The sequence below is a fragment of the Temnothorax nylanderi genome, unplaced genomic scaffold (assembly GCF_030848795.1).
Source record: "Temnothorax nylanderi isolate EJ_2023f unplaced genomic scaffold, tnyl_v1.0 TNYL_tig0098_pilon, whole genome shotgun sequence".
In the NCBI taxonomy this organism is placed as follows: Eukaryota; Metazoa; Arthropoda; class Insecta; order Hymenoptera; family Formicidae; genus Temnothorax; species Temnothorax nylanderi.
In genome coordinates, this window is record NW_027249160.1 from 67426 (window position 1) to 189321 (window position 121896).

General features: G+C 36.4%; 9 protein-coding genes and 2 long non-coding RNA genes across 22 annotated transcripts; 5 read left to right on the forward strand and 6 right to left on the reverse strand.

Moving 5' to 3' along the window:
- The first annotated feature begins 1417 nt into the window (after window positions 1-1417).
- LOC139775399 (uncharacterized) lies at window positions 1418-3210 on the forward strand. Its single transcript, XM_071711331.1, has 8 exons — window positions 1418-1508; window positions 1599-1692; window positions 1778-1933; window positions 2053-2190; window positions 2276-2431; window positions 2514-2728; window positions 2807-2969; window positions 3068-3210. Exons 4-8 carry the CDS (start codon window positions 2085-2087, stop codon window positions 3163-3165), a joined length of 738 nt encoding a protein of 245 aa, XP_071567432.1. The 5' UTR covers window positions 1418-1508; window positions 1599-1692; window positions 1778-1933; window positions 2053-2084; the 3' UTR covers window positions 3166-3210.
- A 27115-nt stretch (window positions 3211-30325) lies between these two features.
- Window positions 30326-37074, forward strand: LOC139775390 (putative nuclease HARBI1). Its single transcript, XM_071711325.1, has 5 exons — window positions 30326-30466; window positions 31683-31903; window positions 32043-32183; window positions 36070-36337; window positions 36429-37074. The coding sequence occupies exons 1-5, from the start codon at window positions 30449-30451 to the stop codon at window positions 36951-36953; spliced, it is 1173 nt and encodes a 390-aa protein (XP_071567426.1). The 5' UTR covers window positions 30326-30448; the 3' UTR covers window positions 36954-37074.
- Window positions 32191-35463, forward strand: LOC139775392 (uncharacterized). Its single transcript, XR_011718820.1, has 2 exons — window positions 32191-33068; window positions 34314-35463. It is a non-coding gene; the product is annotated as an uncharacterized lncRNA (long non-coding RNA).
- LOC139775393 (uncharacterized) lies at window positions 33408-34057 on the reverse strand. Its single transcript, XR_011718821.1, has 2 exons — window positions 33739-34057; window positions 33408-33569 (listed from the first exon to the last, which is right to left on the reverse strand). It is a non-coding gene; the product is annotated as an uncharacterized lncRNA (long non-coding RNA).
- Window positions 37075-37208: 134 nt separating the features above from the next.
- On the reverse strand, window positions 37209-39358 carry LOC139775391 (uncharacterized). The gene is made up of 5 exons (XM_071711326.1): window positions 38971-39358; window positions 38460-38633; window positions 38096-38355; window positions 37887-38016; window positions 37209-37644 (listed from the first exon to the last, which is right to left on the reverse strand). The coding sequence occupies exons 1-5, from the start codon at window positions 39062-39064 to the stop codon at window positions 37481-37483; spliced, it is 822 nt and encodes a 273-aa protein (XP_071567427.1). The 5' UTR covers window positions 39065-39358; the 3' UTR covers window positions 37209-37480.
- A 6350-nt stretch (window positions 39359-45708) lies between these two features.
- On the forward strand, window positions 45709-98390 carry LOC139775423 (uncharacterized). Of its 8 annotated transcripts, XM_071711377.1 has the most exons (10): window positions 45709-45811; window positions 47923-47962; window positions 66600-66803; window positions 70850-71122; window positions 89363-89496; window positions 91055-91552; window positions 93110-93627; window positions 95513-96056; window positions 96697-97149; window positions 97699-98390. In XM_071711377.1, the coding sequence occupies exons 4-10, from the start codon at window positions 71095-71097 to the stop codon at window positions 97876-97878; spliced, it is 2355 nt and encodes a 784-aa protein (XP_071567478.1). In that variant the 5' UTR covers window positions 45709-45811; window positions 47923-47962; window positions 66600-66803; window positions 70850-71094; the 3' UTR covers window positions 97879-98390. The 8 variants fall into 8 exon arrangements, with proteins under 8 accessions (XP_071567478.1, XP_071567471.1, XP_071567472.1 ...); XM_071711370.1 differs by lacking the exons at window positions 45709-45811; window positions 47923-47962 and adding an exon at window positions 56571-57049; XM_071711371.1 differs by lacking the exons at window positions 45709-45811; window positions 47923-47962 and adding an exon at window positions 56571-57049 and having other exon boundaries at window positions 70856-71122.
- On the reverse strand, window positions 46415-49957 carry LOC139775424 (uncharacterized). Its single transcript, XM_071711378.1, has 3 exons — window positions 49186-49957; window positions 48877-49084; window positions 46415-48536 (listed from the first exon to the last, which is right to left on the reverse strand). Exons 2-3 carry the CDS (start codon window positions 49077-49079, stop codon window positions 46493-46495), a joined length of 2247 nt encoding a protein of 748 aa, XP_071567479.1. The 5' UTR covers window positions 49080-49084; window positions 49186-49957; the 3' UTR covers window positions 46415-46492.
- On the reverse strand, window positions 53081-56588 carry LOC139775425 (lon protease homolog, mitochondrial-like). The gene is given in 8 exon segments (XM_071711380.1): window positions 53081-54240; window positions 54813-55095; window positions 55179-55232; window positions 55235-55317; window positions 55402-55706; window positions 55785-55976; window positions 56203-56262; window positions 56468-56588. Coding segments are annotated over 7 exon segments (1854 nt in total). The 5' UTR covers window positions 56212-56262; window positions 56468-56588; the 3' UTR covers window positions 53081-53312.
- Window positions 98391-101352: 2962 nt separating the features above from the next.
- Window positions 101353-102452, reverse strand: LOC139775426 (transmembrane protein 70 homolog, mitochondrial). The gene is made up of 3 exons (XM_071711381.1): window positions 102236-102452; window positions 101769-102131; window positions 101353-101591 (listed from the first exon to the last, which is right to left on the reverse strand). Exons 1-3 carry the CDS (start codon window positions 102347-102349, stop codon window positions 101364-101366), a joined length of 705 nt encoding a protein of 234 aa, XP_071567482.1. The 5' UTR covers window positions 102350-102452; the 3' UTR covers window positions 101353-101363.
- A 1535-nt stretch (window positions 102453-103987) lies between these two features.
- On the reverse strand, window positions 103988-105549 carry LOC139775420 (uncharacterized). Its single transcript, XM_071711366.1, has 4 exons — window positions 105345-105549; window positions 104976-105141; window positions 104696-104891; window positions 103988-104620 (listed from the first exon to the last, which is right to left on the reverse strand). The coding sequence occupies exons 1-4, from the start codon at window positions 105518-105520 to the stop codon at window positions 104379-104381; spliced, it is 780 nt and encodes a 259-aa protein (XP_071567467.1). The 5' UTR covers window positions 105521-105549; the 3' UTR covers window positions 103988-104378.
- Window positions 105550-106358: 809 nt separating this feature from the next.
- Window positions 106359-120154, forward strand: Edem2 (ER degradation enhancer, mannosidase alpha-like 2). Of its 5 annotated transcripts, none has more exons than XM_071711457.1 (18): window positions 106359-106691; window positions 107143-107270; window positions 107352-107397; window positions 108723-108823; window positions 108985-109024; window positions 109112-109224; window positions 109353-109506; window positions 110567-110695; window positions 110818-110989; window positions 112893-113050; window positions 113116-113220; window positions 113355-113699; window positions 113775-113936; window positions 114008-114106; window positions 114198-114506; window positions 114591-114804; window positions 116494-116606; window positions 116718-120154. In XM_071711457.1, the coding sequence occupies exons 1-18, from the start codon at window positions 106569-106571 to the stop codon at window positions 118419-118421; spliced, it is 4215 nt and encodes a 1404-aa protein (XP_071567558.1). In that variant the 5' UTR covers window positions 106359-106568; the 3' UTR covers window positions 118422-120154. The 5 variants fall into 5 exon arrangements, with proteins under 5 accessions (XP_071567558.1, XP_071567559.1, XP_071567561.1 ...); XM_071711458.1 differs by having other exon boundaries at window positions 106360-107015; XM_071711460.1 differs by having other exon boundaries at window positions 106360-106691; window positions 106765-107270.
- The last annotated feature ends 1742 nt before the right edge of the window (window positions 120155-121896 follow it).

A 121896-nucleotide genomic window follows, 5' to 3' on the forward strand; every position in this document is an offset into this window, starting at 1 on the left:
AATGCTGGCTTGGTACTGGTGCCAGAGTTACCAGTACTGGCTGACGATTCTGGGCCAGTACAAGCTAAGATCGGGGTCATTACTGGGGCAATGTCGGAATGATAACACGGGTCCCAGTCTTGGCGCCAACTTTGGCCCGACACAGAGTACTAGTACGGGGACAACACTGATTGCCAGTATTGGGCCAACTCTTGGCGCCAACTTTGGCCCGACACAGAGTACTAGTACGGAGATAACACTGATTGCCATATCATACTCGCGGCGTGTTGCTTTCGTGCCGCGGTCGTTACTTCCGGCGCCGCTCGAGCAAAAAGCTTTCTAAATCCCCTCGCGGCGTGTTGCTTTCGCGCGGTTGTTACCTCCGGCGCCGCTCGAGCGAGAATTTCTCCAAGTCCAATTCGGTCTTTCGATACTCGTGGCAATGCTGTGTTCGTATAAGTTACACGACGGTGGCGATCGACTACGAGCGCGAGCGAACGGGAAACGATGCTCCCCGCATCGACTTCGTCGTACGTGCCCCTTTCGTGTACGTATTCCACAAACGTTTTACACATTTGTACGGACCAAGCGAAACGCGTTTGCACGTCCGTACGTATCGCTCGTGTCGCTCGGCTCGCCGAGCGCACCGCACCTCTTATAGTACCCAACCGGCCGGCCGAGCGATCGGCGACGCACGGTCTTACGCACGGTTGCTTACGGGCGCTGGAGGCGAAATATCGAGACCATCGGGACTTGATCGCTGAGAGCGACGACGACGGCATGAACGCGGTCGTTACCTCCGGCGTGGGCTCTAGCGAAAAGTCCCCTCGCGGTGTGTTGCTTTCGCGCGGTTGTTACCTCCGGCGCCGCCCGAGCGAAAATTTTCTAAGTCGACCCAATACATGCCCAGTACTGAGCCGACTCTCGGCCGTAGATCAATATCATTTCTGGCCTTATACACGGTCAGTACTGAGACGAGACTCGGCTCAGAACAGCATATGATTGCATGGGGGTACTGGCACAATACTGATCTAGTGGTTTATCCGTACTGGGGCAGCACCACCCATCAAGTCTTGGCAGCCAATATTGTGCCACTTCTGGGCCATGCGGACAACTCTGGCAGAAGTCCGACATTCGCACATGGGATTACTCGCAACATATCTTTGGTGGATTTATTGGCATTACATTACTTGCATATTATTTTACATCACTTTACTTGCGCCACGTTATTCTCATTATTTTATAAACTTCTATAACTTTTATGATATTTTGTGATTGACAATTATATTTTGAATACCACCCCACCGGACCCGCTGAGATAACTAAATCCCTGATATCCGTGCACCTGAATCAGATCCTAACTGTCTACTTTTGTACATTTTAAACAGATTGTTTTTAATTTGTATGCTTTATTTGCAGTAGCAAGAAAGAATTAAATCAGAGCAGCAGATCATCTCTCAATGTTTCCAAATCCAGTATCAGCACTAAAGAAAAACAATACAACCAGGACAAGGTCAGAAGTGATAAAGGTAATGGGAATTATGATGATTTCTTGCAATAGTACTTTTATTGTCACCAATACAAATCATACAACGTAAAATGAATTTAATTCGTTGCAGGGGTTGTAGGAAAACTTCAAAAATCTGCAAAAAAAACATTCTGATGTCAGTAAACATAAAAATAGAAAAGAAAATAAAGAGAGAATAAAAAAAGGTATTGACAAAAACAAGAGAGTGTCTGACAATGCTTTTTTTTCTTTCATGTTATCATCAATCATTTTTTATTAATTATTTTACAGCAACAGCAGATAAATCTCAACGACCTGTTCTCGGAATTGCTGACACCAATAAAAAATTAGAAAGAAGTAATTTATTTACCTCGAGTTTATTGTTGAAAAGTGGTAAAAGTCCCTCAAACTCTATTTCAAGTGCTCTTCCAACAAATGAAAATGATGGTAAGTTAATGATTGCATTTTCCCAGTTGCATATATCAGTCTTTAGCAACAATGCTAAAACCACAAAATGTCATGATAATTTTGGATACATTTCTTTTGATCCTATGCTTTGTTTCCAGGAAATAACACTGACACTGATAATTTTGAGGAGATGGACCCTCGAGCAACAAGCTCCCCACGAGGACATGACCTTGCCTCTGACATTTCTTGCGAGGATTACGCTAAGGACCCAGATTATGAACCACATTCCAATGATGGTGAGATATTGTTTTGTTAATAACTGTTTGGTATTTTACAAATGAATGTTCTTCTGTAAACTCATCGATTTATTTTTAATTGTAGACTCAATTAGCCACAAAAGTCTTGATGAGGTCAGCCAATCGCCAGCGATTGAGCCGATAAATTTAAGTGAGCAAGAGATCAAGACAATAAATGAAACAACTGACAAAACGACTCTTAGCAAACCTCCCGAGCAGATTGATAAATTTTCACCTATTCGTAAGTAATATTTTCTTATTTTTAAATATGTAATTCTTTTAAGTATTAAACACCATTTTTAATTTATTTTGTCACTTTGCAGAGGTCATGAGGCTGCAGTATGAAAAAATCAGTAGACTCGAAAAGGCGTACATAAAGCTCGAAACGACTGTTGAAGAAATACGTCAGCTTCTATTGAATAGGACAGAAGTGCTCCACCATCCAAAGGGCTTCCCAAGTCTGCCCTTCCCAACGTTAGAGGATGCTAAAACTGCTGAAGATCTCACAAATAACAACCCTTCCATAAAGGATTATATTGTAAGTTGAAAAATACCTAACTTATTCATTATATGTTTTGTTACTTGAAACTTCTCACATTATTTCTTTAAATCTCAGGTAAAAAAATTAATGTTTGCAAGCTCTGGAAAATGTGAGAAGGATTGCTCAAAGAAAGTTATGGCTCTTCTTATGCCAAATCACACAGGAACGTTTTTTAATTGGAAAGGCGGAAAAGGAAAGCAGCTATTTGGGAGCTGGAATTTAAAAGAAACAGTGATCAGTAAGTGAAATTGTAAAATTTATGTTCTTTTACATTATTTTTTTCACTGATATTTTTTGTTGGGATTTTGACACTTCTTTTATTTTGTGTTATTTCAGCGGCAGTTAAAAAATTGAGAGGAGACAAGCTAGACACAGGAAAAGCAGAAGATGGGATAAAGGAGTGGTTAAAAGAAAGATGTTTTAGAAAAAAATAAATTTTGTGAAATAAATTTTGTGAAATAAATAGCTTTTCTTTGAAATACTAGCTTTTCTTTTTCTTTCTAATGTTTCGTGAACGTTTATTCGCACGTTCTCTGAACTTTTCTTAGCACATTCTCTGAACGTTAGGAACAAACGTTCCATCCAAACGTCAGACGAACGTTTTTGTGGTGGCACTTCCAAACTGTTTCCGAACGGATCAGGTTCGAACGTTACCTAAACGTTTTACCGGCGTGCGTGTGCTGGTGGGGATTAGACACGTGTTTTTTTTTTTTGCGGCGTATCTCGACGTTTAGGGGTTGAAACAACCCCTCGAAAATAACGGATTTTATAGTTTTTTGCGAATATCTTCGAAAATATAAGGCGTAACGACAAAAAATTTGTACGAAATGTTTATGGCTTTTTGTGCTCTTTACAATGGAGTAATCAGATTTTTCAAATTTGTCACATTTTTTAATTTAACCCCACCCCCACCTATTATTTTTGCCAAATATAACAATTTTTCCAACGCAAATTTAATAGCGTCAAATGCCAAATACATCCATGTGTATTTTTATTATGATACCATTATTAGATTTTTGGCAAGACGAGATGATATGTGGTATAGGCGTCGCGCTGTAGGTAGGTGTTGCGTTATTTCTGTTCAGTTGCGCCGTACGCTTAAAAATTTCCATTTCAACTCCGGGATGACCGAAAGCGCTGATGCAAGGGCCAGCGCAAGGCACTGACAGCGAGAGGTTAACGCTATTTCGAGAGTCCTAGACTAGCAACGGAATGTCGACTCCGACATTATAAATACCGCCGAATTGTAAGATTGGGCGGGCAGTCGCAAATCATAATCTGAACGAACACGTGCGTCACATTAACCGCTACAATAATATACTATCCCGGTTACGGCACAACAAAATCAACAACCAAATTCACGCATTTGAATATCATTTGCTTGTGTCATAATTCCGAAAAGCAAGCATTTCAGATCATAAGTCTGAAGTGTAAAGAACTGTGTTGTACGCTGTCGTTTTGTGAACATGTAAGTGCATTTTTATTGTTAACTTTTATTGGTTTCTTACGCTTGTTACTTTTTTCTTTGATATTGAATATAACTTTTTATTCAGCTCTTACTCAATCTTTGCCAGTCTTGCCCCTGGTGGAAATAATTTTACAAATTTTCACGCAAAAATTATGCGAAAACTACAATTTCTTATAATATAATTACAACTTTTCACGCTATTTTCACGTAATTTTTACGTCAAAAGTACGCGATTTGGGCCATGTTTGTAATTTTTCATAAATTTACGTAGAAATTTTTATGAATAACTACAACTTTTTGGATATAGGGGAGACCGGGGCCTAATCGTCGCCGGGGTTGAACCGTCAAATCAAATATCTCGGAACCTGTATATTGTGCGAACTCGCTATTAACATTGTAAACGCTGCTTATGGTACCCATGTGACCAACGGAGTTTTGGCAGGTTATCTGCCGTGTTATGATTTTTACGAGGGCAAACGTGTTTTCGGAAGGTGAAAGTGAAATTTTCTGCGCGTGGAAATTTTGTAATATCTGCAATAATATTTGCTCTCCAAATCTCAAAGTACGTGATTATAAAGAGTAATGCATGCTGAACACGAATCCAGTGTAGTTTTTTCATTATCGTTGATGTCTAATATTTCGTGGGCGATCAAACCTGAAACTTGTGCTTGGGGCTTATCCGTCAGTAAGCACCCGGGGTTTATCCGTCAGTCTCGTTACTGTGGCGCGCCGGGCGCACGACTTCGGCTCACGGCGATTTCAGGTTAGGTTTCCCTCGAGCGTGATTCTGTCTTCCCTTGCACGTGCGTCAGTTTGTATAGGAGGGAAATGGTACGCACGTATCGTCGCAAAACGGGTGTTTTGGCCGACCGAAAAGATGGCGGACCGTTGTTTTCGAGATCGCTCGCGCTCACGGCACGACGGCGAGGCACGGCACGGCTCTGAGATCCCGTGATTTCCGCGCGAGAGTTGACATGCCGCGCGCGTGGTAGATCGTCCCGACTCCCGGCCGCGGTAAATCGTCGTTGTTGGTCGTTGTGTCAGTGACAGTCGCGCGTGCGACCGCATCGTCCAGCGTTCGCCGCATCGTCTCGGCGTCATTGTCGCCGCCGTTGTAGTGGTGGTGGTGTCGGTGGTGGTCATCGTCGTCGTCGTGGTGGTGGTGGTCGTGGCCGTCGTCGTCGTCGTCGTTGCTCCGTACAAAGCGACGTAAATCACAGAATCCCTGGGTCCTGACGGAGCGATTCCGACGACGTGTCGTCGTCGGCGCGTCGAGGAATCGGCGCGAGGACGCCGTCGATTCCCGTCGACAAGGAGCAACTCAAGAAGGCAGTTCTTGCGGTGAGAAAAGATAAAATAAAAAAAATGCCACACAAACAGAACCGCAGCCTTCGACGAGCAGTGGGCGTAAATCGAAATCAAGGAAGCAGCAGCGATCGGATTCTGACGAAGACTTGGATAATACGTGCTGCGTGTGCTCAAAGAAGTTGACAATAAACAGAGCATATGGGAAACAGTGCATTGCGTGCGAGCGTAGGGCACACAACACATGCGTGCGCTTGTCAGGATCTGTATTCACGTGCCTAAAATGTTTTATGGAATAGGTAAAACAATTATTTTTTAATAAATTTTTATATTTTTCTCTTAAAAAACAATTATTAAAATGTATCCTATCATTTTTCAAGATTAGATGTATGTATATGTATTGAAAATGCAGTGTGACGGATAAACCCCGGGGGGGTGACGGTTAAACCCCGGCATTTTTGAGATTTCAATTTTTCCACCGTTGTCGTTTTTGCTCTATACCGGTTAAACAAAGCGACGTAGATAAAAATTTCCTATATAAATTTTGTAGCTAAAGGTTCACTCTTTACAGTGGTATACCACTTTTAACTAAAATTCTTTATTTTCTTGTTAAAAATCGGCACCGAAAAAAAACTGACGGTTAGGCCCCGGTCTCCCCTACTACAAAAAAAATATAAAATTTACTTAAATTCTCTCGTTAAACATTATTTTATTGCTGAAAATCTTGATTACGTGCAAGCTTAATTAAATAAATTTATATTGTACTTAGAAAATTTGCTTACCACAGCTGGATTTTAACCTGAAACCCCTGGCTCTTGAGTCAGTCACCTTCCGCACTGTGCTACAACATTGATTGATGAAGACGTTTCGTATTGTCTATATATGTTACACTTATTGTTAGCAGACGTACGGAAGGTGTCAGCTCTTAATAGGGTCGGCTTATCTATACTCTATACTATTATTATAAAGAGACAGAGTTTGTCAGTTTGATTGTTTGTGTTCGATGATCTCGGAAACCAATGGACCGAATTTTTACCAAAAGTATATGAAATAGGGGTAGAATTTTCCGGGGAGTGTCATTGTGTGTATAGTTTTTTGTTACCGATTTTCTGGAAACCGGTTTTTTTAATTCTTCTAATTTTTCGAGAAATAATTGACCGAATTTTAAAGAATTGTATATAAAATAAGGGTAGAATTTCCTGGCGAGTGCTATAAACTGTATAGTTTTTTGTTACCGATCTTTTTGGGAACCGGTATTTTTTTGGAAATCGGTTACGAAATTTTTCCAATTTTTTAGGAAATAATTGAGAGGGAGAGGGAGACTAATTATATATGAACAATTGATATTCAAAAAATAAGTAATAATATACCGTAATAATATATTTACATAAAAAATGTCGATTTTCTGGAAACCGGTTTTTTTAATTTTTTTAATTTTTCGAGAAATAATTGACCGAATTAGGAGAATTAGGCGAAGAGGAAAATATAAAAAGAAATGTAAATCTATACTATTATTATAAAGAGACAGAGTTTGTCGGTTTGATTGTTTGTGTTCGATGATCTTGGAAACCAATGGACCCATTTTTTACTAAAGTATATGAAATAGGGGTAGAATTTCCCGGGGAGTGTCATTAGGTGTATAGTTTTTTGTTACCGATTTTCTGGAAACCGGTTTTTTTTATTTTTCTAATTTTAATTGACCAAATTTTAAAGAGTTGTATATAAAACAGGTGTATAGAATTTCCCGGGGAGTGCCATAAAGTGTATATTTTTTTGTTACCGATCTTTTTGGAAACCGGTATTAGAAGTTTTTCGAATTTTTCGGGAAATTCCCGGGGAGTGCCATAAAGTGTATAATTTTTTGTTACCGATCTTTTTGGAAACCGGTATCAGAAGATTTTCGAATTTTTCGGGAAATAATTGATCGAATTTTAAAGAATTGTATATAAAACAGAGGTAGAATTTCAAGGAGAGTGCTTTAAATTGTATAGTTTTTCGTTACCGATCTTTTTGGGAACCGGTATCTTTTTGGAAATCGGTTACGAAATTTTTCCAATTTTTTAGGAAATAATTGAGTGAATCTCAAAGAATTGTATACGACGGAATTGAACTTTAGAGAGAAGGAGAGAGAGGGAGAGAGAGGGAGGGAGAGGGAGGGAGAGGGAGGGAAAGGGAGGGAGAGGGAGGGAGAGGGAGGGAGAGGGAGGGAGGAAGAGGGAGAGAGAGGAAGAGAGAGGGAGAGAGAGGGAGAGATAGATAGATAGATAGATTTATTATGCCCAAGCAAGGCTAAAAGGCAAAAAAGTAATATAGCAGTTACAATAATATGGTAATTACATACTATAGCAGTTATAACAATATAGCAGTTACAAGATGTTAAAGACAGAAGTCGATGTGAGTTTGATAGAAGTACAGTACTGTAATTACAAAGCATAATACAAAGATACACATGATGTAAACAAGAGCGAAATATTAAAGACAGAAGTTGATGTGAGTTTGATAGAAAACAGTACTGTAATTACAAAGCATGTGCATGCTCTCTCTTATAAGGCGAGCAACCAATGATCCAGCATACAAACAATTAATAGGATGTTGAGTATGACGTAATAAAATATAACCAAATTCAATAATATATACACTATAAAATTAAGAACTAACGCAACTTAATAAGTATAATGAAAATAGAATATGATAAGAAGCAAGTAATACTAAGCAAACTAAACAGTGTATATAAAACTAAGAACCAAGGCGCATCGCAATCTACAAACTTATAACAAGGTAAGAAAGCACTAGAAGCCCTATACCAAAAACTGAGAAGAAAAACTGAGAAGAAAACGAAAAAAAGAGAGAGGAAGAGAGAGGGAGAGAGAGGGAGAGAGAGCGAGAGAGAGCGAGAGAGAGGGAGAGAGAAGAAGAGAGAGGGAGAGAGAGGGAGAGAGAGAGAGAGAGTATTTGCGTGTCTTATTACATATGTCCTCCGGGGCGAAGCCCGGGTAACCAGCTAGTTATATATATATATATTTCTATTATATATATATATATATATATATATATATATATATATATATTGTTGCGCCCGAGCCGTGACGCCCGGTAGAAACCCGGAAGGCAGCCGCGAATCGCTGTCTGACGACGTGCCTGACGACGAGCCGTGTATTTGTTTGTTGATGTTCATCGTTATTCAGATTCTTCGCTGGGCCTTCGTGTCGAACAGACGTGTTCACGAGCCCTTCGTTGTATTCGCTAATACCCATTAAACGAGTTCCTTTCTAATTGAGAGAGTCTTTATACCCGGCAACGGGATCGCGCGCCGCGTTCGCGAGTGAGAGTGTTGTGAGTGCAGCGAACGCGCGGACGAGCGCAACATTTTGGGGGCTCGTCCGGGATAAAAGTATCCCGGACAGGATGACGACCACGCACACCCCACCGAGGACCCGTTCGCAGGCCGCGGCGTCGACGGCAACGGAGGCGGGCGCGACCCATCCGCAGGATGCGAGGGTAACGGAGGCTGAGACGGGCGCTTTCGAAGCTGTCTATTTGGAGCTTCAAAAGCTGCGTCAGGAGCGGCAGCTGGAGCAGCAGGAGCAACAGCTTTTCCGCAGCGAGTTGGAGGCTCGTTTGAGGGAACGCGACGCTGCGGTGGCACGTCTCCAGGAGCAACTCGCCGTACATCAGCTAAGTCCTTCCAATAATGTTTCTCGCGGCGAAATTTCGAATGAGGCGCCGCGGGAGATAGGCGCGGGTGAGGGCGCGTGTGCGGGGCGCGCCGCGTGCGGAAATTTGGTCGAGCCGCTGCGTGTGATGGGCGCGGGTGAGGGCGCGTGTGCGGGGCGCGCCGCGTGCGGAGGTTCGAGTGAGGCGTCGCGTGGTTTGAAGTTGAAACCGGACACGTTTGACGGGACGGCGCCGCTTCGCGAATTCTTAGCGCAATTTCTTTTAATCGCGCGCGCGAATTTGTGGACCGAGGCGGAAAAGGCAGTCGTATTGGCATCGTGTCTGCGCGGGAAGGCACGGTCACTTCTCGAATCATGCGCCGATGGAATCGAATCTCTCACATTCGCGGAGCTCACTGAAAAGCTCGAGCTGCGTTTCGGAGAGGGGCACCTCTCACAAAATTATTACTCTCTTTTTACCAATAGGAAACAAAAATTCGGGGAGGAATACGCAGCGCTGGGCTCCGATCTTGAAAGGCTCTCGCACCTGGCCTATCCCGAATGCACTTATGCTGTGCGGGATAAGATTGCTTGCTCACAGTTCGTTTCCGCTTTGTTTGATGGGTTTGTCAAGAGAACTTTACAATTGGAAGGGGTCACTTCATTAAAGATCGCGGTGGAAAGGGCGAAAGCGGTTAAAGCTATTCAGGGCGAAAGCTTTGGGGAAAGAAATAGAGGTGGAAAGTTTTTCAATAAAAATGGGGGAACTAATAAAACAGCAAATCCTATATTGGGTGAACAAAAAGAGAAAGAGAACATGAAAGAAGGAGAAAAGGGAAGATTTGTTAAGAATAAGCCGAAGGAATGTTGGCTTTGCGGGAGGCAAGGGCATTTCCGTAACGAGTGTCCGGATAAAAAGGAAAACGCGGTTTAGTTGATCTCGGCGGGGAGAGATCAACTTGCGTGGATAAATCCCCGACGAAACGGTGTTTTCTTGTTAAAAGGGTGCATAAAGTTTTTAAAGATTATTGTTACACTGGTTTTCTAAATAATAAAGAATGCATTTTCAAAATAGATACGGGCTCTGATGTTTCTTTAATAAATAAGAAATTCGTTCGTGAAGGGGAACGGAGATTTCCGGTATTCGGTCGAAGGTTTAAGTATCCCACGGGGGAAGACGTTATGGTTGACTTTGAAATTCTCGCCAAGGTTGAACTTGGTAAAAACTCATTTGAGCTTCCAATATTAGTGTCGGATATTGCGGATGATTGTCTTCTGGGGGTGGATTTTCTCCGGAAGACAGATTTCGGTCAAGTTTGCGATTCTTTTTTTGGCGCACCTTCTGTTGTTCGAAGGATTGCCCAAACGGAGGATTCTGAGGAGTTCTCTCCCCTTTTGGAGGAGCTCCTTTCTAAAAATTCTAAGAATCTTTCCGATAATCAGCAAAATGTTTTTGTCGAATTCATTCGTGAATATCGGGATGTATTTTCTGAAAAGATTGTTGCGGGAAATTGTGATGTAGTTAGACATGTAATTAACGTTGTAGATTCTCTCCCTATTAAACAGGTACCACGCAGAATCCCGTTTAACATGAGAAAGGAAGTCAATGAGATTATTGAGGAAATGAAGGAACAAGGAGTGATCGAAGCATCACAAAGTCCCTGGATTTCTCCTGCAGTATTAGTAAAAAAAAAGGATGGATCGATTAGATTCTGCGTGGATTATAGGAGATTGAATGATGTAACTATGAAAGACTCCTTTCCTTTACCACGAATTGACGATATCCTCGACCAGTTAGCAGGTAACACTTGGTTTTCTACACTCGATCTTAAAAGCGGATATTGGCAGGTGAAAATACATCCCGAGGATAGGGAAAAGACGGCCTTTTCTATTGGCAATGGTCTTTGGCAATTTACTGTGATGCCATTCGGATTGTGTAACGCCCCCGCGACTTTTCAACGTCTTATGGAAAAAGTTCTTCATGGTTTATTATTTAAGATTTGCTTAGTTTATCTGGACGATGTAATTATTTTCGGGAAGAATTTTAACGAAATGGTTGAGAATCTGAAAAAGGTTTTTCTTCGATTGCGAAAGGCTAATTTAAAAATCAATCCAAAAAAATGTGTCCTTTTTGAAAGAAATGTAAAATATTTAGGTCATGTAATTTCTTCCGAGGGCGTTGCAACAGATCCTGAAAAGATCTCTGCAGTGAGAGACTGGCCTGTCCCTCACACAAAGAAGCAATTGAGGAGTTTTCTCGGGTTTTGTTCCTATTATAGAAAATTCATTAGAGGATTTTCTTCAATAGCCAAGCCTTTATTTATTCTTACGGAAAATAAAGTTAAATTTGTTTGGGAAGAAAATTGTCAAAAGGCTTACGAAGAATTAAAACTTGTATTATCATCTTCCCCAATTCTATCTTTTCCTGATGGGGAAGGAGAATTTATTGTCGATACAGATGCTTCTGGTGTTGGGATTGGCGCGGTCCTTTCTCAGGAACAGGAAGGAAAAGAAAGAGTAATTGCTTATTATAGTCGTGTCCTAAATAAAGCAGAAAGAAATTATTGTGTGACTCGCCGCGAACTTTTGGCGATTGTCGACTCTCTTAAATCTTTTCGCCATTACCTTTTGGGGCGAAAATTTTTAATTCGCACGGATCATGTCTCTTTGAAGTGGTTAATGTCCTTCAAAGATTTAGAAGGGCAATTGGCTCGTTGGTTGGAGAGACTCCAACAGTTTGAATTTTCTGTGGTTCATCGTAAAGGCTTTTCTCACAAGAATGCCGACGGTTTATCAAGGCGACTGTGTGAGATGGAAAATTGTCAGTATTGTGCAAAGGTGGAAAGAAAATCTTTTCAAGGACAAGAAGAGACTGTTGCTCGAATCTCCTTAGACACTGGAAGTCTGGAACTTTGGCGAAAGGAGCAGAGATTGGATCCGGACATTTCTTTAATTTTACAGGCGAAGGAGGTAGGTGTTCGTCCTCCTCGTTCTGAAATAGCATCAGGAGATATTTCTTCTCAGATTTATTGGGCATACTGGGATGCTCTTGTTGTTAAAGATAATATTCTTTATAAGAAGTGGGAAGCCCCTAATCTAAATTCTGTTCATTTTCAGCTGGTGGTTCCTCGAAGTCAGGCTGCCAGAATTTTAGAGGAAGCTCACGATTCTTCTTCGGGAGGGCATTTTGGGATGAATAAGACCTTAAGTAAAATCCGTCGACGTTTTTATTGGGCTACCTGTAAGCGCGATGTGGAAGACTGGTGCAGATCTTGTCGTGTCTGTGTAGCCAAGAGGGGTCCCTCAGGCAAGGGAAAATCTCCTCTTCAAATTTATAACGTGGGGACCCCTTTTCAGAGGGTACAAATGGATATACTTGGTCCCCTCCCAAGAACTTCCGCCGGGAACAAATATTTACTTGTGATCGTTGATTGCTTCACTAAATGGGTAGAAGCATTTCCAGTCAAGAATATTAGGACAAGGACTATCGCCGAGATCTTCGTTAACGAGGTTATCTCCAGACACGGAGTACCCTCAGAAATCCACACTGACCAAGGGCGAAATTTTGAGTCTAAATTATTTTGGGAATTAGTGTACCTTCTGGGAATTAAAAAGACAAGGACTACTCCTTTACATCCCCAGTCGGATGGCCAAGTCGAACGTCAACATCAGACGATAACGAATTTCTTGGCGAAATTTGTCTCTGAGAATCAAAAAGATTGGGATAGGTGGATTCCCATGTTTCTACTGGCATTTAGATCATCTAAGCATGAGACCACGGGTCTCACTCCAGCAGAGTTATATTTCGCTAGAGACTTAAGACTTCCTCTAGATTTGTTACAAGGTAATTCTCCGGGCGTTCAGGAGCAGGAATCTTCCGGGAATTACGTCCAGGACTTGAGGAAGAGATTAGGAAGAATTCATTTTGAGGCGAGAGAGAGAATGTCGTTGAGATCTTCGAAGACTAAAACCTGGTATGATGAGAGAGCGAGATCATTTCTTTTCCAAGAGGGGCAGAAAGTTTGGCTGTTTAATCCTCAAAGGAGAAGAGGGAGGGCTCCTAAGTTGCAGAGCAGTTGGGAGGGCCCATATTCTATAGTTAGGAAATTAAGTGATGTAGTGTTCTGTATTCACAGGTCTCCTCGGAATAGGAAGAAGATTGTACATGCTGATAGGTTAGCTCCTTTCGTAGAGAGACATTTGGGTTAGGTCGTGACGCGAGGAGTCTAGCGGAGCCCGAGGGGAGAGGGGAAATAATTCTTATTTATGTTTACAATGTTTACACGTTTTAATTGTTTTTCAGTTACTCGAGAAGGAGGGAAGAAGGGAGTGCCAGAGGCGGCTACGGACGAGGAACGACTCCGACTTCTGCGGAGGCCGAGTGGACCTTCTCCTCCTTCGAGTTTCGTTTTTGTTTTCTCCTTCAAGGAAGACCCCTTTTTTTTAAGAAGACCGCCTTTCCCGAGGTTTTCGATCCGTGGTTTTCCGAGAGACTACGGGCAAATGCCAAGGCGGAGGCTTGGGGAGTCCTTTGGACAAAGAGTCCACGGTAGTTACATTTCCCCCCCCCTTGCCTGAAAAAGGAAGAAAGAAGGCCGCAAGTCCTCAAGACAGAAGAGGAGCACAGGCGGCGGATCGGTCAGAGATTTGCCTGATGAGGATGCAGCCTGGTAACCCGAGAGTTTCACTTCGGGGAGGGCAAGAAGGAAAAAAAAAGAAGCATCGAGGCATTGAGATCCCGGAAGAACGGCTGCAAACTACCTCCTTGATTGTCGGGACGACAATCTGGAAGAGGGAGGGCAGTGTTGCGCCCGAGCCGTGACGCCCGGTAGAAACCCGGAAGGCAGCCGCGAAGCGCTGTCTGACGACGTGCCTGACGACGAGCCGTGTATTTGTTTGTTGATGTTCATCGTTATTCAGATTCTTCGCTGGGCCTTCGTGTCGAACAGACGTGTTCACGAGCCCTTCGTTGTATTCGCTAATACCCATTAAACGAGTTCCTTTCTAATTGAGAGAGTCTTTATACCCGGCAACGGGATCGCGCGCCGCGTTCGCGAGTGAGAGTGTTGTGAGTGCAGCGAACGCGCGGACGAGCGCAACAATATATATATATATTTCTTACAAAATTGATGTCGGTCATCTATTCGATATCGAATCGATGACTTATCGACATCGAATTTGACATTGAAAATCAGCCGATTTCAATCAAATTGTTTTGGCATTAAGTTGCTTCTTTCTAAGTTACTTGTGTTCAAAACTCTAAAAATTTTGTCTAAAATTAAGAGGCTATCACCATATAGTATGCAGATAGTCATCGATTCGATGTCGATCGATATCGAACCGATTACTATGCATACTCTCATATGGTGACAGGCCGATATTCATAGTCGGTTCTTATATTCAAGTCCGTCTTAAGTTGAATCTTAAAATGTCATGAACCAATCGCATAGCCGTATTAAGCCTCTTGCACAATGCCAGGCAACAGGCAATAGGAACAGGAAATAACAAAAAAATCGTTAATTACAACCTAAAAAATTCGAATACTATGATTGGTTGGCAACAGGCAATAGGCACAGAATTTCCAACGTGACGGAAACTCTGTGTCTATTGCCTGTGTCACTGTTTATTCTGTATTTATACATGTATTTATACATGATTTCTGATTTCTATTCCCTGTTCCTATTGCCTGTTGCCTGGCATTGTGCAAGGGGTTTTAGCGTCTTAAAACATAACTTAAGACGGTCTTGAAATAAGATCCGACTATGAATACCGGCCATTAGTCTCTTAATTTTAGACAAAATTTTTAGAGTTTTGAACACAGGTAACTTAGAAAGAAGCAACTCTTGATGCCAAACAATTTGATTGAAATCAGCTGATTTTTTATGTTAATTTCGATGTCGATGAGTTTTCGGTGAATCGACGTTGAATTGACGTCGATTCGACATCAACCTTCTCACTGGATAAACATACTAAATATGCGACATGTTCGACATTTTTACATCAGGCTATGCTGAAATCTACAACTTTCAATAAGATCTGTTTCTATTCCTGCACTGCTAAACTAGTGCACACTGATGCAGTATAAGTTAGAGTGGGACAAGTATACTTTGTTTATATCTTACATTTAATCATAAAAATATTTTTAGAATATTGTAGAAAGTTGTAAATAGTTGTAATTTTTACAATAATTTGCAACTTCTACAAATTACTAAAATTTTTATTTAAAATGTTGTTAGAACGTTGTAGAAAGTTGTAAATAGTTGTGATTTTTACAATAATCTACAACTTCTACAATTTACTACGTTCTCATAAAAAATATTCGCAGAATGTTGTAGATAGTTATAAATAGTTATGATTTTTACAATAATCTACAACTTCTACGATTTACTACGTCTCATAAAAATGTTCGTAAAAAAGTTGTTACAATTTTCTATTACTTTTTACAACTTACTACAATTTACTACAATTCACCATGAATTTCTACAATTTTCACAAATTTGTAGAAATTTGTGATTTGTTGTAGAAGATTGTAATTCTTCATAGAAATACGTAAATTGTTGTAAAATTATTTCCACCAGGGGCCAGTGACTATATAATCTTTTTTGTTCATAAAATGTCACGTTGTAAGCACCTACTATAGTATATTGTGCACCGAGAGAAAGCAGCGTTTTTCAGACGAGTGTGAAGTTTGCCACCCGAGCCAAAGGCGAGAGCGGCAAATCACACGAGTCTGAAAAAGCTTTTGATTCGAGGTGCACACGATATTTTTCACAACACTAATGAAAAGTTCGACTTTCATGCCTAGAGAGGGGCGAAAGTGACCAATTTCACGCTAGGGCGGCATAGCGGGCGGAAAGTAACCACTTTCCTTCCTAGGAAGGAAAGTCCAAGCATGGAAAGTCGAACTTTCCGTGGAGGTGTTGTGAAAAAATTATTTTTAGTTAATAAAGTTAATTTTTTTTGTTTGCTTCAAATTTCAGATTACCTCCTTGTCAGAGTATCAGAATATTTCAATATTTTTTATTGCTGTCTCTCTATTGTCATTACACACGCAAAACGCAGAATTATTATTCAGTTTTGATTAATTACATTTTGATTCACATACCTTTTGTAATCAAGAAATAGAGAAGAGAAAGAGACGGTATCAAACCTAACATAAAAACCACTCCATTAATTATAAAGTGCGTATTTATTTATATAATTAAAGTTCGAGACAAATATTTAATTTTAATATCTTTCAGAATAAAGTTTAATCCATACAATGTAATAATGCCTAGTGCTGACCTTCGCATCAGCGCTTTCGGTTGTCCCGGAGTTGAAATGGAAATTTTTAAGCGTACGGCGCAACTGAACAGAAATAACGCAACACCTACCTACAGCGCGACGCCTATACCACATATCATCTCGTCTTGCCAAAAATCTAATAATGGTATCATAATAAAAATACACATGGATGTATTTGGCATTTGACGCTATTAAATTTGCGTTGGAAAAATTGTTATATTTGGCAAAAATAATAGGTGGGGGTGGGGTTAAATTAAAAAATGTGACAAATTTGAAAAATCTGATTACGCCATTGTAAAGAGCACAAAAAGCCATAAACATTTTGTACAAATTTTTTGTCGTTACGCCTTATATTTTCGAAGATATTCGCAAAAAAAACTATAAAATCCGTTATTTTCGAGGGGTTGTTTCAACCCCTAAACGTCGAGATACGCCGCAAAAAAAAACACGTGTCTAATGTTTTTTGATGCTCAACAACATATTCAAAGCGCATCCAAATCGGGTAGGTTCCAAATCGAGTTTTTTCAACCAATAAACGTCGAGATAAGCAACAAAAAAAAATGCGAGTCTAATATTTTTTGATGCTCAACAACATATCCAAAGCGCATCCAAATCGGGTAGGGACACTTCCGACCGTTCCCTTGTAAGTGAGACTCGTTGGTCAGCCAGAGCGGACGCTATAAAAGCTTTGTCTCTAGGATATAGTTGTTTTCGAAATGCTTTAGAAGAGCTTAGAATTGACAGCAGTCAAAAGCAAACAACTAGAATAGAAGCACAATTTTTTATTAACTCATTGAATAACCTTGAAATTGCGATTATTTGTGAAATTTAGAATGATATTTTACAAAAATTCAACGCTACAAATAAAAGTTTGCAAAATATTAATATTGATTTGGAAACTGTGGTAAAATTGTATAATTCTTTAAAAGATTATCTCTTAAATCTTAGAACAACGGAATACTTTCTGGATTTTGAAAAAAGAGGCAGAGAAAAATCTAGCTGTGAGGAGTACGATTCTAAAAGTAATCGTAAAAGAAAACGCCACTTTGATGAAGGTGCAGAAGCTGAGACTGTTTTCGATGCCAGAGATGCAATGAAAATTAAAGTGTATTTTCCAATTTTGGACAACCTTATCAATGCCTTAGAAAAAAGAGTGGCAAGCTATAAATATTATTCGGAAACATTTGGATTTCTAAGTAAGCTACAACTTCATTCTGAATTTGGAAATGATCAACTAAGAGTTTGCGCAAAAAAAATTTAGTAAAAATGTATAATTGCGATCTAGAGGACGAGTTTATTGAAAAAAACATTCAATTTAGATATTTTATCCAGAAGAATTTCCTTCCGATATTCCACTTCCAGTATCTTATTTAAAATTAATACAGGAAAATAAAATTCAAGCCACTTTTCCAAATGTCGAAGTGGCAATAAGAATATATCTTTGCCTAGCCTTAACAAACAATAGCGGTGAACGATTATTTTCGGAATTGAAGAGAGTAAAAAATGCTTTTAGGTCAACATTAGGTCAAGAAAAGCTAAACAACCTTTCTATTTTAAATATTGAATCGGAGTTTTCAGCTAAAATAAACTTCGATAATATAATACAAATATTTGCAGAGAAAAAAAGTCGAAAAGTACATTTATAACAAAATGTTCCATTTTTTAATTATTCATCTGTTCTTAAATGTTTTAAAAGTTTAATAAATATTAAAAATGTTATTTAATTATATGCTGTTTATTCATTTGGAGAAGGAGGGAGCTAGATCGGGGCGCTCGAAGATCACAAGTCCCTGGGCGCAATTTTTATAAACGCGGCACTGCGTCACGTGACCCCCTTTCCTCTGATTGGTCGCGGGCGTTAAAGCTCCTTGTGATATAAAGAAGAAGTTAAAGCAGGTTAATGTTTACAAACTAAAAGGTTTCGTCCCGTTACAGCAATCGAGTCTCCGTAAGTGATACATTATTATTAATACGAAAAAATTTGCCCTCTTCGATTTTATATACATAAAATAAATTCAGTTTTCAGTGTTTCCTGCATATTATAAAATGCCTGGCAGGTGCAGTGCTCCAAGATGCACAAATTCCAACTGTTCAGGAATAGGCGTTAATTTTGTGCATTAAAAGATCGCGGATTAACCCGATCTCGCGCTCGCACTCGCGCTCCGCTTGCGCCCCGCGTGTCGCGCGCTCCGTGGTATGGGGACGGCGCGTGCCACTCTTAGCCGCTAGGGGCGCTAGCGAAATTGGAGATACACCGAGCTGTCACCGAGTACCGAGCATATCGTTAACGAGAAAATCTGTGTACATAAACGTGAATATTTCGGAATTTTTTAACATGCCGGGAATGTGTGTGGCGTATGGATGTAAAAATAAGGGGGAGCATCGGTTCCCGAGGGACAAGAATGACAAGATAATGAAAAATAAACGGTGGATCATCACTGCTATAAAACGCGAGGATTTATGTCCGAATACAAATTCGCGACTAAACATATGTTTCATTATATGTCTATAAATTTTATTGTAAACTCACTACTTTCAAAGCCGGTGGTAATATAATCCTCAGGTCTAAAGTGGTTTGTGCACAGCGAATTTATATTCGGACATAAATCGCGTTTTATAGCAGTGATCCATGGTGGAAGAATACATGGTGTGCGCAAAACTCGTAAACCACGCCCCTTTTCAGCCTTTGGCGCAGGAAAAAACACAGGGCAGGCAACTGCGAAAAACAAAATGTTTAGCTTTGAAAGTTTGGTGCGACTGGTGTCTAAGCATCCTTCTCGCACTCCCTGGTTATTCTCTTCTATCTTACTTGATCTTACTTTACTTCTGCATTTGTCATTGTTGACATTCTCTGTCGAAACGTGAGCGTCGTGAAACGTGAAAAATCATTGAAAATGGTGCGCTGCATAGTGAAAAACTGTGAAAATAATTGCAGAACATGCACACCGGAGCAAGCAAATTTTCATAAATTACCGGATAACAAAATAATCCGTGAAGGATGGTTTCGGAGCATTGGAGAAGTTATATTGCCTTCGAACATCGTTAACGGTATGCCTTTGCATGATAAAATTTAAATTTGTTTATTTTGATATACTGTATCATAAAGTAACAAAAACTATATTGTTTGAAAGATCAGAAAAGTTTTGTAATGTATCTCTTTTATCTGTTATTTAAGCACGAATTTGCTCCGTACACTTTACTCCGGAATCTTTCATTTAATCGAAGAGAAAGAGAGGAGAAAATATTTTTAAAAGACGACTTTTGCCAACTGCTGTACCAACGTTGCATCTGGTAACAACAAACGAACAGTAAGTTGGATGTGTAATTTATTAAACAAAGCAAATATTGACGCTCCCTTTTTTAAGAATAATTATTAAGAATAATAAAGTTAACATAAACTATTAATATTTATACGCTTATGACAAGATGACTATGGATGTTGCTCCAAGAACCATGTGACAATGAAACTACATTCATATTTTTTTTATTAGGGCACATCACAAAGGCAATGTAAATTGTAACATTGTTAAGCGGACCTTTAATTTGGTTTGTCCATCAACGTCACCTATAGAACCAATAAATGCTGCAAATCTGTCGCCTGTGCCAGGCCCATCAAAGGAGAGAATCTCATCTGTTGAGCCGGAACTTTCATCTTTGCTACGTTCATCAACACCCGTATCAAGGATGATGACAGAACCTTTGCTTGATTTAGGTCTGCTGGATAAGGCAGATATGACAGGTCAACATGAAACTCCAACAACGTCAGTGTCTTGTCGGTATGTATTACACTACAAGTACTTAATTAGCGCTACTAATAATAATAGTCTCATAGATGAATATTTTAGTACCCAAAAACCACTACAGATATCAATAGAGCCATAAAAAACAGTTTTCAGATCTTTGGTCATACCACGGGCAATAAAAAGTTTATAAAAACCATTATCAGTGATAAAGTCTCATAAAGTACAGATTCTTATCAAACAAACCTGCCGTTGAGAACGTTTTGTTACTCGTGGTAAGACCGAAGGCCTGAAAACTGTTTTTTACTACCGACTGCAGTTTTCATGTACTGAAATATACAAATAGAATTTTCAAATCTGCACTCATTACTACGAATAACAAACTTTATTCTTAAAAGACGTATAAGACTTTTCTTTGCCAGCAAATAAACAAAAGTTCAAATAATAAATACTTCCTTCTTGACTTTATCCTCTCTCTCTCTCTCTCTCTGGCATTTATTAAAAATCAATTACAAACTTCCTAGTTATTCTCAAGTGTACCTATCAATAATTACAAATATTTAACTAGGAAGTGCCTAGTCGAAACGTTGTGTCGTTTGTAATTAATTTTAAATAAATCCCAGATAAAGTTAAAAAGGAAGTATTTATTATTTATACTTCATTCTTTTTATGTCTTTTCAGAAATCCTTGGCTGGACCCAAATGGCAGGGTCAACCGTACACCAGAAGCCCTGGCGAAAATGAGAAGTTTCATAAACGTTTTTTTGATGTTTACGTGAGCGTTTGCGGAAGTTCGTTGAGAGTTTAGAAACGGTCAGTAGAGAGTTCGTAGAGCGGAAATTGCAACGCTGCAGCGTTTGAAAGGCGTTTGTATATAGCGTTTTTGAGAGTTTGCACAGCGTTTACATGACGTATGACGTTTGCTGAGAGTTCTTTAAAACATTTAGAGATCCTCTGTTAAGCGTTTAGGCTGCGTTCGGAAACGTCACCCGGGTACACACGGGTATACTTCCTTCTCCTAACTCGCTGAGATAGAAAGAGAAGGGAGTATACTGGTGTGCACTCGGGTGACGTTTTCGAACGCAGCCCTGATAAGTCGAAAGCGTTTGCTTTCATCATTGAAAACTGCGTGCAGCCCCTATTGAGCTTAACGGGCGTTTACTCTTGTCATTAGAAGAAACGGCGTAAAGAGCGTTAAATGTTAAAATCTGCTTTTCGCCTCGCAGGGGGTCTGCTTATATACGCGGCTGGATGTATTTTAAATGCGAGAAAGATACGCCGCCTAGCGGCATTGTTAGAAGAACGTTTGCTGAACGGAGGGAAAACGCTTGTGTTACGGAGTCAGGAAAAGCGTTTCTTGGGCGTCTCCAAGCCGTTTGCGTTAACGCCTTACAAATCGTTCACTGCGCCTCTACAATTCGCCATCGGAAGAGTGTTTGCTGAACGGATTGAAAACGCTTGTCTTACGGCGTTGGGAAAAGCGTTTGAAAAATCTGACAGCAAACTCTCTGCACGCAGCGTTTACTGAGCGTTCTCTGAAAAGCGTTGCCTCAGCATTTCAGAACTTTCATGAAACGTTATATACAGCGTTTTATAAGCGTTCTGAAAGCGTTCAAAATCCAACGGCGTTGTGTAAGCGTTCTTATAAAGTTTGAAAGCGTATAAACTCTCAAAAAAACCCTCATTGAACGGTTGTCAACGCTTTATAAAGCTTCTTAATTTTCGCCAGGGAGGGCCTTTTGATTCGTTGTGCAACGTACGGAATTCTACGTTTCCAACAAGGTTTGTAATACTCACTTTGAAGATATATCAATTCGGGTTTTTTGACAAATGTCTATTGGTTTCAATAAAAAATTAATTTTTGTTGAATTATTCAATCTACCATGAAATGTATGACAATTAAGAAATCTCTCATCGCCCACATAGTTGTCTCACAAACATATTTAACAAGTTGTGAGAAAAATGTTAAGTCAATCGGTTCAACCCTTTCATCTCAAGAACAGTGTACCGTGTCAATGATTATGAATATACACAAATTGGTATATCTTCGGATTGATTGTTTATTTTTTCTTACATTTCGTGGAATTACATTTGCAGACATTTGTGTAGTAGATAACAAATATCTATAATTGATTTTGAGATTTGAGATCTATTGTCTTTTTGCTATGACTTTTTCCGATTTACTAAGTTTTCGAGTTACTTTACTTATGCATTTCTTTTGTAGATGTGAAAGAAAGAAAGCTGTACTACATAGGCGCAGTGAACTTTCAGCCGTTCGTCAATTGAAATATGGGAAAACTCGTTTGACGTCGAAGATCACGGGAAAAGAGGAGAATGAGTATTTCAGCGAGGAAGGAAGTCAAGCATTGAAACGTCAGCATCGGTGAGAAATACTTCCTTATTTACTGCATGATTAAATATTTTGTTACGTTATCAGCATTATTTTTTATGAGAAAAAAATGTTTATGCTTTTTAAAGTAGTATTTAAAAAAATGTAAAAATCTGTCAGCTGTAATGCTAACATTTGTATTAAACTATTTTTAATGTAAACAATTTTTAAAAATGCAGTAGCGGTAATCTTTTCAGTATTAAAGTGAGATCACCCACAAAATTTTAAACTAATTTTTCATTTTTACACTTCCTTTATGTAACGAAATGACATCAATATTCTTCATATCTTTCAGACTGTACAGTAACTTGAAAATAACATAAAAAAATATTATGTAATGTAACGCAAAATAATGATCTAAAACTTATTTCAGATTTGTGGACGATAATTGCACCGGCAGTAGCCGTGACAACACGACACGCAAGGAAGAGGATCCGTATGAGACAATTAAGTGGATGAAGGATGAATTAAACCATTATCGAACACTTGGAGAATTTCATAAAAATTCATCGGAGAATCACTTTCAGGAACAAAACTTTCTTCAAGCGAATAACGTGGCATTAAAATTGGAATTAACAGAACGGGAACAGCAGTTAAACGCAATTCTTGCCGAAAATTTAACACTGAAAAAGTCCATTGCCGATCTTCATGTAAGATTAGAGACAACGAATCTCGAAAAATAAACAGCACTGACAGTGGGTGTCACTGAAAAGGTCAAAACGGTACTAAACCCATATTTTACCGAGGGGCAAATACGGTGCTTATTAGAAAATAAAAAATGGGTGAAGTGGTCAGTTGATGATTATGCTTCTGCCATTTCGTTTCGGAGCATCAGCCCCAAAGCATACCGTTACTTCCGTTTAAAATTACACTTCCCTCTACCATCGCTGGCATCATTACGAAGATGGGCACTAAAAAAGTTTGATGTCTACGAAGGCTTTTTAATGGACGTACTAGCGATCATGAAGCAGAAAAGCGCAGACCTATCTGAAATGATGAAGATCGCTGTACTCACTTTTGATGAAATGGCAATATCTAATGAAGTACGCTTCGACTCGAAATTACAAAAGTTGATCGGACCATGCTCCAAAGTACAGGTCATTATGGTACGTGGACTATTTGGGAATTGGAAGCAACCCATTTATTATAAATTTGACCAGCCAATGAAGAAAAACATTTTGGATGATGCATTAACACTCTTGCATAATGCTGGATATCAAGTTGTTGCATGCACATCGGACATGGGAAACAAGGGAGTATGGGGAGAATTGAAGATCACTCCCGAGAAACACTACTTCCAACATGCGTCAATTAAAGACGCTAAAGTGTTTGTTTTTGCAGACGTTCCTCATCTTCTTAAGCTTCTAAGGAACTGGTTTATTGATGATGGCTTTACATTAAGCAACTGCAAAAAGACATTTACTTCTCAAGTTTATGAGGAAATTGTGAAGATGGGTAACTCTGGAGATCTTCGCATAGCTCACAAAATAACCCAACAACTCCTTAATGCTCGACAAAACTTGAGGCAGTCAGTGCACCCGGCAGCAAAACTCTGGTCCCACACTGCTGCGAAAGCCATCAAATGGGCCGGTGATCACCAGCTTTTAAAAGAGGTGGAATATCTCAAATACTCTGATTTCGTCCTGGCTGTTAATAATTGGTTTGATGTTCACAATTCTCAAACCAAGTATGGCACACACCCAGGTGTTAATGGTTATGGTATGGATCTGGAAAAGCAAGAACAAATATTATCTCTGATGACTTTGCACATGGAGAGCATGCGAGTGGGCCGCAGGACAAAGATGATGCCATTTCAGGAAGGCATTATTATCAGTAACGCTTCTCTACGTGCATTACATGATTATCTTAAAATCAAATTCCCCCAAGATTTCATATATATAATAACACGCCGACTCCAACAAGATATATTGAAAAACTTCTTTTCGTATATTAGGGGAATGGGTGCAACCAATGACAGCCCCTCTGGGTACGACTTTCGGTACAGACTCCGTTGGTACGTCCTTGGTAAACATTCACAAGCTTTGTTTACCATGAACAGAAATACGGAAGAAGACTTAAATGCAACATGCATGTCTTCATTGTCAAGTGCTGACACTTCTCACACTGCAGAACAGCCTACATCCCGATATGTACAATCGGCTCAAACGACGTCGACAAGCACATCTGTGAAAAACATGACTTTATCAACACCAAATTCAGAGTTACGACTTCATTCGTTTAATGAAAATTTCACGGATGCGACTGTTGTAGAGGACAATTTCAAATGTGCAGACGATAATCTCCAAGAAGAAATAACTCTCACACAGGAATTATTTAAAAACATTATCAATATTACATGCGAAGAATTATTGGAGGATTCCGTCCATGAGAGAGATAATGACAGAAGTGACAATTTGGAAATCTTGGATGAAGATGTATGTGAGAATGAAAATGAAGAAAACGACTTGTGGAACTTTATGCAATGTGGCTTCAAAATCCAACATCAAGAGAAGGAACCAGTCAGCTGTACCAATAGCAGCGATATGGTCCAAACAGCAGGACTGCAATATGTTGCGGGTTATGTAGCCCATCGCTTCATATCAAAATATCCATTTTTAGGAGAGCGTACAATCAACATTACTGACATATCTGAGCTTGGGTGATAAATTCGCGTTACCAATCAACCAATTAGATAAGAGAGACCGCGCGAATTCAGTTTTAGAAGTGATTAAAAACTTCGAAGTAAATACACACAAATTTCCGGATAGCGCTGTTAATAATGTGCGAGGCTCGTTGACAGATTCGTTACATAGATTTTTAGTAGATCAGAATCATGTGGATAGAGTTGACCATTATGAGTTGACCGCTACATTTTAAATAAGTATGCCGAATGTAAAAAATTTTTGCGAGATAACCAAGATGTCTTTGTCACGAGAGCTGACAAGGGTCAAGTTACAGTCATTATGGACAGAGATGAATATCTCGAAAAAATGACTGATTTGCTTAAGGATGAGTCCACTTACAAAAAACTAAAAAAAGATCCTATCAAACAAATTTCATCGAAACTTAATGAACTTGTCAGATCTTGGAGGGACGGAGGCATCATCGAGGACGTAGTTTACCGGCGCCTAAATTGTATGTATGTATGTATGTATGTAGGTTTTATTGTATATCCCCGTAGGGTTCACAATCTACACGGCGTTTTTGTGAGGAACGTACCCAAACCTCTTACATTCTCTTACCGGCGCCTAAATTGTACGAACGGCAATCTCCCACGCTGTTACGGGCTGCCAAAGATCCACAAGAATGGTTTCCCGCTACGGATCATCGTTTCGGCTCTGGGAAGCCCACTTTATAACGTAACTTCCTTTCTCAATGAACATTTACAAAGTTCTATCCGCACCCCCGAGTCTCATATCAAGGATAGTTGGTCCTTCGTGAAAGAGATAAATAACATAGAGATCAAGGCCGACGAGGTACTCGTTTCCCTTGACGTAACGGCGCTCTTCACCAACATCCCTAAGGAGTTAGTTCTTAAAGCAATAGAGAAACGTTGGCAGGACATTTCCAAGATCACAAAGCTCAGCTTACCGCAATTTTTGCATGCTATTGAGCTGGTACTGAGATCTACCAGTTTCAGTTTCAACGGAAACACATACGAACAGATCTTTGGCAGCCCGATGGGATCTCCTCTATTACCAGTATTGGCCGACATCGTAATGGAGGATCTAGAGACTCATTGCCTTGCCTCGCTCGGTTTTTGTCTGTCGTTTTTCCGTAGATATGTCGCCGATGTCATTGCCATAATACCTAAAGACAAAATTGGGGATGTTCTTGCAGCTTTCAATAACTATCACCCGCGTCTAAAATTTACACATGAAATAGAAGTCAACGGGGCTATCCCCTTCCTAGATGTTCTAATTATCAGAAACGGTAACAGGCTTTTGACAAACTGGCACAGAAAACCTACGTTTTCGGGCCGGTATGTCAATTATTTCTCCAATCATCCACTGAGGTACAAAAATAACACGATTATAAGTTTAGTAGACCGTGCAATTTTACTTTCTGATAAACAATTTCACAATTCCAACATTAGAACTGTAAGGGACATCCTTATAAATAACTGCTTCCCGGAAAAATTTATCGACAAGCAAATTAACAAGAGGCTAAAAGAGTTAAACTATCGCAAGGACATCGTAGACTCGAGTAATGCCGGTAGTACTTTCGATGCCCGGAGACATATTGTGTTTCCCTATGTTAAGGGTTTAAGCGAGAATATTCGCCGTACGGTGAATCGCTGTGGCTTGGAGGTCCTTCACACGATTCCTAAAAAACTCGACTCAATTATAAAACGCGGGAAAGATAAACTAGACAACATGAAGGAAACAGGTGTGGTGTATAAAATCGACTGTAACGACTGTAATGTATCCTACATAGGACAAACACTAAGACACTTGGAAACTCGTGTGAAGGAACATCTGAGTGACATTAAAAAAGATGAGAGCAGGCGCTCTGTAGTCAGCAAGCACCGATTGATGCACGGGCATGATTTCAAATGGTCCACGGCCGAAGTTTTGCATAGGGAGAAGAATGTCAGAAAGAGAGAGATAACGGAAATGTTTTATATCAAAAAACACAATAATACGATTAATCTCAAAAAAGACACCGAGAATCTTAACCCGCTATACGACCGAATCATAAATGCCACATAACATCTCTCTCTTTGTTTGTTTTTCTTCTGTGACCCACTCGTGTATTCGGTATGTAGTTCGATGCCGTCCTTTGACTCGGAATGACTGCTCTCACACGTTCTCCGGTCCGGTTGCCTCTTTTGCTACATCGCATTAAAATTCAGGATGGATAGCGGCTCCTTCATTTTAACAATTAGACAACTTCGAAATTCTGACAAAGTGTTAAACTGCAAGAAATTCACGTGCGACTAATATGAAATAGGTAGATATAATTTCTGTTCCTACGCCCCTTTGTTCCTCGTTGCGATATTATTTGTAACATGACTTCGTAGTTTTAGTACTCTGGATAAGGACACAAAACGAGTGTCGAAACGTCGAGGATTGAAGTAATGTAATTACGACATTATACGCTACGTCAGTTTGGTCAAATAATACTACTTATTACTGACAATTCTCGTACGGAAGAATGTGACTGGGTAAAAACAGTTTCCAAAGGGTACCTAATTCATCCATCAGAGGAGCTCATGAATCTAAGCAAAGTTGTGGATGAATGCTTTGTAGCTTTCCACGGTGAAGTTTTTTCAACGGAAGACTATGTTATCCGAAAAGTTGTCTCCCTCGTTAAAAACTCCGGATACGATTCAAATTGGGTACCTGAGGAAGTGCTACAATGCCTCGTTAGAACTCGCACATACATCAGAGTGAAGGAAATTAATAAAAGAGAAAATACAAGAAAGGAAGAAAAAAGAAGGACAAAAAAGTTAAAAAAATTAAATGTTCTTCCTGCAAAAAGAAAGCGCAAATAAGCGCAATCTCGTCTACTCGAGAAAAAACAATGTACAATAACGTTTGTAATTTGTATTAATTATGTAAATATACTTGACAGAATGAAATAATGTATATAAATATGTGTACCTAAAAGTGAAATTTATAGTAATATTGTAATAAATTATATTTTTATTTAATACAACTCTCACTTTCTTAATTTCTAATGTTTCGAAACTTATGTTAGTATGCAAGAAGAAAAAGTTGTTTCAAGAAATGTTTCAAAATAATACCACACTGTCGAGAAAGGATTGAAAAACATGAAAACACTTACACTTACACTTATTAATTTTATTCGTGCAATTTCATTTTTAATATTGATATTTTTTAAATATTTTTTTTTATATTAAAGTATGTATTAAGATGTAAAAGAAACAATAAAGATAACAAATAGTAAGAAGGAATACATTCGGGATTTAGAGGTTTCCATTTATGCAACAAACTGTCTACTTTTACATATATAATTTCACACGATTAACAAATTATCAATTAATGTCATATAATACACATTCGTACGTATGTACATATGTAGTTGTATGTACATATGTTACAGTCTAGTCAGTCATAGTAAATTCTGCAATGTACCGCCACTTACATCCCTAGAATTCTAGGGATTTTTTATGTTGGTAGACATATATTTTTTCGCGTCGCAATCAGAAAGAAACAATAGATTTCAGACAAAGAAAGAGTCGTTTTGCGCACACCATGTATTCTTTCACCATGGCAGTGATCCACCGTTTTTTCATCATCTTGTCCCTCGGGAACTGATGCCCTCCCTTATTTTAAATTTACATCCATATGCCACACAGTGCCACACACATTCCCCCGGCATGTTAAAAAATTCTCCAAACCTCTCTACTCTCTACTCATTAAGGGTCGACAGGAATAACACTACCGACCTCTGTCGGGTTGCTTAGCTGCGAGTCCGTATTTTATTTATTATAAATTTTTTAAGAGCCAAAATGGAAAATCCGGCTATGTACCGGGTTGCGGCTGATCTTACTGATTAAAACAAGCATAAGTTTAATGAGATCCGTTAATTAATTTGGCTAAAATTTGGGAAAAACCGTTTCTAAGCAGCTTTGCAAGCCTGAAAAGTTGCTTAGAAACAATTTTTCCCAAATTTTAGCCAAATTAATTAACGAATCTCATTAAACTTATGCTCGTTTTAATCAGTAAGATCAGCCGCAACCCGGTACATAGCCGGATTTTCCATTTTGGCTCTTAAAAAATTTATAATAAATAAAATACGGACTCGCAGCTAAGCAACCCGACAGAGGTCGGTAGTGTTACTCCTGTCGACCCTTAAGGTGATCCTAAAGCCGTGATCCTAGCCGGTTTTTTTCTTAGCACTATTCTTTTAATTGGCTTTATAGAAATGCAAAATTCTTGTCTAGAATTAAAGTACGCATCAAATTCTAGGTCATGGTGGTCGAATTTATATCGAAAACGAAAAAAAATTAATATTTTTTGTTATACGTGACGACCACCATATATAAATTCGACCACCATGACCTAGATTTTGATGCGTACTTTAATTCTAGACAAGAATTTTGCATTTCTATAAAGCCAATTAAAAGAATAGTGCTAAGAAAAAAACCGAAAAAAACCGGCTAGGATCACGGCTTTAGGATCCCCTTAAGGGGATCCTGGAGTGACAGCGACAAGGCATAATCGGTCTAAGCAATATCTTTGAATTGGCTGAACAGAATGGAAAATCCTTTTACACGATTAAAGTACGCACAAAAATGTAGAGGGCTGTACATGATTTTTTCTGATAAACTAAAAAAAAATTTTATTTTTATAAATATTGTCTTCACCTGACGACAATATTTGCTTTATACAAAAATTCTGCAGTTTTTCTATAGAAAATAGTGATGCAGCCCTCTACAAAAAACTGTCAGGAATAATATCGTGCAATTAGAAGTAAGATTTGAAGCCTAAAAAAAAAGATATTACTTAGACCAGTGGAAGATGCAAGGTTAGGTGCTATCCTTGTCTATATCCTTGTTTATACAAGGACAGATATAGTCGGTGAGCACTTCTTTATCGACGCTGATCGAGTTCGCCTGCGGCTCCAGCATCCCCTTAAACGTAAACATTATGACAAGTCTCCATTTTTGGTGCTACCCTCTGCGCTGAGCTTGTCATCTCGCCGTCCCCATACGTGACGATCGAGGCCGAGCCGGCCCGATCCGTCGTCGTAAACAACGTTCGGGCCGGCAAACGATATGATCGGAGTCGAGTCGGCATTCCAACGTGGAACGATACGGATCGAATTGGCAATTCTTTCGTGTTCACTGTGAGACTCACGCGCCTACACCTTTTCGTGGTTTCGGTTTGCTGCATTAGGCTGAAGTCACATGGCATGTATTTTCCGCGTAAGGGTGAAGTCCCATGGAGCCAGCGTACGGCGTACCGGCGTATGGCGTAAAGAAGCTTGGCTAATCACAGGCTTTACGCTTGTTTTCGTTACGCCAGCACAGATGTTACGCTGGTTTTTGAAGCGTTTCGGCGTTTATGCTACAATGATACACACCCACGTACACGCATATAGAATATTGCTTCATGTATGAGGGTGCCATTACATGGAGCGCGGAAACGCGGAAACGCGGAAGCGCGGAAGACAAAATTTACTAGATTTCCGTCGATCCGTTCCGTTCATTTGGTTGCCTTATATTACATGGAGCACAATTTGCGCGGAAAAGCGGAATAAGGAATTATAAAATAAGAATGTTTAGCGGTATTTATTGATTAAAATGCTTGTATTTAATAAATAAACTGAAAAGATAAGCATACTAATACAAATTGCAATGAATTAAGTCAACACACATTTAATAAAGGAATATAAATGTCTAGTTATCACCATATTGTTCCGCTTTTCCGCGCAAATTGTGCTCCATGTAATATAAGGAGAAATAAACTTGCGGAACAAGCGCGTCAAATGTTCGTTCTTTTTCTCTGTACTGTACAAATACTATAATATACTTAATACTCAATACTCAAATACTTACTGGACCGTTCATTATAAACGTTTTACATTTCTTTATATACTTGTTTAGCACTTCTTGGCACACCCACACGAAACACGCATAAATTCCGCTGTTCCGCTCAAATGGGATAGAAAGAAGCGACGGAAACGCGGAATCTAGTTACTTTCTTTCCGCGTTTCCGCGTTTTCGCACTCCATGTAATGGCACCCTCAATGTATGTGTTAAAAATTGCGCTGAAAATTTCATCGGCTGTCCCATGGGGCGTATTTACGCCGGCGTAATGATCAATAAGCCAATCACAAGACCCCTTGAGCATCCATTTTGAAAATAAGCTGTGTAAAACAACACTGTGATTGGCTTATTAATCATTACGCTGCTTAAATACGCTCCATGGGACAGCCGATGTTTGTGCTGGCGTAACGAAAACGAGCGTAAAGCCTGTGATTAGCTAAGCTTCTGTACGCCATACGCCGGTACGCCATACGCTGGCTCCATGGGACTTCACCCTGAGGGTGCGTTCCGCTTAACGCTCGCAACGCCCACGACCGCGACCGCAAAATTTCCTGTTCCACTAACTTGCAAACGTCGCGGACTCAAACTGTAGTGGAACGGAGTGTGGACGACAACAAACATGGATGCCGTTGCCGTTGTGATTAATATGTTGCTGGTGCGTCGAAGAAATGTGTCTGAAAGCTCATCAAGTTCCGATGAAGATTGGGAAGTAGCCTTGCGGGAGAGAGGAAAACTGAAACTTCGCCCGCGCATACCAGATTACGCCGACGTTGTTGGGCGTTACATGGATTATGAATTTAAAAGCCATTTTAGGTTAGTATAATCATTTACTAGTGTTGCATTTTATTTGCAATTGCATATTGCATATATGACTTGAAAATACGAACTATTGATATTGACATAGTTTTGACTATGTCATGACATGATATTGATAGTTTCTCGTTATTTATAGAATGTCAAGGGCTACATTTGAATTCCTCCTTGAAACCATTCATCAGGATTTAATTAGGAAAGTGAAAGGCTGCCCTGCAATTCCTGCTCACCAACAGTTAATGATAGCTCTTTGGAAAATGGCTACTATGGATTCATACAGGTAATGATCTGGCACAAGTTCAGGCTGATGGAATAAAATTCATTTATGAACTTTCTGTTCATAGTAACCCAGATAGCCAAATCTGTTCGAACAAATAATGCCAAATACTTGCTACAAATTTTGGTTTCAGAAATGGTACAAATTTGCATCAAAATTTGTTTTATCAAATGTTGTCGACAAACTGCTAGCAAATACGTATCAAAACATGCGTACACAATTGACGCCAAATTGATACCAAATATCGAGCAAAGCTTAGTAGTACCTGATAACAAATTGGCATCAAATTGCCGCTAAAATTAGTTGACAAAACCTAACACCAAATTAATGCCAAATATTGAGCAAATTTTGGTGACAAAGCTTGAGAACAAATTGACGCCAAATACCGAGCAAAGCTTAGCAACTACCTGATAACAAATTGGCACCAAATTGCTGTTAAAGTTTGTTGACTAAACCTAACGCCAAATTGATGCCAAATATTGAGCAAATTTTGGTAACAAAACTTAAGAACAAATTGACGCCAAATACCAAGCGATGTTTAGGGCGTTTCATTCAGATGGCGCGACACGTGAGTCGCCACTTTCAACGCGCCCCCACCTCCTTTCTCGCTCTTGTTCAGTGTCATGGCCGCTCTTGCTGCGTTTCTTCGGACGAGACGAGTACGTTTTCCTTCTTTCGTAACTGATTGAGCTAAGCGGCACGTATTCTGGAGACCAACCGAGCGAGATTCGACTTCCCAAGGAGAGCTCACCGCCAGGAAAAGGAGAGCTTGAGGGAGGATTGAGGCGAGGAGTCCGGTCCAGCGAGCAGGGCCCTTCCGATATTCTCATTTGGGACGCCATATTGGAAGATCGACATTGATCGTGGTAGTACAAGGGGCTCTGCAAGGTTAATTCTCGTCTTAAGATCTGGAATTGCTCTCATTCTTGTGGCTCTGGTTTATATTCTAGCCCTAGAATTGATCTCGTAGACAAAAGCAAAGGCCCCCCTCTCTTTTCTTTTCTTTTTTTTCTTTTCTTTTCTTACTTTGATTTCAATCAGTAATCCAGACTCCTTAATTCCGCCCTGTAAGATCTGGTTAATTCTCGTCTTGAGATCTTGGAATTGCTCTCATTCTTGTGGGTCTGGTTTATATTCTAGCCCTAATGTAATTTTAATATATGCATTACAATTTTACACTGTCAAATAATAAATAATATCGTTTGATAATAATAACAACAGTATAGATAATAGTAACAATTTTATTACTTGACTTATTTCATTCTATTTTTGACAACTCGTATATACATTAATTGTGGCTAAGGTCTATACTATGTCATAGTGTAGATCTTAGCTACATTTCTGGCAAGTCAGTCCAAAGTATGCGGCTTTGTTCTCTATCCTTTTTATCTGTAGCAATTTTATTTCTTTTTATTTTTTAATTATTTTTTATGTATTATCTCTTATGTATCAGGTTTCTGAAGAAGACTAAGTATATAAAGTCGAAACGTAAAACGTTAATTGTATTTAAAATTTGTTTAATTAAACGAGATTTTGTTTTTAAATTTAAATTGATGACCTTTTTATAACTCGAGAAAATCAGCCAGCCTTCCATCCTATAAGTTTATTTTGTACTGTTAGTTTAATTAATTTAGTTATATTTTTTTCCATTAACATTCCATTTGTTATAGTGATTGTGCAGTAGAAAATCTGAAAAAATAAATGTTTTTAAAGAGTAAAGATAGTATATATTTTGAAATCTATGTATTTTATGTAAACATAACATTTAAATTTATTTGCAGTTTATTTTAGAACATGCCAAAAAACACCGTTTCATAAGCTTTCTAAGAAAGTTAAAAGGCAGAAAGTGAATGTTAAAGTTGTAGAAGAACTCAATTCAACAGATTCTTTAATTGAATTCGATCAGTCGCATATTCAGCAAGCACATGCTTCCGTTAAAAGCCAAAGTTCCGTAATACCAGATTTTCTTCATAATCAAAAAGAATCTGAACTTTCTCATTATTCTTAACTTTTTCATCATTCTGAACTTCCTCACCATTCTGAATTTTCTAATAATTCTGATCATTTTGAGTACTCTGAACACTTTGATTTCGAAAATAACGATAATTATAGAGATATATTTAACATTAACAGACACACCGGCAACAATAACGAGGCTCATTCAGATGACAACGATGATAATTCTGAAAACTGCGAGAATAGTGATGAGAATAAAAAATATTCGAAATGTTTCGTGAAAACAAGAGTTATAAAGAAGAGTTATAAGAGTATAAAGAGTTATACTCTTATAGTCTTAAAGAAGAGTTATAAGAGTATAAAGAATATGTAATATTATGTAATAAAATGTTTCATTCTACTTGCCGTTTGAATCTGATTAAGGCAAAATTGTAATATTAGTTTGAAATAGAAACAATTTAAAACAATTTAAAATACAAGGGAAATGCTTTAGTTTTATAACTATCATATTCTTGCAATATTAAAAATTTTACATATTCTTTCTTTGATTAAAATATTTCTCAAAATAATCTTGGAACTGTTGATGAAATATCGTGTATTTTTTTATCTGTAAAAGTTTAAAGTTTTGTTTGAATAGTTTAAAAGTTTTGTTTGAACGGTTTAAAAGTTTTGTTTGAACAGTTTTTTTCTGCTGTATATTAATTTCTATTACATCAAACACTACAAAATTCACTTCGGTTGCTTGCACCTAAATGATGTATATTATTCTTTTGTTATTTCTTTCTGACAACAGTACTGCATTATTCCATCGTAATCGACGAACTATGCACATTGTGAACATTTGTTTATTTCAATTTTGCATTCTTGCAAATAATAAATCGTGTTTCAAGTTTGAACTAGTTGTTTAAATATGCACGGTAGTTATTATTGTATGATTAAAGAAAGGAAAGTTAGTAGTATTAGGCTTATAAGAATATTGTTTTAGATGCATTTTCATAGAAATTATACTCGTGTTTTCAGTAAGATTCTATAAATCCTTCTTATACCGGCCAATGCATTATCTGCGCACGGAGTATGTGTTCCAGGCATTATATAAGATTCTCGAGTGTTTACAAATATTGTATGTGCTGTTGACAAAGTTAAATGTTTGCATGTCAGTAAATTCACATTGTATAACATTTACTGTAATTAATATATAATTAATTATTTTATTGCCACCGTTAGATTTTATAAATGTCTTATAATGTTTTATAAATATAAAGATTTCTTTTAACATATGTATAAATAATTTATTGTAAATCAATAAAAAATTATATGCTTTTTATAATTTAACGCTTTTAATTTTCCCTAAAAAAATATATTTTAGTATTTATTAATGGCTACGTAACAAGGCTTGCTGCAATTTGGCGTCAAGCTGTGTCATCAAGATTTGCTCTGTATTTGGTGCCAATTTTCTGTTAAGTATTGTTCTCAAATCTTGTTTGATATTTGATATCAATTTGGCGTCGGGTTTTGTCAACAAACTTTGATAGCAATTTGTCAACAATTTGCTGTTAGATTGCTGGCAAGCTTTGCTCGGTATTTGGTGTCAATTTGGCGTCAAGTTCTTTTGTCAAGGTTTGCTCGCAATTTGGCACAAATTTGCTGTCGAGCTTTTGTTGGCAAGCCTTGTTCACAATATGGCGCAAATTTGCCGTTGAACTTTTGCTGTCCTGTTTTGCTCGATATTTTGCGTCAATTTGGTGTCAAGTCATGTACACAAGCTTTGCTAGCAAAACACAAGCGTATTGCAGACACAGATCGCACCGAATTTGTCGACAAGTTTTGCGCGTATTTGGTGTCAAATTGGTTACAATTTGCTGACAAATTGTTTACTGGGAAGTCCATGTTGAAATATACAACATATTTGATTAACTGTATCATCTTGTTACAGATCAGTCTGTGATCGATTTAATGTGGGGAGAGCTACTGCTCTGAGAGCTGTGCGGAGAGTCACCCATGCTGTGTTTACAACGGCTGCAAGATTTATTCAGTGGCCCAGTGGTGATCGCGCTATCACTGTAATGCGAGGATTTGAAGAAGCTAGTGGGTTTCCAAGAACCATCGGGGCCATCGATGGCACCCACATTCGTATTGATGCTCCCACGGAGAATCCTGCAGATTACGTTAATCGCAAAGGATTTCATTCCATTCAATTGCAGGTAGATAACATTTATCCTAATACGTTTACTGTAAACACTGAGAACTATGTTGTAATGGTTTACTTACATCTATATGTACATCTATTTGCAGTTGGTTTGTGACCATAGGACTTTAATCACACATTGCTTCACTGGATATCCTGGTTCTGTCCACGATCAACGGGTGTTCCGACAATCGGAAGTGGCAACCTTCTTAAACGACGAAGAGAAGTTCCCTGCAGACAGCCATATTTTGGGTGATGCTGCATATGAACTGCATCAACACCTGCTTACCCCCTTCCGAGACAATGGCCATTTAACTGCGAGACAGAACAATTATAACTATAGACACTCAGCAGCCAGAGTAGCAGTAGAGAGATGTATTGGTTTGTTAAAAGGACGTATGCGAAGTTTATTGCACTGCTTACCAATGTCAAGAGTAGACTTGATGGCAGAATATATTGTAGCATGTTGTGTAATTCACAATATTTGCACAATACGAGGAGATGAAATAGCTGTCGTTATATTACCTTCACCTCCACAAGACAATAATGTAACAGATAATATTTTGCATCAAGCAAGACAGAATGTTGGAGTTCACAAGAGATATATGATTATGGATAGTTTGATAAACTAGTACTACTTTTACGTGAGCGTTATTTCTGGAGAAACTTATTCAAATTATCGTTACGAATTAAGTGACGGTATATTATAGTGATGGTGTGAATGATTACACAATAAAGTATGTTTAGCAGAAAGTACTATTATGTTTATTCACGAACCTTGACACTCATAACAAATTGATATGCCTAAGTAAATATTTATTCAAAGAACATAAAATATACTCATGAAAATAAAATATATTCATGTAACATTAACAAAAATGTTATCTTACATCTGAAATAAAAAAGGAAGTATTTTATAAAAGTAATATCTTACGTTTTAACTCAACTCTGAGACTCATTGCACACAATCAAAACTAAAATACAACTTTATACCTAATCTATTTAAGTAGGCCTGCAGTAAATGCTTATACAAAGACCACACATTAACTAAAATAAATACATCTCACAATCTAAATTAAAAATAAAACTTAATGATTGACATATTTATCACAGTTTCGTGATGCAATGAGTGAATAAGTAATAAGAATTGCTAACTGAGTTACTGGTTAGAGTTATTGGTCAGATCTTTGAGAACTTGAAGGAATTTTTCGTCCATGTTCATCCTCTCCTTGTGTCGCTTTGCCTTAGCTTCTTCATACTCTTGTTTTTGTTTCAATCTCTTGTTAAGCAGTGTGCGTGCACTCAGTTTGGATCCTGATGGCTCTTAAAAAAAAAGCATTTGTAAACCCAATGATATAGGGTCTGTTTTCTATTGCTGAACTGTCTGCACTAGTTCAGAGTTTATCATTTTTACTCCACATTGGAAGGAAAAAGATAAACTCTGAACTAGTGCAGCCAGTTCAACAATAGAAAACAGACCCATAAATACCATCACGGAAATACAAGATAAAAAAATGAAAATTAGTTCAAGAGAAATCCTTCTATACATAGAAGAATGAACTAACCAACTGTACACCCACTATCATATCCCAGTGACAGATCGCTCTCTTCATCTTGCTTTTTAGATAGGCCTGAGGAAGATGCAAGGGCCACAGGGGAACACCATGCTTTTTTAGAGAAAATGTCATCCATGATCTGCAAAGAAAGATATGATGTGTATTAGAACAATCAAGAAAATGTTGCTCACAAGTCCTCTGTCTTCCTATTTCCACACCTCAAAAAATTGCCAAGTCCTCCTATCATTGCCTGATTTATTGTTGTGATCTTTGACTGTTTTGTAAGTCTTCTTCAAACTCCTCAGTTTGGCAGCACACATTGGTCCCGTCACATTATGTCCATTACGTTTCAGTATCTCAGAAACCTCCTCCCACATTTTCTTTTGAGATTGCTTTCCATCGGTAAATTTTTTCTCATTTGCTTTGTAGGTCTCGAGCAAAAGCAGCACACAAGGTGTTGTCCACCTGTAGAGACTTCCTGAAAATTATATGCAATACACAATATGTCACTAATTGTTTCATTGAAAGCGTCATTATAAAAGACTAAAGCTGTAACTGATGTATAAAAGAATTTTGACATACCTCCATCGTCAGGATCAAGGTTGCTGACACTTTCTTTTTCTGTTATACTGACAACTTGAGAATTCTCTTGTTCTAATGCCACAGTTGGTGATGGTGGCGGATTGTCTGATGTAACTTTCATTGATTCCTGCTCCTTAACAGCAGCATTCATCAATGCCGTTGCAAATACTACGTCTGAAAAAAGGGACATCACTGGTGAGTAAGGGTCTGAGCAGATTGGTTGATTTATAATTTTAAGACAATGTTTTATGCTTTTAAATCTTTGTTTTTAACGAACAACGCTGTCTTCTGTTACAAGTCTTACAAACGTTGCCACTTTGTACACACGTTTCAGATTTGAGATACAAGACAGTATTGTGCGTTAATAAAAATAAAGATTTAAAGCATAAAACATTGTCTTAAAATAATAAGTCAATTATTCTGCTCAGGGCGCTCAGGCTCTTAAGATTATGTTGCTTTTGAGATAAAACTACGTAATTTTACGATATGCAAAAAATATAATATCACTTACCTTTTTTAGCACGAGTGGCATCTTCTATCGACAGGTTTATTTCCACCAACCTGTCCTTAATAAGGTCGTACAACGTAACATTCTCTGTAGCCATCTCGGTGATGCTGGTTGATTCCCCCGAAGAAATTACAAAAAGCGCGCCAAAACACCGGAACGACCACAATGACCCATGTACAAACTGCGGGCGAAGTGGGCTCAGAGCGGTCGCCGTTAATGACGTCAGTTATGACGTTTCAAACGCGACTACAGCGACCGCGGTCGTTATGTGGAACGAGTCAGGATTTACGTCGCATCTCGCGCTCGCATCGCATCACGTCGCAACGTTTTGACGAAATGGCGGAGAAATCACGTCGTGTGGCGCAAACCGAAGATTTGTCAAACGTCGAGTTTGAAAGATTCGCGCCTGAGCCGTGGTAGCGAGCGGACGTCCTGTTTCTCTCTCCCGCGACTCCCCGTCATAGTATCCGTGCATAATCGTGCCGGTTGGTCTTTCTCGCGCCGCGAGTGTTTCTTTTAGTCAGTGTTTGATATTTTCTGTCCGGTTTATCGGGATTTTCGAGAGTTATTCTTTCTTTTCCGGTTCGTTGTGATATCTCGGCAAAAACAACTTAGAATCGCGCACGCACACGGGGAGATGCAGACGGCTTCGGCCTCCCGCATTCTCGATCCCGGTGAAACGTTGCTCCCTCAACAAAGGACATCGGCCTCTCTGAGTGAGTTTGATAATTTCGCTAATAATTTAGCCAGTCGCACAGCAATTTTGAGCCGCTTGCCCGCGAGCCCCATCATTTCCCCTTTAGATCGATCTCGCTCTTCGTCGAGGGAACGAGACCATAGCGACGGATCGGCTAGCGATTCGTCGGACAGTCTAGAAAATACCATGGGGGGAAAAAACAAAAATAGGAAGCATCATAATTCCGGGACGATCAAGGGGACGGGCGGGTCCCCGCCCCTTCCCCCTCGTCCCGGCAAAGATTAAACTGTTCCCTATATTCCGAACATGAACGTTCTCGAAAAAATTGACGGCGCGGTAGCCGCTTCCGCCGCCGTACGTGAGGGATCATATATCGCCGAAAACAACGATGTTAGCTCCTCGAAACCTAAAGATACGGTCAGCAATACAATAAAGTCATCCGCGATAGTCCCTATAGATTTTAGTAACGATGGCCCTCCCCAGGACTCGGATATGGGTTACGATCCTGCCGTCGAGACGAGAAGGGGGGTCAAGCGCGCATCCGAGAGCGATTTGGCTACTGCCGAGAAAGGAATGCCATCCCCTGCCTCTGTTTCTTCTAGTAAGAAACATCGCAGGGAGGCTAATCGCTATTCGGCCACTGATTTTCCGCCTTATCTCGTTCATTTCCAGTACGCGGAATCCAACGTCACCCCTGATTCGCTTCTAATCTCCAAAATCATCAACGGATTCGACGAGAGCATTCAAGAAATACGTACAATTGGAAATAACAAAGTTCGAGCCAAATTCGAAACGTACCAGGCGGCTAATCGCGTTATCGGCCACCCTTCGCTTAAAAAACATAACTTAATAGCTTTTATACCCTCGTTCAAAATCATGCGTATTGCTATTGTCAAGGGTATCCCATTGTGCCTCTCCGATAACGAAATCACGCAAGAAATTGAATCCTCTGTAAAAATTATCTCCATCCAACGTCTCAACCGTCGGGTTAAGAGAAATGGGGAGTCTGTGTTTGAACCATCCAAAACAATTCTAATTAAATTCGAAGGTCAAACTCTGCCTCTGGAGATTGCTATTTTTAAAACAAAACTAAAAGTTGAGCCCTACATTCCCCAAATTCAAATATGCTTCTCCTGCTTTCGTTTTGGCCACATCAGCTCAAATTGTCGTAGCAAGGCAAAATGCGGCAAATGCACATCGGAATCACACGCTAACAAAGATGACTGTCCAAGAATTAACTTACCCCCGATATGTATAAATTGTAAGGGCGATCACCTTCCCACAGCATCCACCTGTCCCGTTTTTATTAAACAAAAAAAAATCGTCCAAATAGCGGCCGAACAAAACATCCCCTATTTGGAAGCCCGCAACAAGGTTGAAAACTGCCAATCCTCAATCTACTCTCCCCCCCCCCTACTTCAGTTCCTCGGACTCCTATCCTTCTCTCCCAGGTTCTACGAGCTCTTCAGACTCCCCAAAAAATACCCGATTCAACTTTAACGCAATGCCCTCGCTTAATAGTTCTCCCTCTTCGTCTCCGCAGTCGTACTCAGGTATCTTAAAAAACGGCTCCTCCCGCAGCCAAGGCAATTCTAATCCTTCTTTCACTCAACGCGGATATGCGAGAAATTCTTCTCAGGAAAACAATCAGAATATTAATCAACACAACCTCAAAGAGGCACACAATGACTGTCTATACTATCCACACGGCAGAGAACAGACCTTCAACTCTCAATCTCCTGTATTCAATTATGGCAACGTACCATCCAACGACAGAGGCAATAATTCTTTTCACAATCCTAATCCTCCCTTCTCTTTTGAGTCCCTACGTAGCCTTTTTAAAGTCATCATCGATTTTGTTCGCAATCTCCCAGAATTTTTCCCTGCAGTTCATGACTCCCAAATTTATAAAATGGTGCTTCAATTTTGCACCATTATCCAAGGTGTCTACGGCCTTTAAATGCCTTCTAACACCTCCAGATTGGCTTCCTCCCCCAGTTTTAACATTATTTATTGGAACTGCAGGGGCGCCTCTCTCAGGAAACCCGACATCGAAAAAATGTCAGAATCCCATGACATAATTTTTCTAGCGGAAACCCTCCTAAACCCCTTACATTCCTTCTCCATTCCAGGTTTCAAAATAATTCGACAGGATCGCGACACAGGCCGCCAAGGTATAGCACTACTCATCCGCAACAGTATAAACTTCACTCCAATCAATTTAGATAACATCCTAAAAACAGATGACTCTGTCGAGGCTATTGGTGTCAAAATTTCGGTCAACAACACTAGTACAGCTCTCTTCGGAATTTACAGACACCCTATCGGGGTCTGCCCTCAGAGAACCTGGCAGAGATTTTCAACCTGGCTAACTCCTTCCCTCAATCTCTTCTTCTAGGAGATCTTAACGCACATCATCCTTACTGGGGGGCTTCTTCTCCCAATTCGGCGGGACATGTTATCATGGACCTTCTGGATCGCTTCCCCTTTACGCTACTTAACCCAAACACGCCTACATTTATTCCTCCCCCAGGCATTACACCATCCCTTATAGACCTCGTCATCGCCTCTTGCAATCTTGTTCCTCTCCTTAATACCCATGTGCTCAACGACACGCGTGGTAGTGATCACCGTCCAATTGGCACCACAGTAAATGCAAAAATTAAAACTAACTGCATCTTTTCCCACAAATACAAACTCACCAAAATACAACTTAGAGAGCTCGCTTCCTCTCTAGAGAGCAAAACGCAGGAGATTGAAACTCTCGTCCTTCGCGATGCAGATAACGAACCCTTAAAACAGTATGACTCCTTTATCGACTCTCTACAGAAGGTTGTTGACTCCATCTCCCTCCCTTCCAATACACCTAGAACCTGCAACCGCAATAGTATCCAGCAATCAAATAATTCCCACCAAAACCCTCCTCCAGCCCCTTGGTGGAATGCAGAATGCGAAGAGGCGGTTAAGGCAAGAAGCCGCGCGTGCAGAACTTATCGAAGAAATCCTACTGTGAACAACTTTCAGGTATATCGCAATCAAGTAACCACCACTCGCAAAACCTTAAGAACAGCTAAAAGAGAAGGATGGAAGAACTATTGCAACTCGCTCGATTTCATGACTCCTACGCCATCGATCTGGAAAATGATCAAAAGATTCCGCAATCGCAAACTAGCACCATCCGAAGACTCCTCAGCGATAAGTGAGTCGCTTGCTGATGAGACCATGGCAAACATTACCCCCCCCCCCCCTCCTGCACGTCAGACCGTCCTAACCAACTTAATAATTGCACAAATCCTAATGGTCCATTACAATGGCTTGATAACTCATTTGTATACAATGAATTTCACCATGCTCTCAACACATGCAAAAGCAATTCTAGTCCGGGTCTGGACTGCATTGATTACAAAATCCTTAAAGCCCTCCCGATCTCCCTCAAAAAACTTCTGCTCAGAATCATTAACAACATCTTCGCTGAAGGAGAATTCCCAGAGGCCTGGTCCCACTCACTAGTCTACCTTATTCCCAAACCCCATGGTAAAGGAGCTCGCCCTATTGCCCTCACTTCCTGCCTACTCAAGCTCCTCGAGAAAATGATCTTAAATCGCATTCACTGGTGCGCCGAGTCCGGAACCTCAAATCTTATCCCAGACCACCAGTTCGGCTTCCGCAAATTTCGTTCATGCTCCGACAACCTTACCATACTCAACGCTGAAATCCACAATAACAACCTCCTTAACAAAACTACTGTAGCCTTATTTATAGACATCAAGGGGGCCTTTGACAATGTCATTCCCCCCATTTTAGTTGATGACCTTGTCCAGGCCAATTTCCCCCCCAAAACATGCCAGTTCGTCCAAAACCTCATCACAGAAAGAATCGTTCAGTTTGTCATTCAAGGTAAGCTCTCTTCCCCGCGCATCTCGCGAAAAGGCACTCCTCAAGGATCAGTACTTAGCCCCTTCCTGTTCAATTTCTATCTTAAAAATATAGCCTCCCTACTACACCCTGAGGTAAAAATTTTACAATTTGCAGACGACATAGTCATCTTTGCTTCGGCCAAGAAAATTAAAAAAGCCATCCACCGAATCGAGACAACCCTTGCCAATATCACAAATTACCTTTACAATCGCGGCTTAGAGATCTCCCCAAGTAAAACGCAACTTATGATTTTTTCTAAACACAAAATCTTCAATTTAAATCAATTTAAAGTTCATTTTGGGAACGACATCATCACCCCAACGAACACAGTTCGCTTCCTTGGCATCATCCTGGATCCTCAACTTACAGGTGCACAACACATGGATGCAGTTATCAACAAAGCCAGAAAAGTCGCGGACGTAATTTCAGCGCTAAGAGGCGTTTGGTGGGGATCGCACCCCCAACTCCTTCTCAATATTTATAGAGCTGTCTTGAGAGGATACATAGAATATGCATCCCATATTTTCTCCCTCAAATCTAGTCCTAAATTCCATCGTCTGGAAATAATACAGAATAAAGCCATAAGAGCCTGCCTAGGATATCGTATTTCCACCCCCATTAACACAATGTTTGCGGAAGCTAAAGAACCTCCTCTCAGACTTCGACTCCAACATCTAGCATCTAAATATCTCATCAAATCTTTATCCATTACCAATCACCCGGTTATAGAAGCCATGTTTCAACTGGCCATAACAGCGCAAGATAGACCACCCGACTTGGAATACTGCCGCAAAAAATTTCCTCTCCTTGATCTCTTCCTACAAGTAAAATCTCTCTTACCCTACATACACTCCAAAGTAGCTCCTTCCCCCTTTCAACACTCATATCATTCCATACTATTCACCCCTTCTCTATACCGACCTGATTCTGACCTTTTAGATCTAATTGACAGAACCCCCAAGCCTCTAGTACAGAGCATATTTCTCCAGGCGTTCGGCCCGATCATTCAAGACTCCACAGTCTTTTATACGGATGGCTCAAAGATTGACTCATACAGCTGGGTTGGCGCCTCGTGCTACTCCCCGCAACTCCAAAATCACTTGATGTTCAAACTTCCTGCCCAGGCCTCGGTCTTCACAGCGGAAGCCTGGGCGATATACAATGCGGTGCTACTTACCCTTGACCTTCCCGGTCCTAAATTCTCCATTATTTCGGACTCTAAAAGCGTGCTCGACGCTCTATCCAACCCTGTCACATGCAAGTCAAATTATATAATTCCACTCATAAAAAGTAAAATAATAGAAGCCCAAAATCGCGGCAAGGAAATCCTTTTCATTTGGATCCCCTCCCATAAAGGCATCTCAGGTAACGAAATTGCGGATGAACTGGCCAGAAAAGCCATTCGCTTTGGAATTGCTAACCCCTCTTTTAAGATTCCCCACTCAGATTTCTTTATTGAACAACGCGAAAAATTAGCAATAGAATTTCATAATTATTTATTTAATAGAGCTCGGTGCAAGGGCAACCACTTTTTTGTCAACCTATATGCCAACACGCCTAAACCTTGGTATTACCAATCCGGTCTTAAACGCGATGCTGTGGTCACGATCTCGCGGCTCAGGGCAAACCACTATAATTTGAATCACAGTCTTTTTAGGAAAAATATTATTGATGATGGCTCGTGCGCTTGTGGCGACCCGGTTCAGGATATCAACCATGTTATATTTGACTGTCCGTTGACGTATGACAAAGCAACTTATCTCAGACAGGCAATTCACTCGAGTGAGGGACCTCAATGCAACGATATCTTTCCAACTCTCGCAAAGCCCACGCGCAGAATCTGTCGACTAATCATGTCTTTTTGTAAATCAGCAGAAATCAATTTGTAATGCGCGCGCTCGCGCGTGCCTGACCGACCGCCGGCTCCCCACTGCCCGCCTGGTGGCTCTCCCTCTCTGGTTTCTCCCCCTCCTACCACAACACGAACGCCGTCTCGTGAACCTAAGTCTATTTACACGGCAACCAGTAGCAGCTACAAGCTACTCACAGTTGACTATACAAACAGAGGCAAAAGCTGGCCATATTGTCCTCGGAATAGAGGCAGGAGCCAAATAAACAAAGAAGAAGAAGAAGAAGAAGTGGAACGAGTCAGCGGGCGTTGTGAGCGTTGCGGGCGTTAAGGGGGTTGTCGTGAAATATAAAAATATTGTCGATTTCTCTAGACTTCGCGTATGTATTAATAAACCTTACATACATTACGTCTCCAAATTTGAGATAGACAATCCATATTCGTTTTCGAGATATTCATTGTGGAAGTTGCGCTTTTTAACATGGGCTCTTATGGAAAGGTCGCCGCGAGAGCCACATTTTCGCTTATAACATCTCCACCAAAACTGTCATTGTTTTGAAAAACTAATATGTTATTAATGATATTCAATAATATCGAATAGCAGAAACTCGTATAGAGCAATCCATATTCGTTGTTGAGATATTATAAGTAAAACGTTATCATGATGCCTGAAATATGCGCAAAGAGAAGTGCTGTGGTGACGTGGCAACGTTGGCGGCTCAGCAGACATCGCGCGTAAATCACACTATACTCTTTGAGTATAGTGTGTACCGTCGAAATATATTTTTTTTTCGTTTGTCAATAACATTATGAATTGACGAATTCCGGATTTTGCTGGCTACATAAATGAAAATTGAGGAGATTTATGCAATAGAAATCTTTTTGTTGAATTGATAACATTAGGTTATTACGAGTATTAACGAATAATTCGAATAAAATATGAGTGCATGGAAAGATGAGGATATCAAATAAATATACCAGAGTAGTTTTACAATAAATAATATATTAATATTTTTATTTATAAACATTTAAAAACATTTAAAAATATTATTTATAAACATTTAAAATATTTTTAAACAACCAATTATTTTCGTCAGAACTTTTTTATTCTTAGTTACTAGAGGCTTACGGCTACTATCACATTTGGAAAAAAACTTGATTACTTCATCTTCTCCTTCATTTAAAAATTTTGATTTTAAATTTTGGAATGTTATCCCTGCGACAGCTATTTTTTTAATTATATCACGAGAAACGATGTTTTTAAAAGGAGCCAATTCCAATACTTTATGATTGATAATTTTGTTGATTTTGTTTTCTTCGATTGCTTTCTCAAACTTCTTTTCAAAAATGAATAAGTCTGTTTCTTTGGAAGTAACCTTTACAAGTTGTTGTAATACACGAACGTCAAATAAAGCTTCATGGAAAAATCCAGGACTCTGAGTTTCAAGCAGATCTTGTGCTAAATTGATTAGTTTGAAGGCACCTGGGCCTTTACGGAATGGATACACTGTTTTAAATAATTTTAACGTATCTGAAAACCCAGTTACAATTTGAAACCTGTCTTGGATTTTACAGTTTGTAATTGCATTTAGTAATCGAGGAACATCAAAACGAGCATTGTGCGCAACAAGCAAATAAGATGGAGATACAATATTTATAAACTCTGAGAACGCGAGTAATGCATTTTCAAGCGTAACGGCATCAACTTTTTTATTCTTGAAATACAAATCTCCATTTTCATTATGTAAAGAATTGATTTTGGTTACATAAATAGGAATCGCTTGACTAGGTAAAATGTATACATTAAATTCAAAAGCTTCGGATATTGCTGCTATTTGTAATATATCACTTTCTATTTCAAAGCCTGCTGTTTCTAAATCAAAATAAATTATTTTAGTCGTATTATTTGTACTTCTATCATCAACCTTTTCTTCAATGCTTATTTTTTCGCTCGTCATCTCTATCCCACAGTTAGTCTTATATGTAATACCTTCTCTTCTTTCTTTTTTCTTTCGTAAATTTTGTCTGTTTGCTGCTAACTGAATACGCCTCAATTTCGACACTCTCGTAACTTTTCTAGATGACTTTATTATTCTAAGTTTATCACTTCTTAGGCAATATGCTGATGTATATTTACCTGCTTGTAAACCTAATAATTGTGTAACCCTTATTATTCCTTGATCACCTTCATTTTTACTTAAAACAGCACTAGCGACTCTAAAATCCGCAGACTGCGATTTACTGTAACATCTCATCTTTGGTGCTTTACAAGCTATCATGCTATTTAGGCTTTCATTTGCCTGACTGGATGCGACAACGCTAAATTTTGCAGCATTATTTGCATATTTTTCGAATAATTCTCGAAGACTTAAATATAAACTTTCATCTTTCAATACAATAGTTTGCTGTGTGTTATCGTCACATCGCTTACACCACTCGCCACAATTCTCGTGACTATTATATACATGATCCGGGATGTTTCTTATTGCAGAAGCAAGGTCTGCAGTTCGTCCTTTTTGTTGAGCAATCGCGTACGTAAAACATTTTTTTAAATGATTTATAACACCACTTTTTTTTAATTCTTTGAAGGAATTCGATAGTGTGTACAATTCACTTACCAAATTTTTAACTAAATGATTTTTATCGGCCAATTTATGAATGACTTTGCCACTTTCTTTTCGTATTGCGGCAATCGTACTACTATCTTCGTCACCAATCAAAACTCCAACATTTAAATTATTTTCTTGAAGAATTTTACTTCGATTGATCAATTGCGCTCCGGCGTCCGCTTCCATCGCTTTTGCACTGCCTTCAAAATTCTCTCGACAATCGTGGTCATCTTTCGAATGTCCTATATCACATTTGTAACACTTGCGATTTCGTGTTGTATAATCTAAAACTTTATGACTTAAAAATCCAATTATTGCTGCATAACCATTCAGACTGTCATAACTGCGACCGTTGCCTCTTTTACTCCAGCCCATGTCGTACGAAACTATGATGTTTACAATACTACTGCATGCTTGGTCAAATTCAGGACTTCTTTGATTAGAGGATTGAAGAATCGTTAGGTGAGGATAAAGATCGCGAACAATGTCGGATGGTCTATAAATATAATAAAAACCGTATTTGAATTAAGGCTATATATTAAGGAAAAAAATCATGTTTATTTTTTAAATCTAAGTAATGTTTGTTTTTATTAATGACAAGTAAAATACATAAATTCAATTAAATATAAAATATAAAGGTTCATCCCAGCTAAATATCAATCCATTATTGATGTATTATAAATTAAGCAATAATATACAATTCAATATACAATTCAAAAGTTAAATTGCAGCTACAATTCAGTATAAATATATAATTCAATTAACCAAAAGAATATTCAAAAATGTGCATATAAAATTTACAAATATTCTCATACAAAAAAAATGATAATCCTTACAAATTATCACAAAGCTCTTGAGTGTTCTTTATCACAAGGTGCCTTTCTTCTAACGCTGCTTTTTGGCAACTTTCTACAGCTGCTTTTTCGATGGCTAATCCGACTTTTCTTTCATATCTTTTGAACATATCCATTGTTATGACTGGAATATTGAGGCATGCAAGAATTTTGTTCAAACCAGTACATCCAAGACCAGAGTGCATCGCACCTACAAACAAATTTTTTTATTATTAGTGATAACATAAAATATTATTAAATAAAACAGAAAAATTTGTTATAATTAATTGCAAGCAAAAACTCATATCTTACCAAGGACAGCTTGAAGATTCACATTTGTGTAACAGTGGCCATCTAAAGGCCATTCTACAATAGCGTAAACGTAGTCGTAAGTGGTTGTAACATATTCAGAATGTATTCAGAACGCACTTTTATCGATAAATGCGCGCATTTAGCATATGGTTTACGTTACATTATGACGAAAACCATATGCTAAATGCGCGCATTTATCGATCAAAGTGCGTTCTGAATACATTCTAAATATGTTACAACCACTTACGACTACGTTTACGCTATTGTAGAATGGCCTTAAGTCAACTTTCTTGCCAGTGTTAACCTCATTTTGAATTCCACATTTATGGCACTTAATATGAAGTATTGAGAAAAGTCCTTTGCGCACTTCATTATTTATATTATCTAAACTCAAAACTTCTTTGCAAGCACAGCAGTGTAGTGCTTGCCCCATACTTTTGAGGTTAACAATATGATTCCCCTCACCATCGCTTTCTTGCCTGGTACTTTTATTGGTTTTGCTTTTTCTGGCTGCTACGCTATTTTCTACAGCTTTTTTCACTCGTTCAGCCTTTTTCTTTGAAACGAACCTTCCACGTTTTGAACGCGGTTTTCCAGACATTTTTTCTAAACGTTAATTTACGCAGCGTTGCCAAATCTGAAATTTTTTACACGCGTGCGCGGAGAGAGTACATGGACAGGCCACGTCTATGTGTGCGTGTACAGTTGCTCTAGAAAATCCAGTCTTTAAAGTGGAGAAGGGGAATACGCGGAGAACCGTAAGCGCGCGTCTATACTTTTTGCTGATATTTCAGCACGACAACCCCCTTAAGCGGAACGCACCCTAAGACTCCATAGACGCGGCAACGCCGTGCGGCAGAGTGCGTTGACCAATCAACAAATTTTGATTTTGCCGGAGGCGACTTGCAGCAGCCTTCTGATTGGTCAACGCACTCTGCCGCACGGCGTTTCCGCGTCTATGGAGTCTTAAGCCTTATCTACAATAGACGCACAGGCCGCGTCGCACGTCGCAATCGCAAGAATTGACCAATCACAGTTCACTATATTCTTCGACCGCAAGGAGAACAATAGACTGTGATTGGTCAATTCTTGCGACTGCGACTTGCGACGCGGCCTGTGCGTCTATTGTAGATGAGGCTTTAGGCTGATGGCAGAGAACGAGACGTAAGTGTCGTAGTCGTGGACGTAGGGTAAGGCAGAGAAAAACGTAGTCGTAAGGCTATTGTAGGCAATAGGCCTTACGACTACGTTTTTCTCTGCCTTATGCTGGGTCTACAATGCGAGTCGCAAAGTCGTGAGTCGCAAGAATTGACCAATCACAATCGAATTTGAGGAGAATAATCGACTGTGATTGGTCAATTCTTGCGACTCACGACTTTGCGACTCGCATTGTAGACCCAGCATTATCCTACGTCCACGTCTACGACAGACGTAAGCGCTCACGTCTCCTTCTCTGCCATCAGCCTTAGCATTAAGGTGAGATTTCATGGGCAGTGAAATGCTGCAGCAGCGAGCAGCAGTTTAATAATTTCTTAAGCCTTGTGTACACGATACTAGAAATCGGTCCGAGTTTCGGTTTAAGCCAATCAACTTGCAGCTCTTACAGAAAAGCAGCAGTTTTATTGGACTTTTCTAGAAATTACTTAGTATTTTCTAGGAAATTACTAAACTGCTGCTCGCTGCTGCTGCATTTCACTGCCCATGAAATCTCACCTTTAAAGTTGACATTCAGAGCAATCAGGAACGATGAGTGAATTTATATCACTTATGCCCATTTCTACCAATGTAGATTAACTTTAATCTTGGTTTAACTGACTTTCTATCTTTTTCTAACTTTTACAACTAGGAAAAGATGACAGGTAAGTTAAACCAAGATTAAAATTAACCTGCGTTGATAGAAATGGACTTATGTGCATTATGGGCATTAATAGTGCAGCTGATTGAATTGAGCGGCAAAGTTTACACTTTGTAATTTGCAAGTGCGTACGGGCCGGTCTACAATGGGTGTTGTAAGTCGTAAATCGTAAGAATTGGCCAATCACAGACCACTGTTACACGGCGCCGTTAATCGGGTTTAATAACATCGGGGCCACGTTCCGTAACGCGCATATGCGCGCATTTATCTATAGTATACGTAACGTTCACTATAGAAAATGCGCGCATATGCGCGTTACGGAACGTGGCCCGGTAGTTCTTAAGGTGCGATTTCACGATGACGCTCGACGCTGGATTCGAGCGTCAAATCTGGTCACGTGATAGATTCAGAGGGACGCGAAATATAACCTAACCACTGGATTGGCTGAAATGAGCGTCGAGTGTCAAAGCTAAACACAGTTTAGCTTTTTGACGCTCGAATCCAGCGTCGAGCGTCATCGTGAAATCGCACCTTTAGACTAGCCAATCACACTCATTCTTCAGAAGAAGGGAATAGCTATGATTTGCCAGCCTAAGAACTACCGATGTTATTAAACCCGATTAAGGGTGGCGTGTAACAGCGGTCAGTTCATTATTCTTCGACAAGGAGAATAATGGACTGTGATTGGTCAATTCTTACGACTTACAACACCCATTGTAGACCGGCCCTAAACTCACACAATTACGTTTAAGTAAATCAGGTTTAAATAAATCTGAGAACTTTTACAAGAAACATTGGGTGTGTTTAGGTAAGACACCGCTACTGTAGCGCTACACGAATGCGTACCAGCCATTGGCTGTTCATGGTAGCGCTACCATGAACAGCCAATGGGTGTGTTTAGGTAAGACACCGCTACTGTAGCGCTACACGAATGCGTACCAGCCATTGGCTGTTCATGGTAGCGCTACAGTAGCGCTACCATAAACAGCCAATGGCTGGTACGCATTCGTGTAGCGCTACAGTAGCAGTGTCTTACCTAAACACACCCAATGGCTGGTACGCATCCGTGTAGCGCTACAGTAGCGGTGTCTTACCTAAACACACCCATTATCACCGACAAATGTTACTCGCCTTCTTTAATTCTGCGAACTTTATATTTAAACCTTCCGCCTTACTCCCCCTCAATATTTAACCGCGGCTTGCGCCATCTGCTAAGCCGACATACAATCCGAATGGTATAATGGCCGTTTACATCCGTGACGGAGCAAGTTAAAGCGCCACTAAACAGAAGAAGAAGAAGAAGATCACCGACAAATACAATGTAAATGTTATTTTCTCAGCTCGGAATCTGCTCCGGAGAGACACTTGGAGAAACTGCAGAAGGAAAACTTGACAGCGAACGCGCTGAATGCCGTTGCCCCTCACAGCTGTATCCAGCATTTCGCCAAGATTTCGTCAGCCCGAATTATTTATACAGAAGTACGAGGAGCTAAAGTCTGCTAAAGTCGAAAAAGTTATATAGTGAGCCCTAGACTACATTTACTTACCAATGTAATGTAGATGTTACGGCATTTGTGCGGAAGGACAAGAAAATATGTATTTTTTTCAGAGTAGATTTGTTATAGATAACCGTGACTGGTTACCGAATCCTGTAGGTAATGTGTGCGATTTTGTGGTTCTCTTCGTGCTATGTCCACGATTTTATTTTTTGGAAAAAAAATCAAAAAATTGTGAGCCTAACGGAAGAGAACGAAAAAATCGTGCCGTGCACATTATCTACAGGATTCGGTAACAGACAAAATGCAGGCATGAGTCATGACCACTCTCATCCTCTTCTCTCTGATATTGTTAGCCTCAGGTTAAAAGCACCGATAACGGGTTGAAACAGATAAAAGGCCTGTTTGTTTTAGCTGACCTTCTTGCACAGTTCATCTCTTCTCTTTTTCTCTCCAACGTGAAAAAAAGCAGAGGAAAGATGAACCGTGCAAGAAGTTCAGCTAAACCGAACAGGCCTAAAACAAATGTTGGTACTATCACGTGTACATGCAATAAGCAACGAATGAAGACCTTTTAATACTTTAAGTGTCAAACAACTAGTCTGCCGTTTTTGCCTTGGACATTTCGACAAGAAGAAAGACATTCGCTTCCTTATTACTGATACCACTGGTGATATAAATAATTTAATAAAACTAGTATATTAAACTATGTAATATTATGTAATAATAGCAGGGAGATTTCGAAGCTTATTTAAATTAAGACTAATATGTTTGGATTAATACAAGATTACGTTTATACTTACTGCAATAACTTTCTCTTTGATACCGCCGAGAGGAAGTACCTTGCCCATGAGACTCAATTCGCCCGTCATTGCTACGTTTTGCCTGATGGCTTGATTTTTAGCTAGGGACAACGCGCTAGCGATCGTCACACCTGTCCTAGGTCCGACTTTCGGGGTCGCTCCTTCAGGCACGGGTATATGCAGGTGAGAATCATACAGAAATGTATTCGAAGAATCCTCCCGTTTTAGGTAATTCCTTGCCACAGTCATCGCGATATGTATGGACTCTTTCATCACGTCACCCAGATGACCGGTGACCTCGAAAGTACCCTCGGATTTTTTGCTACCGGTCGGTTTTCTAACGGTACTTTTAATGAATAGCGTGGAACCGCCCATGGCGGTCCACGCCAGTCCCATCACAACGCCAAGAGGCGTAATTTCGTACATTCTGTCGTGCGTGAATACGAGCTTGCCTACAAAATCCTGTAAGTTGTCCACGGTGACGTCGACTTTGTCGGCTTCCTTCTTGACAACTTTGAACGCCACTTTCCTGTGCACCTTCTCTATATGTTTCTGCAGACTTCTCACCCCTGATTCTCGACAATAAGATTTGATCAACGCTGTGAGCGCATTGTCTTGTATGTTGATTTGTTCCTTGCTGAGACCAGACTCGGTTCTAGCTTGTGGAACTAAGTACTGTTTCGCGATGGCGAGCTTTTCTTCGGCAACGTAACCGGACATGTCTATCATCTCCATACGATCTCTTAGGGGTTCCGGAATAGTGTCTATTACATTTGCCGTGCAAATGAATAGTACTTTCGATAAATCTGCTGGAACATCTAAATAGTGGTCCAGGAAGTTTACATTCTGTTCTGGATCCAGCATTTCGAGAAGAGCAGATGCTGGATCTCCTTGGTGTCCCCTAAAATAATACAGATAATGTTGTAGAGGATGCAAAAGTCCAAAAAAAAAAAATTTTTATACCAAAAATGTTAAATTCTTTTCAGATATTCTCTAAATGTTCTTTTAAGTATTTCGCAAGGAGATATTTTCTATTTTAACCCTTAAATGCCACACCTCTCAAGAATCTCGTAAATGACACATGGGGTCTAAAAGACCCCAGCATGAAAAATGTCTCCTTACTTATTGATTTTTTGATATTTAGTTATGAAAATTATTTTCAATGTTGTTCAAGGCTTAGAAAAGAGAATAAAATGCTTATATTGTTAAAATTTCAATTTCAACATAGTATAAAAAATTAAGATCGCCAACAGTTAAAATATTGGCTCCAAAATCAAAAAAATTATAAATAATAAATAAATAAATATGAGCTCCATTTTTGGCGGGAACATTTGAAAATATATCATTCTAAAGGGTCTGGGGTCCGCTGGACCCCGGGAGGCATTTAAGGGTTAAGATAATACGTATCAATTTTTTTTACTCTGAGACGTATATATTTTTTTATATAATACAATATTTACAAAGATTACATACTTGCCGATTTTGTCGATTTCATCTATCAGAATCAACGGATTCTCAGTTTTAATCTTCTTTAAGCACTGAATGACTTTGCCTGGCATGGCTCCCACATATGTTCTTCTGTGTCCTTTAATCTCAGCTACATCTGTCATTCCACCGACGCTAAATCTAAAATATTCTCTGTTCAAAGCGCGAGAGATCGATTTAGCTATTGAGATTTTGCCGACCCCAGGAGGCCCATAGAAACACAATATTTTTCCTTGTGTACTGCCTTTCAGTTGACTGACAGCAATAAATTCTGTAATTAAAAGCATAATATACAATGAAAAGCATTATTATTATTTAAATAATATCTACAGGTATATGAGCGCATTTGTGTACCAAGTATTCTTTTCTTTATATCGTCCATTCCGTAGTGGTCCTCATCCAAAATTTGGCGGCATCTTGAAAATTTAGATTCTCTGTACTTGTCACACCTCATGGCATAGACGTAAGCCAGTCGAGATAATTTCTTGTAACACTAAGAAATATAAAATTTACATGAAATTTATATAAATCATCAACGTATGTAATATATATACTTAATATTATATTCGATACACACTTGAATTCGCTACTATGACTTTCTAAAAAGGAAAGTTTATTCAATTCCTCTTCCAAGACATCCATGATTGGTTTGGGAACTGTCTTTTGTCTTATTCTTTCCCTGTACTTTTCTTCTATCACATCTTTATCATCCTTTTCCAGCCCTAACTCTTTCTTAATAACTTTCAATTGTTCGTGAAGAATATATTTTCTATGTTGTTGTTTTACTTTCTCCTCAACCTCTCTGCCAATTTTTTGCTGCAGCTTACTTAATTCATATTCCTTTTTCAAAAGCGCAAGCGACAACCTCAGTCTTTTTAAAATCTATGAATGAAATATTATTTTAATATTTTCCATAAAATCTTATATGCTGTACATGATACAATGCAATGATATACTTACGTCCATTTCTTCTAAAACTTGCTGCAATTCCTGTGCATCCGCTCTAGTTAAGGCAGCACCTAAATCATTGAGGTAAACCGAGTTATCCACAACTCTTTGTCCCTGATGCAGCATTTGTTGCAGAGATTGGCGATACAAAGGATTCATGCTAATTATGCCTCGGATTGTTTTGATGAGTTCTTGCGTCAATGCCTGTTTAGAAAATATTTCTGACAGTGAAATTAGTTTCTGATATTGTAATTTACAATATCTAGTAATATATAGTATCACATAACACAAGGTACATTCAAATTGACTGTTTATATTATATATATATATATATATATATACCTACTATGTAATAATCTGTTATTTTTTCAACGCTTCACGTGAAAACTTTAATTTGTTATATCGTCTAAAGTTTAGAATCTAAACGTACCAATGCCATCCCCCGCTTTTTTCTTACGGAGAATTACTCAGAAGATCGAACCTCCCCTCCCTACAACATATTTAAGTGGCGATAAAATCGGTGAAGTGTAACCTTTTATGCATATTTACCACATTCTAATATATACTACGAAACTGAAATCGAATAAGTATACGTGCAATCATGCTGATCAATTAATGTCACGAACTTGAATATTCCCGCGAATGCAATGTTGACACAAGTGTGCCAACATACTGGATCGAACATACATACGTACACCATATACATGTTGCGTCATATTGCGCACCATGTTCCGGAATCAGTGTCGCGAATCTCGTTTTCAAAGTGAAGACCCCGCACCCCGCACGCATACACATGTCATGTCGTGAAATCAAATCATCGGCCCGGGAAACGACAATCCGTGAATCGCACGCTACCGTGAATCTTGTTGTGTGTATATCGTATATGAACATCGCCTGCTGTTGTGACGGCGTGCGTGACCGCGCATTGTCGTTGTCATCATTGTTGTTGATTCCGTGCAAGCTCGGTTGGTCAAAATGGCGTGAATCGACCGCGCGTTTTTAAGGTTATCTTTGCTCGTGGCGGGTCCAACCGCGCGGCGGGACCGCGTACACGCAACATCCATAGCTGAGTTTTTTTTTTTGTACGAGTGCGCGTTTTACGTCTGCACATTTGCACGTTATCACCCACGTTTATTGTGCTACGAGTTACATGAATTATGAGGACGGAATGCCCGCAAGCAGTAACAGTCGTATCCGCGATTATTACCCATCGCGGATGTCTGAGCGGCAACAGCTCGCGTTACTTTTGCAAATGACTTCTCAGGAAATGGTATCAGGTGAGAGTCAAAGAAAAAGAAAAACGGACTAACATAGCGAACACCCTGATCAAATGCGTGATTGACGAATACAACGCAACGGCGTGAAGTAAGCCCGTAATGGTGAACGCTGTAAAATTGCGCGCGCTTTTCTCGCTGGTTGAATCGCATTGATGAGACACTCGGTGTGCGATTCTCACGTAATTAATTGTGAGATGCAAGCTCATCAAAATTCTTTAAGACGAGTTGTCAAACCAATGACGATGTGGCAATAACCTATGACGTCGTTTTATATCGTATCATCGATTGTTATATTTGTTGACTTATGTTATTGTTTATGAGATCGGACGCTTTGCATTTTTGCGGTAATTATATAGCTGCGTAATCTCATGTCATCTATACGTGTCTTTACGCAGGAAACGCGAAGGAATGCGGAAGGTCTAGTTCCTTCATTCGAATGAATCTTGCCACCCTGTCTGCCCACATGTTCAGGTTTACCAACCATGCAGTTGACAGGCGGGCTAAAGGTTCGACCGTGGGATACGATGATTGATGGATCAAAAGATACGCGTAAAAAAAAAGAAATATTATTAACGTCGTTATACAGTGTAACATCGCGAAATTAAAATTTCCATCGTTCGAAAATCGAGGTTTTTTTTTTTTAAATTCATCATTAGTAAACTCCTTATCGAAAAACATAAGTTTGCTATAGGATCAAAGAGATGATAAAAATAAAGCTACAATTGCGATAAAAGCTATTATCTAATGCAATTATCTCTTTTCTATCGATCACACTAATTATTTAAAAAAATTTTGATAAAGTTTCAAAAACTGTTATATTTCTTAAACTTTTTTGTTCATAACTTTTTAATAAATAACGACTAAAATCTTTAAAAGGTTACTCAGGAGAGTGCTCTCATATAAAGTCAAAATCATTCTAGGATGAAAATATTATATTTGCAAAAAATTGAATTTTTTTATTGATAAAGTAGAAGATATAAGCTTTCTTTTGAGACGTTTCCGAATCATTTATCATGTTTCGTTCACCTCTGTGAAGTTAGCCCCACTTTTTCAAAATTTGAAAAAAATAAGCACCAGTTTTGGTTGCCCCTTTCCCCCCCCCCCAGAGTTCTAGAGTTCTCAATTGATAATAGAAAGAGTTTCGTTGATTAAAGCGGTAAAAACACCATTTGAAGGAACGGGGGGAGGGGTCAACTTCACGATTCTGTAATTTTAAAGAGCTATATACATATAAATTTTCTTGTTTTTAATTTTAGCGTTTTGATCATTAAAAATAATCGTTAGGTTAGAACTCTTCTGCGGGCTATCAGAACTCTTAAGAAATTGACGAATTAAAAAAAAATTTTTTTTTGAAAATTTTTAAGTTTATATAGGCCAAAAATTTTTTCGGAAATTCGGCAATTTCTTAAGAGTTTTAGTAGTCTTCTTTCCGAAGAGTTCTATACCAGGGGAAGTTGCCCCAGTACCGGATAATATGATATTTGCATATTTCTACTTAGAAGTGTGCAAATATTATATTCCGGTACTGGGACAACTTCTTCTATAGTGTGTAAAAGTATAAAATGTTGAAACATTAGATTTATCTGACAATTATAAATTGGCATCAATTTTTTATTAGGGCTCCTAAGTATTTGAATAAATGACTATCCGGGTACCCGAGATCGATTGCGATACGGATCTCAAAACCGCAATATTCGGGTTATTCGCGGATCCGCAGATACCCGACAATTTGAAGCGTCGGATCCGGATCCGCTACGTTCGCGGCGAACTCGACCGAAGTCGCCTAGCAACCTAGACAATTTTACAATCAACAAATTGATATCTTTTATCTACTATCACGACATAATCTGATACGATTGCCGGGAATCGTAAATTATTTCTGCTAAGAATTTGTGTCTGAAATTATCGTAAGTTTTATTTTATTACGTTTACACTATACATTTGGTTATATTTCACAAAGGTTCTCTCCGTATTTTTCTTTTACTCGCATTTATATAAACTAAATAAAATATTCACATATATTAACATATTCGTTAATTCCTACCAATTATTCGAGAGTCTTCGGCTATCATAAAATCTTGTGAAAACAGTTACTACATATTCGTAACACTTTCTTACATCTATCGACTTTACACGGTATCGCTAAGTCCTGAGCAGAATATAATATAAAATATCCTTTCCTTCTATAAAGTATTGCAAAGTTGTGAAGGGCAAGATCAACATTAACATGTTAAGCAGTTGGGTGTGGAGGCACTGCGAACGTTCGGCGGATGGTTCGGAAGCAACCTGCAAAATCTGCGATATAGTGCTTCGTACAAAAGGATCAACATCGTCGATAAATAAACATTTACGAGTTGTTCATGGAATGAACATCGAAGACAGTGCAGAAAACAGAAAACGCAGGTTCGGAAAGCATTCTACTATAAAATATTATTTACAGTAATGTAGATATTTTTATATTCGAAATGGATATTTGGTAGCAATTTATGCAATTTTATTTATCTGAAGTGGTATAAACTAACGTAGCAAGTCCCTTATGGAAAAAGCAACTGCTGCAATTTCCGTTTTAAAACCATTGCAAGTAGCTACTACTGTTCTTTGCGGTAATTCTCACACACCAATTTCGATGGTAAATCCTGTAATTCGTAGTCTTATTGACATTCATTTATCATGTACTGACTCAGATTGTGAAAGCGTGCGCAAATTAAAAGATATAATATTAATTGATCTGCGAAGACGATTTGTACTTGATCGCGAAAATATGAATTTTGATGAAATTCCAGCTCCTCGACAGATTGCTCAGTTTTTAGATCCTCGTTATAAAAATCTGGAAAATGAGCCTGCCGAAGTAAGGCAAATTATTCATACATATATAAAAAATTTATGTGTTCAACAAGTTACAAATAATAATAATAATAATAACAGTAATACTTCACCCGTATCAAGCAGTGCCCTCGATTTTCTTTTCGGAATGCAGCCAAACAATCGCGACATAAACACGCAGTTTGAACTGTATGTAACCGAACCGCAAATTAGCCATAATTCTGATATATTTAAGTGGTGGAAATCAAACGAAGAGCGCTTTCCCGCTATAGCATCGTTTGCAAAAAAGTTTTTAGGTATCCCGTCCACCTCTGCCGGCGCTGAACGCGTATTTTCAACAGCAGGAAACATTGTTACCGCTAAACGTAGTTCGTTACTGCCTGAAAATGTTGATGTACTTGTATTTCTTTTTCAAAACCGACATTTTTTACAATTGCAGAAAGATCTCGAGAATGAAACTGTATAAAATTAAAATAAATAAATTTCGTAATTTCTATGTGCAAATTTAATTAATAAATGTGTCTTTATTTTTTTACTTTAGAGTGTTCTTTAGTCTGTATTTTATATTTGTCAGAGTTTGACCACACACATACGTACATGCATACAAAGAAGCAAAAAACGATGATTATGAAGATGAAGGTTTTCATAATAGGCATGTATGTGTTGCGTGGTCAAACTTTGACAAATACCGTATGCCGTGCGTACACTGAGAAAAAAATTTGTTAATCCCAAAAAATCTTTAGTCCGATACGAACAACTAAACATCTTAGTTAGTTTAACTAAACATTAGTTGAATTAATTAATTTTGATTAAAAAATTTTATAAGTTGACATAAATGTACTATATCTTCTTTAGTGCAATTTAATAATTGTTGAAACAACTAGTGTTTAGTTAAACATAACTAACTAACAAGTTTTGTTGCTCGTATTGGACTAAATATTTTCAAAGGGTCCAGTAGAACTCCGAACCTAAAATCTAACAAAATCGTCTATTGGCCCTCTTTGAACCTTTCAACTTTTATTTGAAACATTCTTTTAATAAATCAGTACTTACTGAGATAATTGACCGTTCCGGAACTTTTGGTACACTAACAAGAAAAACAATTTGTTAATCCCAAAAAATATTTAGTTCGGTTACATACAGTTCAAACTGCGTGTTTATGTCGCGATTGTTTGGCTGCATTCCGAAAAGAAAATCGAGGGCACTGCTTGATACGGGTGAAGTATTACTGTTATTATTATTATTATTATTATTTGTAACTTGTTGAACACATACATTTTTTATATATGTATGAATAATTTGCATTACTTCGGCAGGCTCATTTTCCAGATTTTTATAACGAGGATCTAAAAACTGAGCAATCTGTCGAGGAGCTGGAATTTCATCAAAATTCATATTTTCGCGATCAAGTACAAACCGTCTTCGCAGATCAATTGATATTATATCTTTTAATTTGCGCACGCTTTCACAATCTGAGTCAGTACATGATAAATAAATGTCAATAAGACTACGAATTACAGGATTTACCATCGAAATTGGTGTGTGAGAATTACCGCAAAGAACAGTAGTAGCTACTTGCAATGGTTTTAAAACGGAAATTAGTTCGCTTATAAATGTCCATTCGCGTCTGTTATTTCGAGCTGTTCAGCAGTAGAACGAGAAACTATTTTCCTATTCGCTAGAACATTTTCAACAGGAACCCTGTTCTGAAGCAAGCGATCAAGCATGAAGTATATTGAGTTCCATCGCGTAGGGCAACTTTGAATTAATTTTAAAACAGCTAATCTAAGTATTTTTTGTTGTTCTTGAAGTGCATTGTTTGCTTTATACGAATGATGGAACAGAGATACAATTTTTTTGACAGTACAACAAATTCGATGTATCGTAGAATCATTTAGACCTTCTTTTATACTTAATTGTAGAGTATGAGCTGCACAAGATGTGCCTGATTTCACTTCAGCGTCTATATTTTTGAGAGCTCCGAGCATATTTGCTGCATTATCGGTGACAATCGCCATTGCTTTATCCGTCAATTCCCAGTCACTTATAATGGAGTTAATTTTACTAGCTAAGTTTGCACTTGTATGTGCTTCGTCCATTGCCGTCGTGATTAAATTGTAGGACTTTCCTTCCCATTTGTCATTTATAAAATGAGCATTTACAGTGATATAGGAATCTTCGGATCTAGAGGTCCAGCCATCGGTTGAGAAAGACACTGATAATGCAGCATTTAATTCTGCTTTAATTTGCGAGCTTACATCGTCGTAAACAAGCATTAACCTATTTTTAAATGTTGCTTCACATGGCACTTTGTAATTTGGCTCGACTAATTTCATAAAATCGCGAAATCCGGTACTACCGATGAATGAAAGCGGTAGTTGATTCGACACTACCATTTTAATTGAAGCTCTGTCAAGGAGCTCAGATCTTTCTGAACTACATGGCCGTGAGCTAGCGTTAACCTGTCCGTAAGAACTTCGATGGAGTAACCGACGTTTCTGTTGCGACCGTACGGAGGTTTTGGGTACGCAATTGCTAGGTGAAGTATTTTCGGATGTTTGATTATTCAGGGTACATTCATTTGATGACGAGCTCGCAATATAGGGATTGTCTTCTTGGATATAGGATATGTCATCTTGAATTGTGTTGTCAGTATGACTGAAAGGAAAGAAAATAAAAGGAGAGGATTATAAAGGAAAACATTATTCTTAGAAAGAAAAGGACCGTGCAAAAAATCCCTTACGGAGAAATGCTACAGAAAAGACTACTATAATTACGAAAAAAGTATACGAAACTATAATAAATATTACAATAATTGCTGTAGTTTTGTGATTTTTTTTGCAACCGCAGTTGCTTTTTCCATAAGGGACTTGCTACGTTAGTTTATACCACTTCAGATAAATAAAATTGCATAAATTGCTATCAAATATCCATTTCGAATATAAAAATATCTACATTACTGTAAATAATATTTTATAGTAGAATGCTTTCCGAACCTGCGTTTTCTGTTTTCTGCACTGTCTTCGATGTTCATTCCATGAACAACTCGTAAATGTTTATTTATCGACGATGTTGATCCTTTTGTACGAAGCACTATATCGCAGATTTTGCAGGTTGCTTCCGAACCATCCGCCGAACGTTCGCAGTGCCTCCACACCCAACTGCTTAACATGTTAATGTTGATCTTGCCCTTCACAACTTTGCAATACTTTATAGAAGGAAAGGATATTTTATATTATATTCTGCTCAGGACTTAGCGATACCGTGTAAAGTCGATAGATGTAAGAAAGTGTTACGAATATATAGTAACTGTTTTCACAAGATTTTATGATAGCCGAAGACTCTCGAATAATTGGTAGGAATTAACGAATATGTTAATATATGTGAATATTTTATTTAGTTTATATAAATGCGAGTAAAAGAAAAATACGGAGAGAACCTTTGTGAAATATAACCAAATGTATAGTGTAAACGTAATAAAATAAAACTTACGATAATTTCAGACACAAATTCTTAGCAGAAATAATTTACGATTCCCGGCAATCGTCTCAGATTATGTCGTGATAGTAGATAAAAGATATCAATTTGTTGATTGTAAAATTGTCTAGGTTGCTAGGCGACTTCGGTCGAGTTCGCCGCGAACGTAGCGGATCCGGATCCGACGCTTCAAATTGTCGGGTATCTGCGGATCCGCGAATAACCCGAATATTGCGGTTTTGAAGCGTCACTTGTTTTCGCTGTCCGAATAATCGGGTATCCGGATAGCGTCAGATTTGATCGTATATTGAAGCCCTATTTTTTATATCAAATCTTTTGTACAAATGTTTATACAATGTGGGGCGCGTGTAACTTGGCGTCATTTTTTTACTTCTTTAAAAAAATAATTTTATAGATTTATACTAATTTCACTTATTTTATAGTTTAACGGAAAACTGAATAGCTCAGAGCTTTAGCGTCAAGAACAGTTGAAAAAGAATTAAAAATGAAGACATGGGAGAGACTGTGTGTGTAGTTAGCATATCAATTGTCAGCATATAAAAAAAGTGGAGTTCTTTTTACATACAACCGAGTTCTATAGTTCCTGATAAATAACAATGGTTCTGGTCATTCAACATGAAAAAACGGAAGTTCAGAAATGATATGCTATATGACTTCCCGCGAAGTCAGCATATCAAATCATTTTTTCGAATTTTACTCCGTTGAATTTTATAGCTTTCGACGAGTTCTATAACATAATTCTGACTGCAGGCTACCTCTACCTCTAAATAATTATTAAACAATTATTATCAGCATATCACTCATATTACAGTGATATGGTATGCTTCTACGATAAGTTCTCGGTTCGTTCGAGGTTTAAACAATAATTCTACGCCCTCACGGAAAAATCGATATGGTTATCAGATGCAGAATTGTGGTTGCCACAACCACAATAAATAGTAATATTTTGGACAGCCATATCTGTGGTTGTCACACCCACATTGATGTGGTTATGCTGCCGTACTGCCGTAGTTGAAGGGGGCCTATTACGTATCTTTTCACGAGGTGAAAATGCGTAAAGTGAACAGATTTACTAGATTTCGATCAATGAAATCGTAGATACTCTAGTGAATTCTCTCACTTTTCGCATTTTCATCTCGTGAAAAGATACGTAATAGGCCCCGAGATCACTATACCTATGGTTAAGAACAACATAACCTAACCATATAGAACTGATGCTAGCGCTGGCGCGGCGGTGCGGCAACTATATGATATGGTTGTCACAATCACACGGGCTCATCTATAGAGAAGTAGTGGAGGCAACTATATGCATTTGGTACACATAAACATAGTGAATGTTGAGACCCAAAACAATCTGGATGCCCCGACAATTCGTACGTCAACAATTTAATTTCAGTTGTCTGAACCTTAGCCGTTTTTTCCGTGCTCTGATGATAGTTTCGCGTAGTTCTGACCACTGGCTATTTCTATATAATTATTAACAATTATTGTCATATTACCCATACTAAAGTGATACGCTGTTCTTACGATGAATTCTCGTTTCGTTTCGTTTCGTTTTATAACCATAATTTTAGCATTACACAAATAAATTTGGCGCAAACTTTTTATTGAGTGATATGCTGATAATGATTGTTAATAATTATTTAGAGATGGTCAGTGGTCAGAACTACGCAGAACTATCATTAACGGGCCTGGAACTATTGTTTAAAACCTCGAACGAACCGAGAACTTGTCGCAGAAGCATAGCATATCATCATAGTATGAGTGATATGCTGATAATAATTGTTAATAATTATTTAGAGGTAGCCTGCGGTCAGAACTATGTTATAGAACTATAGAACTCGTCGAAAACTATAAAATTCAATGGAATAAATTTCGAAAAAATGATATGATATGCTGACTTCGCGGGAAGTTAGCATGTCATTTCTCAACTTCCGTTTATTTATGTTAAGGATGTATATCGCTTATGTCAAAATAGAGGGATGAAGCTGAAATTTACAGAGATTATCCACATATATATCCTAAAAACCTGTGTTAAACTTGCGATCGATTGTCTGACCCGTTTCTGAGATATTTGCTTTAAAAGTTACAGAAATTGTATATATAATATATATTAGATATATTTCCCATGTAAATATCATAATATGTATCTCTGCTCCTGTACAGTAAAAATAAATGAAATTTTTATGGTACACTTCTATGACATCGAGAATTGCAATTACGATTTTTTAAGTTTTTCTGTTAATTTTTTTTTCAAATTTTTAATGATTTATTTAAACAATATTAAGTACAAAAATGGGACAAAATTGCGATTAAATAATTTCTGAGACTAGCTTTACACTGTTTAATCAAGAAAACAAAATTATACTACATATAGCTATACGTAAAACATCCTTAAATGACCAGAACTATAGAATTATTGTTAAAATTTATTAGGAACTATAGAACTCGGTTATATGCAAAGAGAACTCTACTTTGTTTTATACTAGACATCACAGACGCGCGCTACGCGCGCGCTATTTATTTTTAATATTTCACTGTTACATTAACCACACAACTATGTCAAAATGTGTCATGACAGTCGCTCATGAAGTAAGCGTAACAAGAGAACCAATCAGCATCGCGGAAAAGCGACAAAAATACTTCGATAGATTCGAGTATCGATGACATGCCTTTTTTAGAAGAGGATGCTGACAATTGATATGCTAACTTCATACACATAGAGACTAGAAGGAGACAAGCGATACAAGAAATAAATGAGTTCGAGTTGGCGAATTTCTTTTAATTTTCGCTGAAAATCAGTATAAGAAATTCAATTTTTATTGCGTTTTTAAAACGTTTCTCCCAATTTTATGCATCTTCGATTTAAAATAAATTTTAAGTACATAAAGTGACCTAGGACTTTATTTTATAAAAATGCGTTTAATTATATGCAAAATTTATATAAATATGCAAACTTGTGGAAAATGTTTGAGTAGATTGAGTAAAGATTGAGTAAATATATAAAAATTAATTAACGTTAATTAGTTGTAAACATTATAATTTGTTCACATTATTAATGCTTTCGTAAAACATGCAAAAAGTAACAAATATGAAATTTGCATATAATCCCAAGTCTATTTATAATACTTAGTTTTATTCAAATAATTTATAATTTTGTTTATTATAAGTTACGAAACCTATTTTATTTAGACGATTTAATAATTACAATATTTCATTCCGCAACTAGATGGAAATCGTCCGGAAAATACGAGTGTAACGAATACCTCTTCAAGAGCATCATTGTTGCAACAACAACGCGGTGCAAAAGGTCGCTGGTCGAATAAAAATGGAGAATCCCCCGTCCAGACAACAATCAGTCGCAAGGAGGACTTTCGAGTACGGCAGGTGCTTGTGAACGGCTATGATATAAATGCATCTAGGGAAATAAATGGTAAGTTGAAATAACAAAAATTATAATCAATTATTGATAAAAATTTTATTAATAAAAAATAGAATAGTTTTCTAAGAATATTATCTTCTAAGATCGATTTATTTTCTTTATTCTTCTAAAAATTAAAGTTAAAAAATATATATAGATGTATATAATATATATATTTTTTTTTTAACTTTAATTTTATAAAGAATAAAGCGATCTTAGAAGACAATATTTTTAGAAAACTTCAATTTTTTATATATATCTATGTTTATATATCTAATATATATATACATATATATATGGGGAATTCCATGCCAAATCAACCGAGGATTTTCCTCGACCATTTTTGATTTGGCCGAAATTTTTTTGTGTTTTCATACTAAATGAAAAGTAGCTTCCATGATTTTTTTTATATTTTTATCTCTACCCATACTCAAGTTATGGATTTTTTCAAAAAAATGCAGTTTAAAATTTCAAAAATTTCAAATGCCTGTAACTTTAAGAAGAAAAAAGATATTGTAAAAAATGATGTAATATTTTTTTTTCGTTTTTTACTGTACTTTTCGAAGAAAATATCGAAAAAAAATTTAATGAACAATATGACTGTTTTTTTTTAGGATTTAAGTAAAAAGTGTTTTTTTTCTCAATGCGACCGTTTTGATTTTTTTCAAAAAAATCTCAAATTCTAGACTTAGTTTCGAAATTTTTAAGCCATTGATGAAGGTGGGATTTCAATAACTTCGATTTTTTAAGGGACTTTTTCTTCATTTTTTTCGAAAATAATTTTTTTTAAATAAGATAGACTCTACTTATAACAAAATTATGTTTCAAAGAACCATTTTTGAGAATTAATTACAGAACCCTCTGTAAACACGTTATCGTGTCCATTCATGCACTCGATTCTTCGCGCAAAACGTTCTGTTCTTCCTGTAATAGAAAATTACAAAATATAAAATATAGCGTTCAGTACAAACAGCGACCCTGTTGTCAATTAAATCTTTATGTCTTAAATATTTTAACAGTTTATACTTTTACACACCAGGGAATAAATCATTTCATTATTTGTATAAAAGATTTGATATAAAAAACTGCTAAACTTATCGTTGTCAATAAAATATAATGTTTCAACAATTTATGCTTTTACACCCTAGTGAATAAATCCTTTCATTATTTGTTCAAAAGATTTGATATAAAAAAACTGATGCCAACTAGATTCTATAAAATTTGAATTATTATGTTTTGATATGAAAGGAGGATGTTTGATTTTTGCGAAACGGAATCAAACCTTATTCTAATAAATAACATAAGTGAAGACAAGTTCAACGATACATAACATTTGTATTTTGTAAAGTTCAAACATGTTGAAAATCGAGTTTGAAAGTCGAATTTTCGAAAAATTCGAAGAGTCAGAATAAGATCACACATGCATAAAAGGCATTAATTAGACGCTTTTTCAGCCACTCTTGGCGATGTAAACATGGCAGAAAAAAACAGAAGAGTGAGAGGGAACGTTTTCCTTGCCTTTCTTTCTCTTCTATGGGTGTAATAGAGGACATCGAAATCCAAATACGGTTCCTAATCATTGGTTTTACATGCTGACAAAAACGTATTATTTCTTAGGCCCGTATTCATAGTTGGATCTTATTTCGTTTCAAGCCTGTCTTAAGTAATGTCTTAAGAAGCTAATACACGGTTCATAACATCTTAAAATTGTACTTAAGGTGATGCTGGAGCCGTCTGTATAACCGACAAAATTACCATTTTCCATGTTATCGACTATATCTGTCCTTGTATAGACAAAGATATAGACAAGGATAGCACGCTACACTGCACGCACACATACGCATGATGCACACCGACATCATACTTTTATATTACGCTTCCAAATCTTGATTTGGGGGGTTTATCGATGTTTTTCTTATTGTGCAATTCAGGGAAGCTTGTTTTCGCGTTCGTATCAATGGTATATCTCTTATATGAAACACATCTTGTGATGAGCTGACAGCTCACCGCAACTCGAGACGCCATATTAAGATAAAAGTAAATAAGAAAATCTGTACTTCCGTAATTTTTTCTCGTTTTCTATGTAAAATCGAAGTTTCCCTGAATCATTGATGTATGTATTGCAATTCTGGAAAAGGAATTTTAATTATGTCAAATTAATACGACGCTACGTGACGGCAAAAAATGCCGGTAAAACAGACGACTCCAGCATCACCTTAAGACGGTCTTAAATGTAAAATCCGATTATAAATACCGGCCTTAGGCCTTAGGATCCTGTTTCGCAAAAATTGCAAAATCGAACATCATTCTTATCGTAGCGTCAAATAAAATCTTACAAAAGTTTGATAATATCAGACCCCTGACACTAATTTATAAATTTCATAAAATTTATTTCTTCTAATTATTCAATATTTAAAAAACTATTATTACCAAAAGAACTTAGCATTGTTGGCCTCAAAATATTTTCAGTCAATAAAAAATAGACAGATACTTTAGTCATATAAAGGAATAAATTATAAAATATAAGTATTATCAGTTTATATAGATATTTATTAAATATTTCCGATAAATATTCACGAATATGTAAATAACTCGTTCTCGTCCAGAATACGTTAAGGTATAATATATATATATATACATATAGTATAATACTTTTTAACAGCGTAGCGCCAAGATTTTTTGCATATAATCGGCTTTTTTTTATATTGAAGCTTGCCAACTAAAAGAAATAAATCTTATGATGTATAAATTGGAGTCAGGTTCTGATATTATAAAATTTTATTTGATAAGATTTTATTTGACGATATAATAATAATTTTTATATTGAAATATAATAATTTAGGGGAATTTTATGGTTGTGCGGAGGGGAATGTGGTAGAGCGATGGACTGCAAAATACAGCGCAATGGATAACAGCGCAAGGACCCCTAACTGTATAGAATGCTAAATTAGAAACTACACCTTTCCCGTTCTCTCTAGAGCCTTGTGTACACGATACTAGAAATCGGTCCGAGTTTTGGTTTAAGCCAATCAACTTGCAGCTCTTACAGAAAAGCAGCAGTTTTATTGGCTTAAACCGAAACTCGGACCGATTTCTAGTATCGTGTACACAAGGCTTTAGGAACGGCTCTGTGCGCGCGCGAATGCTATATGTGGCACGTCATTGTGCATAACGGGTGGGGGAGTAGAGAGAGGCAGTGCCTGAACCAAGCGGTTGTCGCGTCGTGCAACATGGCCACCAGTTCGCGAAAAGTTGTGATCGCGTATATGTCGGGTAACTCTTATATATAGACTTCTCTTGGCAGATCGTTAGATGTCGCTGTACGTGCTTCGACCGAGTCGACCGAGTCGAGTTTGCTTCTGCATGACAATCCTCTTGTTAGTTTCGCGAGAATCGTAGGTTTGATATTTTGTATCGCCGACGGCATACAGTCATCGGCGGGGCGGGGCGGGGGAGGGGCGAGGGGATAGTGATCGAATATTGTGACATCGATTGAATCGCGAAGACGAGAAATTATAATACTACCGGACTTTCATATCGATACTCTACTGTATTATAATGGATGATAATAACGACAATTCATTTGTCACCCATCGAAGCAATCGAACATCGTGATATAATCTTCACGCGTGTAATTAATTCCTGCCAATTAAAACAATTGATTAGCTATAGGACTTTGGAGGACACGAAGGCTTGGAAATAGAAGAATATTCCTGCGCGATTTATTCCTCGGTAAATTTGACAATCCAGTTGACATTAATAGGTAACACGAAGTGATTCTGTGGTGGGACTGTGAGTTACTAAACATCTCACCAAATTTCCGAGAAAAAAATATATTACTCATAAAAGTCTCCAGCGACTGGAGCTTGTTGATATTGCGCCAATACCATTAAGTTGATTAGTGAAATGGTGTTCTAACCTTTCACTGTCGCACTATTATGTCATGCTGAAAATAACCAATAGATCCGCCGTATTGCGTTTATTTGCACAACCATTCCATGAAAAAAAATCTCCAAAAGAACACACTCGGCACGGAGATCTTTTGAACTCATTTGTAGAAACAGACATTGCAGGCGCTGCTGGTTCACCTAAAGAGAGTGCAACAGCCGCTCCCAACAGCCCATGCTCTCCTGCTGAAACAGACGCAGCGGCGGCAACAGCAGCGCCATCGAGCGAGGAACAAGAGCAGCAAACGCAACATCAATCCTACCAACATCAAACGCAGTACCAACAGCAACACGCAGCCGGAAGTATCGCCACCGCTGCATCGCACGTTGCTGAGGACAGTGGAGCCCCCTGTGAGATGCGGAGGACACCACCGCAAAATAAAGGTAAATTTCTTTCTTTTTGAACACCATAAATTTATTTGTTTTAATAACTGTACTTTTCTATATTCTATACGCGTTCAAGTTTGGATAAGTTTCGGATTTAAAAAGTAATAAAAGGAAGAAATACAATATAGAAAGGTTACAATATTAAAACAAACCAATTTCTTTATTTTAGTAAAAATAGCTCTTCTATTTCTGTTTCAACATTCGATGAATTTTATATAATTCTTATATAAACTGTATTATAAATACAGTCATAAAGTAATTCTGGGTCGACGACAATAATCATTTTTTTACTGAAAATTTTCCAACATTTTAATCATCTTGAAATACTGTAATTCATAGAATTTTAAGAATTATATTGAGTATTTGGAAAAATTACTATATTATTAGATAAAATATTGTCATAAATGTAGAATTTTTGTTATAAATGTTTAATTGCATTTTAATTTTATTTTTAATATGGAACAAGAGATTTCAAGGTACAGTCTAAAAAATTTGGTTTAGGAAAGTTGAATTATTATAAAAAACAAACCTTTACAACATCTATATAAATAATTTATAATGTAATAAATAAATTACTCTTGTATTTCTCATAAAACTTTAAATCTTTACAACAATTTCTAGAGAAAACTGGATAGTCTATTACACTTACCGCTTTATAACTACTAACTTTTAAAAATCAAGCAATCTTATAGGGGAGATCGGGGCTATCTGTCTACAATTTACACTTTTTTAAAGTTTACTGAAAAACTAATAAAGATATTTGGCTAAACGTTTTAATGGTGTAACCTTTCAAGCTTTCTATTAAAAAAATAAAAACGTAATTAGAATCGTTCATCTTTTAACCCTTAACTGGCACACGTCCGCGATCGAACGTTATCTGCATACGGGGTGTTGTATACCCCACACGACTTTGAACGTTGGTTACGGCGAAATGGAGGCTCCAATAGGCTTGAAAAAAATCAAGTACATACATTAAACACTGGAAAATGATACCCATTAGCCCAAACTATGAAATTTTTAGTTTTGAGGCTTCAAAAAAATTCTTGAAATAAATGTGTTATGAAAAATGGCTTTTTTTGCTTAAAAAAAATCATATCTCACTCTAAAATAAATATTTTTTGATAAAAATTTAACACGATGTTCTTGAGATAGAGTACTTTACGAAAAAAAGTATGATTGTAGTGGGTATTTAAAAAAAGGTATTTATTTTCATGATCGCCTGTGCCCCTTTTTTCTAGAACTGAAATCTTGATTTTTATAAGAAAACTCATTTTTATTTTATGTTTAAGTCAGGGATAATCAATTTTACTGTAAGATTTTCATAGAAAGTCTTTATATTTTCCAAAAGTATAAAATTATTGCTTTACATAAAGATCTTACTCTATTGCAGCGCACTGCACACAAATCGCACAACGATGTTTGTCGCACATCGGACGTAAACAAGTTTGGCAGAGCAGTTTTGTCTTTTTATCTTTGCTCCTTTTACATATAAGACATCGAGCATACTTTTCTAAGTACACCCTGTTCTCGAATTCTTCAGGTTGAACCCTGTTTTCTTGCAGGATATTTTCAATAGCAAATCGCAGGTCGAGTCGTATATTGGGATTAGAAAATCTGTCGCGTAAAAAGGGCAATGTGAGATGTTCTACCAATTTTTTAAAGCAATATTTACTAGTCACCGCTGACTCATTCCCAGAATTTATCAATTTGCATTTGTATAAAATGCGGGCATTGACAATTGCTTGATCTAGAATGCCGTAAAATATGCGTATAGGCCATCTGTTCGTTCTGCGACTGACCGTATACGCATGGCATAACTGATCAAAGCAATCAGTGCCGCCTTTTGTAAAAAAAAAAAAAAAAAAAAAAAAAACTTTTTTTAATAAAAAATTACGAAACCTGCACTTGGGGTGTTCAGCACCCCAGCAATCCTGACACGTCTGATTCAAATCGTATTTGGAAAGGCATTAACGATTTCAGCCAGGTGGAACGTATTGGAATGCGTCATTGGTGATTCGAACTAACGACAGATGGCACTGCGATGCGAAAATTCATAGATTAACCGACCGAAAAAGACGCCTAAACTTCGTTTTGGGGTGTTTGACACCCCGCGTTCCAGTTAAGGGTTAAAATTTTGAAGAGATTTTATAAGTAGGCAAGTCGAGCGTAGACAGGTGGCCCCATATGCGGGGCTATCTGGTCACATTCGAGGGGCTATCTGTCCACATAATAAAAAACTTATTATTTATATTAACTTTTATACTTAGATATCTATTAATAATATTATTTATTATTAATATATAATATTGAAAAAACTGCCTAGTCGAAAGAGTCAGAGCAGTAACAGGCGTTTTGTATAGCCTGTTACTGCCTGCGACCGGTTTGCACTTGTCGGCCGATTATTGCCATCCCCAATTCCCCACTCCCCTCGCTTTGTAGCATCTAGGCTGCTCGCGGAGACGAAAGAAGCTCGAGCTCAGGGATGGTATTAGCTGTAAATCACATGAGGCTTTGGTGCGTGTTGCCCTTCGCGCTAATCACTGTTTTTTTATGGTATATGTATATTTTATATGTACACAATTAACATACATTTTCATTTTACTGTTACTCTTAACTTTATAACATAATCATATTGATAACTCTATATAAAAAAAAAGCAGATTAGCGCGCAGGGCAACACTCACCAAAGCTCCATATGATTTACAGTTAATACCATCCCTGAGCTCGAGCGTCTTTCGTCTCTGCGAGCAGCCTAGATGCTACAAAGCAAGGGGAGTGGGGAATTGGGAATGGCAATTATGATGTATGGCAATAAGCAAAATCGGCCGACAAGTGCAAACCGGCCGCAGGCCTATGTTACAAAATCAATGTAGTGAGTTTCTCAATTCAATGTAGTAAATTTCCCCTCAATCCTTTTATCCTTTTTTTACATTTAAAGCCTTTACTTTTTCCTCAGCAGCGTTTGAAATAGAAAATAATTTATTAGATATAGAAAATAAATAATTTAAGACAAACATATATATTGACGTATATACTATACTATGCTATGCTATACTATACTTGACGTATATTACTATATTATTTGACGTGTATTTTTAAAATGAAAATTGACGATGTGGATGCGATTCTTGAATCGCAGGATCAAGTAGCTGCTCGTATGTCACTTTTTTACAGTAGAAAGTGAGAGTCCGAACATTTATTTCGAATTCTAACGCCGTTTTTACGGAAAGATTCTTGCTCGATGTTTATTCTTTTAATCGCTCTTGTAAGTACAATTTTATTAGGTATGTCTACCTTATCCGTCTTTCTTTTGTAATTACGCACCATTATCTATGTATAAAAGAACAATCCGTCATTGAAGTGTGTGGACATATTTGTCCCATCAAAAATAAGACAGATAGCCCCGACCACATTTTTCAGTCTTTAGCTAGCATGTTGCGAATTTTATAGATTATACGAAATTAAGATTTGACGCTTCTCACATCTGATAACTATATATTAATTGATAATATTATAAATTGATTGCCTTAATTTGAGTTAAACTACTGTCTTATAACAAATTTTTCGATCGTCGAAAAAAGTTAATAATCGTTTTCGCTTTCTTTGTAACGCATATAGTGTTTGTGAAAAACATCGTGAGAGAACAAAAGCTTCTGAATCTTTTACGTGGAGCTTTTTTCAATTATTTGTTGGAATAGTAGAGATGTTTATCTCTTAACATGAGATAGCAGTACTGTGGACACATAGCCCCTGTAGACAGATAGCCCCGGTCTCCCCCTAACATTTTATTTCAATGCTTCACTACTTTGACAGCGCATATCTTTGAACATATTGCAAATTTTGCAGTGTTTAATTTAAATATTTTTTTTAATTCCTGAAACTACACCTATTACAAGATGATTACAATTCTAAAAAATTATTTTTAATATTTTAAAAGTGATTGTTTTCGCATAAAGTGATTCTACAAACATACAATAAAACAATAAAAACAAAAAATAAGCTAGCTAAAAGTGTCTTATCTCATAAAAACTTACGACATGAAGAACACGCCCATTGTATTCTACATTATAATTAGACAAATAAAACAATATCGCTTTTAATAACTATAAATAATAATAATATTGGTTTCTCCATATAAACATGGTGTCTTGTTTTAATCAACGCACTTGAACTTCTCCGAAACCATGCATAGATATCGAAATCTTGTTTTTGCGATGTGATAAATCCATATCTTGCCCATTCAAAGGCTACATATTTTTATTTAAAAAAAATATGACTTTGAGTAGAGGCGTTATGGTCAAATAAAGTCAACTTCATTTTACGTACAAGTCAAAATGTTCCAAAATAAAATATGAAACATCTCGTAAACTATTGATTTTTTTGTAACTTTACCTCAATACTTTTATGTATATAATAATTAGAAGAATCATATTATGTAGAAAAAATCATACAATTCTATTTTTTAAAAATGGTGATAACCTTTGTGACCTGAAAAAATCGGTTTTATTTGTCCTCTTCGAAATCTTACTTTTATAAAAGATATAAAATATTATGCAAGATAAATGATGTTGATTTCCATAAGAAAAATATTTAGGTGAAGAATGACTGTTGTTTAACATTTCATAATTTTAAGAATGTTAAAAATGTTTTTCAAAAAAAGTGTTGAAGTTAAAAAATTGTACCAAATAGAAAGAAGAAATATGATAAACGTTTTAAAAAATTATACATTTTGAAATCCACCAAGATAATACGAGAGATTTAAATGTATATAACATTTAATTGAAATAAAAAATATACACTCCAAATAACTTGGCGCTGCTAAATCTCGAAATATAATAAGATAATGAAAACAAATAATGTTTTTAATTTAGACTTGAACATGACACGCACGCATGCACGCACGCACACATATACACACATGTATCGTACACGCTTATCTTATATTTATTCATTTATTTTGGCCGTACTTGGTCTAACGTAAATGTAGTCTTAATTTATTCGTCAGAAATCTTTGAGATTATTCTTGTTTTTGTACGTTTTCGATACAAAACACCTTCATAGAAATATTTGTTCCGCGATATTTTTATTTTTTATAATTTATTTTTTTTTTTTTTTTTCAAATTTGTTATTAGATTTTTTTGTTAGATTTTTATTTTAAGTACCTATAATACAGGGTGCGGCACCTAACTTGCTCACCTCGAAAAACTCGTAAATTATAAGCTGTACGAAAAATTTTCTCCAGACTATATAACTTCTATCTATATAACATTTTTTGCTACGTCGCGTTCCTTGAGGGATAACAGCTTGAAGCGCGACGTAGCAAAAAATGTTTCAGATAAGTTATATGATATAAAGAAGGATAAAATAATGGTAAAATCAGTTTTTACAAAATTGATTTTTTTTAAGCATGTGAAGGATATTGCTATTTTTTAAATATAATTATATGATTTTTTTATACAATATGATTTATTTACAATAGTTAATCTACATGTAAAAGTATTCAAGTAGAACTATCAAAAAATCAACGATTTATGAGATATTTTATTTTGACATATTTTGATATGAAATATAAAACACCTCGTATGTACATGTACAGGATGTATCAACTATCAGACCACTCGACTTACCTGATTTTTTCGTAAACGCGAGGAGAGAGGAAATTGGGGGGAAATGTTAAACCTCATATCCTATCCGAAAAATCAAATGAGAATATTTTCGTTTTCCAGAACTGACCGGAAGTAGTGACTACTGCGGTCAACTTTAAAATTTTAAATGAAAACATGTGTCGTGTAGAGTATCGTTGGATAGATCTTGAAAAAAGAAACATCTTTTATTTGAATATAATCGCGATATCTTTAACCATCAAAGGAGGAACGACTGGAAAACTGAATGGCGATGGTGTCGTAATAAATAATAACGAAGTTTCGTATTAAAAAAAAACGAGAGATATTACTTTTATTAAGCCTTACAAATGTTCGATGTGCCTTCCATCTTGATTTAAACAAAGACGGGATTCTGTCTCGGACGGATTCGGGAAGCATGTCGATCATTAAGTGATGCAGAAATCCTTTGAGCTATAGATAACATCAGAAAGAGAATCCGTCTTTGTTTAAATCAAGACGGAAGGTACATTTAACATTTGTAAGGCTTAATAAAAGTAATATTTCTCGTTTCGGATGCGAAACTTCGTTATTATTACACCATTATCATTCAGTTTTCCAGTCGTTTTTCAATGGTTGGAGATATTGCGATTATGCTAATTCAAATAAAAGATGTTTCTTTTTTCAAGATATATCCAACATATTCTACACGACATATGTTTCCATTTAAAATTTTGAAGTTGACCGCAGTAGCCACTACTTCCGGTCAGTTTTGCGGGAAACGAAAATACCCTTATTTGATTCTTCAGATAGGATATGGGACTTAACATTTCTATCCAATTTCTTTTCACTTTGCGTTTACAAAAAAATTGGGTGGGACGAGTGGTCTGATACACCCTGTATATGATAAGATTTCAAAATATTTTAATTGAACTTAAACATGCATAAGAAGATGTAATAAAACACATAAATTAAGATTATAATATGTTTTATTAATAAACTCGTTAATAAATGATGTAAGTTTTATTTATGTCGGTTATTATTATATAAACATTTTGACGTATGCATATGTGTATATTAAATGCGTCTCTTGTAATATCGAGAGACACGGTAGTGTCTCGCGCCAAGTACGCGCGGAGCGAGACCGCACCGTGACTCTTTTACTCGAACGCACGAGTTGCGAGTACCCGAGATTTCAAGATGATGTACATACATAAATTGTAATTATTGTTTTTGTAAAAACATGATCGTTTAATTTTTTATTTTTAAATTATTCTGGAAAACATTTCTAACGAATTAATTTGGTTTATTCACTTTTCCTAAAGAATTATTTATTTTAATTTTTTACCACATCTTGTTTCTCTGTAATTCTTTAAATTCCTTCTCTGTTTCGTCAAATATTAAAAATATTATCGTACATAATATCGTATGTTCTTGTGTGCGTGCGTGCATGCTGAGAAAAATAAAAGAGAATACCCTGCATATAATATCAGACGTAATTAAGATATGATAGAAAATTTTATATGATTTCACATATGCTCACATATAATTTTGTTTTGTTATATTTAATAACTTTTTCTCGGGAATTTAATTCTGCCTAATAACATTTTTTTTCTTTTATCGATATTATGGAAATGACAGCCATAGGATAGATGCGTGTGCTATTACACATATAGCGATATCCTTACCTATAAAAATTATAATCTCTCATAAAAAGTTACAAATATTTCAACATAAGTGGCTTTCCTTTTCCATATACTTTCAGTAAATTAATATTGGGAGCTTTCCAGCAAGCGACACGAGTCGACACAAACGTCGTTCTATCTTTCTTTTTTGGCAATGAGTAACAAAGACAAAACGACACTTGTGTCGCTTGCTAGAAAGCTCCCATTATCTTTTTCCTTGTTATAATGGTGATGCAAGTAAAAATATATAGTACTAAAGAATGAAAGTCCAAGACAAGTGAAGGAAAAAAAGAGTGCAAATACAATGATATGTCATACGATATAAACTTATATAAATTTTATTTGAAAAGGTGCGAGAGTAAGTATTCAATACTTAGAACAGATGCTTGTATCTATAATGATAACTTTATATGTAGTTGTGCCTGTGTATGTGTAAACGATAAAATAATGCATTTTTGGACAGCCTTATCACTGCTGGAAGCGACATTCGCTAGATATAAATTCATTTCTGAGAATTTTCTCTCTATATAGTCTCGGAAATCCACTTACGTCACGATTCTAAGCTATCTCAAGAATAAATTTTACAAAGTAAAATAAACTTCACCGGCAGAAAAGTTACAGATTTTACACAGAATTGAGCATGTAATATAATATTATTACTGTATTGCTCACAGAAATAAAAAACAAAATTTAATTTAAGATTTACTCAACATATTTTCCGAAAAAAGTAAGGAGAATCCACCAAAATATTTAAAAAACGAAAGAAGCACATTAAAATTACTGTGATGTGAGCTTGATTTTTTCAGGATACTGGGGTGTTTAAGTAACTCCGGGTACCCTTTCTCGGATTAATAAAATCATAATTTTTTTATTCTTCTATAGTCATTCTAATCATAAAAAAGTATTGAGATAAAATTAATAGTTTACGTGATATAGATTTATACTTTTTTGTAACCTATTTTTACGATATATTTTACGTAAAATATAAAATATCTCATAAATTATTTATTTTTTAATAATCGTACCCTAATATTTCTATGCACAAAATAAGAAGATGAATCAAAGAAAATATACTGTGTAGGTACTTATAGTGGAAATTTTTTCAATCAAAATATCAAAATATTAAATTCGGCTTATGCACAGATGTTTCCAATATTTTACATTTTATATTATCTATATATTATACAAAAAGTATAATCAATGTTTTTCTCAGATAATGATCGATGTAATAACGATTGATTGTGTAATGTCCTTTAACTATATTTTAAGACAGACGATCGGCGCGGCGCGGGCGTGCGGATTGGTAATAATGGCTTACAAGAACTAGTGGTGCTTAATTAGAGATGACATTTTCGGAAAATGACGTGTCGCATCGGATCGGGTCGGTATCATTCTCCACGATGACTGCAAAGACAGAGACGCGGCGACACAGTCGCTCAAACGGCCTCGTGTGCCTCGTGAGCGAACGGCCACGACCGCTTCCTCTTCTCCGCATGTGCCTGCCCCGGCCTCGTTGCACTGTGCTACGTAGCACGTAGCACAGCTAAGCAGTTAGCCGCGGCCGCGGCGCTGTGATACGTGTACCAGCGGCTGCATTAACGTGACTGCGGTACGTCGATTCGGAGATCCATTTTTCTTAGCGCGATTAACTTTCCCTCGCGATAAATTGATCGACCACGTGGCTGAGCGCGAGTTTTCGATTTTACTCTTCCATGGCACGACTATGCGCATCGTGCGTGTTGTATTGGCCCGTGAGCACGTGAACCAAAGGTAAATCTTGAAGGAACCGACATTCTCGTTTAATCGGCGAAGACGAGAGATAGAAAGAGAAAGATAATACAAAGAAGCAGACTGCGCGAGAGGAAGAAACGGCATCGGGTAAGAAAGGAAGGAGAAAGAGAGAACGAATTGACGAAGGAAGAGAGGGAGAAGGGGAAGGAAGGAGCGAGAGAGAGAGATAGGGAGAAAGAGAGGAGGAGGAGGAGGAGGAGAATGCTGACTAGCAAGTACACGGGACACGTTTGCGTTCGCTGGCTGCGTCCATCGACATCAACAGGGTGATTGCACTTCTGAAAGAAGTCTAACTCAGCAGCGAAGCGACATATTATTTTGCAATTTGTGGCAAGTACGAGCGCGCGTCTCGTATACATAATGATCGTCGATTGCATATGACGGAATTGCAGTATGACGATCAGACATTAGTTCATTGATAAACAATTACGTGCTATGTTGATTAAAGGGATATTCGCTAAAAAGTACCTGAAAAATAAGCAGTTTAAAAAATTTTTTTCTTATAAACAAAAAACTTGGAAATTTGTAGTTTTGCATGGATATTTGCTACTATTTATTTATCATTTCTATCATGTTTTATTTATGTAAAAATAACTATAAATATTTATTAAAATGTTATGTGCGACCGTTCTGAAATTTTTGGTTGCAAGGTCATCTCAAAAATTGATGAACTGATTAACTTTAAATAACATGAATATATATATATATATATATATATATATATATATATATAATTTTTTAGATATCCTGGCAACCAAAAATTTCGGAACGGCCGTACGTTGCACTTTACGTTTTAACAAATATTAGTTATTTTTAAATATATATATATATATATATACATATAGGTATATACACACAGGATGTCCTATTTTTATGTACTCACACCAAAAACTGTTTTATTTTTGATTTGCAGAAATACATGCTTCAGACAAAAGTTGTTTGGTTTGAAAGAGTGCACATGATTCCGATGTGAGTCACGTCATAGATGTCATTGTTTTCAAGAAATTTCACTCTTATATACAGGGTAATTCAAAAGGTTACTGCCAAACTTAAGGAACGTATAGAGGGGTCAAAATAGAACAACTTTTGATTAGGAACCTATGTTCTCTGAAGTAAGCCTAAGGTCAGTACAGGCCTTTGAACGTATGGAGCTCGGATTACATACCAAAGAAATAATTGTGCTATTGCTAATAATTTGCCACTCTTCCACTAGCTTCATTTTATTTTTATTAAGGTTTTGTTAAGGAGTACACTAGCACAAACTGAAAGTTTACAAAAGGTGTTTGAATTGGCGACCTCCACATTCAATGCAAGCATTGCATCGTCGAATAGAACTCTGGCGCACTCTCTCAAATATCCCAGGTATCTCACGTAATCCTTAACAAAACCTTAATAAAAACAGAATAAAACTAGTGGAAGAGTAGCAAATTATGATTATTTCATTGGTATATTATCCGACTTCTAAATATTCAAAGGTCCGTACTGACACAGGATTACTTCGGAGAATATAGGTTCTTAATCGAAAGTTGTTCTATTTTGACTCCTCTATGTGCTCCTTAAGTTTGACAGTAACCTTTTGAATCACCTTATATATATTCTATAGTATATGTTTCTTTAGAGTCCTTATCAAAGTTATAAAAATATCATTAGCATTTTTATTTTTTATACAATTTAAAATAAAGAGATTTTGATAAAAGACAAATCTTTTTCTAACATGCTATTTCTTTTTGTTTACCTTTTTTTAATGATTGAGGTATGGGCTATAGGAGAGACAAGCCTACTGATTAAAATAACTGACTAAAATTTAACTTTTTTAATTTGTCATGATTAGAATAGGCTCAATCACGGCAACCATCGAGGACAAAAATTTTACCATGTTAAATATACTATATTTTTTATATTATTAACGAGAAAGTTTATTTTTATTCTCAATATAGCAATAAGCTTCTTCTCATACTTTTTTTTCATCAAATTATTAACGTTGTTATATTTTAACTTATATAAAAAAACATTTTTTAATAAATATTATAACTTCTTATTTCTATAAACAAAGTAATGATATTAAAAGAACAGAATAATTTGATGCTTCTTTGCTGTATTTAAAATTTTTAAAAACAGGTAAAAAGCGCTAAGTTTAATGTACATTATTTTACAACATAAAGCTTACATTAAATATCCTCAAAGGCATTAAATGTTAAGAAAACGTGATATAATTGTTTAAAAATTATTTTTAAAAAAAGATAAAATAAGACCCCAACTATACTATACTAAGCATTAGTTGGAAAAAATAACATAGCTAAATATGAATAATAAATACAAAAAGATTTATTTAACACAAAAAACTTGACACTGCTAGAGCTTAAAATATCAGAAAATAATGAAATTATATAATGAGTTTATATTTTGAAATTATTTAATTTAATCTAAATCTAAATTAATTGTATAAATTAATGAGCCACTTACTCAATTTAATCTAACAATAAGTCTGAATTACTAACTAATTGTAAATTTAATGCTTACAATCAATAATTTCATTACTATTTTGCCATTTTTTTAGGAAAAATAGTTTTAAACAATAATGTATGTATATAATACCTTGAATTACAAGTTTTTTTTTACCAAAAATCCATATTACAACACATAGAATTGATTCTAATTTATAAATAAATCTCTATTACTTATATAAAAGTACGACAATTTGCAACACTCTCATACTTTATACTTTTATACATATATTTATATGCAAACTGATGAAAAGAATAAAAAAATTTAAAAATATGTACAAAGTATTGGAATATATTTTCAGAAGCAACTTTATTTCGAACAAAGACTTATCAATCATAAAATAATCTTGAAACTAAATAACGTATGTAAACTTGTTTATTAATATAAATTGATTTTGAGATGGATATTTGTTCTCATTGAAATAAAAACATTCTATACAGATAATTTTACATACACACGCACATACGTGCGCATGCGCACTTAAATTCCATCAATTAGTCTAGTTTATTGTTTAATAGATAGATCTTTTCTGAATTTTTTTAAGATTTTAATTTCTATTTTTTTTTATTGAATTTTTGATTGTGTACCGTGGTATTAATTCCAAGCTGGTTCTGATTAGCTTGAATAAAATTGTTTAACTTCTACTCGTTAGTTTTATAAATGCTATTATATACAGGGTGGGGCATTTAAAATATTACAAGCTGTTATCTCTGATAATATTAATTTATTGGAAAAATGCCTCAGATAAAAGTTAGAGGAGTTCAAAGGGGGTCAATAGACGATCTTATTAGATTTTAGGTCCGGGTTCTGTGTTGGATTGAGTAGGGTCCAAGTTTAATTTTTTTAAATGAAAACCTTCATCTTTTATTGTATCATCTTTTTATATAATAATTTGATATATAATCTTTTTATAAATAATTTGAACAACTTTTGTCTGAAACATTTTTTTATTTTTCTAATACTTTTTGAGATATTCAAGGAAAACTTGGTAACTTTTTCAGTATTTAGCTTACGATATCTCGATAATTGTATGACGGAGGGAAAAGTGATTCAGGACTTTTTGACTTGATTTATTATCAAAAATATGCTGTTGCAATAGTACCCCAACTTTTTTAAATACTTATCTCCTTGGTAGACATCTCCTTGGAGCTTTCATGCGTATACCAAATCAGTATAAAATTACCTTTTTCAAAAAAGGTAAAAAAAGGCGCCAAGTATACGTACAGTGTATGTTATAAATCCAAAAATCCAACCTAAGTGGTAGTAGCTTTATTTCTCCTTAACAAAATTATTATATTACAAATTGCATTACCTAATTCAACCCAAGTAATATGTATTTTTCAAAAAAATGTATGAATTTTTAAATTGTGCCAATTAGGTACATAACTATTACTCGAAAAATAACTTTTGCACTTTTAAAAAATTAAACCTAAGTGGTACGTATCTTTGTTTTCCCATTTAAGGATCTTTCTATTCCAATTCAAGTGGTAGTAGCTTTAATTCTTCTTAAAAGAATAATATCGTAAAATTGTGTAACCTTACTCAACCTAAGTGATATGTAAAAATTAATACAAAATTAAACACTTTTTTAAAGAAATAAGAATTAAAAATACAAAATTTAAAAATTTTTTAAATTTTAGTTAAAAAAACTTGGTGTTGCTGGATTTTTAAGTAGGATTCTAAAAGCAATAAATAATTAATTTAAAATATTATATTAATGTTAATATACTATTTTGTTTTCTAGCGCCAAGTTTTTTTAACTAAAACTTTTAAACACATTCACAGAAATACTACTACTCAATCGGTTATTACAGAACACAGATTGAATTTCGATCATGACTTTGACTGGGAGAACGTCGAAATTTTGGACAGTGAAAGATATCTCTCCAGAAGACTTGTTTCTGAAATGTCTCACATTAAGCTACAAAAAAATGGGATTAACTCACAAAATGATACGGAATTTTTACACCATGCATATATAGATGTCTTAAATAAATTATAATCCACACCCATGAACGTTTTACCATTCGTATTTAACTTGTTAACGCGGCCAGATCCTGCTTTACTATTGGTTACATTTTATCTAATATTTCTCTTATCGACTTTACTCACTATGTATTATCCGCACTGTTGTTTTGACTCGTGACACGCTTACCTTCGGAATGATTGTCATTTCGTCGCTGTTGGTGTGTCGAGGAGACCGTTAAGTCTCCTCGCGAATCATTTTGTCTCTACACGGTTTTATGTCCCACATTGTTCGGCCTTTTGGTGAGTTGCTGTAGTTTTCTTTTTATTACATGACTCTTACAAAGATATTTTTCAGATATCGATCATTTGGTCAGTGTTTCCGACAATTCTAATCGGTAAACTTGCCAATGGGCATTTAGAACGTTGTGACACATTATTGTGTAACGATGCACCCCCAAATATGCATCGTTCCGGCATAACATCCCGCCGAGACCGCCCAGCCGACCATCCGCCGGGCGAGGAACGGGCACGGTGTGCCCACCGTATTTTAAAGCATTCACCGTAGCGTTAGGAAGCCCGCGAACGGACTTGCCGCGGCAACCGCCTCGACGCGCCGAGCGGTGCCGACCGCGACCGAAGACCGCCGAACGCGATCGCGGCGTCGGGACGCCGTATTTTCCGACCGTTCCGCCGCACCATCCCGGCGCTCGCGATCGCCGTCGCTACCCCCGCCACTGCGGAACGCCGCCGCGCGGGTATAAAAGACGAGCGTTTTTAACGCTAAATGCGATTTCCCGATCAACGCTCCGACCGACCGCACCGATCCTGAATTCCCGCATCTCTCTAGCAAGTCAGAACGAGGGTAGAGCGCCTCCGGCATTCTCTGTCTTCACCGAGCGATTCTCGCAAGACGACAAGCTTTCTTCCGCACCGCGCCCGCACGTCAGAACGAGGGTAGAGCGCCTCCGGCATTCTCTGTCTTCGCCGAGTGATTCTCGATCGACGGCCGGCTTCCTTCCACCGCGCACCCGCTAGTCCGAACGAAGGTAGAGCGCCCCCGGCATTCTCTGTCTTCGCCGAGTGATTCTCGTCAGACGACCGGCGCTCCTACACCACGCGCCCGCTAGTCAGGACGAAGGTAGAGAGCCTCTGGCGTACTCTATCTTCACCGAGCGCTTCTCGGTACCCGACCGGCGTCCCCGCGCACGAAGTATCCGCACGGGAGCAGAGCGCTTCTCTGCCTCCACCGAGCGCTTCTCACCGGATACGCCCGCCACCGAACGCACCGAATTGCAGCGATCTCGCCGCCGTATCCGCGCCCGTGCGCCCCGCGCCTGGCCTCGCGCCACCCGTCACACGCCGATCGCCCGTCACGATCGCCACCCGCGTGCATTTCCGCGCGCACCGCGTGCGCCCCGACTCTGCGTCCTGCGCTGACCGCGCCGTCGTGCATACCGCGACTGTTACACTGTGTACTCCATACGCTGTAAATATCGCGACCGTCCATTATACAATAAACTCTGTCACGTTAATTGCTAACCACGATACACTTCATTTTGCCGAACCTCACCGCGCGTCCGTTCCTCCGCACCTCCTTCGAACCCAGCCCAGCCGCGAGCTAGATCCGCGTTTCGAACGAAGGTTGTTTTATGGCGCCCGAACAGGGACCTGACCGTAAGGAGCAGACCCAGGAAACCGGCAAAATGAAGGAGTATTTCTATAGGCTAAGCAAACCCGACTTGATAACCGAACTAAACTCACTCGGACTCGACACCGAGGGCAATCTCGACGATCTACGCCGCCGATTGAATCGATTTATCGACGCCCATCCCGAGCAGTTCCAGGCGAACGCGTCCGACGCTCCCCCGCTAACTCTGACCGTGCCCACCGGAATACCGCCGAACGCATCCGACGCCCCCCCAAGAACGCTGACCGTACCCACCGGAGTACCGGCATCCCCCGTAACGATAATTCCAGCCGACCGTCCGACGGACCCCGCCCCCCCCCCCCCACCACCCAGATAATGAACCAAATGCGAAAATGGGGCCTCCACTTCGACGGGAAGGACCCATGGGCATTCTTGGAACGGATCGACGAGCTCCGCGCCGCGTACGGATTCTACGATGACCACTGGCTCCGCGGGCTGCCCGAACTCCTAAAAGGGGACGCCCTCCTGTGGTACCGTAATAACCGCGACGGATGGTTGACCTGGGGGGATTTCATCGCCGATTTTAGAGAGACATTCCTGCCGCGACGATACCGACTGCAACTAGTAAATGAAATCCGCGACCGCGTACAGAAAGACGGGGAGCCATATGTGAAATACGCGACACAAATGCTGACCCTCATGCGTAGGGCAGGGGGCTACTCGACCGAGGAGCAGGTCGAGCAGCTCTACGAGAACATGCACCCCGATTATCAAAACCGTATCTGGCGGAGCGACATCCGCAGCCCCCGGGAACTGCAGCAACGAGCAGGCGAGTTCGAACGATTGCAGCAGAATCGCAAAAAACGCACCGTCGCGAAAAGCACCGCCACCGACCCCCCGGTCACCGCCGCCGTGTACAGTCGAAGCGAGTGCTGCTGGCGTTGCAAGCAACGCGGCCACACGCGCTTCGACTGCCGACGCCCCGCCCGGAAGTTTTGCTCACAATGCGGCAAGGACGGCGTACTGACAAAAGACTGTCACCCGCCGCCGGGAAACGAAACCGGGACCGCGGAAACGCCGGCCGCCCCCCGGTCCTCCCCGTAAGATTCACGCCCCGGCCGCACCTAAAAACGCGCATCCGCGACCGCCCGTTAGAGGCCCTACTAGACACTGGCTCAGACATATCGTTCGTCAACGAGCACACCGCCCGGCTCGCGCAAACCCTCGGTTTCCCCGTAACGCCGGACGAAGGGCAAGTCCAGTTGGCCAACGGGCACTTAATAACGCTGCCCGGCCGCGTCCGATTGCCGATTCAGACCGCCGGCAAGACCGTCTGGCACTCGTTCATTTTGCCGAACCTCACCGCGCGTCCGTTCCTCCGCACCTCCTTCGAACCCAGCCCAGCCGCGAGCTAGATCCGCGTTTCGAACGAAGGTTGTTTTAATTGTTATTGCTGAGGATGGCTCGAATGGAGCCGAAACGTACTGTATTTTGAAGAATAAATCTAATGATTGACATCACGCACTAAGATCCGCGTTCGACCCTGATAGCCCTTTTTTCTTCAATTTTTAAAACTTTTAAAATTTTTTAAATTTTGTATTTTTAAAATTTTTACATATTACTTGAGTAAGATAACGCAATTTTATTATATTATTCTTTTTAAGGGGAATTAAAGCTACTACCATTTGGGTTAGAATAGAAAGATCCTTAAATGGGAATACAAAGATACGTTGGCACAAATTAAAGATTTCATACATTTTTGGAAAAATATATATCACTTGGGTTGAGAGTTAGGTAACGCAATTTTATGATATAATAATTTTGTTAAGGAGAAATAAAGCTACTACCACTTAGGTTGAATTTTTGGATTTACAACATACATTACGCGTGTAAGTACTTGGCGTCTTTTTTTACCCTTTTTGAAAAATATAATTCTGTAAGCTTTGCTTAATTGAGGATAAATACTACTAGGTAGCGTTCTCTTTTGGATCTCTCTCATTCTTCTCCCTTCCATTCTTCTTTCTATTGCTTAGAAGTATTCTTTTTTAGTAGGGGAGACCGGGGCAAACTCGACACAATTTTTTCAAAGGTAATTTTCAACAATTAATTAAAATTTTCAAGCAAATTTAATGGTACACATTTAAGGAGTGTTCCTTCAGGTACAAAATTGCTTAAGAAAGTTTTGCTGTACGTCGCTTAGTTTTGTTCCCAGGAAAGGAAAAGTGACGCGAAAACAAATTTTCAAATTGAAAAATGCCGGGGCAAACTCAACACTTTGCCTGATCGATACAATTTGATCTGGAACTTATTTTTTATTGTCTAAAACTAAAAATACATTGTTTATCGTGTATTTAGAAAGTACAAAAATTCGGAATTAAGTAAAACATTTATTGGAAATAATGAGAACAAGAATTGTTGAACTTTTAATTATTTTTATCTAAACTCATGTCTGAAAAACAATTTGTGCAAGTAAATTCGCGATCGGACGTGCGCACACATTTGTCATGAGCCATATGACTGCATGACAAGCATTGTTTGTTATTGGGAGCCGATGAAACGGCGTGATGTCGACTTTGCCCCGAACGTCGTTTTTCACTTTTGTCACTCCAAAAACATAAAAATTTTGAAAATATGCAAAAACTATTACCGGATTCGTATAGAGCATCAAATTTCCCATCAAAATCACTTACATATAGGTTCGCAAGAGTAAAGCTCGATGAAAGAGTAGAAATTTTTGAGAGATTAGAAAAATTACTTTTCACCATCAAAAACGCTTATGTCGCGCTAAAAATTACACCATGACTCAGAATGTCACCAAATTCCATTGATAATACTGGCACATAAAGACGCATTTACAGTAGGAAAGGCAAGTTTCTACGATAGATTTAAATTAACAAAAAGCCTAGTGTCAAGTTTGCCCCGGTCTCCCCTATACTTATCTCTCTTATCACATTATAAAGATCTATACTTTCATGGAATAACATTTGTTAGCATTCCGTCATTGTCTACACAATTAACAAACATTTTGTTCTTTCTACAGTTGACAGATCGGGAACTGGGCAGTCTGGAAGCTCGCCAAGGGTGACGCTTCGACTCAACCAAGTGCGAGGTACAAGGGATGAGAAAAAAGGAAGTGGTACTTCAAATTCCCGCCAGGGCAACGTGAGCGTACAGGTATAGATATTAACAATGATGAAATTTTACTGACAATGAGTGTGAAAAAAATAAATTGGAAGAAAGTTAATTAAATTTTGCAATAATCAAATACTGCATAATCAAGTTGTTAATATTTATTTTATAATTAGGATACATATCGACACGATCTGCTTATGTAAATAAGTGTATTAACTGTAAAAGTGTAGTGCTATTTAAAATTTTTATAACCCAGTTATTAATTAAATGAATAAAAGTTATCTAGATATTTTTAAATTATTATAAAATATAGATAATTATTAAAACAAATATAAAGAATAAAGATCTTTTTTCTTATTTTGCACTTGATTTATGTCTTTATGCCTTCTTGCACTATTTATTCAACTTTAACTAAAGATGCAATAAAGATCCTCATATCATTACATATTTTACAGTTACGAGTTGCAATTATTTGCGGCTTATCTTATTTTCAAAGATTAACTGCATATTTACTAACGTATAAATTAATTCGTATTTTTGTATATAATAATATAAATTTTATAAAAAGGCATTTTCAAAATTAGAGTAGATATTAACTCAGTGCATAAAAAAAAGGTTGATTCGATTTTATCTCAGATTGTAATTTTATGACTAATAACGAATTTAAAGAAAAGGCAAAAATTAAGTTTTTATTCTTGTTATATTTTTAAATAAAACAATCAATGAATAACCAATAAGAGCTCAAGATAATAGAAACAATCTTGTAATTTTATTAAACAAATTACATAAAACGAATCAAATTAAATCGGGAATGTTTTGATCTCACTTTAAATCTTTATTCGTACATATAAATAAGTATGTCGAAGCGAGAAAATAAATCGCAAAGACATACTTTAAATTAATAAACTCTTATATTTATAAATTAGCTGAAATTGCACAATAATAACAAAAATAATAACAAATAGATATTAAGAGACATAAAATAGGTAGAGAAAGGAAACAGAAATAGGAATGCAATAATCGCGCAAACAAGTCTTTTGAAAACATTGAGATATCTCAATGTCGGGTGCTAATCATTTTTTTTTTTTAATTTTTGTAATTTTTAATGGATGGTACCACAAACGAAATTATTGTTACTACAAACAACTACAAACGAAATACTAACGTTTTCTGTATAAAAAAATTAATCTTTTAGAGGTCAGATGTCAGGTTTATAAGTAGCGATGATAAAGCATCTAAAAACCATTTCAGAAAAGAACTTTTTTTGGACCCTTTCAGAGAGCTTCTGGAACGATCTATGGCGTGTATAGAATAGGGAAGGGATTAGTTAAAAACTGAAAAATAAATAGTGATATAAGTCAATATTTTAAAAATTTTGACTTATACCACTATGGCTTTTACCTCTTCATATGTATCTCAGAAACACGAAGATACGAAAAATATACTAAAATATTCTAAATCAATTATGAAATGCGTAAAAATATGGAAAAACTGCAAAAAGATATTACCATATATGGGACGCTATGCAGCATCCTACAAGGTTTAACATATCATTATATTCAGTTTCGTTGAAAATTTTATTAATAAACATCGAATGCAGGGTCAAAGCTCAATGGAGGCCTCATCGAAGGTGCCGATTAACGTGTCGTCGACAAACTCTAATACCTCTTCGGGCACCGGCAATGCGTCGTCGTCAGCTGACAGTGGTGACGTATACGAGTTCAAGAGCTCGAAAGAGCCGACGCCGGTGAGAGGTGCGAGCTCGTCTCCGAATCCGGACAAAGATAAGGATAGCAGCAAACCCTCGAATGGTCAGGGTACCCAAAGCAGTGGAGGTAATGCGTCTACCATCGGTAGCTCGTCGATATCTGTCACTGAAGCAACGATGGCACCATTAACTTCTTCCGACGACGCGTCATCCGTATTAACGTCTTCGCCATCATCGAAACGTATCTTCGAGGGCGACACTGTAGAAGAGCAGGACGAAGAAAATCGACGAAAAAAACGCAAGGATTCCGAGGGTGCGAAGGAGAGTATGAAAAATAACTCAACGGGAAGGCAGAGTGTTGGTAGAAGCGTTGCCAGTAGTGGAGAAAAGGTAAAAATCTATATTACTTGTCCGCCAATTATTTTATTAAATTATAATTATAATTTATAATACAATATATTAAATTATTATAAATATAATTAAATGTAGTAAAACTCCTGTGTTTAGTAGGCAAGGTACCTCCAATGTCCTAGTTCTTCACATATATTATGGAGGTTACGCTCCCTGAGTAACCTTCAAAAGGTTGCCGTCGCTCGTTGTTCATTAAAAAGTTATTAACGAAAAATGTAAGAATGCTATAGTGTACGATATGAATGAAAAGGATATACAAATGTTTCTGGATCCAAAAAATTAGCAGTATGATTAATTGTTCGATGTATGTAACTAATTTTTATTACATAAAGCATCATATGCACGCTAATTGTCTTTTCATGTGAACCGTATAAAGATGAACCTTGTTATAAAAAATTTATAAGTATGTTTGACTGAGAGTAACATTGGAAAACGTGGGCGGAGGAGGAGGTCTGTACCTCCACCCCGAAAAAACTTGACCTAACCCAAACTTAATCTTAATTTTAATTTAGAAATAGGTATGGATTAAGTCATTTTTTCTGGGATGAATACTCCGCCTTTCCCCCTGCCCACACGTTTTTTTCCAATGTTAGGAGAACTGTGCCTAATATCGCACCCTATTTTTTTAAACTAAAATTTAGATTTAAAAATCCTGTAAAAATATAACTAAACCGCATTATTTTATTCTAGGATTGTCTCAATGGCATAAATGTGTTCAATGTTTACTTTAACTATCTTTTCTAAAGGAGAACAAAAAATGTAGCATTTGACGTTATAGCAAAAAAGTGTTTTTAATATCGCACCCTTACACATCTTTATTAAAAATACAATTATGACACGCAATACATGCTAGAAATAGACAACTCGAAATAGGGCCCAAGGTTGGTAAAGGTATCCCCTTTTAATGATTAAGAAATCCGATAGGGTTTCATGGGCTTTAAAGTGGGGTGATGTGATCAGTATCCCGCCTGGCCGATTCCCGGAAAAAGATCCTGTTACTCATTGGACAGGAGAACAATGGAGCTTAAGGATATTCTAGAGACAGACCAGTTAGGAAAAATGGGCAGTATAAAAAATATTCCTAGACCGCAGAATTAGGAATGCCACATAAAGAAACATAACCGATTAAAGCATCACAACATAATATAATAGCGCGGACACAAGATAATAGGCACAGTTCCCTTACTCTCAATCATAATCTCAAGATACATGCAAAGATCAAACAAATTTAAATGTAGAATTTTACAATTACATTAAACTTATGTTTAAACAATTGCCGCCGTCTTTTTTATAAATACTCAAGATTTATCATTGTACAATTTGCATATGTAAATACCTTCTTGTGAACGTGGTGTCAGTAAATTACGTATACTATTTATTAAATTTATTTTGTTAATAACTTTTTAAACAGGAGTTTTACCATTAAATATAATTATAAATTGTAATTATAATTAAATTAAATATAATTATAATTATAATTATAATTAAAACTTTATATGATGATGTGTATATCTTACAATATTTAATTGCTTGTAGTGCATTAAATCTGGTAAGCAAATATCTGGAATGGCGTCTGGTAAAGGAAGTCAAAATACGAGCTGCAATGCAGACAGAAAGAGTCCCAATGCCTCTTCAATGGCTAGTAGTCCAAAACCTTCGAATACGTCTAGTTCATCAAACACGAAAACCGGTACCCCGGCGCCACCTGAATCTGACGGCGAAGAGGACCGATCGAAATGTTCCGATTCGAATTCTGCTCCTAAAGTACCGCCCTTGAAGATAGTTATTCCGCAGAGTACGGCATCAGAACAGGAGCAAGGCAATAGGAATGGTAAAAATATTGCAAATAGGAGTCATCAGTTGCCCTACGTAGTTGCTAGTTCAAATAGCAACGATTCGACCGAGAAAGATCAAAGCCAATCGACTAGCGGTACAACTAGTCCTACGGAAGGTAGTATCAGTACAAAAGGAGAAGATAAGAAAGACTTTAGTGGGACTTTACACGGAGAAGAAAGATCGACACATCATCAACGTGTATTGAGAAGTTCACACAGGTTAGAAAAAAAATTTGATCCGCCTGAGATCAAAGATTTCGATCCGCCTGTTCTGTTCGATTCCAAAATAAATTTTATTTATTTATAAATATATGATTTACAAAAAGACTTTTAATTTCTTACAACTTTTTTGTTGCTTATTAAATTTTATATTAGTTGATTTTTTTACTATGCTACATTGTACATTTGTAATATGAATGAGTTACTTTTTTAGTGATTTTAACAATTAATAATTTGAAATATGTATACCTATAAATTTTACTAATATCTGAAAACAACTTTGCAAAATTTTATTGTGTTTTTATATGAATTTCTCGCAGAATTTATAACTTTTCAATTTTTTACAAAAATTTACATTAAAAGATTACCTATATATTTTAATTCTATCTATTCTCAATGTTCTCAACTTACGAGAAAGAGTCTCCTTTTCTGACTTTGATTAAGCTTTGGATATATTGTAATATAGACCAAAATAAGAAACGTAAGACTCTTACACACGTTAATGAGATAAAATTTGAAGAAAATTGATTGTTATGTTTTTAAGGAGAATGGTTGCTCAAATCAAAATGATAAGAATAATTAGTTCAAATTTATGGAGGATATTCGTCTGTGGGAATATATCGTCCATGCTAAAGTTGAAGACAATTGTCCGCATAGTTGTCGAGTAATTAATTATTGAAGTTATACTCTTATACACGGGGACATAGCAATTCTTTTATTTATACAAACCTAAGCTATAAATCGAAAAAATCCTATGACAAGCACTAGATTATTGTATTGAGAGTGCAGTTGTAAAAAATTTCATGCAAATCAGTTCACTAGTCTCCGAGATATTTCTGGTACCGATTTTCAAAACATTGTTTTGGAAAAATAGCTGCTAGGAAAATAGTTAACTTCAATTTTTTATATTTTCGGGATATATTTTCAAAAGACTACTTTACAAGACATGTAGCTTCATTTTTTAATCAAACAATTATAATTGAGAATGCTTACAAATTAGAAACACAAACAATTTTGTAATAGAAATGTAAGAAACATATTTAGCTTTGCTCTCTAATTTTTAGTTTCCTTCTATCTATTATAATTTTATTTTATGTGATGTAATTTATTTTACTGAAAACAAATAAGCACATTTATTAAAAGTATAAAGAGTGCATTTGATTTTGATATGATACAACTGCTTCATTTCTTATATTTCTCAAGCTTTTATTCTTCTATTATTTTTTTGTTTGCCATATCTATGAGTGATAAGTAGAATGAGAAACCGAATGTGAAAGACAGAAAATATCACTCGTATCCTAATTAGGAAATTTCGCTTTTCAATAGCGCAATTAATTTTATTCTGTGTATGTATGTATGTATGCCATTAGAATAAAGAACGAATGAAATAAGAATAAGAAATTATAAGTTAAACATAAGGAATTAGGAAAGCAGAATTAATTGCGACAAGAAAAGAATGAGTTTATTATAGATTGAAGCATAGCTTCCTATATGCTGAAATTAATTCCTTATTCTTAATTCCTCATGTTTAATTATTCTTTACTCTCATTTATTGTGCATAATTTCTAAAAGTTGGAACTGAATAAGAGGATGTAGAATAGGGAATATCTACGATCTGGATAAATTAAGAAGAATAAGCTGATTGTATTCAATGAAGCTCAACGCAATCATTTTTCATATTTTTGTTTTGATAAGATACATTTGAGCGGCTTCTCGTTTATTTATTTATTAGTTTTTATTAAGTGTTAAGAGCAAAGTCATACATTAACTTGAAATACGAATATATATTAAAATAACAGAACGCAACAGAACGGCAAAGTCATGATTGTAAACAGTCTATTATCATAAATGGTATTACATATTCTTATAATTTATATTGTTATAGGACTGGTAACGGTAGTAACGGTTCCGCGGCGCCAAAAGAAGCTGTCCCTTCGTCAGGTAACGGAAACTATTCCACCTCGTCACCACTACCAGCTACTAATACTACTACAGATCGTTCGAATAATTCCTCGCCGCAACAAAGGCATCACTCGCCTACGCCAGAAACAGTGGGGTCCGACGTAAGTAAGACCACTTCGTCGGAATCCGCAAGTACAGGAGCTGTCTCGAAATGTAACACAGCCATGGAGAAATCGGACAAAAATACAGACGCTGTTGCGAAAAATCAAAAAGATAGTAGTATAGAAAATTTGGAAAATATCTCGGCGACCAGTTCCTCGGCGATGTCTAACGTTGGTACACCGGCACCGCCTGTCGAGCTTCATCCTAGAAAGAGAAAAATGAAACCTAGTAAAGAAGCACAACAGGCCGCAGCTACGGCTGCCGCTAATGAAGCAGCTGAGGCTACTAGTACGGGACCAGAAATTCATCCACACGATCAACCAATTACCAATTGTTATCAGCTATTTCTCAACATTAGAAAACAGGCAAAGTATCTCTTGACTTTCCAATACTGCATGGAATTTTTTTTAACCCTTGGCTGGCGATGGCTGGATTGCTTAAACCCAATGAATATTTGTTAGTTTTTGAAAATTACTTGTACATTTTTTTTATATTGTGTAAAAAAAAACCTAAAACTAGAACTGCTGCTTTTTACTGCTGCTTTATATGCTAACTTTTTGATTATCCAAGAGAACAAAGTACAGATCAAGAATGATCCAGCCACAGTTTTTCAAAGGATATGTCTTCCAAGGGTTAAACGATTTAAAACATCCACCTGTATATCAGAGTTTTTAATGGCCACATAGTGCTGGAAGCATTTATGCTGATCAATACATATATATATATATATATATGTATATTGATGTGTAGAGAGTTTCAGTATTAATACAGTTCAGTGGTCTCCAGTCCAAGAAAAATGACGCTGCTTCAAATTCACACTTGACTATGCATACTTGGAATGAAAATATTTTCTATCTTTTACTCACATTTTTATTAAATTGACTGTCGGAATTTTATTTTACACTTGTACATCAAAATGGATTATGAAATCAATTAGAATATGAGTGTAAATAAAGAAAAGGAAAATAAAAAATGCAACATATAAATTTTTAATATCCTTTACAGATCGAGAGAAGACGAAAGAGCTTATTCCCAGTTCAACCAAAACCTCCTCAAGGTTTTAAGGATTACTTGATGAATCGCTGTACATATGTGTTAGCTGGCAATGCAAAAGAACCGAATGTTAATCCACCTGTTGGTTTGCACGGAGCTATAAAGGATTTATATATTGAACAAGAAAAAGAACGATATCGTCTCAGGATGCAACATGTGGTTGAAAAAGAGAAATTGGTTCTGTCGGTGGAACAGGAGATTCTTAGAGTTCACGGTAGAGCGGCCAGAGCACTCGCTAATCAATCTCTTCCCTTTTCCGTTTGTACGATTCTCAAGGACGAAGAGGTGTATAACGTCATTACCCCGGAACAAGAAGAAAAAGACAGAAATGCAAGGAGTAGATATAACGGTAGATTGTTCTTAAGTTGGCTTCAAGATGTGGACGATAAATGGGAAAAAATAAAGGTAAAGATATAATTATACATATATAAAATATTACTTCTATTGCATGTACTTTTTCACTGCACTTTTGCACTGTTTTTTTTTCTTTTCCAAAAAAGCTATTTTATCCCCTAAATATGCAATTCGGTATGTATAAAAAATATATATCTTTTATTTTGATCTAGAATACAACATATTAAAAACTTATCAAAATTGGGGGGAGATACTTCCGTGTTAATAGGACAACTGTTCAATAAATAAAGTTTCCTAAATTTGATTCAATCCAGTCTCTCGCTCGATAATTCGTTCATTTAAACATGGATATATATTTTACTAATCACACCTAAATATTACATGTACACATAATATTATATTTAATTTTCATTATTGAAATTAAACTAACAATATTATCCTAAAATCCATTTACTTATGTGATTTTCTATGTCAATCTAAAACAACATAATATATTTACTTCAAATTCGTACTTTTAATTTTTGATTAAAATATTTTAGTCCTTTAATTCATAATATTTTACCTATTATAATTTTTATTATATCTAATGGTTAATTTCAGGAAGGTATGCTATTGAGACACCATAATGAGGCAGAGTCTTTACATGCTGTTCAACGAATGCATTGGGAATGGAAACTGAAAGAATTAGGACTTTGTGAATCCAAAACGACACCTCAGATAGAAGACGTTCATGTTCCAATGGTGCATGTTTCAGACGATTTTGATTTGTTACCAGCTTAGTGTAAAATATCCGTATATTTCTTTTTTGGTACACACAGTTTTTCTCATGTCTTCGAGATAACGAGGACGATGGCTTTAATCTGTGATCTCTATCAATATATGCACTATTATTATGTCATTGCAAATTCATATCGTAAGCGAATATCACAGCGACGCAACAAACTGCAAAGAAATTTTACAAACATACATTGTATTTCAATTTTGCAATTAAAAAAAATCCAAAAATAAAAGTATGGACTATTAGATTATGAAACTATCGTTACATCAAGATTTCGACTGTATACTGAAAAAGGGCGTCTGAAGCGTCTAAATTTGAAATAGGAATGAAATAGGATTGAAAGTTTTATTAGACAGCGATAGTCTTGTATTTGCAGTTATTTAACTTTTGTATAAGTGAAATTAGATTACACTATGGAAGGACGTTTAGGAGAGAAAATACTTTTTTCATTTTATATAGTTGAGATAAATCCAAGTAAATCGATTCACTTGTACGAATAAAATACAAAAATATATCCATGTGTGCCTTGAATTTTCATTGAATTAGGTGTCAACATTTCATCGAAATACTAATAAATTCAAATTTAATGGCTAAGTTCTTAGCAAAGTGTCTTTGCTATATGCTTTGAAGGGTGAAAATGACAGTGAATGTTACTTCAGTATTGTAAAATAAAAGGTAATTATGTTGATGTCGACAATATTTCTAAGCATAATTCAACTAAAGCACAACTATTTAACTAGCAGTATCTAGCACTACAGTGGTATAATCGTACCAGTTTCCTGGTATGTTAGAAATAATGTTGGAATAAATTGGACGAGATTTTCATACTAAAAAAAATGATTTTGTTATCTAATTTATTTCAATATTTGAAAAATTACTAAGAAACTGGTATATAAAGAATTTTTCATTTAGTAATAAGTCAACTCAACTTTGCTTTAAATTGAAAGATAGAGAGAAGAGGAAGATAAACCTACAATCAGATTATTAAATTATATATACAATTATATATAAATAATATCTCCACTGTTTATAATAATAAATTATTTTGTTTTTTGCCCATATACTCAAAAATTAATCGCTTAAATTAAAAGTTTAAAGCATCCTACAAATTTTAGATAAAACCATGATTCCTTACGGAATAATTATTTTATTGAAATCAATAATAAACATACACTATTTAAATAAAATTTATGATTAAAACAACACAAATTTCATACATTTACAATGTTCATAAGTAAAGTGGAATAAACTTTCTTTTTGCAAAGGAATTCTTTCTTTAATTTAGTACATACATTTGACACAATTTTGGCTTTTTTTTTATTAATTTTAGTATAGTGTCTATTCTGATATTGTTTTTTATTATAGAATTTTCTAAAGGTCTTTAGAAATAAAACACTTTTTAGGTACCGTTAGGAACAGAAAAGTTGTCCGGTTGAGTTTCGGAACGCATCCTATTTGGAAGTGGATGAGCACTAATACACACAGCTTGCGCAGTGATTCATTATAAGAGCAGACAAGATGTTAAATATATTGAAATGTTAAAAGAATTGGTAATTGTTGACATGGTAGCTGGATATTAAATATAAATAGGATGCGTTCTGAAACTCAACCGAACAACCTTTCTGTCCCAACTCTACAGCTTTTTATGTCGAGCTCTTTTCATAACAGCTCGATTAAATTTGAATCTTTTGCGATTGAGAAAACCAATCCATATTTTACAAAATTTCTTCGCTTTTCTTTATTTCCAGGTACTTGTTGCGAAAGTTGAAAGTATGTTTTGGATTATTATTCATTTGTATTATAAACTCCACCTATTAATTACTTCTCTGAAAGAATGAGACCCTAAGTTACAACTATAAGCTCACAAGGCTAATTGTAAATTATAAGCTGTATAATTTACGTGTAAATTCAAACCTGCTCATATATTCCTTTATCTCACTCTTTTATTATTACATAGTGAACGTTGTTATTTGATCCAAGTAGATAAAAAAGGAAACGAATGCAATGCAATCATCTAGGTAACAATTGTTACTTTTATTACTAATTGCATTACTACCTTCTTGTTATTAATCTCTTTTATTATATATTTTCATTCTTTTCTATCACCTTCTTACTTCTGCATTTAGACCATTGCGTTTTCTGTGTTTACCTTTTTATTTGTATTATACCTATAGCGAATATATTGCAGTAAATTGCGAATTGGAAAGCTGTTCGCGTGATGTAACAAGTTAAACTTCTTTTGAACTGAAGGTGCATCTTATTTTTGTGCCTATCCTCGCATTTGTTTGTTTGTTTTGTCAAACAAACTCCTCAAAATAATCTCTACTTTTATTTCTTTGTAGCTTTAACAATATAAAATTAAAAGTACGACTGAAAAAGTATCCCATTGATCTTTCGTGAAATGTGATTTTAAATAAAGAATCTTCTGAGTATTAGTTTTGTGTCTTTTTAGTTTGTGCATATGAGTATGCGTGCATACGTGCGTATGTCAAAGATGTTTCATTATTATTGATTTATTTTTCGTTCATTATTAGAACCTACTTCAAAGATGAATTAGCATCGAAAAGAAATCAAAGTACATAATATATGATACACATATGATCCATTTAAATTTATTATATTTACTATGATTACAAATCGTGATAAATTGGTATGTAATATAAAACTAATTTTACCATGTCTTGAGCTAGTATAATCCAAATTTTGAGTTTAAATTTATTTATTTATACAGTTATTTGAAAAAGTAACTGTTTCTAGAACACCCAAAACAAAATATAGAAATATGGCTTCATAATATATAACGTGGTAATTAAGTTCCAATAAAATGTCATGTAGCGCGAAACTTATATGGCACTTTGTAAGAACTAAATCAATAGCAGAAAAGATTCATTTTTAAAAAATGTTGAAAAATTAAAACCAACAAAGTGTACGTGTGTAACAGAGTTTTCCTTTTATCGCATCAAACATACAAATATTACGTTATATGAGAATTACTGCAATTCTTTAACTGTGTTAGAGTTTGCATTGTGTAAGTGCTTTGTTTTACAAGGATTTTTGCTATCGTTATCATATTAGAGTGGAACTGTATCGTATTATACGAAGTATGCTAGTATTCGTCAACGTATTTTAGAGGAGTGTGAACAATAAAATTTGAAAGAAACAATATTCAAAGATTCAATTAAATTTTCGTAAGATTAAAAAATTTTTTATTAGATACGCTCTACTGCGGTGCACTTGCCATTTTAAATACTTAAACACAAAAATAACTCGGAAATTATCTCAACCAAGTCATATATATATATATACATATATATATATATATATATATATATATATATATATATATATATATATATATATATATAAGATGTAAATATTTTGTAAAATATAATAATTAATAGCGCTTTGTAAGGATACACGTATAACATTTTTCATGTAAGAAGAAATCTAAGGAATAAATAAGGTATGCCTTGATGTTGTCTTGTAATTACTTTTTATTTTCATCCTCTTTATAGTTGACATCCACTGTGACTGTTCGATTAAGACCATTGTTTAATTTAAAATCTACTGGCTTATCATATCCCATTATACGAATATAATGACTAGAATCATGGAAAAACTTCTGTTCTAAAAATAAAGGGATGTTCTTTATAACGCAATTTGTAAACATCCCAGTTACATCAGGTACTATTACATCCTTAGGTGTAAACGTGATCTGAAATAGTTCATCATTTAGAATATATATATATATATATATATATATATATATATATATAGAGAGAGAGAGAGAGAGAGAGAGAGAGAGAGAGAGAGAGAGAGAGAGAGAGAGAGAGAGAGAGAGAGAAATATACATTATATAGAAATATAAATACTATATAAAATTTATAAATACCTCCTTTGTCCGAGCAAATAAATTATAAGTATTTGCAATGTATACATCTTTCTTTGCATCATAGTACAAGTGCGTTACATATTTTTTCGTAATTACATGTATTAATAGAGGGGTAGTTATAGCAAAAAATCCAATACATGCAAATATTCCTAAAACAACTCCTATATTATCATTCTCCACAGCTTTCGAGTAAAGAAATGGCTGTACCATTAAGCTACTACAGGAGGTTAGTAATGAAAAAAGCTTGAGAGCTTTAATTTGTCTTGTTAAAGGTCCATAATAAATTTCTACAGCTTTCTCATAATCTTGAGAGAAGGAATTTACATTGTGAATAAACTTTACATTACGTCCTGCGGAACATCTCTACAAAATTTAAATTTCTATTAATATCATAAAATTAATATCATATCAATCATTGTAATTTATTTTAATAATAATCTGTTTAAATAACACAGATTTATTCTAACCTCAAAATTGTAGCCGTTATGTGTGATACAAGTCAGACAGCATTTCAAATTATCGAAATTCTTAAAGAAAAGTCTCTTTTGATGAAATGCATAAGCTCGTAACATAAGTGTCATATTTAATAATATTTATAAGTAATAGTTTGCAACTTTTATGACACCGCAATCATTAATCAACTCGTATTAAAGGCTCCCGCACAATGAAAAATAGGTTGAGTAAAATATGTATGTACATACATACATACATGGTGGAAGGCGGAAGCACAATGGGCGCGTTCAGCAGACCAAGCCGCTCAGTAGCAGTCGAACGTGATTGGCTCTTACTTTTAGAACCAACCAATCAACGCAGAGTGTTGATAAGACGAACTCAACAGTTGTGTCTGCTGAACACGGCCATTAGGCTGAGTTTCCACTGAGCGCGTCACGCGTCGCGTCGTCTCTAAACATCCCGTCACAAATAATGTAATAAAATAAGATGTATTGATTGGTTGCGACGAATGACGCGACGCGTGACGCGCTCATGCTGCGTTCCCACTATACGCGTCGCGCGTCGCGTCGTCTGTCGTTAACCAATCTAATGCTGGGTCTACAATGCAAGTCGCAAAGTCGTGAGTCGCAAGAATTGACCAATCACAGTCGATTATTCTCCTCAAATTCGACTGTGATTGGTCAATTCTTGCGACTCACGACTTTGCGACCCAATGCATTGTAGACCCAGCATAAACATCCCGTCACAAGTAATGGGCGCGTTCAGCAGACACAACTGTTGAGTTCGTCTTATCAACACTCTGCGTTGATTAGTTGGTTCTAAAAGTAAGAGCCAATCACGTTCGACTGCTACTGAGCGGCTTGGTCTGCTGAACGCGACCAATGTAATAAAATGGGATGTTTTTTGATTGGTTAACGACCATGTATGTAGGAATATCTGGATGGAGCGTTAAGCCTTGTGTACACGATACTAGAAATCGGTCCGAGTTTCGATTTAAGCCAATCAACTTGCAGCTCTTACAGAAAAGCAGCAGTTTCATTGGCTTAAACCGAAACTTGGACCGATTTCTAGTATCGTGTACACAAGGCTTAAGAGAGGGGTAGTGAAGCCGGAGACGTGGGACGAAAATTGCCAACCAAGATGGCGGCGACGGGTGACGAAACGAGCAAGATGGTATTCATACTCATTTTATATTTAAGATTATCTTAAGTTAAAATGCTGTACGGATCATTTCAGGTGGCTACGGAGTATCTAAAGATAAACTTAAGATGATCTTAAATATAAGTTCTAACTATGAATAGGACTTTGAATGCTTTCTTACCGAAAAACAAAATAATCAATAATAAAAATTATCAAAATCAGCGTATAAATTAAATAACGTATAACTTATATACAACCAATAACATATTACTTAAAAATAATATAATATATATTTATATGAATAATATAAGTGAATATAAATAAAAAAAGGGATAAAAAGGAAAACAATTGTATTTATTAAAATACATATATATAATACATAAAAAAAGATAACAATTTATTGTTAAAAAATAAAATACAATATAAAAAAAATATAACATATTTTACTGTCCTTTGAATAAAATAAGTTTATTAGCCGCGTGTCTTTCGCTTAAAATAGTATCTTTGGTAATTGAACGTCCTATTGTTAAAAAATAACCGCGTGTCTTTCGCTTAACATAGTATCTTTGGTAATTGAACGTCCAATTGTTAAAAAATAAAATACAATATAAAATATTTTACTGTCCTTTGAATAAAATAAGTTTATTAGCCGCGTGTCTTTCGCTTAACATAGTATCTTTAGTAATTGAACGTCCTATTGAATACAATCTAATATTAATATATTTATTGATAATCGCTCTCATTAACAACAAGGCATGGTTTCAAATGCCGTGTGGCCCGCACAATGTTGTGTTAAATGTACAAAAACATTGGAATTGCCAATAAACGATTTTAAGGTAAAAGTAGCTAAATACAACTCTGTAATATTTTTTGAATAAACGATTGCCACCGCTTTCTTTTAAAGCACATCGTACCGCCGCCTCAGCCCGTTGATAAATAATGATAACATCTCGAAAAGGATATGTCAAGTACCCACGATTCGTAATATTTATTAAATTACATTGCTCGTTTTCGTCGTCACCGACAAGAGCCTACTAATACGCTATGCATCCGCGCAATTCGTTTATTTTTTCTTCTCGCAGCCTGTTGGAGAGCTTTGATTTTTTGTTTATACATCACTCTTGTATTTTCTAAAACAGTCTTCAGGAAAACTTTCCGAGGAGAATTCTCGGAGAACGATGGTGACACAGATGTACCTACTGTGGCTCGTTTTGGAGTAGTTGCCATGAAACATTTCCTTTCGGATGTTACCTCAATTTCTACACAATAAATAAAAATGATTAACTTCTATAGTGCATAAATCATCATTATTACTCATTACTTCATTTTATTACCTTGAAGTTCCTCCTCGAGTTTCTCCAAATGTTCAGAACTTTCTTTGCGCCGTTTCGCTAATGGTTCCTCACTCATATCTTCAATAAGTGAATCCTCTTTCATTTCTAGCAGGGGTTGTTCTTGTGTTTCCTCATCACCTAATTGATCACTACTGTTGCTTGTGTCAGTAGTGTCAGCTGCTTGTGTAGATAATATCTGTAATTATGCAGTTATGTTATTTACGTTATATGATATATAGATATAAGTAATTTAAAAATTCTTTATAGTAGAAATGAATACCATTGGAAGTGTATTCTTCCCAAGCCGTACACAAGAAAGGGAAGTTCTGTCGAAATCAACATCGTCGAAGTGCAGGGAACATACATAGGAATTTGCTCCCACATTGTCGATAGCTGAACCAATGCGATCTAGCCAAAGTTTTCTAAGCTGAATGTCTTTTGGAATTCTACAATCACATACACAATTATACAATATATATATAAACTTGATGTAATAAATCTATTAGTATTACTGTTATTGTTCCTAATTTTATGTCATAAGCTGTTATTATATATATATATATATATATATATAACAGTAATACCAATAGATTTATAACATCAAGTTTTAAAAATGAAGTAAACAATGAGGTTATAAACCAATTCTCACCTGTGAAACGATATCTTCTTATGCAATTTTTCATATTCTATTTGCTCCTTTCCTTTCGAAGTGCTTCTATTTTTACAAAATTTTAGGCAACAACTTGGCATTTTTCTCATTATAAAATAAAAAATAACCTGCACTTGCACAATTCGTGTTGGCGACAACATTCTCCGACAGGTCATGTGTTGCGATCCGCCATGTTAAATCGCCAACCAAGATGGCTGCCGACCGATTTTCCCCTCACTTCTCAGGCTTCACCCCCCTCGCCCAAGAAAGTACCTTACGCTCCATCCAGATATTCCTACATCCATGTTAACGACAGACGACGCGACGCGCGACGCGTATAGTGGGAACGCAGCCTAAGGCTGAGTTTCCACTGAGCGCGTCACGCGTCGCGTCATCTAAGTTAACCAATCAAAACATCCCATTTTATTACATTACTTGTGACGGTATCAAAATGGGATGATTTGATTGGTTAACTCGTGATAACGCGACGCGTGACGCGCTCAGTGGAAACTGAAGGTGCGATTTCACGATGACGCTCGACGCTGGATTCGAGCGTCAAAAAGCTAAACTGTGTTTAGCTTTGACACTCGACGCTCATTTCAGCCAATCCAGTGGTTAGGTTATATTTCGCGTCCCTCTGAATCTATCACGTGACCAGATTTGACGCTCGAATCCAGCGTCGAGCGTCATCGTGAAATCGCACCTTAAGGCAGAGTTTCCACTGAGCGCGTCACGCGTCGCGTCATCCGTCACGACCAATCAAAACATCGTATTTTGTTACATTATTTTTGACGGGATGTTCCGATTGGTTAACGACACATGACGCGACGCGTGACGCGCTCAGTGGAAACTCAGCCTAACTAGTTGGCTGGACTTTGATAGGGTCTCTAGGCCGCATGCGCTCTATCCTTTTCTATGAAACGGACCGATTTTCATGTGGCCAAATGACGTGGTCACGTGAGCGCCTGTTACATGCATATATACATACATATGTATGTATGTACATACTACTGCAGGTACAGTCGGTCACTCGTTTCGAGAGATTAGTTAGAGGTTATTAAATGGCGATAATCGTGTCAAATGTGAAGAGATCACCGCCACTTGTCATGTGAGTTAATAGGGCGAAGCACAAGGAATTAATGTGTTATTGTGGAAATCGTTGAGATCATCCAGGGAAACGAAGAGCGAGCGAATTCGCGAGGAACATATTGGTGAAACTCGTGTATGTCGCATTACAAAACGAAAAACCATCTCGGCGAATCGACCGCAGCCACATCATCTGGCCTTGATGAAAATACACAATCAGCTGTCCCTATCGCCTGCTGTTTATATCTCCCGGTGACAACAGTTCGTCCTACAAATTCTTGCTTCCGCTCGCTAATTACATTCTAATGAATCCTGATGTCTTATCGATTACTAGGAGAGAGACTCGACGAAAGATTATTGATCTTAAATCGCTCGCAACCGAATAATTTCATGAGAGTTACGTCTATTTGTGCCATTTGATCAGCCAAAGTGGCAGGTCCATGAAACCCCACAAGCCTCCTTCAATGTGACGTGATACCCTACGTGTCATCAATTTGAAAAGAAACGATAGCGTCCTATGTATAAAAAGATAGAAATAAGCGAGACGGGAAAGGATCTCGAGGGAACTCACATGGTGCACTCTCTGTTCGTACTTTTTGTGATAAAATGGGGTCATCGAAATGAGATAGATTAGTTGGAAAGATTTTTGGTGGACCATGTGTGCTACTAAGAGCTTGAGATCTTGACAAAAAAGGAGAATTTATTTTTTTAGCGAACAATGGCTTGCGATGGTCTTATTTGGGGACTGTTGTTTGTGGGATGTAGCATACAGGCATTATGGGCTGTATCCAAAGACGATCCATCGGAATACATGAATAAGGAGGAGAGAGAAACTTTGAAGTTTGTATTATTTATTACCCTACATGATTAAATCTCTATTATGAATTGTACTTTTCGTAATCATACTATTATATTTTACAGAGAGGAAGCGAGGGATATGTTTTATCATGCATATAATGCATACATGGTAAGTAATATTTGTGATATATATATATATATATATATATATATATATATATCTTTATTTTTGGTTTATGTAATTAACCCTATATTACTTGCGTAGGTAGGTTTTTTTTTACATAATTACTCGCATGTGGTGTATTTTACACCCCAATATTATCTCAATTTTTTTATGATTTACAATAAAATAAAGATTGATAATATTCTATATATCTTCTAGATAAAGATAAATGCAAAGATTTTTCTTTAAGTAAAACAATTTATGTAGCATTTGATCGATAAAAAAGTTTTACTCAGTGAATTTCTAAGACTGGAGTGTATTTTACATCTCACACAAATAACGTACAGTTAATTATACTGGTTAATAATAGTAATATCTCATATATATGTAAATATAAGTTATAAATAGCTAAAGTGTGTATACAAGAGAAAACCATTCTTTAAAAAATTGGTACTTTCTGCTTTTCATATTGAGCCAAAATAGACATTCTAATATAGATAGATATAAGTAAGCTTTTCATAACACTTGAAAATGATTGTTATATGTCTATTATTAACCTGTTGTTGCGACAAATATTATCACATGCCTCTAATTAGTTGAGACGCCCGTCATGGAATGAGGGAGGTCCACGTTCGAATCCTGATCAGGATATTATTTTTCGCAACATTTTCTATATATTCTGTATCCTTTTCTATATAGTTGCTATATAGCCTAAACTTTGCTAATATGCTAACGAATTGCGTTAGCGTAATTAATTAAATTGATATCAATTTAATTATGTGATTGTGCTGTTCTAACTTTAGTTGAGATTGCATTTCAAATCGGAAAGTAATAGCCCGTGATTTGCGAAGAATATCAAGAGACGCGGTAGTATCTCGCGCCAAGTATACGTGAAGCGAGACCGCACCGTGACTCTTTTACGCGACGTGACGAGTTACGAGTAACCCGAGATTTTGAGATCTCGGGTAACCATAAATTTCACGCGAATAATATTACTAGACAACTAAGATCCAGTCCAGTAGTGCGATTCTGTAACTCGTTATGAGGTATCGACTATCGTTGCGCAGATATTTTATATGGTAAAAAAGCTGCGCAATTGTCGTTATAGCTCATAACGACGGCATAACGAGTTACAGAATTGCACTACAGAAGCGGAATTCTGTAACTCTTAACGACAGTTTTGTTATTGTTTTATTTGCGTTGCGCAGGTATTACATATGATAAGAAAGCTGCGCAACGACAATATAACGATAACAAAACTGTCGTTAAGAGTTACAGAACAGAGCCTGTCGTATTTCACTTACTTGTAATTGTTATAATTTTTTTTCAAGGATAATGCATATCCTGCTGATGAACTGATGCCATTAAGCTGCAAAGGACGATATAGAGGCTCTGAACCGAATAGGGGTGATATAGATTCTACATTGGGAAAGTAAGAAACTAAATGTTATTTATAAAAGTATCTATATGAAATATGAATTGATTATATTTCTGTAATAACTTTATGCTTCGGTTAAATTCTTGATAATTATTACTTCTTATTAATATTGCTACTGATAACATAACTTATTCTAATTTGCGTACTATTTGCAGTTTTTCACTTACTTTGGTAGATACACTGGATACATTAGTGGTAAGTTGTAACAACAAATATTGTTTGATATATCAATGACGTAGTACTAATTCTATTTATATATTAATTTTATTTTATGTATATTAGGTACTGGGGGATTTGGAAGAATTCGAAAATGCAGTCAAACTTGTTGCTAGAGATGTAAGCTTTGATACAGATGTTATTGTTTCCTTATTTGAAACAAATATTAGAATGCTTGGGTAAGTGAGACTATTGCAATCAAAATCAAAGCTTTTATATCAAGTGTTTACTTAAAAATATACTAATAAACATTATTTATTATAAGATTTTTATGTTAAATGGTATCTGTTTTGCTGTTTTTTTACAGAGGTCTCCTTAGTGGTCATATATTGGCCGAATATTTACAACAGAGAGCCGATATAATGCCATGGTATAGAGGAGAACTTTTGGACTTGGCTAAAGATTTAGGATTTAGATTTTTACCAGCATTTAACACAACTACTGGAATACCTTATGGCAGAGTAAGTTTGATACATAATGATATGCGACGTATTTTACTGGAGTGTTATACTGGATAAATGTATCAACATACATTTATCAAGCGGTACAGCACTGCGATGCCAAAGTACATAAAAAATATGACTATGTTCACTACGATTATATTAATGTCATTACAACATGGTACTACTAAGCTTATCTGGAGTTTTTACATCAAAATCAAACTTTTAATTAAGATATCTTAGAAACTATAGGCATAATAAAAAATGTATCGTCTTTTTTTTTACATAATTTTTATCGCGCGCGTAATTTGCAACCTGTCTGATTAAGATCGATACAGTCAATTTTGAGACCTCGAAATCTCAACAGCAAAAATGTCACTTTTTTCGCAAAGCGAGTTCAGATTTCAGTCACACGTACACACGCAAAACGAGTTTTTCTCTCAAGTCCCATTCGCAGCTCTCACATATGGACATACGTGCACATTTGAATGTATGTGATATATATGAACTTAAGTAGGCATATATTTTCTTGTACATCTTTCAGCGGTCTCACAACTGCATTGAAGCGCATATTTGAATGAATGTGCGATGTATGTGTACATAATAAGCATGTACACATTATTCTTTTAATACGTTCACGGATGACGATTAATAGCGCCATAATGTTAATGAGTATTTTAAGAATAAAAGATTGAGATTTTTGTTTATAAAATAAGATCTGATTAATTAAAATGATTTAATAATATTTATATATTTGCACACATGTTATAACCATTCCCTTTCCCTTTCTTCTTCCTTTTTTTCTGGGAGGGAGGAAAGGAGAAGGAGAGAGAAGATAATTAATAAATAATCTTGCAGATAGAATGATGCAAAATTTTATTTTATTTTATTTTATTTTTTTATTATCGTTATGTAAATGGTTTTAAATCAAAGAACTTTTGTGTAAAGATTTTTTTATCTTATCATCTTATAATCAGTTACAAAAATATATAAGATAGATATGTTAAGATCTTAAGTTCAATTTCAGCCAAGCATACTGCATATTTGGTAAACAATATCTAATATTTTCTATGTCTCGTAGATAAATTTAAAACATGGTATGAAAGGAGTTCCTATGGAAATATCAAGGGAAACATGCACTGCTTGTGCAGGTAGTATGATATTAGAAATGGCTGCTTTATCCCGATTAACAGGTGAACCGATTTTCGAGGTAAAATATCCTATGCATATGACACGATGCGTATAATTCATAGTTGATAATCAATACTAAATGTAGTAAATATAGTAAATATAATAAAAGATAGTAGTAAATGATAAGTATTGTTTCTCTAGGAAAAAGCACAAAAAGCTATGGACGTTTTATGGCGAATGAGACATCGTGGTACAGACTTAATGGGATCTGTGTTGAATGTCAATTCTGGAGATTGGATACGAAGAGACTCTGGGGTCGGCGCTGGCATAGACTCTTATTATGAATATTGTCTTAAGGCATATATTTTACTTGGTAATTATTTATATTTTATTTATTTATTTATTTATATATGGGCGCATACATATACTATTGTCTAGTTAAATTATCAAATAAACTAGCAAATTAAATTACCAAATATAAAAAATATATATATATATTAAATAGAAATCAATCGAAGAAAAATGGAGCATTGAGCCGTAACAAGGTGTTGGGGTTCATATATTCTATACTTAAGTAAAGAAGTAACGAATTATAATGTACATACTGTACATATACATATATTCCAACTTAATAGACTGCGCACCGCATTAAATAGAAAAGTTATCATTTTACTGGGGAAATGTGATGTGTGAAGTAAATGTTATTTGCACAGCATGTGTTGAGAGATGAAAACATCAACGTTATTGATGATTTTTATCAAATAGAACTATATTATTAACCAGTTATTCCGACAAATGTCATTACATGTCTCAGTGGTCAAATTGATAAAGATGTCATGGATTGTAGTTCCAGATCCTGGTTGGGGTGATATTTTTCGCAATAAATTCTTTACAGTGATTTTAATAAGGATATTTATTAGCTTCAAAAAGTTAAATTGATTACCGATTTAAGTATGTAGGTTTACTGTTCCAAAAAGCTGTATTTTAAAGACTGACAAAAAAATCAGTGCGCAGTTTGCTGAGTTTGGAAAAAAGAATACAAAATTCACACAATATTATCATTAGGCTACCAAGATTCCAGACTGTAAATAGAATTTTTTAAAATTGATTTTATATGACTTATTATATTTTTAATTTTAAATATGTAGAAAATTCCTATATACAGGGTGTTTTCGGGTTAAATTGCCAAACTTGAGTTATGAATTTAGAATCTCAAAACAAAAGAAATTTCTTCTGGAGGTATGCTCGCAACATACCTTCAGAGGAAAATTTTTTTTGTTTCAAGTTTTTGTTAAGGATGTATCGGAGGTACAATCTTAGACAAAAGTGCATGAAATTTGAAATACTTGAATATCTACGCCTAACGCATAGTAAATCTAGATGTAAGATACTCAAATGATAGTAGGAGTCTTATTTTTACTCCTAGAAAGGTATTTTTTACTTTACAAGTGTTTTTTCATCGAGATACATTCGTGCCGACAGCACAATTATCTCAAAGTTATAATTTATTTCTTTAAAACGGTGTAGTGAAGACAATTGAAACTTGGCAGATATTTTCATCTATTCGTATACTATATGTACAAAAAATTCAAAATATTGGTAGCGCTCCTTCAACATTTTTTTAGCTGTTTTATCCGTCAAAATCGTCTCTTCCCATAAGAATACGTGTAAAATCAGTGAAAATTAAAATCGTTATATCTCAGCAACCGTTTAGTGGATTTGTTTCTACTTTTTTTGTAGCACATCAGGAAGACTAAAAGAACATTCTCACAAATTTGTATCCACTTGGTAGCGCTTTGAAAATTAGGTCCGATACATCTAAGACTATACCTCCGATACATCCTTAAGATCCTAAATTCATATTTCAAGTTTAGGTTTAACCCGAGAACACCCTGTATATTTATATACATATGTACGTATATGTATATATGTGTATACAGAGTGTCCTAAAACCACTGTATTTCCTCTTGTAAAATCTAATCGCAATCCCGTTTAAAAACTATTATAGCCTCGACATTTTTGCACTTGGATTTTTATCTTGAAATATTCTAAGAAATCTGCCACTAAGAGGAAATATGGTGGTTTTAGGACACCCTGTATATATGTGTGTATATATCGTACATGTATGTATAGAGCATCTATATAGGCTGTGTTCAGCGTTGAAAGCGTCGCTCCATCTCTATTTGATATTCAATGTGCAACGGAGATAGAATAATGCTTACAGCGCTGAAAGCATCAAAAGGAACGCAGCCTATAATACTTTGTATTACATGCAGGTGATGAGAAGTACTTAGGCCGTTTTAACAAGCATTACCAAGCTGTAATGAAGTATGTTAGTCAAGGACCTATGTTGTTGGACGTACATATGCATAGACCGAATACCAACTCGAAAAATTTTATGGATGCTTTATTGGCCTTTTGGCCAGGTCTACAGGTATATCGTTAATTTTACTTTTAATTAAAAAAAAAAGTTTACTCATTTAATTTTACGTTTTGCAGGTTCTCAAAGGTGACATCAAACCTGCCGTGGAAACGCATGAAATGCTGTACCAAGTCATGCAGAGACATAACTTTATACCGGAAGCATTCACTACCGATTTTCAGGTGTATATTGCACATTACAACTATTACAATTATAATTACAATTATAATTGAAATACGTAAAAAAGGTTGTTTGTTACATTTTATATTGTTTTGTGCATATGTAATCTAAATGATATCTAAATATCCAAAAATAGGTGCATTGGGGACATCATCCACTCAGACCAGAATTTTTAGAATCAACCTATTTCTTGTATCGAGCCACAGGTGACCATTATTATTTGGGAGTCGGACGTAAAGTACTCAAAAGTCTGCAAACTTATGCGAGAGTGCCATGTGGTTATGCAGCCGTATCAGATGTTAGAACTAACAAACATGATGACACAATGGATAGCTTTGTATTGTCCGAGACATTTAAATACTTATTTTTATTATTTGCGGAACCAGGCGAATTGATTTTAGACTTGGACGAATTTATTTTTACTACCGAAGGTCACTTATTGCCGCTCACTCTTGCTTCTATAAGGACAAATGTCTCATCTGTAAGTATCAGTGTAGTTAATGTAATTGATTCGATAATGATAAACATTGTATATTTTATGTTTTTTATCAAACAGGATTTTGAACGCGATATTGTGCATGTGGATGAATTTGACCGTACTTGCCCAAATAGTTTGCACTTATTTCCGGCATCGGTGAGGCAACCTCTGAGAAATATGGTCGAGGATGTCTGCCCGAGACGATCAATCAAACGAAGATTAAGCGCATCGCAATTTCAGGTATACATTATATTACATTGTATTCATATATTTTTCGATAAAATCTAAGGATCTGAGGATTTTTTCTACAGGCGAATAATTTGGAGCATCTGAAAATGTTGAGTGACATGGGAATAACAACTCTGACGCTAGCAGATGGACGGATTCAACTTTTGCACACATTTTCTAATGTAATTTATTTGTTACGTTAAATAGTGTAAATCATACAATGTCTTATTGCTATCTTTTACATATGATGAATTATAACGCGTCTGTTTAAAGGCAAAGACACCACAGGATTCAGAGGAAGGATTATTGTTCATGCAAGAAATGGTTGAGCTCACCAAAATGCAAATACAACCGGAAACTAAGCCGCATACAGTAACATTTATAAAGCCTAACACAAATCCACCGGAGAAAGTTACATTGCTAGCCGGACCAGCGCAGTTCGGACCTGAGTTACAGAATAAGATTGATGGAAAAGTGATATTTACATATCCACCTGCAGCTTGCACAAATCTGCTGAACGCGGACAGATTAGCGGGCAAAATAGTGATTATGGATCGTGGAAATTGCATGTTCATAGAGAAGGTACGTGTCGCCGCAAAACATTCTTCCAAATCGGCCTTTCATATTCTAACTAATCTAACTTTATATTTTCATATTTGGCTCTAGGCACGGAGAATTCAACAAGCTGGTGCTCTCGCTGGAATAGTATTGGATAATGTCGCGGGTTCCAGTGCGGCAACTTCGCCCATGTTTGCAATGTCGGGCGATGGAAAAGAAGTGGATGATGTCACGATACCCGTCGTCTTCCTCTTCTTCACTGAGGCGGCTGAGCTTATGAAGGCTATTAACGTGGCAAATGGCGACCTTACCGTCACACTTGGTAATTATTGAAATTTAAATATGTCATACGACATATATAAATAGACCAAACATTCCGTTTACGACGTGAAGCCAGGAGTTGGCAATTTACGAGAGAGAGAGAGAGAGGGGGGAGGGAGAGGGAGAGGGAGAGGGGGAGAGAGAGAGAGAAAGAGAGGGAAAGGAGAGAGAGAGAGAGAGAGAGAGAGAGAGAGAGAGAGAGAGAGAGAGAGAGAGAGAGAGAGGAGAGAGAGAGAGGGGAGAGAGAGAGAGAGGGAGAGAGAGAGAGAGAGAGAGAGGAGAGAGAGGAGAGAGAGAGAGGAGAGAGAGAGGGAGAGAGAGAGAGAGAGAGAGAGAGAGAGAGAGAGAGAGAGAGAGAGAGAGAGAGAGAGAGAGAGAGAGAGAGAGAGAGAGAGAGAGAGAGAGAGAGAGAGAGAGAGAGAGAGAGAGAGAGAGAGCGTTTGCCGGGATAACTGTTTCATTTTATCTTACGGCAAGATGGTCGATGGTTACTGACAGGAGGGAGGGAGTAGGAGCAAAAATGAGAAAGAGATAGAGCGAGAAGGAGAAAGGAGAATTAAATGCTTTTTGAATTTCTAAATATGGAAGCAATTAACAGAATAGAGTTATTTATTATAGCTTAAAAGATATGATCCAACAATAACAGACATATATAGCATACATATAATTATAAAAATTAATTGCTCTACAAAAGAAGTAAAAAATTGATTTTAATCTTAAGGGTCGGCAGGAGACTCAGGCAAACTCAGGTGCACTCAGGTGCACTTTATGCACTAAGTGCACGTTAAACTGCACTTTAACTCCGTATTTTATTTATTATAAATTTTTAAGAGCAAAAATGCAAAATCGGGCTCTTTAGGCGAATCCGTAATTCGTAATAACAAGATTTTAGCCAAAATATCGAATGAATCTTATTCAATTTAGGATATTCTTAATCAGTAAGCTCAACTGTAGTACGCTAAAGAGCCCGATTTTGCATTTTTGCTCTTAAAAATTTATAATAAATAAAATACGGACTCGCAGCCACTCGCAGCTAACCCAACCCGACAGAGGTCTCCACCGTGACTCCTGCCGACCCTTAAAGTATTCTCTGATTTTGAAGTTCTGATTAGAATGTACGAAACTCGAGATATAGATTTGACGGTCAGAGATGAGCACCAAAGTCAAGAAATATTTTAAGACTGAGAACAATCATATATTTTAACTTTATACAGTAATGTATTTTTATTATTTTTTAAATGTAAAATATATGCATTTTGAATAATAAGATATAATAAACATTAACATTTTTTTTCAATCTAAATTTCTCTTTTATGAAAATTTAATGATGTCTATCTTTTCATAATTTTTCAACTTCCATTTGAACAGTTCTATTGAATAATGAGATGTGTTTTTGAGAATTTCTTGAAGTAACATCTATTCAATGTTATTTAAAAATTAAACATTTTTATAGTTGCTTTGGGACTTATTCGAACAATTTTTATTTTTAAATTATCTCTTGCAATAAAATAGTTATTGGTATCTCTATATTTTTGTAAAAAAAAAAAAAATTAAGTCGAGGGTATTTAAAGAATTTATAGTTAAAAATCAGCTTACATACTTACAGTTTATTTTGATTATTCTGAATTGACAAAATACTAATTATATAACACTAATTATATTCTTTCCTTATACATACATGTGATTACAGGGATATATTCTTCAAAGGAGGAAATTCAGCTTAAAGCACCTACTGATCTATCACTATTCGAACGTTTTAAAGGATCATTAAAATCATTTCTCAATCGACACATGACTCCACAGGTTTGTTTGGTGTTTTCTTTGTTTAAAGTCTTTAACAACGATTATATTTTATATTTTATAAAACTTGAAACTTAAAACTTAAAAAAACATGAAATTTCTGTATATTTATAGGCGACAGCTATCGCATCCAATTTGGATATGATGATTCCCGTAATTGAATCACAAGAAAACCAGGAGGACGCTATTGACTTTCATTATTTTCATGCAGATATTGTCAAGGATTCGCTTGGTGGTGAAGTCAGAATTACTGCCGCATCCGAAGCTACGATTATTGTCCTAGAACCTGCCTCTACACCGATAGAGATCTTGTGGCATCAGTTGAAAGAAGTATTTGTCAATCAAATATTTCTCAACACCAAAGTGAACAAAGGTATAAGAATCAGAAGTTTCATCTTGGAAAGCTATTATAATTGGGTTAACAAGGCGCGTGGTGTGCTTACCCAAAGGTCACTATCGTACAAAGTCCGATGGTTCTTAAGCGAGCTACTTGTGGTCGCGCCAAACTCGTCTATTAAAAAGATGGGACAGTTACTGGAACTAAACAAGCAGAAGCTATTAAAACAATATTTACTTACTAACATGGACACTATGGTGCTGAATTTAAAGACCGTAGCTACGAAATTGAAGAGTATGAAATCTGTAAGGCCCGAAATGGAACAACTGCTAAAAATTTCGGAATCTGGCATCATGCAAGTGGAAAATTATTCGGTTTTACGTCACTTATTAATTGACTTATTTGATGAGGAAGATGAGATTGTCAATCAACATGTCGCCCTTTTGGATCGTATTCACGCAGAGGTCCATACTACATATCAAGAAATATTAATTGATGGAGTGCAGAGGCATCTGGAGAAATCGGGAGTAGAAGATAGCTCGTATTACGACATACTGATCGCCGATTTGCAAAAAAATTTAAAAAATATACGTAAAGGAGAAAATCTACTTGGAAAAACCAAAGAAAATAATTTGGCAGTTGCGGAATTTATTAGCGACAGTAGTGGGGACAAATTAGAACTGGAAAGTAAAAACATTAAAGCCTTGAAAAAAACTAAGGAATCGAATGCTGAGAAGCTGGAAGATTTCGAATATTTCATATTAACAGAAATAGAAAAAGCTGTCAAATATTCTGATCAAAATATCTTGCAAAAATATGAAGATATAAGCGACGAATCGAAAAGCATCGCGGCAGAAAGTAAGAAGGATAAGAATGTCGTCAAATCAGACGAAATTACTCTGCATTCTTCTCAGAATCAGAGCGAAGGCGAAAGCAGAAAGAATAACATTCAAGGTACCTTTCAGGAAGAGATAGACTTTCTGCGAATAACAAAAGTAGTGGATGCAAAACTCAAAGAAGCCACTAAAGAAAGCAAACGAAAAGAAGAGTCATCTGCGGACTCTGGATCGAGTGATACCGGTAAGATTCATGTTTCTGGCATGTCTGTGGCAACGGATACCTCCGATATAAGGAGAGCTTCTCCCAATAAAAAACATACTTTATTACAAGAATTACAAAAAGACATTAGTGATGTACAGCATAGTTACGAGGCTGATTTAAGAACAAAATCATCTAATAGAAAAGATCCAGTTGAAAGTAATGTTATATCCACTGATTTATTGAAAGACTTTAAAAAGCCTGTGTGGGCTGTTAACGACGAAAAAGTACTTCAAAAAAAATCAGAAATTACAGATATGCTACATAGTACCACGGTATCCAATAAAGTAAAATACGATGAGAAAAAGTCTACGAGTGAAGACAAAGTTAAGGAAGCTAAACCAAAATCGTGTAGAGCTAAACATATCGATGATGAATTATAACAATAGCTTTAAAATTTAGACTAAATTGTAATTATTATGCAAAAACAGAATTCCCAATGGCCGCAAGGCTACGGCATTACAACTGATATTTTTGCATTGTGATCTAGATGTGCGTATAGTCAATTTTAATTGACACTTATGTACAAGGTGGGACATTTAGAGTGTTACAAGCTGTTATCTCTGAAAGTGGGGCACTTTAAGTGCCCTACCCTGTATCTATACAATACAAGAGGTATTCTAGAAAGATTATACCGACCTATCCGATAAGAAAAGTAAAAATGTCAGATTATACTGCTACTATATTATAACTATAAGGAATCTGTGGATTCTAAATTGGTGCTTACAAGAAAATCTATTGCAATTTGTTACTCGAAGAAAGATATTTGTGGAATATATAGGTATCATGGACATTACCTGTATGACACACGTGTGTTAAACTGGTTGTGAGGATGTATTCCAAGTAAGGCGCTAATTCGTGTACATTTTGTGTATTATAGTATAATATTCTATATATATGCTGAAATACAATAGCAGCAAAGTTCTTTCTTCCATGAAAGCAGTCCTGATGAATCTATTCTGCAGTTTGTATTATACAATTGCAAATGTTGTTCTATAACTGTATCATACAATTGTAAATCTAAAGAGTAATAGCACTGATAATTCCGTGGTGTGAGAGTATACCGTATCATGAATAGGAAGAACGAAGACGCGTTATTATCCTTCTTTTGACATTATTTTTACTCCAAAGATGTGCCATGATTAATGATAATGTATTTATCGTATGATACAGTTTAATATTTTTCACAACACCTCCACGGAAAGTTCGACTTTCCATGCCTGTAGAGAGGGGCGAAAGTGGCCAATTTCACGCCAGGACGGCATAGCGGGCGGAAAGTAACCACTTTCCTCCCTAGAAAAGTAAGCCCTGGCGTGAAATGGCCACTCTCGCCCCTCTCTAGACATGGAAGTCGAACTTTCCGTAAAAGTGTTGTGAAAAATATCGTGTGCACCTCGGGTCGAAAGCTTTTTCAGACTCGTGTGATTTGCCGCCCGAGCCGAAGGCTCGGGCGGCAAACTTCACACTCGTCTGAAAAACGCTGCTTTCTCCCCTTGGTGCACAATATACTATAGTGTAAAAAAATATATGTACCAAATAATTTCTTCAGTTTATTGTAAAAACTTTAATAATTATTTTTGTTGATATAAATACGAGTATAATATTAAAAATGAATTTATATACATACAAAATGATATCTTGTCTGGAATTATGCAATATTAAACCTTGTACCAATTGCATACTATTGCATACTGTTGTAAATTATTCATTAAACAGATGTAAAGATCTATACAGAATTTTGTTATAATTTTAGAGTGCATTGTTCCTTATTTTTTGATAAAATACATTGAAGTCTATGTTTATATATAATTTGGTAATAAACAAAGTTTTAAGAAGAATAACAATAAAACATTTTTACTTTAGTTACAACTTATAAGTTAAAGTTTGCCTTAAATACATATGTACAGAGAATGTCAATACATATAATATATAAGAAATATTTATGTGCGTGTGTATGCGTGCGTGCATGCGCGCGCGCGCGCGCGCGCGCGTGTGTGTGTGTGTGTGTGTGTGTGTGTGTGTGTGTGTGTGTGTGTGTGTGTGTGTGTGTGTACAATGTAATGTTATATGTATATAATGTAAATTTTATTATGATATAAATACATAATAGGAATAAGTTTGATCTTTTGATAACTTCCCGCTTCATATACTTTTTTTTTTACTTGTAAATTTGTATAACAATAATACATGAATATATTTTACGAATAGCGTTAATATTTTAACAACGAGTAATAACGAAATCGTCTGTAACAGTGATAATGTCATGTATAATTTAATGATAATGTAACGTGCACGATGCACATAGATATATAGGTAATAGCTTTACTGATTTTAATATTACACCAATAGTTTCAATTAAATATGTGTTAAATAATTACATGTGCTATATATCAATTTGTAAATATAGATTTTGTATGTACATGTAAGTATTTGATAAGTCTTCACTATTTGATGTTAAATAACAATTTGCTGATGGATGCCAAATACTTAATATTATCAAGATATGATGTATATTGATTCGATTATATCTCTTTGTTGTGTTTGATAGTGCATATAAAAATATCATCTAAACTTTATCACTTTACACAAGTGGTTTTTTGAAAGATACATGTTGAAATAAAAAAAAAGATTAAAAGAAAATATGTGAGATTGTTAATGTTAGGATATGATTATCAAATTTTATCATGTGTGATAAGAACAAATATAACTTTTATATGGAGTTAAATAATTTCTTCCTAAAATCTTATTTTCTCACTGATATTAATTGATAAATAATACGTACATGCAAAAAATATGTTATATACAGGGTGTTCGATTTAATCTGTCCATGCCGATATCTTGGAAACCATTAGAATTAGACGAAAAATCAAGGAAGGTCCTTTGAATGGGATTACTTTGAGATGATTTTCAGCGCGATGTATTCTTTCGTACTGGATTTCGAGGGGAGGAGGAACCAAATTTTTGATATAGAAACCCCTTACAAAAGTAACACCAATCGATAGGGCTCGAATAAAAGACGAATTTAACGATTTATATTTTTATATGGAGAGGTAAAAACCACAGTGGTGTAAGTCAAATTTTTAAAAATATTTTCTCGTGTGCATAGATGCAATTTATATATTGTACAGATTGCATCTATGCACGAGAAAATATTTTTAAAAATTTAACTTACACCACTGTGGTTTTTACCCCTCCATATATGCTTAAGTATCGTGAAAATTACGACCGCAGTGAATTTTTGAAAATAGCCTACAAATTAAGAGTATCGATTATCAAAAATTCACTGTGGTCGTAATTTTCACGATAAACATATAAAAAGATAGATTGTTGGATTCGTCTTTTCGAGCCCTATCGATTGGTGTTATTTTTGTAGCAAATTTTTATTTGGAAAATTTAACTCTCCTTTTTTCCCTCGAAATCCAGGACGGAAGGGTACTGTTCTATCGCGCCGAAAATCATCTCAAAGTAATCCCATTGAAGAACTTTTTTTATTTTTTGTCTAATTTTGATAGTTTCCGAGATATCAAAAATAAGCATTTTTTAAACTCCAGTGGCACACACATTAAGCCATCATATCTTATAGTTTTAATTTTCGGACTTTGTGTCAGTGGAATTAAACTTATTTTGATCAGTAGGTACCTACTTAAATTACAATATATTTCAATTTTAGCCAATTTGACCGGAACCACTTTTAATTACATTTACAATGTGCGGGGTCCTTTTATTAATTTGTATTATACACTTGTTGCACGTAAAATATACTGCATACATATAATTTATTTTTGAAGTATGCTTTTATTAATTTTACTATTTTATTTATTATATTTCCTAGATAATAAAGTGTAAGTATAAATAAAA

Bases quoted from the DNA above. Each gene is read 5' to 3' on its own strand.
- LOC139775420 (XM_071711366.1), bottom strand. From the start codon at position 105,520: ATGACCTGTCGGAGAATGTTGTCGCCAACACGAATTGTGCAAGTGCAG. The intron at 105,142-105,344 runs GTGAGAATTGGT...ATGTGATTGTAG, and splicing joins AAGAAGATATCGTTTCACAG to AATTCCAAAAGACATTCAGC. The intron at 104,892-104,975 runs GTATTCATTTCT...GCATAATTACAG, and splicing joins GGAAGAATACACTTCCAATG to ATATTATCTACACAAGCAGC.
- LOC139775390 (XM_071711325.1), top strand. The intron at 31,904-32,042 runs GTTAGTATAATC...CGTTATTTATAG, and splicing joins GAATTTAAAAGCCATTTTAG to AATGTCAAGGGCTACATTTG. The intron at 36,338-36,428 runs GTAGATAACATT...ATCTATTTGCAG, and splicing joins TTCATTCCATTCAATTGCAG to TTGGTTTGTGACCATAGGAC.
- LOC139775391 (XM_071711326.1), bottom strand. From the start codon at position 39,064: ATGGCTACAGAGAATGTTACGTTGTACGACCTTATTAAGGACAGGTTG. The intron at 38,634-38,970 runs GTAAGTGATATT...CCCTTTTTTCAG, and splicing joins TGCCACTCGTGCTAAAAAAG to ACGTAGTATTTGCAACGGCA. The intron at 38,017-38,095 runs GTGTGGAAATAG...CTTTCTTTGCAG, and splicing joins GGACTTGGCAATTTTTTGAG to ATCATGGATGACATTTTCTC.
- LOC139775423 (XM_071711370.1), top strand. From the start codon at position 56,923: ATGAATTATGAGGACGGAATGCCCGCAAGCAGTAACAGTCGTATCCGC. The intron at 89,497-91,054 runs GTATAGATATTA...CATCGAATGCAG, and splicing joins AGGGCAACGTGAGCGTACAG to GGTCAAAGCTCAATGGAGGC. The intron at 91,553-93,109 runs GTAAAAATCTAT...AATTGCTTGTAG, and splicing joins TTGCCAGTAGTGGAGAAAAG to TGCATTAAATCTGGTAAGCA.
- LOC139775399 (XM_071711331.1), top strand. From the start codon at position 2,085: ATGGACCCTCGAGCAACAAGCTCCCCACGAGGACATGACCTTGCCTCT. The intron at 2,191-2,275 runs GTGAGATATTGT...TTTTAATTGTAG, and splicing joins TGAACCACATTCCAATGATG to ACTCAATTAGCCACAAAAGT. The intron at 2,729-2,806 runs GTAAGTTGAAAA...TTTAAATCTCAG, and splicing joins CTTCCATAAAGGATTATATT to GTAAAAAAATTAATGTTTGC.
- LOC139775424 (XM_071711378.1), bottom strand. From the start codon at position 49,079: ATGCACTCTGGTCTTGGATGTACTGGTTTGAACAAAATTCTTGCATGC. The intron at 48,537-48,876 runs GTAAGGATTATC...TTATATTTATAG, and splicing joins CAAGAGCTTTGTGATAATTT to ACCATCCGACATTGTTCGCG.
- LOC139775426 (XM_071711381.1), bottom strand. From the start codon at position 102,349: ATGACACTTATGTTACGAGCTTATGCATTTCATCAAAAGAGACTTTTC. The intron at 102,132-102,235 runs GTTAGAATAAAT...TAAATTTTGTAG, and splicing joins ATAACGGCTACAATTTTGAG to AGATGTTCCGCAGGACGTAA. The intron at 101,592-101,768 runs GTATTTATAAAT...GAACTATTTCAG, and splicing joins TATTTGCTCGGACAAAGGAG to ATCACGTTTACACCTAAGGA.
- Edem2 (XM_071711457.1), top strand. From the start codon at position 106,569: ATGTCGCATTACAAAACGAAAAACCATCTCGGCGAATCGACCGCAGCC. The intron at 109,507-110,566 runs GTAAGTTTGATA...TATGTCTCGTAG, and splicing joins CTGGAATACCTTATGGCAGA to ATAAATTTAAAACATGGTAT. The intron at 113,700-113,774 runs GTAAGTATCAGT...TTTATCAAACAG, and splicing joins TAAGGACAAATGTCTCATCT to GATTTTGAACGCGATATTGT.